The sequence below is a fragment of the Coenobita brevimanus genome, chromosome 72, assembly GCF_032717465.1.
Source record: "Coenobita brevimanus isolate Jiangsu-jjx chromosome 72, ASM3271746v2, whole genome shotgun sequence".
NCBI classification, from domain to species: Eukaryota; Metazoa; Arthropoda; class Malacostraca; order Decapoda; family Coenobitidae; genus Coenobita; species Coenobita brevimanus.
In genome coordinates, this window is record NC_137025.1 from 13,639,693 (window position 1) to 13,776,067 (window position 136,375).

At 44.3% G+C, this 136,375-nt stretch overlaps 2 protein-coding genes and 1 non-coding gene across 4 annotated transcripts in view; 1 reads left to right on the top strand and 2 right to left on the bottom strand.

Moving 5' to 3' along the window:
• Nucleotides 1–47,667: 47,667 nt before the first annotated feature.
• On the bottom strand, nt 47,668–120,055 carry LOC145407264 (zeta-crystallin-like). Of its 2 annotated transcripts, XM_080278301.1 has the most exons (9): nt 119,993–120,055; nt 90,919–91,037; nt 89,636–89,788; nt 82,511–82,677; nt 82,121–82,209; nt 62,445–62,650; nt 62,240–62,335; nt 50,404–50,496; nt 47,668–47,898 (listed from the first exon to the last, which is right to left on the bottom strand). In XM_080278301.1, the coding sequence occupies exons 2-9, from the start codon at nt 91,030–91,032 to the stop codon at nt 47,824–47,826; spliced, it is 993 nt and encodes a 330-aa protein (XP_080134427.1). In that variant the 5' UTR covers nt 91,033–91,037; nt 119,993–120,055; the 3' UTR covers nt 47,668–47,823. The 2 variants fall into 2 exon arrangements, with proteins under 2 accessions (XP_080134427.1, XP_080134428.1); XM_080278302.1 differs by lacking the exon at nt 62,240–62,335.
• On the bottom strand, nt 98,016–98,134 carry LOC145407297 (5S ribosomal RNA). The gene has a single exon (XR_013898679.1). It is a non-coding gene; the product is annotated as a 5S ribosomal RNA (ribosomal RNA).
• An 11,736-nt stretch (nt 120,056–131,791) lies between the features above and the next one.
• LOC145407044 (N-acetylated-alpha-linked acidic dipeptidase 2-like) overlaps nt 131,792–136,375 on the top strand; it is a 32,695-nt gene continuing 28,111 nt past the window's right edge. Inside the window, exons 1-6 of the mRNA XM_080278068.1 lie at nt 131,792–131,867; nt 132,348–132,438; nt 133,457–133,613; nt 134,235–134,357; nt 135,104–135,229; nt 136,320–136,375. The exon at nt 136,320–136,375 is cut by the window's right edge and continues 143 nt beyond it. Coding sequence (XP_080134194.1) covers nt 131,792–131,867; nt 132,348–132,438; nt 133,457–133,613; nt 134,235–134,357; nt 135,104–135,229; nt 136,320–136,375 — 629 coding nt within the window. The remainder of the gene's footprint in view (nt 131,868–132,347; nt 132,439–133,456; nt 133,614–134,234; nt 134,358–135,103; nt 135,230–136,319) is intronic.

Sequence of the window (136,375 nt, forward strand, 5' to 3'; positions counted from 1 at the left end):
GCCACTCTGAGGGAAAACAGGAGATGGCCTGCAGCCGCTCTCGCCTTCGTCAGGAGATGGCCTGTTGCCGCTCTGAAGGGGTCCTTTCCGAGACGGCCTGTGGCCGCTCAACCCTCCTGAAGGAGACGGCTTGTAGCCGCTCTGAGGGAAAACAGGAGACGGCCTGCAGCCACACCCGCCTTCATCAGGAGACGGCCTGCAGCCACACCCGCCTTTGTCAGGAGACAGCCTGCAGCCACACCCGCCTTCGTCAGAAGACGGCCTGTAGCCACTTTGAAGGTGTCCTTTCCGAGATGGCCTGTAACCGCTCAACCCTCCTGAAGGAGACGACCTGTAGCCACTCTGAGGGAAAACAGGAGACAGCCTGTAGCTGCTCTGAAGGTGCCCTTCCCGAGATAGCCTGTAGCCGCTCAACCCTCCTGAAGGAGATGGCCCGTAGCCGCTCCCGCCTTCGTCAGGAGATGGCCTGTAGCTGCTCTGAAGGTGTCCCTGAGTCGGCTTGTAGCTGCTCACTTCCCCAGGCCACAGCCAGTAGCCGGGCCTTAGCGATGGCCTGTAGCCGCACCCCTAGAAGGCCAAGGCCAGTAGCTGGGTCCTACGGCAGGAGACGGTCTGTAGCCACTCCTCCGTCAGGTGCTGACTCCTGTTCACCAACCTACGACTCAGAGGGAGTCCCCAGCCTGGAGGAGTACTGGAGAGGCCCAGTGACTTCCCCTGGCCTCTTCTCCCTGCAGCCGGGGTCTGGAGAGGACTCACCTGACGGACCCCGATGTAGGCCGGCGCCACAGACCCCTCCTGACAGTGCTACCGAGCACCAGGGACCGCAGCCCTCGGGACCCCCAGACAGTCCCCAGGACCCCCGGGCGGGACCTTCCTACACCCAGATACCGGGAGATCTTCGTCCTCCATCAGGTGCCTGAGCAAGAAGTTCAGGCAGTTATTCGGCCCCAGCCCTGAGGGCCGTACTCCAGCCCCAAGCCCCGAAAGCGCAGAGGCCTTTGCCACCCGCAGCTCCAGACGAGAGAGGACGCCCCTACGCGCGATCCCTTGGCCCCTGAACACAGAGGCCCCCAGCAGAATCCAGCCCCATCAGTAGTGAGGCTGGGTCACTTCCGCCGCCCTTGTACCTGACTGCCACGACGCCCAGACCCGAAAGGAGTGACAGTGAAAGCACAGTGTCCGCGACTAAGTGACGTGAAGGTAGAGCAGTGAATTAACTATATAAAGGAAGTCAGTGAGAGAAGCACCAGTGACAATATAAAGTGGTGGAGTGAATAAAAGTAACAGTGAAACAGTGAACACGGCCAAGCAGTGAAATACGGGTCTATTACAGTGAATACGCTACCATCTGATAACACCGCATCATACTAAAATCGTACACAGACCCCAGTGTTAAAATTAATAATTGCCAACAGTGACATAGTACCACCCACTCCACAAATATATAAAACTTGGACTTCCAGCAATAATAGTATATAAACCTCTGTCCTAAGTGCTATTCACCTTGCCCGACCTTGACCTGGGTAGTATCCTGCGCGATACCAATAACCCATATCTAGGTCTAAGAATTATAATTGTCCAGTGTATCTGTATTCGTGACATCTACCCATTCCACTGTAGAATTGATTAATACACGTGTAAGGTTGTTGCCTTGAGTTTTTGTGTCCTGCCTCTCTCCTATTTGTCTAAGCTCCCGTCTAGAAAGAGAGCCCAGCTACACACTAGCCGTTAGAGAGACGGGAAACCGACCCTAAAACACCTAGCATTATATATATATATATATATATATATATATATATATATATATATATATATATGCAGTAAATTTTTTGAGTTTGTGGTGTGTGTGTGTGTGTGTGTGTGTGTGTGTGTGTGTGTGTGTGTGTGTTTATATGCAGGAAAAATATTTACTACATTAATTTTTTAGCCATAATTCACTACAGTCTGCTTTCATCTCAGAACTCAGCTACTTTCACAGCTTAAATACTAAATCATGGTTGCAAAAATTCGATGAGCTTTAGGTATGAAACAGGACTGTAGTTAAATCCACGCTCCAGTCTGACAACCTTTGACCGACAACTTCACTGAGAGGGATTAAGGAGCTTTGTTAGGCGATTATAAACCGACTAGGATATTCAGTTAATGGGGAAGAAACCTATTAGTAGAACAAGGAAGGGTGAATTTTGAGGCACGCTGGACACAGGGACAAACACTGAGCTAAGAACCTTTACAAAACTGAACAAATCATGGGGATCATACACAGAACCTTCGAAATCAAGAAACTAAAGCCATGAGAGCAAAACGAGTCGATGTGCAAAGTGAGAACAAAATCGTAAGTTGGTGTGCATTAAGACAGCAGGGATATGAGCCAGCATGCAACTAGATAATACAAACGAGAGGTGGCGTGCAAAATAAAAAATATAAAAGACAAGATAAAGGAAAAGGAAAAAAAGAAAAGAAAAATAAAAGAAGTGACACAGAACTGAATATCAAGGCTGTAAGGTGGCTAGCAAAAATGACAAGAAAATGCAAGACGTTGAGAGAGAATACCTGTAAACCCATGTATAAATCTGCAGTAAGAATGCAAAGCCATGAGTTGGTGAGCAGCGTAACAGTATGGCTGCAGTGCGTATAACAGCCAGACGAATATAAAGAGAAGATTGCAGGGGCGTCATCCTTCCGTAGGCACCATTGACTGGGAGCCATATGGAAGTGGGAAGAGTCGAGGATTAAGTAGTGCCTTTCCTTGCAGTTGTAGGCTGGGGCAAAAGAAATCCATCCCTGCATCATGACCCGGATTCACTAACAGACTTGCGGTCGATTTTCTTCCTATTGCAACTACAAGTGCTCGTGGGCCCTTTGGGCCCCTCGCACTTGCTCCTGCGGAGGGCTCTCACGTTTATGTGCTGTTGTAGAGCAACGCTGTCACTTGGATTTTTTGCAGCTAACCAACTGATCGTGTTATTTGCAGCTTCGGGAATGGAACCCAATTTGTCAGAACGCAAGTCCGAAATACTTTAGTTGTACCTGTGGGCAAAAAATTCTACGGAGATCCTATGCCGGGCGCCAGAAGCGGCGTTTTTTTGGTCAAAATGTGATCGCTCATTAATTATAGTAAAAGTTTTTCAATCGTGAGGGGACCAAGTTTTTTCACATCAGCGAATTTTTTGCGATTTCTGCGCCAGTTTTGGTGCGATTTGAATGTGTAGTTTCGGCTGCCCAAAAATACACACACACACACACACACACACACACACACGGCTAGTGCTATATTATATTAGATGATTTGTTTTCCCTGGAAGGACAAGAAGCGTACAGAATCTTCTCGTGTTCCTTGTTTTATTTTTGCATGAAAGACAAGGAAGAGAGAATGAAGAAACTTCCCACCTCTTGCTCGTCCACCAACTTAAAAACTTTTGATTGGAAGCTTGTGAAATAGGGCCCTAAGCGTGAGAGAAACAGGGGCTAGGTTACCAGTCCGGATCATTTAATCCTTTGTAGAGTACCCTACAGTACAGGCAGGGTCTAGCATTAAAAAAAGTAAATAAATGAATAAATAAAACAAACTCCAGTCATCTCTTGCATTCGATCTGCAGCACTTTTGAACTCGGCATTCTCCAACTTAAACATTATTATACTGTGTTTATCCAAACCTGATCCAGATTTTCGTCCTTTTGCTGCTTATTTCATGTATTGGAGTGGTAAAGGCTATGCCGTGGCACAGCACCTCCTTGTGACTAACACCGTAATCTGGTGCTAATCTCTTGTCACAACCCGGCATTCACGCTGGAGAGATGGAAATTTTAAGTCAATATAGAAAAAATTTGTAGGTCAAAGTTTGGGAAGCAGGACTCACATGTAGTAGACCGTACATTATTATTATTATTATTATTATTATTATTATTATTACTATTATTATTATTATTATTATTATTATTATTACTACTACTACTACTACTACTGCTACTACTACTACTACTACTACTGATACTACTACTACTACTACTACTACTACTACTGCTACTGATATTGTTGCTGCTGCTGCTGCTACTACTACTACTACTACTACTACTACTACTACTAATAATAATAATAATAATAATAATAATAATCCAACCATCCATCATCCAATCCTATGTCGCCCCATGAGGAGCGTAGGAACCCGGGGCTAGGTAAATTGGTCCTGACATTTAAGATGAGAGTGACCAGCCTCACTCATCCCTGAGTAGCATTACGTGAGCAATAATCCCCAACCATCCCTAACTGTAGATATAAACCTACACAGGCTCAGTCCGACTGGAGCGCCTTAATAACCCACTAAACCACCAGGCGCCATAATTTGGTTATATGATTACCACCCAGCGTAGTAAATGGTTTCCTGGTGTCCAAGAAACAATTTGGCTTGTCACTCAGTGTAGAATTACCCATAGGCAAATGGAAGAGGAAAGAATGAAGGAAAGAGAGACAGAAGAGGGAGTGTAAAGTCACTCATAGGCAGAAGAAAGAGGAAAAGGTGAAAGAAAGAAAGACAGAAGAGGAAGGACGGTAGAAAGGAAAGGGCAGACACCCAAAGCAACACTACATCGAGTGAGTAGAAAAATAATAATAATAATAATAATAATAATAATAATATTATTATTATTATTATTATTATTATTTTTATTATTACTATTATTATTATTATTATTATTATTATTATCTACCTATTGCCAGACGCCTCAAACCCGTACGGGGTGGCCACAAACAAATAGCCTCCACGTCGCCCTGTCCCCCGCCATTTCACTGCCCTGCCCCCAGCTCACAACCCTCTCTCTCATATACCTCTCCACTCCATTCCTCCATCTCGTCCTCGGCCTCCCCCTCCCTCTCCCCCCTTCCACCTTACTCAGATACACTCCCCTCGTCAGTCTCTCACCCTCCATCCTCTCCACATGGCCAAACTACCTCAGTGTGTTCCTCCTAACGCTTCCTATCATATCCACATCACAACGCTCCTTCACTTCCTCATTTGTCAGCTTGTCACTCCATGTGACTCAACATGCTCCTCTAAAATAACTCACTTCCACTGCTCTCACTCTTGACTTGTGTCCTTCCAACAACGTCCAAGCTTCACTTCCATACGTCAGAGTTGGTATCACAATACTGTCATGTAGTAACTTTTTCACTTCCATGCTCACTTCCCTGTTTCTTATCACTGCTTTCAAGGAACCAGCAACCGTTCTTCCTTGTTGCACTCTTTCAAGCTCTTCACCCTCCAGACTTTCATCCTTACTCATCACACTCCTCAAGTACTTAAACGTACTCACATTTTCCATTTCCTCGCCATCTAACCTCACTGTATATTCACTGACTTCACCTCTCTCAAAGACCATCACTTTACTCTTCTCTACATTCACCTTTAGATTCAGTTTCTTACACACTTTCCCATACTCATCGACCAAGCCTTTCAGCTCCCCTTCCTCTTCACTTAACAACACAGTATCATCTGCAAACAATAGTACAGGGAGTTTCCAAACACTACCCTCTCTCACTAGGGCCACTCCAACATCCACTACCCTACCTTGTACCTCTTTTATTACCCCATCCATGCACAGAGTGAACAACCATGGAGACATGACACATCCCTGTTTCAACCCAACCTTCAAAGAGAAAAATTCACTCAGTTCACCATCCACACGCACTGCAGCCTTAGCACCCTCATATATACTCTTCACAGCATTCAACAACTTCCCATCTACTCCATATATTCTTAATACTTTCCACAATCCTTGTCTATCCACCCTGTCATATGCTTTCTCCAAATCCATGAAAGCCGCATACAACTTCTTTCCCTTCTCTAGAAACTTTCTCATTAAAGATCTATGAATGAATATCTGATCTACACAACCTCTTCCCTTCCTAAAGCCTCCTTGTTCTTTCCCTAACTCTGTCAATAAGTATCCTACCATACACTTTTCCTATTACACTAAGAAGACAAATGCCCCTGTGATTACCACACACTTCTTTTTCCCCTTTTCCTTTGTACAAGGGAACAGTTATACCTGACTTCCAATCCTCTGGGACTCTACCTTCCTCCCAGGCCAATCTGCACATCTTCCACATCCATTCGACTACACTCTCTCTCCCATGCTTCAGCATTTCACCACACACTCCATCAATTCAAGGGGCTTTCCCTAATTTAACATTCTTCATTGTTTCCACAACTTCTATCGTACTGATTTCTTCCTGTCTTCTCACCTCCCTCCTTCTCCCAGCCATTCCCCAGCCACTTATACTCTCATTACTTCCATTCTCTATGTTCAACAATTCCTTAAAGTGTTCTCTCCATCTGCTCACTTTTTCTCCCTTCTCCACTAGTAATCTACCATTTTTATCTTTCACTCACCTACTAACTTCACTGCCACCCCTGTCTTACTCTCTTCACCTCTTTCCAAAACATTTTCTTCCAGTCCCTCCACTTTACACTCAAATTCCTTCCAAATTCCTCATCCACTCTCTTCTTACTCTCTCTTACTAATCATTTCACCTCTCTTTCTTTCTACATATGACTCTCTCCTCCGCCTCTCAACTTCTTCCACGCCGCTATTTCTCATCCATTCATTGAATGTTTTCTTCTTTTGTGCCACAGCCTGTCTCACCTCTTCATTCCACATGTACCCCCTTCCGTCTTCTCTTCACCTCACACATCACATGCTGCACATATTTCTTCCGTGAATATCTTGCACACACCTTCCACGTCCCCCATCTGCTCCAATTCATATTACCCAATCGTTCCTCCACTTCTCTCTTATATTCTGCCTTTTTCTCATCCTCTTGTAACCTTTCCACTCTCCTTGCAACTACTCCTTCCTCCCGTCGTTCCCTTCTTCTATTTCTCCATCTTACTTGGATCTTGATGCTGGCCACCACCAAGTAGCGGTCAGAAAGTCCACTCCCCCCAACCTCTATAAGCTCTTGCATCCATTACGCATCTTTGCATCCTTTCATCCACACACACATAATCAATCATTGCCTTCCTTTCACTCAGTTCACCACCCACCCTTCTCATCACTCGTCATGCATACCTGTGGATCATTTTGTGCCTGAAGAGGGTATTGGGTATCACCAACCCCCTCCCGGCACAAATGTCCACTAACGCACTGCCATTCTCATCTGTCTCAGCAGGCACACCCCACTCACCAACTATTCCATCCACCATCATATTCCCTACTTTACCATTCATATCACCAATCAAAAACACTCTCTCATTCCTTTCAAACTTTTCCATGCACATTTCCGCATTTGTCCAGAACTCTTCTCTCACTCTGCTTGCATGATCTTGCGTTGGCGCATACACGCACACAATCACCCACATTTGTATTCCAACTTTCAATCTTACCCACACAATCCTTGAGCCAACTGATCCATACTCTTTTATGTTCTTCTTCCATCCTTTACTCACAACAATACACACTCCTTCTTTTGCCCTCTCATTCTCACCTACTCCTGCACATATACCCCATCCATACTCCCATTCTCTCACACTCTCTCCTTTACATTTAGTTTCAGTTACTCCACATGCATCCACTTTCGCACCCTCAAGCACCTGGACAATCTCTCTCTCTCTCTCTCTCTCTCTCCCTTTCACCTAATCATTCGCACCCCTTACATTCCTCATCGCGATCCGTACCATGTCCTTTGCCAGGTCCTTGGTCTTCATCTTTTGGTGAGTCCTTGTCCGAGGCTTCTTGTTCGTCTTTTTAGTTAGCTGTTTTCCGGAGAGGGGCACTAACCCTCCGCCAACCCTTTTAGTCGCCTCATACGACAAGCAGGGATACTGGGGGAGTATTCTTGAAATCTCCCCCTACCCCCAGGGTTAATAATAATAACAGTAGTACTGCTACTACTACTATGAGAAGTAGTACTACTACTACTACTACTTCTCTTGGTATCCTCATCCTCATCCTCATCATCATCACCGTCGTTGTTTTTGTTTTTGTTGTTTTAAAAGTGGGCACACATCGCTCTCATATATCTGGCATTTTACAATACATGCCCTAGATCTGTATACCTTCTTTCTATAGCCTATACAGTATACCGGAGATGTCAATTAGTTAAAGTTATCTCATTTTAAATTCACGGCAACTATCTACGTGTTCTGTTAGCATTTTTCATCTGCGGCAATAGCCAGCAGGTCAATGAGTGGCCAGCATTCTTCTTCTGGCGGATTTGTTAAAAGGAGGCCTTTCGAGACATATAAGTGGTACCATGTGAGATAATTTGACATGGAGAATCCAAATCTGCCATCAGCACACCTGAGGTGATGCCATCTAGCGATAACTTTAGCAAAAGTGCTTAATTTAAGCCTATTGAGATAAAAGTGGTCCCATGTGAGGTTATATGACATGGAGAATCCAAATTTGCTGTCAGTTGGCACCTGTGGTGGTGCCATTTAGCAGCAACTTTAGTAAAAGTTGTTCATCTATGGTCCTTTCACCGCAAGAAGTCCGTTCAGGGTGGGGCCCACCTGGTGAATCACCTCTAGCGATACTGCCAAATCAACCGTAGTACATGCCTCTCTCTCTCTTATTTCCCATCTATGTGCTATTTGCAATTGTTTTTTATATTCTGTATATAATAAAGGAAGCTATATAGAACACTGAGTATCACTTTTTAGAATTATAACAACGATTTGAATGAATTCTTCGACACGTGGCAGCGCTTTTTTCCCATGTTGCCACGCCGAGGTCGGCGAGGGACCCAGGGTCAGAGAGAGGATTAGGCCTACAGGGGAAACCTCTTAAAAATAAAACGCGCCTAGACTTTTACCTCATAGGTGGTGTGGAAAAAGAGTTGAAAATAAATAATAAATATATACAATTATATATATATATATATATATATATATATATATATATATATATATATATATATATATACAGAGAGAGAGAGAGAGAGAGAGAGAGAGAGAAACAGGTGAGATGGGGGTAGGTAATGAGACAGAGTGATAATCCGATAATTGGTGGTCAAATTGGCAACGTCACACTCGGAGGAATTCCAACTTCTGCCACACCCTGAACGGACTTCTTGCTGCGAAAGGACTATAGTTGCTTTTTACAGCAAACATGTTTGAAACACGAGTCTCGCCGCAGGTCCCAGAACAATACTCTTTTTTTCTTTTCCACGGAAACTACCTAAGTGTTCTTTTCTTTTCTTTTCTTTTCTTTTTTTTTTCCACGGCAACTACCTACGGGTTCTGTTAGTAATTTTTTTTTTACTGCAGCTACATACATGTTCTGTTAGTATTTTTTTTTTTTTTTCGCTCAAATTAACGTGTTCTGTTGGTATTTTTTCCGCGGCAACTACCAACGCATAGTGTAGAGACTCACAGTGTACTGTAGGGTCTCTAAACTATGTACACCCAACGTGTTCTCTTAGTAATTTTTTCGCGGCAACTACCTACGTATTGTTGTTGTTGTTTTTTTTTCTTCCGGCAACAACCTACCACTGCAGCTCTATAATTATAGAGCTCAGTGCTACCTACGTATTCTGTTAGTATTTTTTTCTTTTCCGTGGCAGCTACCAACCTGTTCTGTAAGTAATTTTTTCGCTGCAACTACCAACATGCTCTGCTAGTATTTTTTTCCCGGCAACTACGTACTTTTTTTTTTTTTTTTTTTTTCTGCGGCAACGACCTACGTGTTCTGTTAGTTTTTTTTTTTTTTTTTTTCTTGCGGCAACTACCTACAGTACGTGTTCTGTTTCACCTGCAGGCGTGTCAGTAGGGTTCATACTATGGCATAACACCTGTTCCCTAGCGATTACTTCCGGATATGGATGGTTAATATAATTTTCTGTTATTAATGCAGGGTATGGAGATACTAGAAGCATTCATGTAACACAAGAGGACAGTTAGGTGCAGTATACAAAACAAATCACTTTGGAAAAAGTGTTAGGGTGCTTCCTCAAGTGACGAGAATACCGGAATAGTTCGCATTCTTAATGTGCTGTACCTTTGGAGATTTGAAAACACTTCTTCCTTAGCGATTTATCCTGCACATTACACCTCAGTGCCCTTTTCTGTGTTACTGATGCAAATTATGCCCATATTAAAGCGATGAAAATAATGCATAAGTGAGTGCTTCGGTCTAAAATGGCAAATAAATCGTTAACAAAGAGGTACTACGAGGCTTCCAATGCCATCATGAATACGTCCCATATTCAAAATCTCCCTCCCTGCATTGCCCTTTATTCTGAGATTCTCAAAATATTTACGATCGATTTCCCGTCGTAACTTTGATATGTTTTCATAGGAAGAAGGGAAGATTTTGTACTCTTTTCCCTGAGCTTCCTGCAGAGAACAGTATTTTTTTCTCTCGTAACTAAGATTTATTTATAAGGTTAGAACAGAAGACAGAGGAAGATTCGACAGCCTCCTTCTCCTTCCTGCGAACAACAACCTGAGTTACGACGGGAAATTGATCGTAAGTGCGTCCATATTTCCTTGGCCTGTATTCTCGTCGATCCTTAGCACCTTCTCCTTATTGATTTATTCCAGTACATGGCACGTTGATATACTCTTCTGTGTAATGTATGCAACGTATTTCGGTGTCAAGAAGATTGAAGCATAAATGATAATACTGGGGTGTAAAATAAATCACTAAGGAAGAGGGCCTAGAAAGCTTCCCTAACCGACAAAAGTATGACTCCTATAGTCCTTTTACCTTAACTTGGCCTAGATTTTTTTCCCTATTCCAGCTTACTGCAAGTAGCTCTGTGGCAGAATAAGAGAATACTGTGGTTTTACGTCCTTTTGATAGCATTTCTGCGTGACGAGCATTATATTCTAGTCTTACTTTCTCGTTAGAACTCGGTATTGAAGATGGAGAGATGCTCATTCTAGGCCAAGTCACAGTTTTAAATGGCAGTATTACTGAAATGAGTAAACAACATATCACCACACTGATTTTGATGTGCTTGCTAACTCTTGTCTTGAATACGAATAAATTTCAGGTGTCCACAAAGCTAACCACTACTAGTCTTCCCGCATTACCATACCTACGACTCTCTTTGCCATCACCCTATCACTCCTTGATAACCATTCTTTCCTATGGTCGCTTCTCGGTATAGGCAGTGTATAGGTGCCTCTCCTTAGCTATATTTGGAAGATCATACATGCCCTCTTAGTTTCATCTAGAGTATGTTGTCAAAGTCACCACCTGATGTTTTTAACCCTCACGGAATTAAGATGTTTGGCAACAGACAAACAGACAGATAGACAGATAGATAGACAGACAGCATAATAGACAGAAGACATCATCCTAGCCCTAATTCGAACAAAATGATCGGCTGAGATGAGATCCAAAGACGTATTCAAGATATCGCTGAGAGTAGCAAGAAAGATAGACACCGCTGATGTAGAATCCCAATAAAGAGAGAGAGCATTAAGCTGTACCTCAGCCACCTTGCGCAGACATAACTTTTCACGGGTTATAGCAATCATTTTCATTCTGACCAGATTTCCAACTATACTTTTTTTTCTTTTAACTTAAACTTGGCCCAAAAATGCCATTTCTATATCTTTATAACTGATTTGTGGCAAGAGAGTAACATTAGAATATGATGCTAATCACGAAAAAGTGATGTGGAAAGGCTGTAGAGCCATTGTATTGTCATGTTCTGCCATACAGCAAACGTGAAATAAACCTCGAGTGAAAATTTTTACCTGGTTAAGGTAAAATGATAAATATTACTCGTGGGGTGGGAAAGATCAAGGAACATAACACATAAAGCAAAATTTTGATGAAGCCATCAGAAGAGCGGTCAGAGATTTAGCAAATGAGATGGATCATACATCCTTCTACTATTCAGTCAAAACATCGCGTTTCTCAGCTCCACTGCTCAATGAAATCATCTTCAAGTAAGCTATGAGCCTACACTTCTCTGGTGGATGTGGCAGTGGGTGGTGTTACATGAACTATTTTTGCGTGACAGCAATATGAAGCACACAACCAGAGTATCAGAAGCAAGGATACTCTTTATGCATTGGATAGGAATAAGAAATATGGAAGGAGGCATACAAAGCTGGGAAGGGATTTGGCGAACTTTTCCTCATGGCAGTATATGTATAAAGACGTCCTTGCAAAACATGTGAGGTACTTCCATTCCACTGACTGTCACGTTAACAAGGAATGAAAACACTTAACCCTAGCCGTGTGGATCTCCATATGATAATACATTTCAGCCAGCTATTTTTCTCTTCAGACAACAAGATTTCTCAAGCTTTCACATAAAATACCAAGAATCCATTTTGATTTTCCGCTCCTTCTCCTACCTTGAAACTGGTTGTGCCAAATGCTTTCCTCTTTGGGGACTGTATTAATTTTTACGGCGGTATGAATTGTTGAACATAGAGAATAAAAGTAATGCTAGGACAAGTGGTTGGGGAATGTCCGGGAGAAGGAGGGGTGTGAGAAGAGAGGAAGAAATTAGTAGGATAGAAGTTGAGGAAGCATTGAAGAAAGTCAAAATGGGGAACGCCCCAGGAATTGATAGAGTGTGTAGTGAAATGCTGAAGGATGGGGGAGAAGTAGTAGTAGAATGGACATGGAAGATGTGCAGATTGGCCTGGGAGGAAGGTAGAGTCCCGAAGGGTTGGAAGTCAGGTATAATTATTTCCCGGTACAAAGGAAAAGGGGAGAAAGAAGTGTGCGGTAATCATAGGAGCATTTACCTTCTTAATATAATAGGAAAAGTATATGGTAGGATACTTATTGACAGAGTTAGGGATACAACAGAGGAATTAGATGGAGAAGAACAGGGAGGTTTATAGGAAGGGAAGAGGTTGTGTAGATCAGATATTCATTAATAGATCTTCAGTGGAAAAGTTTCTAGAGAAGGGAAAGAAGTTGAATGCGGCCTTCATGGATATGGAGAAAGCATATGACAGGGTGGATAGACAAGGACTGTGGAAAGTATTAAGAATATATGGAGTTAATGGGAAGTTGTTGAATGCTGTGAAGAGCATGTATGAGGGTGCTAAAGCTGCAGTGCATGGGGGTAGTGAACTGAGTGGATTTTTCTATATTTGAAAGTTGGATTGAAACAGGGATGTCATGTCTCCATGGTTGTGCAGTCTATATATGGATGGGGTTATAAAAGTGATACAAGGTAGGGCAGTGGATGCCGGAGCGGCCCTAATGAGAGAGGGTAGTGTTTGGAAACTCCCTGTACTGTTGTTTGCAGATGATACTGTGTTGTTAAGTGAAGACGAAGGGGAGCTGCAAGGCTTGATCGATGAGTTTGGGAGAATTTGTAACAAACGGAATCTAAAGGTGAATGTAGGGAAGAGTAAAGTTATCGCCTTCGAGAGAAGTGAAGTCACTGAATGTACAGTGAGCTTGGGTGAGGAGGAAATGGAAAATGTGAATGCGTTTAAGTACTTGGGGAGTGTGATAAGTTAGGATGGAAGTCTGGAGGGTGAAGTGCTTGAAAGGGTACAACAAGGAAGAACGGTTGCTGGTTCCTTGAAACAATAAACAGGGAAGTGAGCACGGAAGTGAAAAGGTTACTGCATGACAGTACTGTAATACCAACTCTAACGTATGGAGGTGAAGATTGGACCTTGTTGGAGGGACAGAAGTCAAGAGTGAGAGCAGTGGAAATTAGTTATTTGAGAGGAGCATGTGGAGTCACATGGAGAGACAGACTGACAAAAGAGGAAGTGAAGGAGCGTTGTGATGTGGATGTGGATGTGATAGGAAGCGTTAGGAGAAACACACCGAGGTGGTTTGGCCATGTGGAGAGGATGGAGAGTGAGAGACTGACGAGGAGAGTGTATGTGAGTGAGGTGGAAGGAGGGAGAGGGAGGGGGAGGCCGAGGATGAGATTGAGGGATGGGGTGGAGAGATATATTGAGAGAGAGGGGTGTGAGCTGGGGGCAGGGCAGTGAAACGGCGGGGGACAAGGCGACATGGAGGCGATTTGTTTGTGGCCACCCCTCACGGGATTAAGGCTGGCAATAGATAGATAGATAGGTATGAATTTTGCTTTGAGAAATGTGCTCAAGATATCGAGGAATACTGTAAACCATCTAGATTCGTTTGTCCTCAAGTAAAATTGAACGGCTAATTCTATTTTAAAACTTTTCAGAAGTAGTCTACAGCGGCGAAACCCTGCATAAACGTGCCACAGCTCTAATCTAAAAGCCTGCCGGAGGTTTATTTGCCATGCGAAACGCTGCCATGGACATAAGATGACCTCCCACGGCTTGAATGATCTGGACTTTGGTACCCTAGCTCCTGCAATGACCTGAACTCCCCGGCGCCTGACTGGAATAATAGCCTGGATGCTAATAGGGATCTATTCGGAAAGTACGTTTGGAGAAGAAAGATGGCTCATGATTACCAAGGCAGCTGATTTTCGTTCTGTGTATCATTCTTGCGGTTTTTCTTATCCAGATAGTCTAAGTTAGGTTATGTTTGTTTGTTTAGTGTCAGGTTAAGTTAGTTTGTTAGTTAGGTTAATGTTAGGTCAGGTTCGGTAAGCTTAGGTTAGGGTAGATTAAGTTAGGTTAAAGTAAAATAATAAGAAAGAATGGATGATGAATGATCTTCCTGGGAAAATCAAACTTAGCGAGTAGAGCAAAACTGGTACACAGAGTAGAAATCAGTGCCCAGGCAACAAGGGAGAAGGAGAGGGTACACTACCAGCCGGGACCCTCACAATTTGACTATACCAAGTTGTGTGTGTGTGTTGCAAGTGTGTTGCTTCGGTATGCCTTACGGTAGTATGCTTAAACAAAAATTGTGGCATTGCACAAATATGCAGTGGCAGCGCTCCACAAGTGAATACCTCAATTTATCCGTATGCTTAGTCACAGTTGTGGCATGTGGTGAGTCTGATGAACATTACGGTACAAGAAGGGTGGTATTGCAAAATACTGTATTATTTGTATTTGAAAATGATTGTGAAGACACCTTCTTGAATTTCACATATTTCTCAACAATTTTGGCATTTAAAGATCTCACAAATGTGGCGTCCCACAATTGTGGATTCCACATTTTGTTGAAGCATTTCGACAAGCGTCGAGTGAGATTCAAGATCTCCATATTTTTGTTTAAGCATACGATCAGTAGTTATGGGTTAGGAAAGAGTCTCCTTTGTTACCAGTCAACTCTTCCCTCCAGTCTGACTACACTTGGCCATTAACTAAGCTAAAAGAGGTTCCGGATCTTTGCTGAAAACAAACCGACTATAATATCCCTTTCTGCCATGCTGTCTGCGAGTCTATATATTACATTAATAAACATAGGAAGGTTTGCACCGTTTGCTCCTATGCAGTTATTTATGTAGAAAGATCTTAACTAGGAATTATGAATGTATGAATTGTGTTTTTTCCAAAATGGAGGTTCATTTCCATGATTCCCTCCATCTTTTAGATATAACTTTAGGTGTTACCTTTACATAAGTTTCATGCACATCGTCTAAGCAAGAGAGACAGAGCCAGAGGAAGTGAAATTATCTATGTTTTAATGCCAAGCGAGGCTCGTGATGACGCACTACTCGCACAACGTACGTCACCTACGACAATCGTCAACATAATGTGGACGCCTCTTACTCAACATCCTGTCAGGTGGAGGGCCTTACTGTTCGGATACCATACACGTCCCTTGCGTACTGCATGTCTCACATATTCCGTACAACCGTGGTCAGGGCTATCATCTACACCCGTGTCATCTTCACTTGGCCCAGATTATACCACAACTGCAGTATTAAAAATGGAGAGACGGAAATTTTAGGCCAAGTTAGAGTATCTGTCTATCTGTCTATCTACCTATTGCCTGACGCAGCATCCTGTGAAGAGTGGCCTCGGCAAAAGAACCTGCAGGCATTTCTATCCCTACTCAGCAACATCTCTTTCCACGACACGCCGGTACCGGCCGATCCTATAGAGCAGCGTTTTCCAACATGTGAGGTGCGCCCCCCCCCCCCCGATGGGGCTCGTAATACGGGCATGGGGGAGGGGGGAGGGACGCAGCCTCACGGAAGAAGAACTGAGATAAAAAGCTTTCGGATTTTTGCTGAGAGGGATCTTAGAGTAACACGGACATTTATCTCCTCTTCTGCAATTCATAAACTTAACCCTCTTTTGGCAGTATTTCATAATTTTTGCAATTCGTAAATATTGATAAAGACGGTATTAAGATGTGATTCTAAAGTTAATAATTCAGCAGAACATTAAAACGTGTGTATGAGTCAGTACATAAGCATCAAACGTTTCAGTTCATTTGTCATGCTCGACATATTGCAGGACATATTATTTGTTCTCGCTCTTTTTTGCCGTTTATTGTTAATCAAGTCATTCATTAAGATATTTAACTGTCTTCACTTTCCTGATTGCAGTCGTATGGTTATGTGAAGACAAACAAACTGAAAAGATGAAAATTTAAGAAAACTTCAAACAGGAAGCCCAGCATGAAAAAAAAAAAAAAAAAAGTTTCCTTCATGTTTCAGTCCCTTTACCATCACTGCACAAGTGACAAGCAAAATTATAAAGTGAAAGCTATAATTTTCTTATGACTTACTTCAATCTTGTAAACAATGTGGCAAAGAGGGGCGCTATTGCAACATTAGGAAGTTAGAAAGCGCCGTCATGATCAAAAGTCTGGAAAACACTGCTATCAAATAATGAAATTCTTCTGGCTGTAAGATAAAAAGTATGTCGTATTGCTGATGGGGCAACGAGTGTCTGACTCTTCTATACTATGGGGGATTCGATTATTCTTCTACTGGGGAATTGATTATTCCACGGGAGATTCGATTGGGAATTCGAATAGGTTGCTATGAGGGGTTCAATTATTCTGCTACTGAGGATTCGATCATTCTGCTACGGGGGATTCGATTAGGCTACATATATATATATATATATATATATATATATATATATATATATATATATATATATATATATATATATATATATATATATATATATATATATATATATATATATAAACAGCTATTTTATTGAAACGAGTAATTAGTTAGTTTTTCAAAGAACAGTATGAGGTTCTCGATTCTCTTTTCTTCTTTCTTTTCGTATTTTTTCTTTTTTTTTCTCTTTTTTTTAAGGTGTGTGGGAAGATCCACCATCTCCCTTTCAAGTCTTACGTACCTTGAATACTTTTACAATAACAAACATTTGAATCAATCATTCATTTCCATTGTTATTATCACCATCATCAATATTATTATCATTATTGTGATTATTATTATTACTATTATTATTATTATTATTACTACTACTACTACTACTACTACCACTATTGCTACCACTACTACTACTACTACTACCACCACCACCACCACTACCACGACTACTACTATTATTACTACTGCTACTACTGTTGCTGCTGCTGCTGCTACTACTACTACTACAACTATTACTACTGCTACTGCTACTACTACTACTACGTACTACCACTACTGCTACTACTACTACTACGTACTACCACTACTGCTACTACCATTTTATGATATTTTTCTTTACTGAACGGGGAATGGTAGCTGGGAAAAATGAGATGGGAGGGATCCTGGGACTCAGAGCAGGAATAAAAGAAGAAGAAGAAGATGATGAAGAAGAAGAAGAAGAAGAAGGAGAGAGAGAGAGAGAGAGAGAGAGAGAGAGAGAGAGAGTCGGCCTTGCATACATACCAATGCGGACGAAGACCCCACCTGACCATCTCTCTCTCTCTCTCTCTCTCTCTCTCTCTCTCTCTCGTCTTTCCTGCTTTCCATATGTAATCTTTTAATACTCTTCCTTCCCTCCCTCTTCTCTCACCCCTTTTATTGTTCTTTCTGTTTCTATCTAACTATCTATATAGGCTGTATCTATCTACCTATCTCTCCATCTACCTATCTATCCATCTATCCTTCTGTCTACCTACCTATTTATCTTTCTATCTATCTACTTATTTATCTATTCACTACCGCGATCCCTAGTTTCTCTACCCCTTGGCTGGAGGGAAGTCGAAGTCAGGGCTGAAAAAATAAATAAATAACTAAATAACGCCAGGCGAGCAGACAAGGTTATTCAAGTAATGTGATAATGGTTCACGATGACGGAAAGACTCACACACATGAAGCTCGACATTGTCACTGACGCCTACCACAAAACCAGTCACGGAATATATCTGAAATATTTGTCATGAAATGTAACTGAAACAGGAACGCATTCACATCACATTATGCACCCCTTTAATGTTCTCGGTTTCCCATGTAAACACGGTTCCTGTCCGAACTACCCTTTTCCTAGTGTTCACAGTCTTCTCGATGCAGCCTCGTAGTCTGTGATTATTACAACAGTAAAGCACATAATTCAAGTAATATCGTGGTTATCTCGTTATGCAGATATCGATACTATACACACGTTTTTCTTGTTGCTTTCTATCTTTCTATTGCCAGACGCACCAATCCTGTTAGGGGTAGCCACAAACAAATCGCCTCCATGCCGCCCTGTCCAACGCTATTTCACTGCCCTGCTCCCAGCTCACACACCCCTCTCTCATATACCTCTCCACTCCATTCCACCATCTCATCCTCAGCCTGCCCCTCCCTCTCCTCCCCTCCACCTCACTCGCATACACTCTCCTTGTTAGTCTCTCACCCTCCATCCTCTCAGCATGGCCAAACCACCTCAACGTATTTCTCCTAACGCATTCTATCACATCCACAGCCACATCAGAACCTCCTTCAGTTCTCATGTGTCTGTTTCTCCCCGTAACTCCACATGTTCCTCTCATATAGCACATTCCACTACTCTCACTCCTGATTTGAGTCCTTCCAACAAGGTACAAGCTTTACTTCCATACGTTAGGGCTGGTATCACAGTACTGTCATGCAGCTTTCACTTTCAGTCACTGCTTTGAAATTAGCTTCGCGCTTCGAGGGTTAACACTTATGTCCCTTTACTCTTCCTGTCTTTCATAAAATTCTCTCCTGTCTCACCTTTATTTCTTCTCTCCCATCTTTATATCTCCTGCCCCAATTTCGTTTCGCGTCGCACTGTTATTTTCCCCTGTCCCATCGTTATATTCCCCTGTCCCACCATTATTTTCCCCTTTCCCACCATTATTTACCCTGTCCCACCATTATTTTCCCCTTTCCCACCATTATTTCCCCTGTCCCACCATTATTTTCCCCTGTCCCACCATTCTTTTCCCCTGTCCCACCATTATTTCCCCTGTCCCACCATTATTTCCCCTCTCACCATTATTATCCCCTGTCCCACCATTATTTTCCCCTGTCCCACCATTATTTTTCCCCTGTCCCACCATTATTTTCCCCTGTCCCACCATTATTTTCCCGTCCCACCATTATTTTCGCGTCTCACCATTACTTTCCCGTCACACATTTTTGCCCTCTATCCTCCTTTATTTCTCCTGCCCCATCTCAGTTCTCTCCAGTCCCACCTTTATTTTTCCTGTCCCACCTCTATTTCCCACCTTCAGTATTCATTCGTCCTACCGTTATGCCCCAGCTGTCCTGCGCTGCAACCGGTCCAGTAAGCAGGAGAGGTGCTTATCCCGCGGCTGAGGTAAATGACCTTTGGCACCAGCACCGCACACTCGCCTGGATTGGTGCCATTTGATGTAGTGATGTCTGGTGTTTATTTCCTTGTCTCTGTAGGCATCTGATACGAATGGTGATACTTGTTCATCGACTGTTCCTCTGTCCCCGGTCCTGGATATTTAAAGCAAGTGGCTGAACCGAAACATTCAGTCCATCACTACTTCCCCAAAATGACAACAGCTTTCTGGTGTCACCTCCTTTAAACTGTTATGGGAAATCTTTAGATCCTTCTGGCACGATCAATCCATCAGAAAAATGGTGCAATACTTACGGTCAAGTCCCAGTATGGGAACTAATCTCATTCTTTTGACAGCCTTAATTCGGCAGTATGTGTTCTCAGTGACCCTGCGTCAGTACAACCACAGGGTCAGATACACCAGCGAATACTGTCACTAGGGGGACCGCGTATATTCTAGTAACGTCCTTCAAGATATGGCTCTCCTGTAGAAGGTACAGACTTGCCGTTTTCATGCCAAAGAAGGAGCCAAATGCCTGCAAAAACATCCACTTAAAAAGGAAAAATGGAAGAACGGTGTAAAAATTAAGAATCGTCCATTTGGAAGTGCCCGTACATTTTTCTGTTGAAAGAACTGTCATGGGCGTATGAAGCGGCAGCCTGAAGAAGACTGCACAAGACATGACAACCTGTGTATATTGACAAAAGAAAACATGTGAATGTGTGGCAAGACAGTGTAAAGCCTCGGTATACCTTACTAAAAGACAAAAAAAATATATACAGGCAATTCTGTTAGCTTATATGATAGCCAAAGAGAAGAAATATATATGACTAGGCTATAGTTGACAGAACGGTATTTGGGCATTCCTTCTCCCTTGAGGTTCTGTAGGATAACAATGGACTATAGAGAACAATGTAGGATAGTTCTGTACGAGGAGCTGAGAAGGAAGCCAGAGGGATGTTGAGCTATTGCTATAAGCACAATTGATCGGCATGGTTTCTGCTGAGTATGAGGATGAACTTGCGGCAGTCACAGGTAGCTGTAAGTCAGAGGTACGCTATCAGAAGTAACACGGAACTGGCTAAGACAATTCGGACACGAATTTGTCGTAATCACATCATCTCCTTTAGGTCTCTATGGTCACATTCTTCATTCCTTTCCTGATCAAGTGCTGCATGTTTAGGAGAAGGAACACCTTCGTTTCTCTTGGCTTCTTCACCACAAGTTCATGATTAAAAGTTTCTTCGTGGGCGTAGATTCTGGGAGAAGGGGGAGATATATCTCCGACTACAACTGAGTTGGAGGATATCCTATATAATCATCCCCCGATTCAAGTATCCCCCCACCCCTCCACGAAAAAAATGACAAAGTTAATTCTATGAGTACACTTACTCTCAAAACAGGTATCGGTTTGACATAATAGTTACTAAAAATATGAAAAATTTAAATCGCAAAAAATGTTGTAATGTAAGGAATGTAAGGTGATGATGTATTGCGCCAGATCTGACAACACGAAACTAACTGTGCCACTTGTCTCTTCCTCGTGCTACCTATTTAGACATTTTGCTACTTGTGACTTTTTGGACTATCTATCTATCTATTGCCAGACGCCTCAATCCCTTTTGGGGTGGCCACAAACAAATCGCCTCCAAGTCGCCCTGTCCCCCGCCATTTCACTGCCCTGCTCCCAACTCACACACCCCTCTCTCATATACCTCTCCACCCCATCCCTCCATCTCATCCTCGGCCTCCCCCTCCCTCTTCCCCCCTCCACCTCACTGACATACACTCTCTTCGTCAGTCTTTCACCCTCCATCCTCTCCACATGGCCAAACCACCTCAGTGTGTTCCTCATAACACTTCCTATCACATCCACATCCACACCACAACGCTCCTTTATATCCTCATTCGTCAGCCTGTCTCTCCACGTGACTCCACAGGCTCCTCTTAAATAACTCATTTCCACTGCTCTCACTCTTGACTTGTGTCCTTCCAGCTGCGTTCAAGCTTCACTTCCATATGTTAGAGTCGGTATCACAATACTGTCATGTAGTAACTTTTTCACTTCCATGCTCACTTCCCTGTTTCTTATCACTGCTTTCAAGGAACCAGCAACCTTTCTTCCCTGCTGTACCCTTTCAAGCACTTCACCCTCCAAACCTCCATCCTTACTCATCACACTACCCACGTACTTAAACGTACTCACATTTTCCAATTCCTCACCATCCAACCTCGCTGTACATTCACTAACTTCACCTCTCTCAAAGACCATCACTTTACTCTTCCCTACATTCACCTTTAGATTCCGTTTCTTACACACTCTCTCAAACTCATCTACCAAGCCTTGCAGCTCCCCTTCGTCTTCACTCAACAACACAGTATCATCTGCAAACAACAGTACAGGGAGTTTCCAAACACTATCCTCTCTCACCAGGGCCACTCCAACATCCACTACCCTACCTTGTACCTCTTTTATTACCCCATCCATGTACAGATTGAACAACCATGGAGACATGACACATCCCTGTTTCAAACCAACTTTCAAAGAGAAAAATTCACTTAGTTCACCATCCACACGCACTGCAGCCTTAGCACCATCGTACATATTCTTCACAGCATTCAACAACTTCCCATCTACTCCATATATTCTTAACACTTTCCACAATCCTTGTCTACCCACCCTGTCATATGCTTTCTCCAAATCCATGAAAGCCGCAAATATTTTCTAATTTAGCTAAATAACATTGCTTAACAAAGCTACGGTGAAATAAAAATGAAGCTAAGCAATGTTGGAAATATATAATGTAACGAATATTCTGCTTGTCAAAATAATCGTGCTTTGGCCACCAAAAATCCATAGTTGCACCAATGCGGCACAGGTGTAATGCTGTGTATCAATGAGACGGGGCTACGTTAATCTTATGTACAAGCAGCGGTCATGTCACATTCCTCGGCGGTGGTTCTATCTTCTCTGTCTCAAAAAATCACCCGCCTCCCCCCCCTTTCCACTCATTAAACAGAGTAATTCTACCCAACGATCCGCTTCCACATTGGCTGCTGTTTGCCATGATGGTAACAAGCAACACCTTCACTCCTCTGTCTCTAGTTTCACAATCACTTTTGGCGATGGTGCTGGGAAGTACACGAACCATAAATACAATCACTATTATATCCGCGCGGCGGGGTGAACCGACACCACCACCAAAGGAGGAGAGTATGAGGGGGTGATACCCACCCCACAAGGGGATAACGGAGAGGCTGGCTTAAGCCCCTGTCACACATACACGACTCAAGGCCCGACCGCGGCGGGACTCAAAGTCGTGTCATAGTTGGCTCCCACGCCTCCCGACTGGCCCCGAATCTAATCTGCTCATGACTGCCTCACGACTGGTCGTGACGTCCTCAAGAAGGCGACCAGATCACAAGGCAACCGCGAGGCAACTGCGAGGCAACAGCAAGGTGACCACAAGGCGACGGAGCAACGAGTCTTCAAATTTGAAATTTTAACGGATTTTTGTCAGGCACGACAGCCCAAGAATGCAACCCAACTGCATGACGCGTTCGGGGAATGCACGACGACCCTCCCCTGAGCCTTCCCCGACTCAGGGTCTGGTTGCAGTCTGATCATGGTCTGGTCGTGGTCGGCGACTCGTTACGCAGTCATAATGTTTTTTTTTGTCAGCGACTGTATGCTGACATGCAACGAACGCATCACGATGCATCTGATTGAGCTAAGACTGCTTCAGGACTGACCTACGACACTCCCGACTACGATGCAACCGTGACCCGACTTTTGGCAAGTCGTGAGGCTCGAAGAGTTGTCCCAGCAGCTCACAACCACCCTCAAGAGTCCGGGCTTTGTCAGAGAATTAAGGGATGACCGGTGACAAAAGCCATTACAACCTTGAGTTGCACCGCGGTCGGACCTTGAGTTGCTTATGTGTGACAGGGGCTTTACCTGGCTCACTGTCCAGGCAAAAGCGACATCTCTCTCCCATGACCCGGCGCCCCTCTTCCCCGCAGCCAGACCACCTGGCAGCAGAGGGAACGCTCGCCAGAATCGGGGTGGGACTTGCAGTGGGAATGTCCCAAGCAAACCCTTGGACACTGAGTCCCCTGGATCAGCCTCCTATTTAACAGAGGACTCAGGAGGAGCCTCAAGGGTTGCTATCCCCCTACCCTGATGGAAGGAGGGCAAGCTCCGCTGGAGCTGTGGTGTAAGCCAAGAGAGTTCATCTGACCTCTTCCTCCCGACGTTCCTGGGAAAAGCCTTCCCTGATGGAAGGAGGGCATGCTCCATCGGAGCTATGGAGTAAGCCAAGAGAGTTCGTTTGACCTCTTCCTCCCAACGTCACAGAGACAGGAATCCCTACCCCAGCAGAAGGAGGGCAAGCTCCATCAGAGCTGTGGCGCAAGCCAAGAGAGTACGCCCAACCTCTTCCTCCCGACGTCGCTGGGGCAGGAGTCCCAGGCCCTACGGCCAGAGTGCAGACTCTGCCGGATCCATGGCTGTGGCTGGGAGAGCCCGACAGGCATCTACTCTCAGCCGCCAGGGTCGGTGGTGTCCGGGAGAGTCTCCCCCGACTCCCCCCCACACTCCTGTCCCATAGGAGAACAGGCAGTGCCCAAAGGGGCTGCCTGACCGAGGGAATGTCCCCCAGATCTCCCCCACACACCCCGGACCGGAGATTCAATGGGGCCTCACGGGCCAACCAAGTAGGAGGACCGGCCCTTGGCTGCCCTCCCTCTGCTAGTGCCCAAGCTCCTACAGAGGGAAACACCTCTAGCTCCACCCACAACTCCTGCTGTGGAGCGGGGTGCCCCTCTCCCCGTCTCTCTCCTTGAGAGGGCGGATTTGCTTCCCCACAGGCACCTCACCCGAGACCAGACTGAGCAAGACATCCCTGAGGCCAGGTGTCTGGTCCTTGCTATCCCGCCCTCCCCAGGTGCTGACGGGCTCCGCCAGGACGAGGGGCCACAGTCCAGCCCTGATGGCCTCCTCCCGTAGGTGAGACTGCAGTTCCTGGAGTCAGCGGGCCTCCCCAGACGCTCACTGCGGCGCCTGAACTTCTCTTGGCACAGGTGGCCGCAGACCCTTCCTGACGGCCACCCCTGCTGGACATGACAGCAGCCCAGTTAGGGCACCGCCCTCTTCCCAGCCGACCCTAGGCCCTGGCCTCCCCAGGTCCTCCCACAGGACCCCAACAACGACTAAGGGCCAGCGCTGAGCAGCGCATCTCCTGGCCCTCTTCAGCCCTAGCCCAGAGAGCCCTGCCTCCTGCCTGGCCGTAGCGGCTAGGGAGCCACCCAACACACCACCCGCCCACTCCTCCATGACTAGTAGCGACCTCACGGACCACCCTCCCCTGTACTAATCGCCGGACAGCCCACCTCCTACGCCTGGCCACCACTTGAAGCTCCAGGCGTAGGCCCTCCCTCCTCGTGGGCCGTGTCCTTCCCTCCGCTAGAATCGTGAGTATCAGACACTATGACTACACTTCCCCAGTGCCGTCGGATCCCCTCCCCCCCGCAGTGAACCAACCCCTTTGACTCCTCCCCTGTACCCGCGGTGCCTCTCCCCCAGTGATCCCCAACCCTCCCCAGTGCTCTACCCCTCCCTCTCTCCTCTCCCCCGCCGCAGCCGCGGTGTCACCCCCCCTCAGTGTGCTATAGAGAACTCTATTACCTGGATCTTACGTGCAGAGTGTTCAATACCCACCTACGGGCCGGTCCCCCGACAGTGACAACCCTCCCCCAGTGTCGCCCCCACCGGACAACATACGTCAGTGTGACCCCTCCCCCAGTGTAATCTCCCCCTCCCCTCCCCAGACCTCCAGTCCCCGTACCCCATGTGAATACTGTAAACCCACCTTAGACTCACTAATACCCTTCCCCCCCTTTCCCTCCCCCAGTGTGAGACAGTATATACTCTTGTCCTATGTAACGAGCACATAGCCTAAGAATAGCCACGGCATCGTCCATGTCACGCGGATATATATATATTGTACTAGCTAGAGCCTCGTCTATGTCACGCGAATACCTAGGTTTAAGGGCTTGAATATATGTTGTCATCCATGTCAGGCGCCTGTCGGATCGGATATACTGTATTATGCTGTCCGTATGTGTGAATATGATATGTGCCTGACCTCTTTGTGAAATATTGTCTGTGACACTGTGTGGACATAACCCTATTTCGTGTACAGGTCAGACTTGCAGAACTAGGTGGAAAGTGTTTGTCGTAAACCTTATTTTAAGGCACTGTAAGTTTTTCAGTTTTGCTCAAAGAACGGTGTGTGTATTTGTCTTTGATAATATATAAGTGTGCCTTTTGACCAGTGGTGTTTGTGTTTTCCTTCCTTGCTAGTACTGACCCGGACGGGAAGAAAGAACCCAAGACTGCACCGTGTCTGTGCCCGAGAAGTCGGGGCTCAGAATATGCTGCATAACAAGAATGGTTACAAAGGAGTCATTCGAGAGTTCCAGAGTTCCCTCATGAAGATTTTCATACTGAGGAATCTTTTCATTAAGAGGCAAATAAACTCAATAGTTGAAACGATCCAAAGCTACGCAGAGAGGTACAGCAGGTCAACCACAACTAAGGTCTTTAGATTCCGGGAACAGAGAAAGACTGTGGTAGCGATTTCTTGAGCACAACACGTAGACACAACACAAGGTCATCATCTGTATATTGCTCCTACAGCATGTGCATTTTTCATTCCTTTTGGGGAGATTCTCCAAAATCATGCTATAGTCTCCTGTCTCCAAAACCAAGACTGAACAAAAAGGAACACTCAGACAGTACAACACTCTCGCTCACTAACTGGTCCAAGGGCAGAATATTTCACTTTGCCTTGTGGCCTTGACCTTCGGCAACTTACTCTCAAAATCTAATCTTCATTCTTACCTAACGCTTAACACTGCCACCAACTTTGGTTCAGATCAGATCACACACACACACACACACACACACACACACACACACACACACTTGCCTCACTATGCGAAAGGTTGTGGGCTAATTTTTATGTTCTACAGACTGCCAGCTGGAAATATTTAACATCAGTCCAGTTTCATTCATGAGTCAGAAATCATTAAAATCCCTCACAATGATTCTTTCAAACTGGCAGACTTTCCAGTCAACCCACTCTGTGCTATCAATCTCGGGCAATTTTCCAATAATTTTAAGTGGTTTGGCATTACCAGTCAAACCTAACTTCATATCCCTCGCCCTATCTTATCATCCAGACTTTACATTCATCACTGATCCTACCATCTTACCCACTTGACCTCCTCACACCTGCCATCTTACCCACTTGACCTCCTCACACCTGCCATCTTACCCACTTGACCTCCTCACACCTGCCATCTTACCCACTCGACCTCCTCACACCTGCCATCTTACTCACACAACCTCTCACACCTGCCATCTTACTCACTCAACCTCTCACACCTGCCATCTTACTCACTCAACCTCTCACACCTGCCATCTTACCCACTCAACCTCCTCACACCTGCCATCTTACTCACTCAACCTCTCACACCTGCCCTCTTACACACTCGACTTCCTCAAATTTGCCATCTTACCCACTCGACCTCCTCACACCTGCCATCTTACCCACTCAACCTCCTCACACCCGCCATCTTACTCACTCAACCTCTCACACCTGCCATCTTACACACTCGACTTCCTCAAATTTGCCATCTTACCCACTCGACCTTCCCACACCTACCATCTTACTCACACAAACTCTCACACCTGCCATCTTACTCACTCGACTTCCTCACACTTGCCATCTTACCCATTCGACCTCCTCACACCTGCCATCTCACCCACTCAGCCTCCTCACACTTGCTTTTTTTTTTTTTTTTTTTAAATGCAAGGAAGAAGGAACCAAAGGCTGGAGCCCGCAAACCGTTCCTTGCAAGAAAAAAACAAAAACAATACAACAGAGAGCCAAATTCAAGAACCGTTCATTTTGAGATGCCTGGACACACTGCGTTTGAAAGACTGGAGGTCATAGGAAGTAATAAATATTGACAAAGGGAGACAGTTCCAGAGTTGATCTGTTGCACAAATGAAAGACTGAGAGTACCGGTTAACTTTTATATTAGAAAGTTGGACAGAAAAGGGGTGAGAGTTTGTTGCTAGGTGGGTGCTATGCTTCCGTCGTAGTGGGTGGAGGGGTGCAAGCAGATAGTTTAAAGGGGCAGTGACCACTGAAGTAGCGATAGAAAAGGGACAGAGATGCAACAGTGCGGCAAAAAGACAGAGACTGATGGGAGCCAGTAAGAGGAGGAGAGTTGATGAGAAGAAAAGCCTTTTACTCTACCATGTTGAGAAGAGCTGTATGTGGAGAGCCCCCCCACACATGGGAGTTGTACTCCACACAGGGGCGAATAAAACCCGTGCATAAAGGCAACAACTGTGCAGGGGTAAAGAAGGTACGGAGTCGGCTTATCACACTTAATCTCTTGGAAGCAGATTTTACAAGAGATGTAAAATTATTTTTCTAATATAAATCTCGAAAGAATGAAACCTCAAGTGTGTTTAACGATGATGAAGGATTGAGCTGGATATTATCAAACATTAGAAGGCACTCCTGAGAAAGATTTTGATGGGTTGATAGGTGTAAGAACTGAGTTTTTGACGCATTAAAAACAATATTACTTTTACCCCAGTCAGAGATACAAACCAAGTATAGGTGTGCCATAGCCTCATCCCTTGACTGTTGAAGTAACTGCTGAGATGGACGCTGCTGGAAGCGAATAGAAAGGTGAAGGGTGGAATCATCAATGTATGAGTGGATAAGGTTAGATGTACAGCTAAGAGGGTCATCGATGAATAAAAGGAAGAGAGTTGGTGATAGGACAGAGCGCTGATGACCACTACTGATAGATCTAGGAGAAGAATGGTGGTCGTCTACAACAGCAGCTATAGAACGACCAGAAAGGAAGCTAGAGATGAAGGCGCAGATAAAAAGACAGAAACCGTAAGAGTGCAGTTTGGAAATTAAAGTGTATCCCACACGCGATCGAAAGCCTTGTGAGATGTCAAGTGCAATGGCAAAGGTTTCACCAGTCACAAAAGGAGGAGGACCAGAAGTCTGAAAGGTAGATGAGAAGATCGCCAGCGAAGCGTCCCTGATGGCACCCATACTGACAATCAGGAAGAAGGTTGTGATAGAAAAGATGTTTAAAACTTTTTTTGTTTAGAACATACTCGAAAAATTTTGAGATACAGGATGCTAAAGCAATTGGACGATAGTTAGAGGATTGGGAATGGTCACCCTTCTTTGGGACAGGCTGAATGAAAGCAAACTTCCAGCAAGAAGGAAAAGTATAAGTTGAGTGACAAAGGCGAAAGAATTTACCTAGGCAGGGTGTATGCACAAAAGCACAGTTCTTGGGAACAACAGGAGGGACCCCATCAGGCCCATATGCCTTGTTAGTACTGAGGCCAGTGATGGCAGGAAATACATCAGTTGAAGAAATTTTAATGTCAATCAAGAGGAAGTCAGAGGGGGGAAGTGATGGAGGAACAGCATCGGCATCGTCTAAGGTGGAATTGAAGGAGAAAGTCAGAGCGAAGAGATCTGCTTTATCAGTAGAAGAAATACGTACAGAGCCATCAGAGTGGAAAAGAGGAGGGAAGGAAGATGAGGTATAGTTATCAGAAAGGTTTTTGGCAAGGTGCCAGAAGAAGCGGGAAGAATTCAAGCTGGGGAGTTCAGAGCATTTAGTCCATCCACCCATCCATCATCCAATGCTACATTGCCCCATGAGAAGCGTAGGAGGCCGGAGCTAGGCAGTTGGTCATTTACTATGAATGACAATTTTTAGCAGAGTGAAGAACAGACTTAGCACGATTCCGGGTAGAAACATAAAAACGATGAGATTCTGGGGTGCTCTGGCTCCAGTACCTTTTATGGGCCCTCTCCTTGTTGTAGACAGCATTAGAACAAGCGTGATCAAACCAAGGTTTCTTTGCATTAGTCAGAGGATATGGGAAAGGAATGTATGTTTCCATGCCCGAGAGGATAACCTGTGTAATGCACATGGCACACCCAGATGGCTCTCGGCCATGCAAGCAATAATCATTCCAGGGAAAATCAAAGAAGTACTGCCTGAAGGCCTCCAAATCAGCAGCTCCAAAGTCCCACAACTGACGTTCCTTTGGAGGGCCCACAGGCCGTACTGGAGCGATAGGATAGTTTAAGATGATAAGGTTGTGGTTGGAGGAGCCCAACGGAGATGAAGGATTAGCTGAAAGGAAGAGGTCAGGTATGTTGGAAGTCTCTCCAAGGCAGTCAGGGATACAGGCAGGGTGCTGTACGAACTGCTCTAGGTCAATAAGGACAGAAAAGATGTAGGCTTGTTCACCAGGTGGATCAGCTAAAGGGGAGGACAGCCAAAGTTGGTGGTGAACATTGAAATCTCCTAAAATGGAGAGTTCAGAGAAAGAAGAAACGGACAGAATGTGTTCCACCGTAGATGTAAAATATGCAAAGAATTTTTCATAGTTGAATTAGGGGATAAGTAAACAGCACAGATATATTTAGTCAGAGACTAACAGGAAAGCCAAAGCCAGAGAGTCAAGAATACAGAAGAATCAAGTTTAGGAACACGAGAGAAATATGTCGTTGTGTACTTATACACAACAGCCACCTTTGGCTTTGAAATGAATATAGAGAAAGTAGGAGGATACAGAGAAGGGTTTGTTATCTGTTGCCTCAGACAGCTGGGACTCAGGTAGGAAGAGAAGGTGAGGTTTAGAGGAGAAATATATCCTTCGAATGGTCGAGTAAAATAAGAAAAAGCAATTTTGATAAGATCCAGTACTTAATTCCCCTAGAAACACACTTTGAATCTTGGCGTGACTACCATTAATTTAGGCAAACCCTTGCTCTCGAGAAAAATTATCCTTGATCAGCTTATTTCTTGTTGGTGTTTCAGTGTGTCAGCGTGTTTCCTTGTATTGGAAAGTATTGATGCACTGGTTGTAATTAACTTGTGGCACACAGCAGTAGGGGAAAAAAAAAAAAAAACAGCACTCAACAACACTCACAACCATCAACTGGCATCAGGGCCAAATATTTGACTTTACCCCGTGACCTTGACCTACAGCTGTGTTCTGAAAACGAAATCGCTTCATTCTTGCCTGGGCCTTAATCTTTCCACCGTCTGATTCAAATTAGATCAAAACTGTTCGTGTTTTTCTTGACCTTTGACTTTTCTGTGACCTTGACCTTTATCTGATTAATCTGAAAATCAATGTTTTATTCATGCCTTATCCTCAACAATCCCGCCTGAAATGACAACAACAGAAGCGGAAGATGGCACGACACCCCCAGGAGGCGACAACAGAGGGGTAGACGCGGTGTACGGGATGTCCGTACCATATGGGCACAAGTCCCAGGTAGCTGGGACCGACCTGACCTGTACACCTCAGCCCGGGTGCACAACTTTCTCGCCATCCCAGCCTGCATCAGGATCGGGTTGGAGCTGAATCCTATACTCCTTACAGCCCCACGGAGACGGCCTCAAGCTGCTCCCCTTTAGAGAGGGCCTTAAGCTGCTACACTTTAGAGATGGCCTCAAGCTGCTCTACTAACAAGACGGCCTCAAGCCACTCCACTAATGAGACGGCCTCAAGCCGCTCCTCCACTAATGAGACGGCCTCAAGCCGCTCCTCCACTAACGAGACGGTCTCAAGCCGCTCGACTTTTGAGGTTGCCTCAAGCTGCTCCACAAGGACTACCTGCAGAGTCGGTCACGGTCCTGAGGACAAGACACAGGTGACGGCCTCCACCCATGCCCGCAGACAAGAGACGGCCTCTAGCCGCTCTATGCCTGCATGCCGTCCTCCCGCATCCACCTGCCATAGTACCAGCCTCCAGCCAGGGAGTCCACCACTGACAGCCAGGTGGCAGGGCCCTGTAGTGTCACTGGGGCTATTCTCCCTCCAGCTGGCCCCTAAGGAGGACCTGCCCCTGACGGGCCTCTCCCCGGAACGACGCCGCAGCCCCCTCCTGACGGCGAAGCACCCCGGAGTGGACCGCAGCCCAAGGGTCCCCAACGGCACCCCTGGCTCCCCAGGGCAAGAACCACCCCACTCCCGGCCGAGGCGACGTGGATCCTCCACCCAGTGGCTCAGAAGGCATCTGGAGGAGTTGTTTGGCCCCTACCCCACGAGCCAGACCTCTGTCTCCAGCCCCCAGCACCCAGGGCCTTTCATCACACCCACAGAGGACAACCTCAACCTGCCCAGACTGTAAAGTGATTCAGGTGTGTAACAGTACAAGGATACATAGTGAAAGTGCCAACAGTGAAATCATTAAGTAACCGTGACCAGACAGTGACTTGAAGTGCAGTGTGATACAAGTAAGGCTCCCATACCCGAAGCAGTGATATTTAGATTCAACAAACTCCCCTCCCCCTTGCACTTGTACCAACCTAGATTCTCACCCTCCCCCCCTCTCTGTGTGCTCCCTGCAACAAAGTCAAGTCAGTGCCCCCCCCCCCAGTGATCATCATGGGGTCGGACTTACGGACTCTCATGTAACCCAGAGCCAGTGTTCCTGAACTGTAACACCCTGTACTGTGAACCGTACCATGAACTGTAACACCCTATACTGTGAACCGTACCATGAACTGTAACACCCTATACTGTGAACTGCACTGTGAACTGTAACACCCCGTACCGTGAACTATACTGTGCACTGTATCACCCTGCACTGTGAACTGTACTGTGAATTGAACCACCCTGAACTGTGAACTGTGCCTGTTAAGCATCCTGCGAGATACGCTCACCCCTATTCAGCAGCCCCAGAATTGAGGAGTCAATGATATTGTGAGAAATCCTATTGCTCTTGTAGACCCTTAGTGAATATACATGTAAGGTGTTGCCTTGAGTTTTTTTGCTCTGTTTCTCCTGTATTTGTAGTATCACCCCAGTCTTGAAAAGAACCCAATACTAGGCCAGGCGTTCTTAGGATGGGAAGCCGCCCTGCAAACACCTAGCATAACACTGGTGGACAGCGGTGGTTCTTGACCCGGGCTGAGTTAGACGAAAGGAGGAACAAAAACAGGGAAGATACCAAAATGGCGACCAAACCACACGTTCAGCTACCCAAATTCGAGCAAGAGCAATACGATATCCACGCATATTTATCAATCATCAAGCCGCCGCTCGATATCGGGTGTGAGGATGATAGAAAATTGCTGTAACATTACCACTGCTGGGCAAAGCAGCAGCCAGCATTGCCCCTCAAGTCGTCCCCGGCCTATCCTGGGCAAATTTCACGACAATAGTGACAGAAGCAGTCACGCCCTCTCTTGGGAAAGTTGTAGCATTATCACAATTGGATATGACGGGAACCTGGACGATACACTACTCCAGGGAAGGTGGCTCATCACTGCTGCATACCTGGAAGCAAGCGCAGAGACCCAGGAGCAACACACTTTCAATACCCTGATTAGAGTCCTCCCCAACATGGTCAAAGAGCACTTCACAATTCACGACCCAACGGGGACCTAGATAGGGACGTCTGGCTGATACAACAACTGTTAACCTCCCGCTCCACCTCCCAACAAATTAGCGCAGTGAGCCAGTTCCCAACTCACAACCCAGCACCGCACGGCAAACCCCGATCCTCACCAACCTGCATTAGCCCCACGCCGGTACCTCCCCCTCCCAGGGCCTATCCTCCGAGATAATGCCCCGGTCAAAGGGAAAGCCAGGACCTGATATCGATCAACCCCTGGGAATTCTTCGCATGTAGCCACCGATGCCCACTCCACGACATACGGGAGCAGCTGAAGGCTGCCCAGTGGAAAAGGAACATCCTGGGACAATGCAAGGTAAAATACGTGACTCCACTGCCGGACCCCCCCACCCTGCTGTGAAGCCGTAGTCCTACCCCCACACCAGGAGGACACCACGGCGGGCCAGGTCAGTGCGAGACTGGCCCAGAGCGAGAAAGGGCGCCGGGGCGCCCCTACCTTGAGTCCCTTTTCCCCTCAAGCTACCCAACTGCAACAACACAGGAATGAGAGACGACCTCACGGACAGAGCAGCTCTCACCAGGATTGGGGTGGGACTGCTCCAGATACAGTCCCAAGCAACACCGCGGTAACGGCTATCGTATGTACTGGGGAGGGAGCGGCCACCGTACGCCCCTCAGTTGCTTCCCCCTGTAGCTCCGCGGTAACGGCCACCATACGTACCGAGGAGGGAGCGGCCATCGTACGCCCCTCAGCTACAGCCACGTCTGGAGACTGCCTCGGTGTGCTAGCTATTGAGCACACACCGATAGGCAAAGACAGGAGGAGTGGAACTGTAACAACAGCCACCGTACGTGTCAGGGAGGGAACGGCCACCGTACGTCCCTCATCCACCTCCTCCTCCTCCTACGGGAGTAGCTCCGCGGTAACGGCCACCGTACGTACCAGGGAGGGAGAGGCCACTGTACACCCCTCAGCAACTTCCCGTTGGGCAGGCAGAGCCGCGACAACGGCCACCGTACGTGTCGGGGAGGAGGAAACGGCCACCGTACATCCCTCATCTGCCTCTTCCTCCTTCGGGAGCAGCACTGCGGTAATGGCCACCGTACACACCGGGGAAGGAACGGCCACCCTTAGAACCTGTGGAACCGCAACAAAGGCCACCGTACATGTTGGGGAAGGAGCGGCCACCGTACGCCCTTTGCCTGCGGTCTCGAGGGTTCTCCCAGAGGGGAAGGTACCTTGCACGGCCGGCTCACTACCTCTTGGCTGTGTGGGACGCCCTTTGTTCTCTCCCTCCAGATGTGGTTCCCTGGAGGTGCTGCCGTTCCAGGAGTAGTGGCGAGGTCCTGTTCCTGCCCTGCAGCAGGCCCCTGGACGACGCCAGCCCCTGACGAACACCCGGCAGAAGAGGTGCCGCTGGCTGTTCCTGACGGTGCCCTGCTCTGTAGGCGACCGCAGCACCCGGCCTCCCAGGGCCAGCCAGCGGACCCCAAGGCGGGACCGCTCAGGCCTCACTCCCCGTCGGCCCTCCGCCCTGAGTATAAGGCGGCAGGCCTGCCTCCTGAAGCTGTTTGGCCCCGGTCCCGAGGGCCACCTATCAAGTCAAGGCCCCCAGACGGAAGGGCCTCCCTGCCTCCCAGCTACGAAACAGGCCCGGGCAGTGACGCCCCCGAGAGCTGTGCATTGTCTCCTGCAGGAGAGCTCTCCCGAGGGGCCCCGTCCCACCCCCGGGCGCCACCTCCGCTAACCCCAGGAACAAGTGGCCAAGTGATGACATCCCCAACCTCTCAAGTCGTGTCAGAAACTAAGTGAATGTGACAGTAGTGAAAGTGACAGTAAAACGGTAACAATATAATAGAAAGTGAAGATCAGTGCATATAAGCACAAGGGCAGAAACCAATGGTCAGTGAACCCAGATAGCGAGGCAAATGTGATATACCAAAGTACTGTCTATACCCAAGCCCTATGTATCAGTGGCGCCCCGAGATTAACTAAGACCAGTCGGTAAAGACAGAACCAGTAAACAGTGTCGCAACGGCTAAGCGACATTCCCGTGTACCGCGACTCGGGTACAGCCACTGCGCCCATGTAATGTGTATAGTAATAATGACCAACCTGACACTTCACTCCATCCACGTATAGTATATCCTGTTGAGTATATCAAATGACAATTGTGCCTTAGCTCCAACACCTACGCTGTGCCCTAGTGACTTGTAGTATCTATGTGTGTTGATGTAGTTGTACTTTGCCCCCGATATATTACTGTGTTTGTGGGTACATTATACCCGTAATAACAACTCTGTCACCCTGTCCATCCTATATCCAGTGTATATTTGTTCTTGTACTGTAAGGAGTTCGAATTAAGACAATAGGTAAGGTAAGGTATACTGCCGAGTTTTTATGCCTGTTCCTTTGTGAGTGCTTTACTTCCGCTCTAGAAAGAGGACCCCCCTCAGTCGCGGGCGTTTTTAGGACGAGAGGTCGGACTAAAAACACCCAGCATAACACAACGTATCCTCCCTGGGAGACAAGGACCCTGGAGGCTGGAGATAACACCCCACCCTTGGAAAAACACCGACATAGAGGAACCGGAGCCAGAGGAAGAAAATATGCCCCAACAGCTGGATTTTTAGGACCGCCCCCACACCTCCCCGTGGTGGCGGGGGACGCCTCTTGCAAGTATCGCGCCCCAGTCTCTGACAAGATGAGACTGAACGGGGTAAAAGTGAGGCTGCTGGTCGACATGGGAGTGGCAGATCCTGCCTTTACAGCCACTTCTACTCCCGTCACAAGTCTGCCTTCGGCCCACTTTTTCCCACTTCTGCTCAACTCGTAGACGCAGGGGATGGTTCCCTGCCTATCCGTGGGGAAACACGGGCCCTACAAATCGACATGCACCAGCACACATCCACCCAACACAAGTTTATTATCTTCGACTCTACCTGCCACAACCATGACGGATACCTGGGGCTGGATCTCCTGCAGAAATTACACACCACAATGGACTGCCACAAGCGGCAGGCTCCAGTTTAGCAAGAGTTCAGTCCCTGCCCCCCAACCCCTGAAAGCAGTATGTACCTGCCCCCTGCCTCTGCCCCCACGTCCCCTCCACCCCCCCTCTTGCCTTCTCTCCCTTCCCCCCCACCCCCACCCCTCCTCTCCCCCTTGTGTTCCCCTTGCCCCCGCCCACGCCACACACCCCTCCCTCCCTGACCTCCACCCCTCCCCACCTTGCCCGCCACTATCGCCTCCACCACGACAATTCCCCCGCACCATGAAGCTTGGCTCCCCCTGAACGGGCCCACTGGAGCATCCGTCCTCCTCTTCCCTGGACTGCCGCCAGGAACACTCTCGGCCTGTCTCCTACCCCCCCACCATCCTATCCCCACACATCGCGGCAGTAAGAATCACTAACATCTCCATGACCCCTCTCACACTACCAAAGGGACTCATTGTGGGAGAGATGGAGGAAGCAGAGCCATGCTCCACCGCCTCTTCCTCCGCCCCTGCTCCCTTACTCACCATTACCGATCACCTTTCTACCCACCAAGCTGACACTCTTCACCACCTCCTCTTGGACTTTCAGGACCTGTTTGCGTCAGGCCCCTCCGGCATCGGCCACACCACCTACCTGACGCACCAAATACACACTACAGGACCACCAATCCGCCAACCATCCAAACAGAAAAACCCTAAGCAGCAGGTGGAGGAAGACGGGCAGGTCCAGGAAATGCTCGATGCCGGCGTAATCTCACCCTCCACCAGCCCTTGGTCCTCCCCCATCATCCTCGTCCAAAAGAAAGACGGTACCATGCGCTTCTGCGTCGACTATCGCCGCCTTAATGATGTGACCATCAAGCATGCCACCCCCCTCCTCAGAATAGACGACTCCCTTGACTCCCTATACGGAGCCTCTTGGTTCTCCACGCTGGACCTCCAGTCGGATTATTGGCAAGTTCCCATGCAACCCGAGGACAGGCAGAAGACAGCGTTTTCCACTAGCAATGGGAAGCACTACGAATTCAATGTCCTGCCCTTCATCCTCTGCAACGCCCCTGCAACATTCTCCCAATTGATGGAGTCCGTCCTCAGCAGCCTGACCTGGGAAATTTGTCTGGCGTATTTGGACGACGTTATTATCTTCAGCAAGACATGGGCCGATCACCTCTGTCACCTCTGAAGAGTATTTCAGCTGATCCAGCAGGCCGGCCTGAGGCTCCAGCCCTCAAAATGCATCCTGGCAGCCCGGACCGTCTCTTTTCTGGGGCACGTGATCTCACAAGATGGGATCGCACCCAATCCAGACAAGTTACACGCTATCGCCGACATTCCCCCATGCCGGGACGTCTGTGAAAAGAAGTCCGGGCCTCCCTGGGCCTTGCTTCCTACTATCAGCGATTCGTGAAAGACTTCACTGATATGCCAAGCCTCTCCACGACTTGACCCAGAAGCAGGAACCCTTCAACTAGACTACTGAACGACAGGAAGCATTTCAGCCACTAAGGTGCAAGCTCACCACCACCCAAATCGTCGTCTTCCCTGACTATACCCTACCCCTCCAGCTGTATACTGATGTCTCCCTGATAGCCATTGGTGCCGTCATTGCCCAAGTGCAAGAAGGGCAGGAATACATCATCGCCTGCGCCAGTCGCACCTTAAATCGGGGGGAGCGGAACTATGACACCACTAAGAGGGAGTGCCTGGGCATCATCTGGTCCTTGGAGCACTTCCGGACCTACATCTTGGGCACTACATCTTGGGCACCCGCGTCACCATCATTACTGACCACCAGTTGCTCCAATGGCTCCGCCAATCAGACACTCATAACGCCCAGCTCACTAGATGGAGGGAAACCCTAGAAGAGTTCGACTACGAAATCTCCTAACGTCCCGGCAAACTCCACACTAATGCCGATGCCCTCTCCCGCCTCCCCATCCACGCACTCCAGCCCGGATTGGACCTCCTGGCACAATGGCATAATAAAGACCGCCCACCATGAATCCCATCCCACCTATTCACCAAACTACAGCAACAGGGCAACCATCTACTCACTCCATCTGGGCACAACGTCCTTGCCCGTGACACCACCCAGGACGCTATGAGACATCTTTCCAGCAACGGGATCCACCTCGGGATAACAAGGCTCCTGAAGATATTCAACGACATCTATTGGACCCCCAACCCCTCCTAACTAGTCAAACAGACCGACCAATCCTGCCGAGCATATGCCCTGGGCAAAGACATCACCCACTCGCCCGGCCCTTCAGGAAGCATCATTGCCCATAAGCCCAGGCAGTTGCTAACTGTGGACGTGGTGGGGCCCCTGCCACCCAAGGCGGGCTACCGGTACATTATCACCTTTGTGGACACCTGTTCCAGGTTCCTCATAGCGTGCCCTGCCAAAGAACACCACGCCGTCGCTGCAGCTGAGGCCCTGGTCTGCCACATTTTCCCTTACTTTGGGACTCCACAGGCCCTGCATTCGGACAACGCCTCCGAATTCACCTGCGCCGTCTGGAAGGAATTAGCCAATCTATTCAGCTACCGTATATCTCACTCCTCCCTGTATTGGCCGCAGAGCAATGGAATATGTGAAAAAAGCCACCGCACCCTAATGAATCAGATCCAGGCCTGAATAGAAGAAACGAAGAATGAAGACTGGCCCGCCCACGTTAAGATCATCCAATGGGAGATGAACTCCTGCCCCAGGGAAGATGGCATCTCCCCCTACGAACACATCTTTGGGGAAGTGCCACTCCTTCCCCTATGCCAACACCTGCAACCACCCTCTGCTCCTCCCCCGTCCGATCCCCTCCACCATCTTAAGAGATTCCTTCACCGCCTGCAGAACAACCTGGACTTGCAGCCGGATGCTATGCTCTCCAACCCCTACAAGGCAGACAACACCATGATGGTGGCAAAGCTGCCTGTCCCCTACAAACTTGCCCCACGTTTCATGGACCCCTACACCATCACCCACGTCCCAAACCCCTACCAAGTGATCAAAGATTATCACAACACTCCCCACACATACAGAAATTGCCACATCCGCCCTTTCCATGCCCCCACCGAACCCACCCGCCCTAACCCCACCTCATCTTCCTCTGCCACCCAAGATCCCCCTCCCGATTCCTACGACTGCTACATCACCCCCTCCTCCTCCCTCCCAATCCTCCTTGTCACCACCCTCTGCCACGCTGCATTACACCTCACCACTACCTTCGCCAACGCCGCATCACACCTCACCTCTACATTCATTAGTGCCGCAGCAACCATCCACCCCACCACCCCCATCCCTCGCTGCCACCCCGCCTGCTTCCCGCCCACTACCTGCCCTACACACACCCACACCACCCCAGACCCAGACACCTTCAGCCACCCACTCCCTGCCCCCGATCACGACCACGCACCCTTCAGCCCACCACCAACCCACTGACACCACCGCCATACACACCACCCCAAACCCAACTGTTATGATACGAGGCCGCACATTCACACCACCACCCACCCCCACCATCAAAACCACCGTCACTAGCTACGGTCGTCTTTCACACCCTCCTGCAAGATACACCACCACCCCATCCCCCACCCCTCCCCCCTCCCCCCCACCTCTCTCACCCCTAACACAATACCTATCACCTTCATGATACACCAAGCTCAGCCCTCTCTCACCTCTCTCCCCAGGGTAAACCAACGCACACTGCCCCGGCATAAAGGCACCACCGCCTCCTCCCTCACAAGCCTTCAGCCAAGGCTCTCACCACCACCAAACCACCACACCATGAAGATCAGGTACGTCACCTGGGCCCCAGACTTCAGGGTAAAATACGGCGTCCGCGGGCCCCACCACCTACTCCACCTCCTTCAGGCAGTCGCTCAACCTTCAGCCCTCTTCCGCACTTATGCCCCACACCATAACCCGGACAAGATGACTGACTGCTGGACCGTTCTCCTGCAACACCTGACGCCGGCACACAGCACCAACACGTACTACCTCCAGGCACGAGGACGTGACTTTTTCCACAACGACGGTGGTGAAATGACAACAACAGAAGTGGAAGACAACACGATACCCCCAGGAGGCAACAACAGAGGGGTAGATGCAGCGTACGGGGTGTCTGTGCCATATGGGCACAAGTCCCAAGTAGCTGCGTGCCCCTACTTCCCGGAACCGACCCGACCCATACACCTCAGCCCGGGCACACTACTTTCCTGCCAGCCCAGCCTGCATCAGGATCGGGGTGGAGCTGAATCCTACACTCCTTACAGTCCCACGGAAATGGCCTCAAGCCGCTCTACTAACAAGATGGCCTCAAGCCGCTCTGCACTTGAGACAGCCTCCAGCTGCTCCATTAACGAGACGGCCTCAAGCCACTCCACTAATGAGATGGCTTCAAGCCACTCCTCCACGAACGAGATGGCCTCAAGCCACTCGACTTTTGAGATGGCCTCAAGCCACTCGACTTTTGAGATGGCCTCAAGCCACTCAACTTTTGAGATGGCCTCAAGCCGCTCCACAAGGACAACCCACAGAGTCGGTAGCGGTCCTGAGGACAAGACACAGGCAACAGCCTCCAGCCACACCCGCACACAAGAGACGGCCTCTAGCCGCTCTATGCCTGCATGTCGTCCTCCCATGTCCACCTGCTGTAGTACCAGCCTCCAGCCAGGGAGTCCACCACTGACAGCCGGGTGGCAGGGCCCTGTAGTGTCACTGGGGCTATTCTCCCTGCAGCTGGCCCCTGAGGAGGACCTGCCCCTGACGGGCCTCTCCCTGGAGCAACGCTGCAGCCCCCTCCTAACGGCGAAGCATCCCAAAATGGACCACAGCCCCACGGTCCCCGACGGCACCCCTGGCTCCCCGGGGCAAGAACCACCCCACTCCCGACCGAGGCGATGTGGATCCTCCACCCAGCGGCTCAGCAGGCATCTGGAGGAGTTGTTTGGCCCCTACCCCACGAGCCAGACCTCTGTCCCCAGCCCCCAGCACCCAGGGCCTTTCATTACACCCACGGAGGACAACCTCAACCTGCCCAGACTGTAAAGTGATTCAGGTGTGCAACAGTACAAGGATACATAGTGAAAGTGCCAACAGTGAAATCATTAAGTAACCGTGACCAGACAGTGACTTGATGTGCAGTGTGATTCAAGTAAGGCTCCCATACCCGAAGCAGTGATATTTAGATTCAACAAACTCCCCTCCCCCTTGCACTTGTACCAACCTAGATTCTCACCCTCCCCTCCTCTCTGTGTGCTCCCTGCAACAAAGTCAAGTCAGTGCCCCCCCCAAGTGATCATCATGAGGTCAGACTTACGGACTCTCATGTAACCCAGAGCCAGTGTTCCTGAACTATAACACCCTGTACTGTGAACCATACCATGAACTGTAACACCCTATACTGTGAACTGCACTGTGAACTGTATCACCCCGTACCGTGAACTATACTGTGCACTGTATCACCCTGCACTGTGAACTGTACTGTGAATTGAACCACACTGAACTGTGAACTGTGTCTGTCAAGCATCCTGCGTGATACGCTCACCCCTATTCAGCAGCCCCAGAATTGAGGAGTCAATGATATTGTGAGAAATCCTATTGCTCTCGTAGACCCTTAGTGAATATACACGTAAGGTGCTCCCTTGAGTTTTTATGCCCTGTTCCTCCTGTATTTGTAGTATCACCCCAGTCTTGAAAAGAACCTAATACTAGGCCAGGAGTTCTTAGGACGGGAAGCCACCCTAAAAACACCTAACATAACACCGCCAAATTTGGTCTAAATCGGATAAAACTGCTTAACCTGATGATTTACTTTGACCCTGACATTCAACCTAATGGTCTAGAAAAATTAAAGGTGTATTCCTTGGGTGGCCCTTAATCCATCCACCAAGTATGGTTAAAACCAGATCAAATCATAATAATTTTGTTAACTCATACACACATATGCATGCATGTGCACACACACACACACATACACACACAAAAACACACACACACATTTATTGCCTCTCTTTTTATGCAGTTTTTTTCAGTGTCCTCTTGCTGATGCATCCCCATAGATTATGTAATCAATTGTCTATTTTCTCCTTCCCTGATATGCATTTATATAGCATAATCATGTCTCCTCTTTTCCTTCTCTCCTGTAGTGTAGGCAGATTCAGTTTTTCTAATTTTTCTTTGTAACTTAGATCCCTTAGGCTTGGTACCCATCTTGTAGAGGCCCTTTGAACTTTTTCAATCTTATCTATTTGTTTTTTGAGATGAGGACTCTAGACTACTGATGCATACTCCAAGGTTGGTCTGATGAATGTTATTATCTTTCTTAGAATGTCTTCATTTATGTATGTGAATAGCATACAAACATGGAAGAGGGCCAATTTGGTACCAATTTATAAGGGAGGAAACAAGGAAGAACCCCTGAATTACAGACCAGTGTCCCTGACCAGCATAGTCGCAAAACTGTGCGAGAGAATCCTGAAACACAGATGGATAAAATATCTGGAGGAGATGAACATCTTGGTTTTAAGTCAGTTTGGATTCAGAAGTGGAAGGTCATGTGTTTCCAACTTGTTGAGCTTTTACTCAAGAGCGATTGACGTGCTACAGGAGAGAGAGAGCTGGGTGGATTGTGTGTACGAGGTGCTACCCAAAGTTCCAGTAATTTGAATACTGTAAAAAAATAAGTTACCTTAACTCCTAGTTCTCACTGTCGCCTTCGAAGTAGTCCCCTTGGGCATGTATACAGTGGTCCCAGCATTTTTTTCCATGAGTCCATGCATTCCTGGAAGGCTTCAAGCGTGATGGTCTTGAGCACCTCCTGCGATTCTGTCTGGATCTCAATCGAGGCAAATCGATACCCTTTCAGTTGTAACAGGGGCAAGGCCAGGTGACTAGGGTGGGTGGGGATGACTATCGTATTAATGGAAGCCAGGAACTGCCAGACAACAATTGATGTGTGGGCGGGGGCATTGTCATGATGCAGGACCCAGTCCTTGTTCTTCCACTGTTCTGGACGTTTGCAGTGGATGTTCTCCCTCAGATGCTGCAAAACTTCACAGCAAAACTTTCCGCTGACAGATTGACCAGATGGGACAAATTCCTTGTGAAAAATCCCTGGGATATCGAAGAAAACGATCAACATTGACTTGACATTGCTGCGAACTTGACGCACTTTTTTTGGCCTCGGTGAATTGGGAGACTTCCATTGCGATGACTGCTGCTTTGTCTTCGGGTCATAACCATAAACCCATGATTCATCACCAGTTATGACCTTGGAAATGAAGGTGGCGTCATCTCTGACCTGATTCTTGAGCTCCCTGCAAACTGCAAGGCGATGTGCCTCCTGCTCGTCACTCAGCAGTCTTGGCACAAATTTTGCAGCGATGCGTCTCATGCCCAACACGTCCGACAAAATGCATTGCATGCTCCTGTTCGACAGTCTAACGATGTCACAAACATCATGGATAGTTCATTTACGATCTGCAAGGATAGCCTAACGAACATTTCCAACGTTTTCTGGTGTTGCTGCCATTGATGGTCGTCCAGAATGGTCATCATCTTTAACGGACGTTTGTCCTTCCTTGAACCACTTGTACTGTACCAGAAAACTGTTCTGCTTTGAGACATGGCATTGTCACCAAAGGCTTGCTGAAGCAACCTGTGAGTTTCTGCAGCCGTCTTGTTGATCTTGAAGAACTTGATGCAGGTTCTTTGTTCCGTGAGGTCCACCATTGCAAAACCACCAAACCACCTACACACCACGTTACAATAGTAAGCGTAGCTCAACAACACGTCTGCTCACAGACACACAAGGGTTGCTGCTGACTCCTAGTGGCAAAAGGCAAAACTGGAAACGGTTGGCTCCCTCTGTTCGAATTACTGGAACTTTTGGGTAGCACCTCTTACATAGATTTGGAGAAAGCCTTGGACAAGATACCCCACAAGAGACTAATGTTGATTTTGGAGCACATAGGAGGGCTGAAGGGAAACCTCCTGGAGTGGAAGAAAGACTTCTTGAGAGGCAGACAAATGAGGACAGTAATAAAGGACAAGATGTCTGGATGGAGGGAAGTAACAAATGGAGTCCCACAGGGCTCGGTGTTAACGCCACTAATGTTCCAGATTTACGTAAATGATATGATAGGTGGAATAAGCAGTTATACAAATCTGTTTGCTGATGATGCAAAGATCTTGAGGACAGTAGAAGTTGAAGAAGACTGTAAAATGCTGCAGGAAGACCTGGATAGGATTCATGAATGGAGCCAGATGTGGGAAATGAAATTCAACGAAAAAAAAAAGTAAAATATTGGAAATGGGTAAACATACCAAGAGGCCATCACTGAATTATATGATGGGTAACGAACCAATCACATAAACGAGAGAAGAGAAAGATTTGGGAGTGCTGGTCCAGGATAGTTTGTCACCAGAAAAACACACGAAGATAGTTAGAGAGACGTACAATCTCTTGACTAATATAAGAGTGGCATTTCACTACATGGGTGAGGAAATGATGAAAAAATTGATAGTGGCCATGATCCGCCCCAGGATGGAATATGCGGCAGTAGCATGATCACACAAAAAGAAGGATATAAACAAGATCGAGAGAATACAAAGAACAGCAACCAAGATAGTCCCTAGCCTGACAGATCTGTCATACAGAGAGAGGCTGGAAAAGCTGGATCTGCCTTCCCTAGAAGAAAGGGGAGGGAGGGGTGACATGCTTGCAGTGTTCATGGCCATGATGGGAGTAGATAAAACTGACAGAAAAGATCTGTTTTATGGGATGGAAGAGTAACAAGAGGACACAGAATGAAAATGAAAAAGCCAAGTTGCTCGAAGGATAAAATGAAATATAGTTTTCCATATAGATACACAGACCCATGAAATAGCCTGGACAAAGAGATCGTCCAGTCTAAAAACTTAAACAAATTCAAAGCAAAATCTGACTCACTGAGAAAGAGACGAGACCCCACGAGCGTAACTCATTTCCTGTATATCACGGCTAGGTAAATATACACACACACACACACACACACACACACACACACACACATACACACACACACACACACACACACTCAGGTAAAGAGGCAGCACTTGGCTGCATAAACACAGCCATCTATACCATGTCATTCATGCATTTTTTTTTTTCTTAAACCTTTCATTACAATGATGTAGTGCTAATGACGGATACCTTTATATGGTGGTACTGATGGGCAGCTACACTGCCTGGTTACACAAACATCTCTCAACTCCTACCACTCTCCGAAAGGAGGATGGTGAACTGTATAGCAAGGTAACTTCAGTTTGCAGCCCATCAGGTTCACTTTCAGATAAGCCAAGGGCCACAACAACGACAACACTTCCAATGACATTTTTCATTTTACTCAAATCCCTACCAGATATCTGCAGCTATGGGGAAGATATCAGTCCTAAAAAAATGCAATTAAAATTTTACTTACTGTAAATGAACTTAATGATGCATATCCCTACAGAGAAAAGGGACACACTGTTTCTTTAATATCCATAATACTCCTCCTCACTCCATGGAGCAAATGGCATACTGATCCAGTCACTGACTTACTCCTGTTTTGGTACCAAGATGAAAACCAAGTCACTAGTAATCTATTATACCCACATAATACAGCCTCCACACTCTATGCACCTCACTTTCAAAACATTGACAATCTTCCAATGTAATTGCAAACAATGATTTCTGGGATTATCCAGCTGAAGTAGCCATTTTCCACAAGCTAACTGGATTCATATCAAGGTGAGCCTATGGCCACAACAACAACAGCTATGCTCCAACAAGGTGTAGTACAAAATTATCAAGAACTGTAGGCAAAAATCAAAATATAGGTGAGAAAACAATGTTGCATAACATGTACCTAACATTAATGCAAGGAAAACTGAAAATTATGGTGTGAACAATGAGTAAAAAGCAAAGTTTTACTTTGCATCTGATATGGTATAACTCCTTTGAAGTAGATGATGTACAGTGCTTTGTACAGTTTTTTGTTCTTGCAACTTTCAGATGCATTTAATCAGATTATGAAAGACTTTTCAAAATGGTGAGTTAGATATAGTATTCATCACTCTTTTCAATATGAAAATTCTTTCCTAAGTTGAATAAAATCAGCTTGAAGTTGCTAGAATAGCCTGTACCAGAAAAGGTATCACCAAATTAAGAGTTAAATATGTTAGGAAATTAACTGATTTGCCATTGTTGTTGATGTCATGATAAGAAGCTCATCTGGGCAAGAAACCTTGTGGACCTCAGGCTGAAGTAGCTTGTTTTCTGCTGTCAACCATTATTATCTGTGGGGATAGGGAAGGAGTTATTGGACATTTGTATAAACATGAAGTGGAGCCATATGGTTATATCAGTGCCATCATATGAAGGTGCTCTTCTCCACACTGACTAGTTGTTGGGACAATATATATTAAAAAAATTATAATTATAAGGTAAATACCATAGTTCTTCTTTTATTAGCAATAATGCAAAACCATGCTTCACTACAAAATGCATCAAATTTTAATTACACAAGACAACAAGTAACTCTACTGATAAAAACAATCCCTTACAGCTGCCACACACACAATTTTATTTACTATGCCAACTCTTTCACTCAGATGGCATTTTTTTTTTCCTTGCTATATCCATATTATTTATTTAGCTTACAAGACTTTATCCAACTGAAGAGACAGATATTGCCTTCATTCATGTTTTCATTACCTGGGTGTCTCCTATGCTAAATAAAAATGTCTAGTAATCACATGAATATATAGACAACATCTCTCCAGGTTAAATGTTGCAGCTTATCCTGCTCTTGCTGACAAACAAAAAAAAAAAAAAAAAAAAAAATACCACTATGGGCAAAACACTTTGTGAAAATAACTCCCGTGCTTATAGCATCAAGCTGGTTATTATCATATTGCAGGTTCAAATCTTGGCCTATTATAGAGATACTGGGATTTAATTTGTGTTGTAACTAACTTTAGTGCTCATCCATAATCCCAGCAACCCCTCAAAACACACTGTTCATGTTCCTAACAGACTATGCAATATGAAATTCCTCTACCTCAAGACGTGCTGTGGAAAAATAGTGCACGCAGGCAGCGTGATCCACGCATACCACCTCCACAAAGGTATCTAGAACTCATATTAGGTGGTCCCACAACACCAAGGTATGTTGACCAGAGACCAAACTGCATATAGATAAAACAACTTGTATTAAAGGTCTTTGTGGTTTTAAACTAAACATGATGAGAGTGAATTTGAATGTATGATCTTCAGAAGTCTCTGGCATATCTGGCCTTTGTCCAAAAGTACTAGGCACAAGTCCAAATATTAATCCCTATACCCAAGCTGTAGCATAATCCTGTGCATGTTATATTGCAAGAACGGGGGAAAGGAATCGAAAGATGAGAAAGAATATGGTATACTGTGATTATACACATTAATATTCCAGTACTAATGGGTAGTGAGGGTAGGTAATATATTACAGGAAGAAACACTGGAAAATACAAGTTATACTGTGCCTTGTACTTAGAGCATACATTAACCCACTTACATTGATGCAGAGATTTATTTCAACTAAAGACAGACAATTTCATTTAGTTATGGGGAAACCCCTCTACTCCTGAAGGATTTTCAGTGAGTGTGGGGTGGAATGCTTGCTGGAAGCCCACAACCAAGTGAGCCATACTTGTGGGTGAGGCACACATGGGGTGGAGAATGAGGTGCAGCTACTCCCGTACCTGCACCACCAGATTACCTTTGGCACCGGTGGAATGTATGATGTCGTTGTGGGCCTCCCTGGCCTGTTGGTACCAGTACACATCATCATTATCATTATCAGTAGCAGCAGCAGCAGGAACAGCAACATTATCATTATCATAACCTCTTTTCCCCACCTCTGAATGAAATGAGGTGGGGTCCAGAAAACAAGGAAAGACAATGTGCAAAGGAGAGAAAACTATCAACACCATGACCAATAAAATGCACGACACTCATTCACATACCACTCAAGCCCTCAGAATCCTAGCTCAACCTCAGTCCTTCCAACAGTCAAGTCTCGTTCTACAACATTTCATTATGTGATGGACTGCAAAAACGATAATTAAGAAGTTGGACCGTTTTTTGGAATACTGATAAAAACATGAGTATGAATGCTCTGGGACCTGCGGCAAGGCGTGCAGCCACTTTACACGGTCCTTCACCTTTGAAGTGCTCACTATATGGAGAGCATTGAAGTCGCCTGGTTCACAATTTTTTTTTTTTTTCTCTCTGTGTGTGCCTTTCCCCTCTTGCCAACATTTTTGCTAGAATATAATCTGCAACGGCCACCTCCAAGAATCTCATGTGGACGTGGTGACACAAGCAAGCCAATAGTCAGCTGTCTGAGCCAATATGGCCTTTCAGTATTTACATTTGCAGTGATCATCTATCCACTTTGCGGATGAAAGGCCATTGAAACACCATTACTACCACCAAATAACATTGCAAGTGCATAACAAACAGTGCAATATCAAGTGGTATTAACTTTTTTTTTTTTTTGCATGAAATGCTGAAACTTGTGACTTGGAAATCATGTCTACCATGCATACATAGCCTCCCAGTCAGCTAATGAAAGGGCCCGCCACTCAGCTGACTGAGCCATGATGGCAGCCTAGTGTTTACATTCACTGTGATCATCATCCTTTCGTTCCATTTTGTGCATGAAAGGCCACTAAAATACCATTGCTATGCAAAATAAAAATGTAAGTGCATAACAAAGAGTGCAGTATGCAATATTTAGCAGGTGATAACTTTTTGTATGTGAAATACTGAAACTTGTGACTAGGAAATCATGTTCAGCAAGGATGCTACCCCTAGTGGAAAGCCTACTGAGAGGTGCCGAGGCCAAGCCTGAATAGGTAGGCTTTTTTAGATTTTAAGTTTCGTGGTCAAGGGAGCCGTCTCCCCACTGAACCCATGTTATATGAACCTCACTACACAAAAAATCATTATGCAGCAGGTTTTCACTTGACATAACCCCATCAAATAGTAAGTCGTGACTATGTTTGTGTGTGTGTGTGTGTGTGGTCAAGATACTTATTGACAAATTTGTAATAACAGATGTACAGTATATGTTACAATGATGTGCTTTCCTCTCCTTTCTCTCATAAAACATTCAACTATCTCTTAATACCATACCAGTGCGAGGTACGTGGTGAAAACCATCATCCACTCACTTGATGTAGAACTACCTCTTTCTTCCTTAGGAGCCACTTCCCTGGGTAATGAGCCTAATGGTTTCCTGTAACCTAACTTTAACAATTCTGGGTGGTAACCATATAACCAAATAATAGGGTGATGTGATGGCTATTATAGTGCCCCTGTTAAATGGGTGGAAGAATGAAATGCAGTGTCCTTCCAGGAACCAAACCTCTACACTCTTCCCCACACTGTGTCACAGTGAGGCGCTGTCCACTGCACAAGGCAACCCTGTAGGGGTGACTGCCTGCCTGTGGCTGATGGGTCTAATAGCTCAGACAGACCACGGTTGATCTACTACTACTACTACTACTACTATTATAGTATCAGCTATGCCATATAACAACATGTAGGCTCAGGAAAATGACATTACACAATAAGTCTGTCCATCATCAGTATCAATGTTATAACAGATAAAACAAACATGATGAATACTGTGCAGAAGGCCTGTGTTAAAAACCTCAGGCAATGCTGGATAGAATACAAAATAATTCTAATTAAAACTACATATGATGATGTATAAAACTACATTATTATACATTACTATACAAAAATGTAAAAATATACTTCTAACAGCTAAGAAGCTGGCAGGCTAAGGAACCATATTACATCAACAAAGAAGAAATTACTAGTCAGGTTATGAATGAATGAGGAGTCACTGAAACATCAGAGATCAATAAACAACATCTGAACTGTTGATTATATGGTAGTTACTACACAAAAGCCTAGTACTGTATTGATGAATGTAGTACAGAATATACAGTACCCTATATATAGTCAGAAAGCATACTAAGTACTGTAAATTAATGCAGGGGCGAGTGAAGGAGTTACAGTTGCAGACATAAATATTTATTCACTTCATTCAATTAAATAGAAAAATAGTGACCAATTATTTCAAAACCAGATAATGCAAGTTTTAGACCTTAGCAAACTTTTCAGAATCTTGTGCAGGGGTTTCATGACTTTTCATCTAAAATGTGGGGCAATATTTTTATATGCAACTGTATAACATACAGGTACTCAAAAAAGGTGCGCAAGTGACTGAACACTACAGAAAGACAGAAACTGACCTGGCTGAGGGTGTAGACCTTATCTATGACTGGTGAGATCCAACCAGCCTTAATGCCCTCATCCACTTTAGTTCCCATCTCTTCCCACTCACTCTGTAAATTATCAGTGAACTATGTATTCATCACTGTGACACTATACACAAGCACAAAAACATACGAAAAACATGAGTGACAGAAATAACACTAAGTTGTAATTATGAAATACACTGAAATTAATTGCAAAAATTATAATATGCAGGTGTGGATTCAGCTTTTACCCAGACATCTGATTTATTAATACTTACCCCTCTCAATTTGGTGAAGCTACTTCAAAATCTTCCTTATATCCACAGATTAAGCTCATTTTCTTTCATGGGGTTCAGTCTCTTACATCACTTGAAGTATGCAGTACTTATATGTCTGTTATTTTCTTCACTGTCCCTACAAAACTTGTGTCCAAGTTTCCATACCTGTAAATGAACTTATAACATTCTGTATCATATAAGATATGAAAGCATGTCCCAGTTCAATTACTGAGATGTCTTTCTTAGGCTGCTGGCTGTCAGAATAAAATTATCTATCTATCTATCTATTTATAACTAAGTGGTAGGTGGGGGTGCTCACCATCCACCCACTTAAAGAAGTGCTGCTCTCGAGTAACTGCCTTTTCCTCTCTTCCTTCTATCCTCTTGTCTTTCTTGCCTTTATTCTTTCCTCTCCCTTCTGTCTACAGGTGACTCTACACTGACCGACAAGCCAAATGGTTTCCTGTACACCAGAAAACCATTTACTATGCTGGGTGGTAACCATATAACCAAATTATGGTGCCTAGTGATTTAGTGGTTAATTAAGGTGCTCCAATCGGATTGAGCCAGTTGGTTTATATCCACGTACAATGCCACTCAGGGATGAGTGAGACTGGTCACTCTCACCTTAAATGTCAGTACCAACTTGCCTAGCCCCGGGCTACTATGCTCCTCTTGAGGGAACACAGGGTTAGATGATGAATAAATGAAATTAAATATCTATCTACTGTATCTATCTACACAACTTCCTCCCTTCCTAAAACCTCCCTGTTTTTCTACAACTAATTCCTCTGTTAATTTCCTAACTCTTATCAGTAAGTGTCCTACCACATACTTTTCCTATTACACTAAGAAGACAAATGCCCCTGTGATAACCACACACTTCTTTTTCCCTTTTTCCTTTGTACAGGGGAATAATTATACCTGACTTCCAATCCTCCAAAACTCTATCTTCCTCCCAGGTCAAGCTGCGCACCTTCCATATCCATTCTACTACCATTTCTCCCCCATGCTTCGGCAATTGGCCACACACTCCATTAATTCTCGGGCTTTCCCCATTCTGACTTTCTTCACTGCTTCCACTACTTCCATCCTACTGATCTCTTCCTCCCTTCTCACCTCCCTCCTTCTCCCAGTCATTCCCTGGCCACTTATACTAGCATTACTTTCATTCTTTATGTTTAACAATTCCTTAACCCTTACACCGCGGGCTTGTTTTGCTTTGACTTGCGGCTCCCGCGGGCATATTCGCGCTCCGACAGACTCTCTAAAAATATTTACCAAAAATCAGTTATTAGTCCTAGAATATTAAAATCAAATATACTTATGGCACATACCTTCAGCTTTCTTCTTGGGTGTTTGTTGAGCCTTCGTCGAGTACCGTAGGACTTGTGGAGACCTTTGAAGTTGGGTAACGAAGTCTCCACTTTACACTTCCCGACAACTCGTAATATGATTACCACAGCCTGATATTATCACTAGAAACACTAATCTATGATTCTCAAATAATTTTGGAATCCATACTCCCCAAAAAAAACACTGTGAAAGCAATGAAAATTACGAGGGTGTATGACCATCCCAATTCCGATTGTTCGCCGCTAGTGTTGCCTATTATTCATAAAAACACTCACAGTTTATATTTCTGTTACTATATAACACTTATATATATCTACAGTCTTTATCCATAAGTTTCCTTCAGTAATAGTAGTTTATTGTCACTGTAGGGATTCAATTTCTTTCAGTAAAATATGTAGCATTCACTTTCTCGTCCTGTATACTAGCATTGAGAGTGAATGTCACTTTCACCTTCACTCTCATAACTCATAGTATTCATACATGCTAGAGTGAAACTTTCACTTTCATTACTCCTAGTATATATACTCATATTCTTATAATACCACTCATTTACATTTCTATTTACATTCTCTACTTTATTTACATTATTTACATTTCTATTTTATTTACACTGTGTTATGCACTGTCACTTGAAATAACTAAGAAAACTATTTTCCACTGTTCACTTATATTTACATTCATTGCTTTCTTGCTGTTTACACATTATTTACTTTATTTACAATTCCACTTGCACTGTTTTACTCAATAAAAAGATCATAGTCACTCTTTATCAATTGTCAGCCCCTTACCTCTTTCCACACGAGGTTTAGTAGGGGGTAAAGGTCACAGGGCCCTTTGCATGGGGCTGTAAAGCGACGGAAGTTAGCAGGAGCAAATCAGACATACTCCCACTTTCAAAGACGACAGTGAACTGATAGTGGTGGCCTCCTGCCGCCTGGCTAGGGTAGGTCCAATACTACCAACTTCAGCCCTATGAGACCTGCTAATATATAGCAATGAAATGACTGGCAGGAAACCAAGACAATACATAACAAATTAGGTAGTTCCAGGTGAATGTAAATATCACTTAGGCTTCTCCCTTCCCTACTTATACGTATATTTATTACGAAAATAGATTATACAGCATATTTCAAGGGGAAATAAACAGCGAAAATTAGCGAACGAGTGCACGTGAGGTGTTGTCAGGTAATAATTAGCCAATTCCAGGTGTATGGCACTATCACTTACCTTATTTCTTTTTTGTATATATTATTTGGTATAAGAATAGGGCATAGGGCTTATTTCAATGGATGTAATCAGTGAAAAATTCCAGGGAAGATTTACTTAGCGTAGAATACAGTGTGGTGGCCTGCAATAATTAGGTAGTTCCAGGTAAATGTAAATATCACTTAGGCTTCTCCCTTCCTTTCTTATATATATTTTTATTACGAAAATAGATTATACGGCATATTTCAATGGGAAATAAACAGCGAAAATTTGCGAACGAGTGCACGTGAGGTGTTGTCAGGTGATAATTAGCCAATTCTAGGTGTATGGCACTCTCACTTACCTTATTTCTTTCTTGTATATACTATTTGGTATAAGAATAGGGCATAGGGCTTATTTCAATGGATGTAATCAGTGAAAAATTCCAGGGAAGATTTACTTAGCGTTGCACGTCCGGGCAGGCGAGAGGATAGGGTAATGAAGGGGAGGTAGGGAGGGGAGTCAAGAACGGGGAGAAATGGCTAAATTGTCAACAATGGATGGGAGTACAGATGAGATTAGGAGTGCTGACTAGTGTTGGACAATGGCAGTACTGATAGATGATACAAGCCACCATTTCAAAGCCCGGGCGAATTCAAAATAACACAGAATCACAAAAGTGTCGCCCCGTGGTATGATCCCTTGCTCCCAAGCGTCACGAAAGTGACGCCCCACGGTTAAGGGGTTAAAATGTTCTCTCCAATGGCTCACTCTTTCTCCCTTCTCCACTAGCAATCTACCATTTTTATCTTTCACTCCCCTACTAACTTCTTTATCACCCTGTCTAACACTCTTTACCTCCTTCCAGAACATTTTCTTACATTCCCTCCACTTCACACTCAAATTCCTTCCAAATTCCTCATCCACACTTGTCTTTCTCTTACTAATCTTTTCACCTCTCTCTTCCTCTCGATATATAACTCTCTCTTCCATCTCTCAACTTCATCCATGCCTCTGCTTCCCACTGACTCACTATAAGCTTTCTTCTTTTGCACCACAGACTCTCACGTCTTCATTCCACCATGCTGTTCCTTGCACCCCCTTTAGTCTTCTCTTCACCCCACACACCACCTCACATGCTGCACAGATTTCTTCTGTGAATATCTTGCACACACCTTCCACCTCTCCCATCCATCCATCCATTTTCCAGTCCTACACTGCCCCATGAGGAGAATAGGAGCCAGGGGCTAGGAAAGTTGGTCCTGACATTTAAAATGAGAATGACCAGCCTCACTCATCCCTGAGTGGCATTACATGAGCAATAAACCCCAACCACCTCTTAGATATAAACCTTTACCAACTGAAACTGATTGCAGTGCCATAATTACTGGTACCCACTAAACCACCAGGTGCCAAAATTTGGTTACATGGTTACCACCCAGCATAGTAAATGGTTACCACTTGGCTTGTCACTCAGTGTAGAGTCACCCAAAGGCAGAAGGAAGAGGAAAGAATGAGGGAAAGAAAGACAGAAGAGGGAGTGTAAAGTCATCCGTAGGCAGAAAGACGTGGAAATAATGAAGGAAAAAAAGACAGAAAAGGATGGAAGGAAAGAAGGATGGAGGAGAGAAAAGGGCAGACACCCGAGAGCAGCACTATATCGACATATTTACCCAATCGCTCCTCCACTTCTCACTTAGATTCTTCCTTTTTTCCATCCTCTTGCAACCTTTCTACCCTCACTGTATGGACTACTTCCTCCTGTCCTTCTCTCCCTCTATTTCTTCATCACATTTGTACTTTGACTTTTAGCACCTCAAGTGGTGGTCATAAAGTCCCCTCCATCAACCTCTCTATGCTCTTGTATCCATTACATACCTTCTCATTCTCTCATCCACACACACATAATCAACCATTCCCTTCCATTCATTCAGTTCACTACACACCCTTCCCACCACTCGCCACTCATACCTGAGGATCATTTTGTGCCTAAAGTAAAGAGGGTATTGGCTATCACCAACCCTCTCCCTGCACAAATGTCAACTAGAACATTGCCATTCTCATCCACTTCTGCAGGAACAACCCACTCACCAACTACTCCATCCACCTTCACATTCCCTACTTTTCCTTTCATACCTCCAATCAAATGCACTCTCTCTTTCCTCTGAAACTTTTCCATGCACGCTTCAACCATCGTCCACTCACTTGATGAAGTGCTGCCTACTTCTTCCTTCATCTTCATCATTTTTTTTCTGTGTCTGCCCTCCTCTCGCACTATTTCTCCCACCTCTCCTGTCACTTTCTATTACTCTTCCTTTTCAGGTTGCTTTACATTGAGTGACAAGCCTGATGGTTTCCTGTAAGCCAATAAATCATTTACAATGCTGGGTGGTAACCATATAACCAACCAACATGTTCTCTACGTGTGAACGAGTGGGTCAGCAGAGGGTTAGTGCCCCTCCCTGTAAAACCTCTAATTCAAAAACAAACAGCCTTCTCTTACAGAATTATGGCATCTGGCTATAGATAGATACAGTGGAATCTCCTAAATCACACAATTCTAAATAACAGATTCGTAATACTGTACATGGCAACATCATGTAAGTTTGCAACTTCACTAAATCGTGGAAATGACATGAAATTCGCAGATGCAGTCATCAAAAGTAACACTTTTCTGATGCCTCGTGTAATATATGCCACCATTACCTCAAGTCCACGCATTATGCTGGGCATAAACCAATCTCAGTCAAGCATGGCAATTACTAAACCAATCATATTCAAGCATAGCACTTCCTATAGGCCAATTACAGCACTTCCTTCCCAGGCCAAGCATGAAGGCTGTTACTGTTTGCAGGTCACCAGTTTGATGTAGGTTTGGGGACAAGGACAATTTTTGCGAGATAACAGACCCATAAATAAATTTCCCCATAAGACTAGTCATTTCTAAATAGCAGAATTCTCAAATTGTGGCATGTGCCCAGTCTCATAAGACCGTAATTTAGGAGATTCCACTGTATATATATACAGTATACCGTAAATGAAGATAAGTCTCTCTCATTCTGACGGCTCTCTCTTAACTCGCCGTGTCCCATTGACGTACATAGGCACCCGAATGCTTTGTCACTGTGACTCCCATTGACGTTTATAAACACGCCGCAATTGCAAGGTCCGTCATTTGCACATTTTCAAATTTCGCGTGTGATTTTTGGTACGCATACATGGGACACCTTCCTCTACCCAAGGCCAGGCGGGGACTATGCCTTACCCTGCGTGACCTCCCCCCACCCCCCCCGCACGCCACTGTCTCGGCAACTCACCTGTTACCAGTGACCTGGCCAGTAAATACATTTCACGCCACGGTACGAAATTCAAAGCCAGAGTGATTCCAGAATTGATGATAATGTGGAGGACAAAGTTCACGTAGAGTTACAGGAAGAAACAGTCAGAAGTGATGATCAGGTAATGTCGCCAAAAAATGTGCGATATGTTGATGTGTTTGGTAAACGAAACACTTATATCGCCTATATTACTGTGTGAAAACCAATATACTCTTGTAGTACATATAAATTCGTACCAAATAAATAAATATCTACCTATTATGAGTGGTTTGGAACAGTTACCCCTCCCACAACAAGCATTTTCTCTGGAGCCAGGCCCCATAGAAAACACAGCCAGGTGAGGGTATTGTCACCTATACTGGAATTTTTAAGCTCAAGTGAGTGATTTCTCTATAAATTTTCGATGTTTCTCATAAAAAGCAGAGGTTTTAGCCAAAAAATAAAAATTTGAAAATCTGCTGGGATTCGGGGAAGCAGGGGTGCAGCCAAAAATATAATTCGGGAGGGGGGGGGCCACAATGACTAACCTAGCCGCCCCCCACGCACTTAAGGACACACTGCACTATACATATTCCGTAGTTAAGAGTTCCAATAAGTTGCCTGTAGCCATTTATGATGTAAAATTTCACTGAGAAATATGCTTTTCATAATCATGAAAGGCTTTGTCCACCTCTTGCATCGTAAAAGGTACAGTTCCTGCTAATAAAACAGGTCCACCAATAGTATACTGCCAAAAATCATCATCAGTATACAGTATATCATCACAAACTGGCCAGTTGCATTTCTCAGTTCTTCTCCTTTCCAAAAATTTCACTGTACAACTCTTTTTCCCTACTTTTAACACTATACCAATATACATTTTTTTTTTGGCACAATCCACATCACAGTATTTTCTCTCTTTAGGGCATGCATGCAACCTATCTATCTATCTATCTATTGCCAGACGCCTCAATCCCGTTTGGGGTGGCCACAAACAAATCGCCTCCAAGTCGCCCTGTCCCCCGCCATTTCACTACCCTGCTCCCAACTCACACCCCCCTCTCTCATATACCTCTCCACCCCATCCCTCCATCTCATCCTCGGTCTCCCCCTCCCTCTTCCACCCTCCACCTCACTCACATACACTCTCTTCGTCAGTCTTTCACCCTCCATCCTCTCCACATGGCCAAACCACCTCAGTGTGTTCCTCATAACGCTTCCTATCACATCCACATCAACACCACAACGCTCCTTTATATCCTCATTGCCAGCCTGTCTCTCCACGTGACTCCACAGGCTCCTCTTAAATAACTCATTTCCACTGCTCTCACTCTTGACTTGTGTCCTTCCAATAATGTCCAAGCTTCACTTCCGTACGTTAGAGTTGGTATCACAATACTGTCATGTAGTAACTTTTTTACTTCCATGCTCACTTCCCTGTTTTCTTATCACTGCTTTCAAGGAACCAGCAACCTTTCTTCCCTGCTGTACCCTTTCGAGCACTTCCACCCTCCAAACCTCCATCCTTACTCATCACACTACCCAAATACTTAAACGTACTCACATTTTCCAATTCCTCACCATCCAACCTCGCTATACATTCACTGACTTCACCTCTCTCAAAGACCATCACTTTACTCTTCCCTACATTCACCTTTAGGTTCCGGTTCTTACACACTCTCTCAAACTCATCCACCAAGCCTTGCAGCTCCCCCTTCATCTTCACTCAACAACACAGTATCATCTGCAAACAACAGTACAGGGAGTTTCCAAACACTATCCTCTCTCACCAGGGCCACTCCAACATCCACTACCCTACCTTGTACCTCTTTTATTACCCCCATCCATGTACAGATTGAACAGCCATGGAGACATGACACATCCCTGTTTCAAACCAACTTTCAAAGAGAAAAATTCACTTAGTTCACCATCCACACGCACTGCAGCCTTCGCACCATCGTACATACTCTTCACAGCATTCAACAACTTCCCATCTACTCCATATATTCTTAACACTTTCCACAATCCTTGTCTATCCACCCTGTCATATGCTTTCTCCAAATCCATGAAAGCCGCATACAACTTCTTTCCCTTCTCTAGAAACTTTTCCACTAAAGATCTAAGAATGAATATCTGATCTACACAACCTCTTCCCTTCCTAAAGCCTCCTGTTCTTCTCCAACTAATTTCTCTGTTCTTTCTCTAACTCTGTCTATAAGTATCCTACCATACACTTTTCCTATTATACTAAGAAGACAAATGCCCCTATGATTACCACACACTTCTTTTCCCTTTCCTTTGTACAAGGGAATAACTATACCTGACTTCCAATCCTCCGGGACTCTACCTTCCTCCCAGGCCAATCTGCACATCTTCCACATCCATTCTACCACTATCTCTCCCTCATGCTTCAGCATCTCACCACACACTCCATCAATTCCTGGGGCTTTCCCCAATTTAACTTTCTTCATTGTTTCCACAACCTCTATCCTACTGATTTCTTCCTGTCTTCTCACCTCCCTCCTTCTCCCAGCCATTCCCCAGCCACTTATACTCGCATTACTTCCATCCTCTACGTTCAACAATTCTTTAAAGTGTTCTCTCCATCTGCTCACTTTTTCTCCCTTCTCCACTAGTAATCTACCATGTTTATCTTTCACTCCCCTGCTAACTTCACTTCCACCCTGTCTTACTCTTTTCACTTCTCTCCAGAACATTTTCTTACAGTCCCTCCACTTTACACTCAAATTCCTTCCAAATTCCTCATCCACTCTCTTCTTACTCTCTCTTACTAATCTTTTCACCTCTCTCTTCCTTTCCACATATAACTCTCTCTTCCGCCTCTCAACTTCTTCCACCCCCCTATTTCTCATCCATTCATTGTATGCTTTCTTCTTTTGTGCCACAGCCTGTTTCACCTCTTCAGTCCACCACGCTGTTCCTTGCACCCCCCTCCGTCTTCTCTTCCTTCCACACACCACATCACATGCTGCACATATTTCTTCTGTAAATATCTTACACACACCTTCCACGTCTCCCATCTGCTCCAATTCATATTTGCCCAATCGTTCCTCCACTTCTCTCTTATACTCTGCCTTTTTCTCATCCTCTGATGAAAAATATCTACTTGTTGACACCCAAAACCACCATAAATACAGCAAACTATAATATACAGTAGTAAATAATGCATGAAAAGGGTTTTTCCTTGTGAAAATCACAAGTGAAATTGTTGTCCCAACTCACCCTGGGTAAAAACAAAATGGTGGGCGAGTCGGGACAATTGTTTATTAATCCTTCAGCACTGCTCTGCTGTAAAAATGCATTTTCTGGATTAATCACAAAAAACTACAACAATTGAAGAGTTCACCCACTAAAAAGTAGACCTTTAGCTCTAAAACTGACTGCGATAGAGGAAAATCGGCAAAATATGTGTATTTTCAAAAATGAAATTCTACAAAGGTCATACTGTAATTGTGGTAGGTGGTGGCGACCATCATCCACTCACTTGATGTAGTGCTGTCTACTTCTTCCTTAGCCTTTATCATTCTTTTTCTGTGCCTTCTATCCTCTCTTCCTATTTCTCCCATCTTTCCTGTCACTTTCTATTGTTTTCCTTTACAGGTGGCTTTACATTGAGTGACAAGCCAAATGGTTTCCTGTAAGCCAAGAAACCATTTACAACGCTGGGTGGTAACCATATAACCAAACCATACGTGCTCCCTATGTGTCAACAAGTGGGTTGGTGGAGGGTTAGTACCCCTCCCCGTAAAAAAAATAACTCAAAGTCAAATGGCCACCCCTTGCGGGATTATCGCGTCTGGCTATAGATAGATAGATAGATAGATCATACTGTAATGTTACCCTTTCATATTTGTACATTTTTCATGTATTATTCGTGGTTCTACAGAAAACTAATATTAACAACATTTGTAAAGTTGGGGCAGGGCTAATGAATGGGCACCATAAAATGGAAATGTCTTGACATTTGGCATTGCAGTGCCCACTGTTCCAACTCACCCCATGTCCCACACTGTCCCAACTCACACACTCATCCCTAATGTCTATGAAAATCCACCGTCTGTTAAATACTTCACTTTGTTCACTGATGATTAGTTTACTTCAGTGATGGCTGCCACACAGGGCACAGGTAGCTAAAGCCTGAAATAGATCACAAGGAAAATCATATGCAATCATTGGCTTCCAGTTTCTGCGTCCACCTACACTTATGTAGGGCTCATGGCATGACATTATAATTTGTTATTATTACTGGCAGAAATTATGTCCTCTACAAAGTAATGCATTTGCAAAACATAAACTGACCTTTTAGAACTTGAACTCATGAAGTGCAATATACTTGATTGCTCCAGCTGCTTCCGTTTCATAATACAGTTAGACCTCACTATAATGGACTAACTGGGGCCCAAACCATTCCGAAAAATGTGACATCCTGACTTCCTCCTGCTAATCCAGACTTTTTTCGACATATCAGACATTAGTCCAGATTGCATGAACGTTTTTTAAACTGTTTAGACTACCATTGCAGTACTGTACCGTGTTATAACTTCACTACATTAATCAAATGGTATAATATATACAGTATAATAATACTGTACTGTACACTGATAAACATGTCTTTTACTTACATTATTGTGGTGAACATTGCTGAAGTGGCTTTATCGGACTTTTTCCGATATATAGGAATTTAGCCCAGTAGCTCCTCGAGTCCAATAAAAGCGAATTCCGGTCTATTGAAGGCAGTTATATCGAAGTTTTACTGTAAAGTGATCCAGGGAAACCAACGGAATATGTCTTTTCACTTCTTGTCACAGTACAATGTGCAAGTAGCGTAATTAGCAAGTTGTATTGACTGGTCACTGGTGCTACATGATATGATGAGAGTTGACAGATGACTGATGGCACAGGAGGGTGATGAGCGAGTGACACTCAGCTGATGGCCGGTAAACGTTGCCATGATAGTTTTTCTTGCCAATTCTGCCACATGTAGGCCTACATGCCCACAGGTACTCATAACTAGTTAATTACATAAACCTATAAGTAACGGAGTTTCCCGTTTTGAAGATAATGTGTTATAAGGTACATAAAAAACAATTGAAAATTTTGCAGAGTGGCACAAGTTTCTTGCTTCCTTTCCTGCCTCCTCTCCTCACCCATCCGGGCACCAACAGCTCCCCGTGCATAAATTCGAATATCTGTCTCGCACCTAAAGTAAAGTAAGTCTTAAAAAGAATACAATATGTGTATACAAGAATTTTTACTCAGAATTGCATATTTTTTCAGTTCTCCAAATAAGTGACACACTGAGTATTACACCCTGGATTAAACAAGTATTCGACATTTAAGATTCGCAGTCTATTCTTGAACACGTGTAGAAATTTTGGGGGGGGGCCCCTAGGCCTCTGTGGTCCCCCCCTGGCTGCAGCACGGGGGGGAAGGTCATTGGTAAAAAATCTGCCAGGACGGAGCAGGTTAAATTATATACAATCACTGGGCAGGGGCAAATTTAACATACAGAAATACTGTAATCCTAATTTCCTATGCAACTGTTTGAATCATCAAAAAAAAAGTTACCAAAACAAATATAGTACTTATGATTTGTAATAAGTTCATCTGATTCACAAGTCAGGGTGACTCTGAAAAGGGATTTAATGAAGAAGATACAGTTCTGACTATTACCAGTGTGGAAGTGGCGAGAGCAACACCCATCACACAGGTTTCACTTCCCATCAAGTCACGTGGGTTAATGGTCACCGTACCTCTTGATCCCACCACCTGAGGAATGTAACAGGTCGTCATCATCATCATCATCATCATCATCATTGTCATCAACATCATCATCATCATCTTCATCACCATCATAACAACCTGGTGCAAGCCTCACCACAGTGCGTCCATGTGATTTCATGAGGGGCAAGTCAACACCAAGGTTGACATTGGCCAGCATCTCAAGGATGACATCAAATTTGTCCCCAGCAGTCAGGGAGTCAAGGTAGCCTCGCTGGCGGTGATTTAACACAGAGTCTGCCCCAGCCTGCTTCACCAGCTTCAGCCCTGCCTCTGTTCCGGCCGTGCCCACCACCTCAAGGCCTGCACGTTAAATCACAGATAGGCTTGTGATTAATTCCCTGTCATAAGTGGATTTGTATTTGTGGGAATGACAAGCAGCGTGCAGAATCCTTCCACATCTCTTGTCCTTTTTTCAAAAACAAATTGAAATTGTGACACGAATTGATTACAAAGGTAAGTCTGCTTTCAAATCCCTCACCAGAATATCATATCAGTTCCCAGGAGCCAAGATGTCAAGCTAGGGCAAGTCGTGGTTCAAAATGCAGTCCACCTCAACTTGCTTCACTAGCTTTGGTCCCGCTCTTGTTCTGGTCAGGAATACCTCCAGACATACAGTACAACCTGTCCTCGTTATAACGATGAGATGCATTTGGGAAAACCCATCGTTAAGCCAGGGTATCGTTAGATGGGGACTTTATAAGACAGAAAGGATTGGGATGCGTTGGAAAGCCTTGGGATCCCACCCCAACCAAGTCCAAAACCCACCCAAATGAGTCCAAAAACAAGTTTCTAGCTCACCTAAACCCCTAAACAACTTTAAAACATGCTAAACTAAGCCTAAAAGCAGTCTATAACTCACCTACACCCAATAATAAAATCTGGAAATCATAAAAAAAAAAAAGTCCAGAAAAAAATTGAGCCAGGCAGACGAAGTCGAAGGTCATTATTTTTGTACGAAATGTATCTGTGTATGTATGTCTGTGTCGAAAACTCAAATCTCAGAACGTATTGATTGTAAAAGGAAAAGTTGTTAATAAAAGTTGTTCAGAGTCACAGAGAGACGAAAATGAGGGTCATTATTTTTGTACGAAATGTATCCGTGTCTGTGCTGAATACTCATACCTCAGAAAGTACTGACTGTAGAAGGAAAAATTATTAATAAAAGTTGTTTAGCATCACAACTTCAGCTCACATGTCATTCAACCAGCATTGGGAGTCATCTATGATGGACACAAAATAGTCAAGTTTTCATCTAACAGTATTATTACAGTCTAACTGGCTCACCGATGATGGGTAGTCTTGACAAACTTAGTAAACTGTACCCCAAAATGAGTGTTCACCCCAACTATGACTAAAACCCATCAATCTAAGTCTAAAAACACTTTATAAATCAACCTAAACACAAAATTCATATTTAATCATCATTATCATCATCCAGATCTCCTTTCCCACCCTGGTGCAGGGTGAGGAGTAGCAATGTCCAGACAGCCCAAATCTGCCCAGTCCAATGGGTCACATTTCCATTCACTCATCATTCAAGACCCCAGAATCCTGAGTCTATCTGATAAGCCAAAAACATTCACCACATTCCGTAGCTTCACATAAATGGATCCCATAGAGTCAATTCAAGTTTAAAATATCACCAAAATCGGTTAAAAAGAGACTAATGGATAAATACCCATCGGATAACCAGCGACTGGCCATCAACAGGCAAGGAAGGGTGTTAATTTTTTTACATCACTATGGCAAGGTATCGTACAGCAACTGATCATACAATGAGGTATGGATGTATACCATCACAGCCATACCACACAGTACTGTATTCAACATCTGAGGCCATATTCTTGTGTGCACAGCTGATGGGCTATGGGTCCCAGATCCCTATGCCTGGACTTGGGACTGTGCGAGTGGTTGGGGCCTATGGTCTGTCTCTCTCCATTATATTTACTGATAATGACAAAAAAGAAAGAGAATCAAAGCAAGCCTGAGGAAACTAAATCACCCAAGGGGATCAGAGTGGCATCATGGAATGTGGGAAGTCTGAGGGGTAGAGTGGGGAAAGTAGTTGAGGCACTGAGCAGGAGGTGGGTGGATCTTGGATGTGTGCAAGAAGTCAGATATAGAGGAGGATCAGCCAGTATGATTGCTAGGAGAGTCTGTCGTTAAAAGTTATTTTTTGGAAGGGTGGAGCAGATGGATGTGGTGGTGTGGGTGTGTTAATTAAGGAGAAATGGATGGAATATGTCATAAATGTGATGACAGTAAGTGATAGGATAACAGTAGTGACAATTTTGTTCGGTGGGATAACGTTTTCATTTATATCGGTGTATGTTCCACAGGCTGGCTTGGATGAGGCAGAAAATGACTGATTCTGGGCTGACTTAATAGGTGTAGTAAGTGGTATAGGAATGATGAGATTGCAGTTTTGGGAGGGGACTTAAATGGCCATGTAGATGAAGCAGCTCAAGGATATGAAGGAGTACATCGGAGATATGCATATGGTACAAGAAATGAGGAAGGGGAAAGGATACTTCAGTTTGGGGAGGCAATGAACATGATTGTGTATAACCCAATTTTAGGAAAAGAGAGAAAAGGTTTATTACATACGAGTCTGGGGGAAATAGCAGCCAGATAGACTATTTCTTGGTCAGGATGGCTGGTAGGAGAATAGCAAAGGATGTTAAACTTATGGAGCAAGGAGTGTGTGTTGCAACACAAGTTATTTATATGTAACATGGCGCTTAAGGAGCGGGTGATGATAAAGAGGACCTATGCACCTAGGAGGAAAATATGGAAGCTGAAAAACCAAGCAGTAAGAGATGCCTTCTATACCAAGATGAGCAGAGTGGTGGCAGAACAGGGAGCAATTGACAAACGTGTTAATGAACAATACAGAGCTCTCAAGAACAGCCTCCTGAGAGATACTGATTCAGTGTGTGGGTGGACAAGGGGCCCACCATGACATAAAGTAGCTTGGTGTAGAGACGAGAGTGTAGAAACTGCAGTTAAGGAGAAAAGAAGTCTTTTGGGGGAATGGAAAAAGGGTGGTAAAAAAGAGCAATTCTTGGCTGCCAAGCACAGGGCTAGAAATGATGCTTACAGGGCAAAGTCTGAGTCTCAGGGACTTTTACTTGATAACCTGAATAGTGTGGAAAGGAAGAATATGATGTTTAAGATGGCAAATCAGATTAAGAAGGGAAACAGGGATATCATAGGTGAGCAATGTGTAATGATGAAGGAACGGTAGTGGTGAATAGTGGGGATATTAAAGACGCCTGGAGAAAGCATTATAACTGGCTGTTGAATGAGAAGTTTGATTGGGACAGAGAAGGTCTGGAGTCAGCAGAACCAGTGACTGGCCCTTGGCCTTTGATCGACGCTACTCTTGTGAGCAGGGCAATAGGCAAGATGCACGTGGGGAAGGCAACAGGTGCGTCTGGGTTGACTGCTGAAATGCTGAGACCCTCTTGAGATATAGGAGTGAGGTTAAGCACTGACTTGATAAATAGGATTATATATGAGTGTGTTGTCCCATATGATTGGTTGAAGAGTGTAATTGTAAATGTGTACAGAGGAAGGGTGATGCCCTGGAAAGAGGAAATTATACAGGCAAAAAGCTTTTAGACCAGATGATAAAGGTAATGGAGAGAGTTCTAGAAGGTATGATTAGAGAAAGAGTGAGTACTGATGAGATGCAATTTGGGTTTTATGCCATGCAAAGGGAACACTGATGCCATATTCACTGTTTGACAACTTCAGGAAAATGATATAGGAAAACTCTGAACTTTGTTTTTGTTGATTTGGAGATGGCCTTTGACAGAGTCCCTAGAGAGGTGGTGAAGTGAGCCATAAGAAAGCTTGGGATCGATGAGTGGCAGGCTAGGGTGGTTATGGCTATTTATGTTGGTGCTCGCACCCAGGTAAGGGTGAATGGAGAGTTGAGTGTTGAGTTTTCTGTGAATGGTGGTGTGCATTAGGGGTCAGTCTTGAGCCCCTTGTTGTTTACTATGATACCTGAAGCCCTTTCACGTGACTTCAGAATTGGACTCCCGTGGGAGATGTTGTATGCTGATGATTTGGTGTTGACTGCAGAGAATGAAAAGGAGGCAGAGGAAAGACTTAGGAAGTGGAGAGATGGTATGGGGCACAAGGGCTTAAGAGTAAATGCAGATCAAACAAAAGTGATGGTATCTATGGTTGGTGGCAGTACTGTCAAAAGAAGAAGGGGAGTGGCCATGTGTGATTTGCCACAAGGGCATGGGAAGTTATTCCATTTTGTGCAGTGTTTGTGATACATGGGTGCATAAGAGATGTAGTGGTATTAGATGCAGACTGCGAAATAATGCTTATTTCATGCGTGCAATGTGCTGGGGAGAGCATATGGAGATTGTCAGGCATGAATGGACTGATCTTGCTGGTGAGTCTCTTGAGTGTGTGGAAGAGTCCTCTTATTTGGGAGACATGATATGTGCTGGAGGTGGGGCTAGAACTAGCTCTGTGGCCAGAGTGAGGAGTGATTGGAAGAAGTTCAGGGAGCTGTTGTCTCTCCTGACACTGAGAGGGCTCTCCCTCCATGCTATGGGATCTTTGTATGCAGCTTGTGTTAGGAGAGTAATGCTGTAAGGCAGTAAGCCCTGGGCAGTAAAGGAAGAGGATATATGCAGGCTCAAACGTACAGAAATGACAATGATCAGGTGGATGTGCAATGCGTCCCTGAATGCGAGGCCTGGGGGGACTAGGTTTACAATGGAAGAGTTGAGAGATAGGATGGGATTGGAGTGTATTGGTGTGACAAGGAGAGGTAGACTGAGATGGTTTGGACTTGTGGAGACGATGGGGAATGATGCAGAAAGTGAGAAGTGGAAACATTAGGGGTAGGGCTGCGGGAGGTAGATCTAAAAAAGACCTCGGACGAGGTTGTTGAGTGTGACTTCAGGGAGAAAGGACTGAATAGGGGAGCTGCCAGGGATAAAGCAGCATGGAGAGTTGCCATTTGACCACTGCCAATGAATGAAAGCAGTTTGGAGCCTTTAAAAACGAAATGAAACAGACAGCTTTCCAACACATATTCTTTAGCACTTTATTTTGCATATTTCACATTCATTATTTTGTAAACTGCAAGCCCTAGTTATATATAATCCTCTTAATATTCTTTTTGCCATGAAGTTCACAGTAAAGTTGAGAAAAATAACCAACCTGAGTTACAATGCTACCTCTTAACCTGATCTGTATATGTTTAATGAAGACTGGAACTATTCTCATGGCAGCCGTGAGAATAGTTCCAGCCCATACAAAACAAGGTTACTCTGTAGCCTTTTTCTTTATGCAATTGCTCTGAAACCTCGTAGAATTTGTCACGAAGTGCCCCTTGACCACTGTACCAAATTTGGTTCATCTTGGAAAAACTTTAATTGTCCAGTTTCCCTAAATTTACACTTCCAGGAGAATGGATGTTAGTGGAAATTTTGGAACACATACCTCATTTATAAAAATGAAATGCCAAGAACTCAGGCCCTGAGCTGTCGACGCTAAGCGTCACTCGGTATGCCTCCACCAAGACTTGTGCATGGACTCGCCATACAACCTCCATGACAGGGTTCATTGTGGGTTGAAATGGGACTATATATATTAAGATGACTCCATATGACCTTGACTTTTGACCCCTTGACATTGCTGACCTAAACAGTTCATCATCCCTTCATACTGTATCACCGACAAAGGTTTGGTTAAAATATGTCATGGGATTCAGGAGATACTGCACCTGCAAACCATGTCGACCCCATATGACCTTGACCTTTCATCCTTTGACTTTGCTGAGCTATGAAGTTCTTCATCTCTTCCTACTGTATCGCTGGCGAAAGTTTGGTTAAAGTCTGTTGAGGGGTTCAGGAGACATCACACCAACAAGGATAAACTAAGCCAACTCCGTATGACCTTGACCTTTGGCCCCTTGAGCTAGCTCACCTGATCAGTTCATCATTTCCTCATACAGTACTGAATCACTGGCAAAGGTTTGGTGATAATCCATCGATGGGTTCGGAAGATATCGTACCCACAATAGTGCTACAGACGCAAGAACGCATACACACACAGATGGACTGATCAAGCACTCAATGCCTCCTCCACCATAGGTGGGCAGAGTTATAATGAATGCCTACACAATATGCCATTTATATCATTTTAATATGGGCACATTTGATAGAGCATTGTGGAGTGGATGTGGATGTGATAGGAGTTGGGAGAAACACACTGAGATGGTTTGGCCATGTGGAGAGGATGGAGAGTGAGAGACTGGCAAGGACAGTGTATGTGAGTGAGGTGGAGGGGGGGGGAGAGGGAAGGGGAAGCCAAGGATGAGATGGAGGGATGGAATGGAGAGGTATATAAGAGAGGGGGGGGGGTGAGCTGGGAGCAGGGCAGTGAAATGGCGGGTGACAGGGTGACATGGAGGCGATTTGTTTGTGGCCACCCCTTATGGGATTACAGCATTTCGCAATAAATAGATAGACAGATAGACATTTGACATAATCAACAGACATGAGAATCTTAACAGACCATATGGAGAAGTAAAGTGGCTAGGAAGAGATGTTTAAGTGATAAGAATAAACCCCAAAACCTCTATATTAAAAGGAACAACTAAACATATCACTCAGAATATTTAATTACGATAAATATATTTGTAATGTGCAGACAAATGGACAACTAACTCTATGATGAGTATGTGACAACACTACTCAAGTCCCTGAGTTCCAGGAGGGATTTAAGTTTGTTCGTCAACCAACATACTTCTGTGGCCTTAGAAAATAGCATCAAACAGATAATTTACAGGCCAAAATACACCATACAGAAAAAAGACTTGGTAAACAATGTGTAAGATAGCAAGAATTCTGAAGTTTCAAGACATTTTAAAGTTTGTGGGTCACTCATTACATACCTTAGAATTCTTAATAATTAAAAGAAAAAGAAATTTTACCAGGAGAAATAAAATTAAAATACATAAGCATTATATGATGAAAGTGTGAGCAACATATAAAAATTAAGAAAAAAAAAAATTACTGGGAGAAATATAATTTACACAAAAAAGTATTCTGTAACAAAAAAGTGAGAAATTATAAAAGGATCCAAGAAATCCATGACTAATTAAAAGCCTGCAAGTTATCATATAAATCCTTTAATTTTTAAAAACTGAATAAAAATTTTGATGAGATAAACACAGTACCACACAGAAGGATCAAGTGGCAAAGTCAGATATTATTGCATGAATCCTAGAATTCTGAGATACTAACTAAAAGGTATTCATTTAACTCTGTCATTTGGAACGAATGAATGGACACACATGATTGGCCAACACAGCTGGGTAAAAGTGGGGTGGTAGGGTTGGTGGGAGAGAGGTGGGATAGCAGTCAGTGTGACTATGAACCACAGGTCGAATGCTCACCACACCCGTGGTACCAACAGAGGGATTGAAGTCATTACCATTTTGTACCCACTGTTCACGGAGCTTCTAATGCCTTGTTGTACAGTATGGCAGTGACTGTCATAGGTACATTGCAATGTATGTACTATAAGGATGCAATAAAAAGCAAATAATGTACATTCTGAATGAACTGTGTGAAGCACCAGAGAACAGAGAACACTGTAGTCAAACTGATCAAGAACACCTCAATGTCTGCTGCCACACCTAGTATTGTACAGTATCAGCCAATCAGCAGCAACCTTCAGACTGTTTCTGGGCTCCTCATGACTGGCTTAAGTGAATGGGGTGTATCGTTTGTGACTGACACACCAACACCATAAACTGAACTTAACAATTATATCATGGAGAAACTACTATGAAACACTGTATATATACTATAAAGACAAGAGACTTAGGAATGAAAGTGTTAAGTAATCTTACAAAAATCCAAGAACTTCATAACAGATTATGATGCAATCTTACAAAAACTCATGAATTTCATGTCAGATTAAAGTTTGCTAGTTATAAACAATATCCCATAACCCTGCAATACCTAAAGTATTTTTCCAACATGGAAAAAAAAAAAATCTTGCTACTTTTTCTTGTTCCAAGTGTTGTAACCATGATATAAGTTCATGTAGTTTTCATCCGCTTCATATATTATAGATTATACTCATACCTAATGAAATCATCACCAATAATATATATATATATATATATATATATATACAGTATATAAATTTGGTTTTACGCCTGGTATCCCTGAAGGGCTAAGGTGTTGCCCCTGGGTAGAGGACTTTTGGACTGGAGCATGTAGCATTTTATGACCGGATGCCCTTCCTGATGTCTACCAATGACCCTTGGGTGGATTCGATCCTCCGACCCTTCGGTCAGAGCGGAGCGCTCTAACCCACTGAGCCATATATATATATATATATATATATATATATATATATATATATATATTAACATATATATATACATACAGTGCCCTAGCGTCCAGCACGGTAATATTGTCATGCATGGGTCACGTGTTGGACCAAAAACGTGTTGGACTAACAATAGAGCTTATGGGGAAAAATGAATTATGTCAGCAACCCTAGGAAAAGTCACCCTAAATACCTACCATATACCTATACATATATTGGTACTATTGTAATTAAAATAAATGGTACTGTGCTATGAATGATAACTAACCTTTTAGGATGGTGTTGGTGGGCTTCCTGGGAATGGAAGGTGGTATCCAAGGCTGTAGTTAGTCCTACTGGGTCCCCGGAGGATGGCTGCTGGCGTCACTAGCAGGTAATGGATGTTGCTCCTCCTCAACCTCCCTCATAAATCCTTCAAAATCAAACCTCCCTCATAAATCCTTCGAAATCACACTCAGAATCACTATCTTCGTCCACAGCCATGGAAGGTCCTGCTTCTGCCTGTCCTAGCCCTGTAATCCTCGGCAAAGTGCATGCTTCTCACACTGTTGCCAGAGCCCCGTCTCGTGACTGTGGAAAGTGATCGCCGTCGCTGACTCGGTAGAGAATACGGAGAAGCAACTTTGTTTATAAACTGGTATGCACGCCAATGAGAAGGGTTTCAAAACGAATGATATTTATTCTAAAATATTAATATGTATTCAGTGTCAGGCTAAATGTTCAATGCTGTAGTACGATACATTCTCTGTCGAGTCGCCTGGGTTTTGGTCACACTGTTTTCCCCATCGTACGCTCGGCAGGAATCCATCCAGATGAATTCCAAATGCCCGTGGCATCGTCGGCAATTTTACCACTTTACCGTTCTGATTTACCATCGTATCCTCGGCAAACCTGGTATGAAGTGCCGTGTGATAGCCTTCGGCTGCCAGGATCTTGTCTTGGTTTTTTATTATAGCCCTCATGTTGGCTTCATTCATGTCGTAGGCCTTGGCAATGTCAACTTTCCTCTCCCCTTTCTTCTTCCTCTCGATGCTTTCTAGCTTGGTGGCCTGAGGGAGGTGCCGACGCTTCTTGGGGTTCTCAGAAGGCTTCCTAGGCATCGTGAGCAGGGTAAAATGCAGTAACAAGGGCAGAAAATGCAGCAAGAAAAAAGCACCTTCCAATGCAATTATGCGACTGAGTGGCGCTGTGGCGGGAGAATTTTCGGATAGATTTCAGATTTTTGCGGTTAATCGAAATGAGAATGTTTTAGTAAAACTTACGGTTAATGGCATATGCCGGTTAAAAGAATTTCGGATAAAAGGGACTCCACTGTATATACTGTATATCTATCTATCTATTGTGAGACGCCTCAATCCTGTTTGGGGTGGCCACAAACAAATCACCTCCAATTCGCCCTGTCCCCCGCCATTTCACTGCCCTGCTCCCAACTCACACACCCCTCTCTCATATACCTCTCCACCCCATCCCTCCATCTCATCCTCGGCCTCCCCCTCCCTCTTCCCCCCTCCACCTCACTCACATACACTCTCTTCGTCAGTCTTTCACCCTCCATCCTCTCCACATGGCCAAACCACCTCATTGTGTTCCTCATAACGCTTCCTATCACATCCACATCCACATCACAACGCTCCTTTATATCCTCATTCGTCAGCCTGTCTCTCCATGTGACTCCACAGGCTCCTCTTAAATAATTCATTTCCACTGCTCTCACTCTTGACTTGTGTCCTTCCAACAATGATATATATATATATATATATATTTGTGGGTGACTCTACACTGAGTGACAAGACAAACGGTTTCCTGTGCACCAGGAAACCATTTACTACGCTCGGTGGTAACCATATAACCAAACTTTGGCGCCTGGTGGTTTAGTGGGTAATTATTGCACTCTAATCGGATTGAACCGGTGAAGGTTTATATCCAAGGGATGGTTGGGGTTGATTGCTCATGTAATGCCACTCAGGGATCAGTGAGGCTGGTCACTCTCATCTTAAATGTCAGGACCAACTGCTTAGCCCCGGGCTCCTACGCTCCTCATGGGGCAATGCAGGATTGGATGATGGATGGATGGATATATTTGTCGTAGGTGGGGGCGCTGACCATCCACTCACTTGTTGTAGTGCTGCTCTCGGGTGTCTGCCCTTTCCTCTCCTCCATCCTTCTTTCCATCCATCCTCTTCTGTCTCTCTTTCCTTCATTCTTTCCTCTTTCTTCTGCCTGCGGGTGACTTTGCACTCCCTCTTGTGTCTTTCCTTCTTTCATTCTTTCCTCTTCCTTCTTCCTGTGGGTGACTCTACAACGAGTGACAAGCCAAATGGTTTCCTGTACACCAGGAAACCATTTACTATGCTGGGTGGTAACCATATAACCAAATTTTGGCAGCTGGTGGTTTAGTGGGTAATAATGGTGCTCCAATAGGATTGAGCCGGTGAAGGTTTATATATAAGGGGTGGTTGGGGTTTATTGCTCACATAATGCCACTCAGGGATGAGTGAGGCTGGTCACTCTCATCTTAAATGCCAGGACCAACTTGCCTAGCCCCAGGCTCCTACGCTCCTCATGGGGCAACGTAGGATTAGATGATAGATGGATGGATATATATATATATATATATATATATATATATATATATATATATATATATATATATATATATATATATATATATATATATTCTTGTCTTTTAACACTTTATAAATGTGAAAATGTAAATATCTTTTCATCAATCTATATGGCATGGAAAACTGAGCTAAGTTCAGCAAACAGTCAATACCAACTATCTGTCTATCTATTGCCAGACACCTCAATCCCATAAGGGGTAACCACAAACAAATCGTCTCCATGTCACTCTGTCCAACGCCATTTCACTGTCCTGCTCCCAGCTCACACACCCCTCTCTCATATACCTCTTCACTCCATCCCTCTATCTCATCCTCGGCCTCCCCCTCCCTCTTCCCCCTCCACCTCACTCGCATACACTCTCCTTGTCGGTCTCTTTTCTCCATCCTCTCCACTTGGCCAAATTACCTCAATGTATTTCTCCTGACGTTTTCTATCACATCCACATACACACCACAACGTTCTTTCACTTCCTTATTTGTCGGCCTGTCTCTCGATGTAACTCCACAAACTCCACTCAAATAACATATTTCCACTGCTCTCACTCTTGACTTCTGTCCTTCCAACAAGGTCCAACCTTCACTTCCATACTTTAAGGCTGGTAACACAATACTGTCACGCAGCAACTTTTTTATTTCCATGCTCACTTTCCTGTTCCTTACCACTGCTTTCTATGAACAGCCAATACAGTGCACTTTTTATTTCACAAGAAAATATTTTACAGAAATAAAGGGAACTATATGTCAGTACAGTAAATACATACACATGGCAAACAGTTATTACTGTCACTGAAGTGGACATTGACTTTTACAACTTTCCATCTACTGTATATCTGCTTAATCTTTCAAACCATTAAGCAATGGAATCTACCTTTTCCCTAAAGGTGAGTTTAACAGCTTCACTAAAAACATTGTATGTGATGTCCTCAAGACTACTATAAGTCTGGAACACAACCACAGACTTTTATTAGCAATTTTTATGGTGCATAAAGATTACTCTGATGTACAATGTTCGTCTATCTATAGTCAAATACCTTAATCACATAAGAGGCTGCCCATTCCCTTCATGTCATCCTGTCCTCTGCCATTTGGCTGCTCTCACTTCAGCTCACACCTCTTCTCATATGTCTCACCACCACATCCCTCCATCCTGTCCTCAACCTACCCCTCCCGATCCCCATCCCCTCCACCTCACACATATGCACTCATATGGTCAGCCACTCATTCTTCATCCTCTCTATGCGACCAAACCATCTTGGAGCATTTCCCCTGGAGCTTTCAGTCCAAACCACATAAACACCACAGTGATCCTCTACTTCTTTTGCCATTTTGCCTCTCCACACAACTATTGTACTTATGCTCCTCTCAAGTAACTGATTTCCCCTGCTCACACTCTTGGTTTATGTCCTTCCAACAAGGTCCAAGCTTCACTTCCATACATTATACTGTAGTATGGATCGCAGTACTGTAATGCAGTGATTACTTCCATAATCACCTTCTAACTCCTTATAATGACTTTTAGTAAATCAGCAACCTTTCTTGCATGCTGTTTTCTTAATGCAACTTCATCCTTTAAAGTTACATCCTTACTCATCACAATAACTACACACTTGAAGGCATTCCCATTCTTTTTTTCAAGGACACCCAGCCTTACTATGCATTCTTTGACTCCATTTCTCTCAAAGACAAAAAATTTACTCTTAGCTGTAATAACTTTTAGATTCCATTTCCTCTTCCTCTTCTTACATTCACTCAAAACTCTTTCGCAAAGTCTTGAAACTCCCAATCATCTTCATTATCATTAAAGTATCATCAGCAAACCACAGTACAGGAAGTTTTCAACCCTACCCTCTATTACTGTGGACACTCTACAGCCCTACCTTGTAGCTCGTTTATACAGTAGCATCTACAAATGATTCATCTATCTATCTATCTATAGCCAGATGCCTTAAACCCATAAGGGATGTCCACAAGCAAATTGCCTCCATGTCGCCCTGTCCTCAATCATTGCACTGCCCTCACCCCAACTCACACCCTCCCTCTCTCATATACCTCTCCACCCCATTCCCCCATCTCATCCTTGGTCTCCCCTTTCCTCTCCCCCCACTCCACCTCACTCACGTACACTCTCCTCATCAGTCTATTAACTCTCCATCCTCTCCACATGGCCAAACCAACTCAATATATTTTTCCTAAATTTTTCTATCACATCGAGATCCACACCACAATGCCCCTTCACTTCCACATTTGTCAGTCTATCTCTCCATGTAAGTGCCATAGCCCCTTCTAATATAACTCATTTCCATTGCTCTCACTCTTGACTTGTGTCCTTACAACAAGGTCCAAGTCTCGCTTCCATATGCCAGAGTGGGTATCACAATACAATCATACAGTTGCTTACTTACTTCTATGCTCACCTTTCAATGAACCAGCAACCATCTTTCCCTGCTGTACTCTTTCAAGCACTTCATCCTTTAAACTTCCATCCTTACTCATCACACTACCCAAATACTTCAATGCACATACACTTTCCATCTCCTCACTATCCAGCTTCAATGTGCATTCAGTGACTTCATTTCTCTTGAAGACCACAACGTTACTCTTCTCTACATTCACCTTGAGATTCTGTTTTTAACATACTCCCCCAAACTCATTCAGCAAGCCTTGCAGTTCCCCTACATCCTCACTTAACATAACAGTATTATCTGGAAACAACAGAAGAGGAAATTTCCAAATCCTACCCCCTCTCATTAGGGTCACTCCAACATCCACTGCCCAACCTTGTATCTCTTTTATAACTCCAACCATTACAAACTGAGCAATCATGGAGACATGACACATCCCTGTTTCAATTCAACATTCAGATAGAAAAATTCACTCAGTTCACCATCGACACACACTGCGGCCCGAGCACTCTAATTCATATTCTTCACGGCATTCAACAGCTTCCCATTTACTCCATACATTCTTAATACAACATTTCTTGTCTATCCACTCTATCATATGCCTTCTCCAAATCCATGGAGGCAGTATACAACTTCTTTCCTTCTCTACAAACTTTTCCACTAAAGACCTTAGGATGAATATCTGATCTACACAACCTACTCTCTTCCTAAAACCTCTCTATTATTCTCAAACTAACTCCCCTGTTATTTCGCTAACTCTATCAATAAGTATCCTACCATATGCTTTTTATCCTCTGGGACTGTACCTTCCTCCCTGGTCAATCTACACACCTTCCATGTCCATTCTACTTCTATCTCTCCCTCATGCTTCAGCATTTAACCACGTACTCCATCAATTCCTGGGGCTTTCCCCATTCTGACTCTCTTCATTACTTGCACTATTTCCATCCCACTGATTTCTTTCCCCCTTCTCATCTCCCTTCTTCTCCCTGTCATTCCCCAGCCAGTTATATTCACATTATTTCCATTCTACAGATTTAATAATTATGTAATGTGTTCTCTCCATCTGCTCACTTTTTCCTCCTTTACCACTGGCAATCTGCCACTTTTATCTTTTGTTCCCCTAATGACTTCTTTATCATCCTGTCTAACTCTTTCCCTCCTTCCAGAAAATCTTTTACAATTTCTCCACTTTATGAGGTCTGTTCAGGAAGTATCCATCCTTAGGCTCTAGAAAGATAAGTAGCTAACCTGTTGAGCTAGGACACTAATCCCTCTCAAAGTAGGCCCCTTCTGACTTGACACACATAGCCTGCATTATTTCCACTGCCTGACACTATTTCAAAGTTGGTTTTTGGTATCTCATGCAGGTGCTCCATCGCATTTGTCATGATCTCTTCTCTTGGATGAACGTTGCTCAAGACATGTTGGAGTGTGCAAAATAGCGATCCAGACTTTCTGATGACTGTTATCACTGGAGATGAGATTTGGGTGTATAGGTAGCACAGTCACCCGAGTGGAAGCATGCACGGTCGCCTCAGCCAAAAAAGGCATGATAGGTCTGCAGTAAGGTGAAATGCATCACCATGGTGTTCTGCATCACGGATATGCACCAGAAGGTCAGACTGTCAACAAATATTACTACCTCGATGATATATGTCATCTTCATGACAGACTCCGGCAGAGGAGACCAGACCTTTGGAAAGTTGCAAGTTGGAAGCTGTGCCATTACAATGCCCCTGCACATTCTTCTCAACTGTTTCAGAAATTTTTGGTCAAGTACAACATCCCACAGGTCTGGCAGGCTCCCTACTCACCAGACATGCCTCTGTGCAACTTTTGGTTATTCCCCAAGCTCAAAACTCCGCTGAAGGGTTCCCGATTCGAGATGAGAAAAGAAATCATGATGAGTGCAGTGAAGCACATGCAGGTGATACCAAAAACTGACTCTGAAAAATGTTTCAGGCAGTGGAGAGAATGATAGGTTGGATATGTCAAGTCAGATGGGGCCTACTTTGAGGGGGATCAGTGTCCTAGCTCAACAGGTTAGCTATTTATTTTTCTTTGAGTCTAAGGTCGGATATTTTCTGAACTAACCTCATACACTCAACTTCCTTCCAAACTCTTTATCCACTCTCTTCTTACTCTCTCTTACTGATCTTTTCACCTCTCTCTTCTTCTCTTCATATAGCTCTCTATTACGTTTCTCCACTTCCTCCAAGGTTCTGCCTCCCATCCAATCATTATATGTTTTCCTATTTTGTGCCACACCTTGTCTCATCCATTCATTCCACCATGTTGTTCCCTGCACTCCCTTCTGTCTTCTCTTCACCCTAAACAGCACCTCACACGATGCACAGAGTTCTTCTGTGAATACTTTGCACACACTTTATGTGATTCATTCATCATCTAATCCTGTGTTGCCCCATGAGGAGTGTAGGAGTCCAGGGCTAGCCAAGTTGGTCCTGACATTTAAGATGAGAGTGACCAGCATCACTCTTCCCTGAGTGGCAGTATGTGAGCAATAAACCCCAACCATCCCTTTGACAAAAACCTGCCCAGGCTCAATCCAACTGGTAAACCAAAATTACCCACTAAATCACCATGCACCATAATCCAGTTATATAGTTACCACCCAGCAGAGTAAATGGTTTCCTGGTGTACAGGACACCATTTGGCTTGTCATTCAGTGTTGAGTCACCCATAGACAGTAGAAAGAGAAGAGAATGTTGGAATGATGGACAGAAAAGGAGGGAAGAAAGAAGGAAAGAAGAGAGGAAAGGGCAGCCACCCGAGAGCAGCAATACATCAAGTGAGTGGATGTTGAGCGCCCTCACCTACCACTAACCTCATAATAAAAAAAAAAGAAAATCAAACTATTCCATGGAAACCCAAGTTGTTGAAGGTTCAAGTATGCCTATTCATTCAGATGTTTCCCAAGCTGTATCTATGTTTCCCATTAGCCACAGAAAATGGGGCTGTATTGTGTTTACTTGGTTTAAACACATTCCTATGCACTTCCTGCACATCTGAAGGCCCTGATCTTAGCTCTGGCAACTCTATTCATTTCTTGTAATACACAGACATTAAAAGGTAGGCAGATACACAAAGATACAACATGTGTAACTTTACTGGTACGTAAATACAGTGGAGTCTCCTAAATCGTGCACATCTAGACAATGAATTTATAATACATGGGAACATCAAGCAACAGTTTGCAGTATCAGCTGTTTACCAATCACCGTATCGACTGGATGCATCAGTGTATCATGCATTCTAAATCCTCCTTTATTGCTTTCACAGGTATGTTTATAAAAATACCCAGTAGCTATGGTAATCCAGGAATAATAAAAAATACCCTGTGCAAGACTCATTTCAACAGAAAATAAGGAAGGGCTGTACCCATCTGATAAAAAATGAATCACATGAAGTAATTCTTCACTACATGGGAATGGCGATTCCACCTATATGATAAACAAACTTATGATCTCAAGTCAAGTAATTTTGGTACACATGTAACACAGATGGTTAACTGTTGAACTGTGACTGCAAGAAGTGACTCGAAAAAAACAAGCTCAGGGTATTCAAAGAAGCTGGCAGGTCGCCACAGGCAGCGTTTACGAACGATCTCTCCAACCTGCCACATTGTTTATCAACTACCGTTCCAATTGGATGGGTCAGTGTATCACACATTCTAAATTCTCATTTATAGCCTTCAGAGGTATGTTTATAAAAATGCCCAGTAGCTGTGGTAATCCAGGAATAACAAAAAATAACCTGTGAAAGTCTCATTTCAATAGAAAATATGGAAACTCAGAATCCCAAGTTAAGCAATACTGGTACATTTCTAACACAGATAGTTAAATGTTGAATTATGACTGCAAGAAGTAAGTGGAAAAAAATAAAATTGATGTACTCAAAGAAGCCAGCAGGTCACCATCAACAGTGTTTACAAACAATCCCTCCAACAGGCCAAGTTGTTTACCAAGCACCTCTCCAACCAGATGTGTCAGTGTATCACACATTCTAAATCCTCATTTACAGCTTTCAGAGTTAAGTTTATAAAAATGTCCAGTAGCTGTGGTAATCCAGGAATAATAAGTAACCTGTGAAAGACTCATTTCAACAGAAAATATGGAAAGGCCATGCTCATTTGGTAAAGAGGCAGCTGAGGGCGACAATGACACTGTTTCTGTTGCCTCCACACTGAACTCTGAGGGGCTCCTGAGGGTGGTTGATGAGAAGCAAGTGGCACAGAGATGGCAGGGTGAGGCAGCAACACATTCGCCTCTTGCTGAGAGGCTGTGGTCTACCTCAAGCCTCAGAACCCCTCCCCCCTCCCCCGTCCATTCAAGCGATGTCATCAGTCAGAGTCAGATATGAATCTTACAATACTGTATTGTTCATTTGTATTAAATATGCTTTACTTATTTCTTTTCCAGGTTGTTAGTGTTTGCTGGTGACCAGCTTGATGTAGATTTTGACCAGTTTGATGCTGGTCTGCAGGTAAGGGGGACAACATTTCTTGATGACATACTCAAAAGTAACTGTCCCCGTAAGATTAAAAGTTAGATGATGGATGGATGGATGAATTTCTAACTCGTGGAATTCTCAAGTCGTGGCTTGTGCCCAGTCTCATAAGACCGTGATTCAGGAGATTCCACTGTATTATACAGTACGGTATATTATAGGCTCATTGCTGCTCGAAAGTCTCAGGATTAGGAAAAAATTAAAATATACATATTAATGTCTACCATAGTCAAACAATTTGCATTCATATTTATCATCTGGGCAACTGGCAAAATTTTCTTCATTTTGTGAAGGAAATGTATACCAGGAATCATGCCTCAGACCATAAAATCAGATGCTGTCCACGGCTCTGATGGAGGCAGATTTTCAGGCTACACAGATGAAGTGAACAAAATTGTAAGGTGATTAATCACCAAATATATGGGTATTATCCATGCAATACCATCAACTGTTAAACCTTTGCAGCCAGTGACAGAGTTTGTAAACAAGATAATTTTATATAGCATATAACTTGCCTGGTTAAGAGATTGTGGGATGCAGAAAACAGAGTAATATTGCCTAATCACCCCCACCTGACCTCTGTCAAATAAAGAAATTTAGATGCTAGAAACCACCAGCCCATCATGCTACCATATCATACCCTTGTTCAGCAGAATATGACAAAATTGCAACAATTGTCAGCCACCTTGTAATCTTCATAATTCTACCTAGGAGTGGCTTGTTTCAAGCATTACTAAATAATCACGGTCAACATGATATGGTTAACTTTTAGAATTACAATACCGTACACCTATACGCCGATATCCGGCAGTGTTGTGTACTGGTGGGAGTGTTCGGTCAGCGACTATGTCGGATATCGGAGCAATTTTCCTCATAAGACACTAAAGAAAAGCCAGAGATGCATCCAGGCCCAAACCCAAACTATCATAAACTTACTCAGTCAATAGAGACTAACAGAAGCACCATAGGTAATGATATTTTCCTCTTAAACAATACAATAAAAAATGAGACATCAAACACACATGCAGGAAGATATTCAGGCCAACAAACAAAGCAAGAGTGGGAGAGTGGGCCAAGCAGGCAGAGGTCAGAGAGGGTGAGGGGACATGGAGGGAGACAAGTGGGGGTGGGGGAGGGTGGGGGATGGCCATGGAGACAAGCTGGACTGGGGGAGGGTGAGGAGACAGGGAGGGAGACAAGGGTGGGATAGGGTGGGGGTATGGGGAGAGAGACAAGCAGGTGTGGAGGAGGGTGAGAGGACTGGGAGGGAGACAAGACAGCCAAACTGCCCTACTACCCCCATCTCAGTCTCCCTCTCCCTCTCCCTCTCTCTCTCTCTCTCTCTCACACACACACTCAGGAGACAATCAGGGGTGGGGGGACGGGGAGGGAGACAACTGGGGATGGGGGAGGGAGAGGGGGATGGGGAGGAAGACATGCCTGGCAGTACTAAGCAAGGTGGGGGATGGAGAAGGGACTGGGGGAGAAGAAAGGGATGGAGGGAGGACAGAGAGAGCTGTGTGCACCACCACATCTGCATTCAGACACACTTGTTTCAAACCAAGGGAACGGCGAAGTGTTCGGACCAGTGAATCGACGGCCATTCCGTCTGTGGGAATGTTCCCCCATTCTTTTGTTCGGTCTAGCGAATTGTTGGGTAGCGATGTGCAGGATATCAAGGTATGCCTGTATATCAAACAGCTACCTATACTGAGATAAATACAAATATACTGTACAAATAATAGGACTGTTTAGTGTAAGAGTGAAACATTCTCCAAGGAACCTAAAAATTACATAAGCAATTAGAGCCCTGCACATGAAATACTCACCATGTGCCTTTGCTATCTGTACCGCTGCCAGCCCTACTGCCCCACTGGCCCCATGTATCAGCAGCCTCTCACCATGCTTGGCTCCTGCCCTGCCAACATAAAATTCTGAGTCATCAATAACACATTCTCTCTCCCTCTGTCTCCCTCTCTCTCTCTCACGCATGCATGTGCACACACACACACACACACACACACACACACACACACACACACACACATACACACACACACACACACACACACTGTATGGAGAGCCTGGAATGTTGAGGACTGCGACTTTCACTAGATAAAGAATAACACAATAGGATTATAACTTATCTGGTATTACTGTAGCTCTTAAGATAACTCCAGTGACAGCCACACTGCCACACACATCTGCACATCACTTACTTCTGGAAGAGGGCTCTCAAAGCGGTGAAGTAAGGTATCCCAAGGGCAGCCCCCTGCTGGAAAGTAAGGGAAGGGGGCAGGGGAAAGACAAAGGATTCATCAACACTGGAGAACTCGGCCAATGTTCCCCACCGACCAATGTTGCAGCAGAACACTCGATCACCAGGCTGGGAAGAAACAACCACTGCATAATCTTAACTCAAACATAGTGGCAATGAACAAAAAAGTACAGAAATTTTAACAGACACTTGGTAATTTTGACAGTGTAAGTGTGTGCTTTTATACAATGAAATAAATACAGTAACATCACGAACATCAAACTGCATCATTTTCATTTTATTTCATTTCTAAAGGCTCCAACATGCCTGCATGTGTCGGCATTGGTCACCTTGTGGCAGTTCTCCACACTGCTTGATCTCTGGCAGCCTCCCTATTCAGTCCCTTATCCCTGAGGTCACACTCTATGACCTCATCCCAGGTCTTTTTCGGTCTGCCTCTTGCAACCTTACTTCCAATGTTCACACTTCTCACTTTCCACACCCAACTGTCATCCCCCATCCTATCCACATCCACAAACCATCTCAATCTACCCTTCCTAATCACAACACCAATACACTCCAGTCCCATCCTTCCTCTCAACTCTGCAATGGCATAAAAGATCCCTCAGCACAGAAGGAGAACCCTCTCAACGTCAGGAAAGGCAACAGCTTTGAACTTCTTCCAACCAATCCTACTCCAGCCTCACCTCCAGCACATATTGTGTCTCCAAAGAAAACATAGGCAATGCTATGCCGTTGCAACCCTTCATCTAACCAAGCACATACTTCCCCACCTCCCTGCACACCTATCCAAGCACATAATGGCCCTTCCCCCCCCCCCGTGTAACACAGAAGACAATAAAACTTCAAAATTACAGTAGTTTATACATGGTAATAAAGAAGTTATGAGCAGATCTAATGAAATTATGACTTATGCTTTTTTCATTTAGGTGATCATTTTTTGTAATTACATAATAGGTATAGTCACGAAACTTCATAAATAATTACGGCAGATATTCATATAATCATTTATCATGTACAATTTCTGCCTCCTAGGTGTAATAGTTGAAAAGTTTTAATAGAAAAATGTATTAGGCCTTTCAGATTTCTTGCACTGGTCACACTTAAATCTCTATGAAAATTATTATTACTCTTGTTTTTACCTTTTCATTATTAAAAAAAAAAATTACTTAACCCCTGGACGCCGGGCGATTTATACCACCACCAGCCTCTCTGTACAGGCATAGTTTCCCAAACTGCTTGTTTTCAAACCTTAATATCTCGGAAAGTATAGCAGTTAGGGAAACAAAATATCAAAACTAATATTACTCACCAACTCTTCTTCTTGCAAATAAAAGCATCCCCAGGTATGTAGGTGGTTGCACTGATGAGTAAGGACGTAAAGAAAAAGCATAATTTATGGCCACAGGGCAGGCTGTATTCATGCATGTGCTCATGGCTCCAACTTTGGTTTTGTTCTCAACATGATAACTTCTCCATTACTAAATAATCTAGACACAATTGCACCCAAGACACGCCTTATGGCACAATCATTTAGCCCTTTCCTAGTGTCCTTGGAAAGAGGCTTGGCCAGGGTGGTTGAGGTACGTGAGGTGGAAATAGAATCGGACAAGGGGCTTAAGAAAACATAGTCCTACACCTGGCAAAGTCACAGAGATGACTGCGGTATGCTTGCCTCAGGTGCAGGGAGGCTATCCCCACCCTTTGGTGATAAGATCAAGTGGTGGCCACTTCAAACTGCAGTGCAAAAACCCTTGCGGTTATAGCCAGCTCCCGGCATCCCCGGCCCACCAATTCTGCATCAGATATAACCGTCCCTCAATACCTAGGGGTTAAGAAACAGCTTTCTACCTATCAAGAGGTACCAGTTCACTATAAGACACAAAACTATGTGAAATTTCATTACTATAACGAATACAGTACTTTGGGGGAGGCGGTGGCTGAATCAGTAGACAGGCGGCCAGCAGTTTAACAGACCCAGGTTCGTATCCCGTCTGGGGTAGGGAACAGTTTAAGGACCTGAATTTCATAAAAGGAGACTTTCCTGTTCCACCAGAAGACCCGCCAACATGTCGCAAAAGTACCCCTGCTAGTACCAATACACCAGTCCTGTATGAGACAGCTCTACCATGTATTCAACATGGATGGTTGGTGTAAGCGCCAAAGTGGTGACATGTGGAGGTATAAAAGGACTACTGGGCCTTGGGATATACGACTGCCCTCGAGAAATAGGCCCTGAAGCCTTTGCCCAGAGTTGGGGGGGGGGGGGAACTTTCTGAGTTCTGGCTCAGAAACAATATCTCTACACCACCTATTGTTGTTGATCCCAGTAATAATACCCTCCTCTGATTTTGTCAGGTGGAGGGTAACAAACTCATCTACATACTCAAGAGACTCACCAGCGAGACCAATCCTTTCATGCCTCACAATCTCCACATGCTCTCCTAATACACCACACATGCAAAATCATCATTATCTTGCAGTCTACCTCTAATACCACAACATCTTTTATGCACCCACTTATCACAAATTTTGCACAGTATGGAACTGCCTCCCACACCCTTTTGGCAAACTGTACATGGCCACTCTCCCTCTTCTTTGACAGTACCACCACCAGCCCTAGATATCACCACTTTTGCTTTATCTGCTCTTACTCTCTAGTCCTTGTGACCCATACCATCTCTCCACTTCCTAAATTTTTCCTCTGCCTCCTTTTCATTCTCTGTAATTAGCACCAAGTCATCGGCATGCAACATCTCCCACAGAAGTCCATATCTGCAGTCATGTGAAAGGGCTTCATGCACCATGATAAACAATACAGGGCTCAAGACTGACCCCTGATGCATGCCAACATTCATAGAAAACTTATCACTCAAATCTCCATTCATTCTCACCAAGGTGTGAGCACCCACATACATAACCATAACCACTCGGACCAGCCACTCCTCACTACCAAGCTGTCTCACTGCCCACTTCACCACTTCCCTGGGGACTCTGTCAATGGCCTTCTCCAAATAAGCAAAAACAAAGCACAGATCCCTTCTTTTTCTTATATATTTTTCCTGAAGCTGTTGGATAATGAATACAAGGTGCTATCCTGAATTTTACGGCATGGGATTGCAATGCCACAACAGGTTGTAGTAGCATAGTGCGCCTCTAGGTGGCAGTGATAACATGCGTTGTAAGTCAGTGTGCCATAAGGCGTGGCGCTAGGCAGAGTTGGGGATTAATGACATTCGTTTGTTTGCTGTTGTGCACGTGTCATCACGAGATTTTTTAAATGGATATAAAAAAGGAACGGCGATGTAGCATCAAATTTTATGCGAATCTCGGGAAAAATGCAACAGAGACCCTGGCAATGACTCAACAAGTGTTTGGTGAGCAATCTCTTGGTCAGACACAGGTGTTTTAGTGGCATGTACAGTTCATGGCAAGCTGATCATCAGTTGATGATGACGACCACAAAGGGAGGCCCTCAACCAGCACAACTCCTCAAAACATTGCAAAAGTTCAGTGACTCGTCTGTGAGGATCGACATTGGAGCATTCATGACGTTTGTGAGGAGGTAGGAATTGGTTACAGGACATGTCAGAGGATTCTCACTGAAGAATTGGGCATGCGCCGCATCACAGCCAACTGGCTGCTTCACCACGACAATGCCCAGGTCACAGTGCGTTCAACACCCACCAGTTTCTGGCCAAGAACAACATGGCTATCAACCCCCACCCTCCTTACTCACCAGATTTAGCCCCCTGTGACTTCTTTTTGTTCCCAAAAATGAAGACCAGGCTGAAAGGACATCGTTTTGATACCAATGAGGACATCCAGAAAGAATCATCTGCAGTGGTTGACACTCTTATCGAAAAGGCCTTCCAGGGAGCATTCTAGCAATGAAGGAAGCACTGAGACCAGTGTATCAATGCACAAGGGAACTGCTTCGAGGGTGATGGTGGCCAATAGGAGCTATGGTGAGTTTTCAGTATTATACAGCATTAGTCAGAAAATTTAGGACAGCACCTAGAATGGCATCAGTGGTCCCTTTGCCTGGCATAAAACCAAAATGCATCTTGTCATATTTACTCTTTCCCTAATCACACCTCCTGGAACTCTCTCCATTACCTTCATTATCTAGGCCAAAAGTTTTATGTCTTTATTATTTCTTCTTTCCAGGGCATCACCCTTCCCCTTGTACATATTTACAATCACATTCTTCAGCCAGTCACCTGGGACAACACAATCATGTATAACTGTATTTATCAAATTGGTAACTAAACCCACTCCTATATCTCCTGAGGCTTTCAGCATTTCAGCAGTAAACCAAGACACACCTGCCACTTTCCCCAAATGCATCCTGCCTATTGTCCTGCTCACAGCAGCAGCATCAAGCAAAGGCCAAGGGCCAGACACTTGATTCGCTGACTCTAAACCTTCTCTGTTCCAGTCATACTCCTCATTCAACAATCAGATATAATGCTCTCTCCAGGCATCTTTAATATCTTCACTGCTCACCACTGTCTTTCCTGTTTTCCCTGTTCATCTGATTTGCCACCTAAAGTATCATATTATACTTCCCTTTAACACTAGTTAGGTTATCCAGTAAAAATCTCCGACACTCAAATTTTGCCCTATATACCTCTTTTCTAGCTCTAAACTTAGTAGCCAAGTATTCCTCTTTGTTAACACTCCTTTCCCATTCCCAGAAAAGACTTCTTTTCTCCTTAACTGCAGCTTCTACACCCTCATTCCACCACCATGTTACATTTTATCTTGGAAGATCCCATGTCCATCAATACTGAATCAGTAACTCTCAGGAGACTGTTCTTGAGAGCTCTGTACTGTTCATTAACACTTCTGTCAACAGCTCCCTGTTCAACCACCACTCTACTCATCTCGCTATAGATGGCTTCCCTTACTGCTTGATTTTTCAACTTCCATATTTTCCTCCTAAGTGTATAGGTTCTCTCTGTCACCAGCCACTCCTTATGCTCCATGCCACATGTCAGTAATCTGTGCTGCTGCACACACTCTTCACTCCCTATAACTTTAACATCCTTCATCAACCTCCAATCAGCCCTCCTGACCATGAAATAGTCAACCTGGCTACTATTTCCTCCTGACTAGTGTGTAATCAACCTAGTCTCTCTTTACAAGAACTGCGTGGTGCACACAATCGTTTATCATTTATAAAGGCTCGCAATCATTATTATTTACATAATCACACATGCACACACCGGTACAAACACACACTCTACTCTGAATACAGCAGTTGCAATGTACTGTAGTTTAGATCCATTAATTCACCATCCAATCCTAGTTTGCCCCATATAAACATGAGCATAGGGGCCCTGGGAAAGGCTTTTCAGTTCCGGCATTTACGGTAAGGATGGAGAGCCTCACTTGTCCCTGTGTGGCATTATATGAACAAGAAACCCCTAAACACCCCTATGATATAGCCCACTACAGGTTCCATCCACTCAGAAGTCCAGTAACCCACTAGACCACCAGGTGTCATGTGGTTATATGGTTATCACTCAGCGTAGTAAATGGTTTCCAAGGTTACAAGAAACCCATCTGGCTTGCCAGTGTAGTCACACTCTCTCTCTCTCTCTCAGAGAGAGAGAGAGAGAGACATGGGAGCACGTCAGATGAGTGGATGATGAGCAACCCTACCTGCCACCTCTAATTTATATCTTCCACAGTATCAACTAACTGTAAATACAAGTTAAAGTCACAATACTTGCAGCAATATCATTCTAAGATTCCCTACATGAAAATGGTAACTCAGAGATGACATTACATAAATATGTGTAGAAGGTCACTTGGTTCTGACCTCACTGGTCAAATGGACCCTTTTCTTCCATTCCCCCCCTCCCTTTTTCTTCTTGGATCAAACAACAAAAAAAAACAATCCATTATATCTGAAAAAAATCCAGTACAATGTTAAGACTGAGACTTATAAAGTATGAAAGCTATTATGATGCTGGACTCAATAATACAGAAAATAATGCAAAAAGAAACAGTTTTGGCCTGACCAGGATCCTTTTCAAATATAAACAGACAAAACATCCAAAACATCTGCCTATTCATACTTACTTTTAAATTAAAGGGGTTAGATCTAGTGAAGGGCCATGCATCAGAGGTGAAGCATGCCACATCCCACCTCCTACCCTCTTCTACTGTAGGAACTATAAAGCCACTTTTACCCAAAGTGGTGGATGGCAGTGTCCCCATACCTTTATAACTACATGACGAGGGGTGGTTTCTGGTCCAGTTTTCCTACGCCTAAAAGTCACCTTCTATGAAAACAGGCGTTTCAGAAAGATGCCTTCACACAGTGGCACTGTTATCATCAGGTTAACTCCTTCCCAATCCCCTGAAGAAGATACCAGACTGCAAGAAAAGGGCAACTTCAGCCTGCAGTCCCCTGGGTTCACATCCATATAAGCCTAGAGCAAAAACAATGACACAAGAAATATGGTGGTAGTTTTCATTTCAACCTCATCTCAAAGATACGACCCTTCCCATATGCATATCTATACATATCTGCATGTTACTGCATAAATCCTTACCAACTCTATTAAAGTCTAACACTGTAATCATTAATGTACAGCGTGGTAAATACTAACTTTGAAGGCACTGAAACTAGGCACAGAGATCATTTCAGTTCATTGCTTCTGTGATAAAACTTCAGTGTTAATTTCAAGGAAGTAGGCTACAGCTTCATTTACACAGTTAAACAACCAATAAACTGAAGCTGCTGAGAGTTCATTCTCTTCTGGCAACTGAGGTAATATAATTTTTTTCACCACAGGGAAACCTCTAACACTTCAATCAAACCATAAAATGAAGCTGATGGTTTGTACAGCTCACTAGAGCTAATGCTACTTTCTACAGGACACATCCCAGTGTTCAGAGATTAAAACAAATAAATACAGTAAATAAATAAATAAAATAAAAATAATTCCCTCCTACTCCTGTTGTATAATCTAGTGTATTATTATATTCTGAAACAAACCTGGCTGTCATACAATACTGGGTGGCTTTCATCTGCCCCCTGGTGACTGACCTTAAAGCGGGTGACTGATGGCCCAACTTTTTCTACAAAGCCAGCTCCATCCACGCCTGGGACATAGGGTAGGTCCGGCAGCCTTGAATACTGGCCACCACGGATGTACGTGTCAACAGGGTTCACTCCACTCACCTCAACCTTCAACAGCACCTAACAGGACAGGGACAGAGGTAATGTGCAGATGAAGTAACAAATAAGTGAAGCAAAAATAGGGACTTTGGATTCATCAGAACCATCTGAATGTAAACCATGCAAACTGCAGGCTGAAGCTGTCCCCCTCCCGCAAACCAGCACTGCCCTTTCAGTGATAGGGAGGTGAGGGGCTTTTGCATAACCATGTAGCAGAACTGCCCAGCTAAGTCAATGCAACCACGGAGGGTGCCCCACTCCAGTACTGTACAGGTATTGGATAAAAAGTAGATAAGGCAAAACAGGAGAGGGAGCTGCCAGAAAACAGACAAAATATATAAGGTACTGGTGAGGGGTAAAAGTGGAATATGAGCACATACATATATATAATAGAGTACAGCAGTTCAGATTAAGTTTAATGCAGTATACATTTACGAAGTATGGTACACGTGAGAAACACTCTTGCACATAAATACTTTGTAAGGCAGTGGTCTGTGAGTTAGCCTTTTTCATCTACCACTGGCTACTTTCCAAACTAAACAGTCTCTTATAGCAGTCTGATGTTATAAAACCACAAACCTGGGGATGGGTGGGCTTGCCAAAGTTGAGCTTTAAATTTGTCTGAGTCTGTCTCAGATACAGTATTTAATATTTACTGTGCTTTGTAAACTAATAATTACTTCCCAGATTGGGTCAGCATTTGAGATTAACATTCAACTGCTACTTTTACTTCCTGCTACAGAGCATAAGGTTGGGAATAAAAACATTATGAGCTTTCTGTTACATGACTTCTCCTAATATTAAGAGCCAATCAACTACGGGTACTGAAGCTCAGGTAGGCTTCAGTTGCAAAGTTCTGGTAAATGGACTATACCACCAAGACTTGCACTAATGGTGGCTCCTGTCTGGCTCACCCCAAAACCTTTACTGCTCAATACCAAGCCCTCCTACTCACCAGAGCTTAAAGACTTCTTGGGTGAAGCCTGCCAAGCTTTTGGCATATATACAGCTTCAGTACTATCATATTTTGCTACTGAGCTACAGGAAACAGGCCGCAAAATGACAAATGTCTTTGCCAAGTTAAAATGGACAAACTACAGTCTACTACCACAACAATTACCATCCCTCATCTTTGTTGCTATTATGCCTACCTGTTTATTACCAATGGGAGGCACGGCAACATCATTTTCCACCTTCATCACCTCCAGCCCGCCAAACTCTCGTACCACAATTGCTTTCATTGCTGAAGATAGACGTCTCTTCATTTATCCTGGAAAAAAAGGGAGGATCCAGCTAATCACAAGAACAACTTCATGAAGAATCATATATTGTGCTATATAGTGCTGCTCTCGGGTGTCTGCCCTGTCCTCTCCTCCATCCTTCTTTCCTTCCATCTTTCTTTCCTTCATTCTTTCCTTGTCCTTCTGCCTACGGGTGACTTTACACTCCCTCTTCTGTCTTTCATTCCTTCATTCTTTCCTCTTTCTTCTGCCTATGGGTGACTCCACACTGAGTGAAGAGCCAAATGGTTTCCTGTCCAGCAGGAAACTATTTACTACGTTTGGTGGTAACCATAAAACCAAATTATGGCGCCTGGTGGTTTAGTGGGTAATTATTGTGCTACAATCGGACTGAGCCGGTGAAGGTTTATATCCAAGGGGTGGTTGGGGTTTATTGCTCACGTAATGCCACTCAGGGATGAGTGAGGTTGGTCACTCTCATCTTAAATGTCAGGACCAACTGCCTAGCCCCTGGCTCCTACACTCCTCATGGGGCAACGTATGATTGGATGATGGATGATGGATGGACTGTTTTCGTTAATATTTTACCACAATGGTGCAGGTCTTACATACTTCCTATTAAAATGTTTTGTTTACAGGTTATCTGCTGTTTCATAGATTAACACAGATACAAGGCATTTTTATAAATTTCATCAATGAAACTGTGAACAGTAATTAATATCACACGTAGCCTACCTTCTCACTAATGAAGTTACCAAACTATTCCTAGAACTAAGCTGGCTGCCAAACTCTCCTAACATACTTTTGGCACAATATACAAATGCCTTTACTGATATGTTAGGTTTGATTAGGTAAGGTTAGAAATAATTTTGAGTTTTGTCGTGATAAGTGTTCAGGATTTTCAAGGTTAGGTTTAGTGGCAAATCTACATGGGTAAAATCATTGGTAATCTGGGGATGGAGACCCACCCATTAGGTTAGGTTATAAGTTAAGTTGGTTAGGTCAGGCTACATTAAATTAGGGTAGATTGTTAGGTTTCCCATAGGTCTGACTACATTATTAGTGATTTTTAAACTGAGTGCAGCACTGTATAAATAAGTACTGTACATTTGATGTATTGCCACATCCAGTCAGCAAGAGCATCAGTAAACACACTGTTGCAGGCATCTTGAAAGCTTCCTTAATTACTCCAAAATAGGTACTGAATGTACCTTAGAATAGGGGCAAATCTGACCACTGAGGAAAATCCAACCAGTTATTAAAATTTTTAAATAAACAGCTATTTTCAAAATGTCCCATCTTCATAGACAGTTATGGCTTAAGGACAATATAGGGAAATGCCTGTTCTCTCTGTTGGTATTGTATAATGACATGTAGTTTACAACTTTCTTAATCTGTTTTGTTATGTTTTGTTTTGTTTTGTTTTTAATGACTCCCAACATGCGTGCATGCATCAGCCTTGGTCACCTCCCCTTTATTTTACAGTGATTATTTCCTTAATTAATTTATTTCAATTTTTTTTTCTTGAAATCAGATCTCAAGTTCATTACAGATGTGCAAATGCTATGAGATGCTGCAGCTCTATTTAATGCCCTGCCCTAAGCAACCTATTCAAATAGATTCAAAAAATTCAAAGCTAAAACTTATATTACCAAGAGACTCAAGTTCACAACTGTTTGTTAACAACTGGGCAATTCTATCTATCTATCTATAGCCAAACACCATAATCCCGTAAGGGGTGGCTGTTTGTCTTTGGGTTAGTGGTTTTATGGGAAGGGACGCCAACACTCCGCCGACCCACATGCTGACACATAGTGAACACGTGTGGGTTGGTTATATGATTACCACCCAGCGCTGTAAATGGTTTCCTGGCTTACAAAAAACCATTAGGTTTGTCACTCAATGCAGAGCTGCCTGAAAAGGAAAGGAGAGTACTAAAAAGTGACAGAAAAGATGGGAGAAATAGGAAGAGAGGAGGGTTGACACAAATAAAAGAATGATAAAAGTGAAGGATAATGTAGACAGATCTACATCAAGTGAGTGATGATGGTCACCACCACCTACCACAACAATGGGGCAATGCTGACCACCATTATGTGAAGAAACAGACTACAGTGGACCCTTGCTATAACAGAGCCAGGCATAGCGGACATCAGATTTTACAGGTGCTGTAAGTCCATCAAACTTTCATCGCCTATACTGAATGATTTCCATTAAATGAGGCGCAGTCAGTCGCAATATGTGTTTTTCCTACCCTTTTTACTACAACCTAACCTGCAATCCCCACCATCACTAACTCAAGAATTGCCATTGATCGCCAGCTAGTCCAATATGGAAGTCGGGCTACTCATGCAGAGACCACAGAAGTCACATATCTTTAAAAATCTCTCCCATGATAGTTACTCAGATACCGAACATAAGTTCTTCATGATATTTTTCTTTAGTAATTATACTAATTTTCAAGATATGCTTTAATGCGATAAATGCAGGAAAACGTTACTACAGAAGCCACGAAAGCGCACCAGGTGTGACAGAATTCATCACATATTTACAAGTCTCTAGCTGCACCTTTTGTTTGAAACCCATATAATTTAGTTTTCTAAAGGAACAATGCTTCATCTCCAAAATGCTGAAGAAAATCTGTGAAGTTTTTCATATAAAAATTGTACGATGTTTAAAGCCAAAATTGTGCAGAGACGTGATCGTCAGCCGAAATCCAACGATGCCGAGGGCTCCAAGATACCATACAAAAAGTCAAAACAACATGCCAGTGGTGTACCCTGAACTGGGTATTCCTCTAGACTTCACGAAGTACTTCAGTCTAGGCACTGGCCATTTCTCTATGCAACAGTTTTCCATGATCTTTATACAGCAGGTCCAGCGGGGCAGTAGACACAGGCAAGTTTGTTATTGTTTATGATCGTAACGTACGATCTTCTGCTGTGTCGTGCTAATATTTCTTAACGAAGTATTGATACATGTTTCTCATAACACTATTTATTTTTGTTTTGATGAACAAATACACGAAATGGATGTAAAATAAAGCTTATCAATATTTATGGAAGGAAAGAATAATAACCGTCCCAAAACCGAGATGGTAGACTCAGCCCACCAATTTTTTATTCTCTTTGATCAGCGAAGTTAAGCAACGTTGGGTCTGGTTAGTACTTGGATGGGTGACCGCCTGGGAACACCAGATGCTGTTGGCATCCCTACGTCAAGTGGGGTTGGTGGAGGATTAGTGCCCCTCCCTGTAAAACAATTAACTCTAAGCCCTTGGCCACCCTGTCTGGGATACATGGCGTCTGGCAATGAATGAATGAACGATGACTAAATTAAAGCCTCTCTTCCTTGTAGCAGTCAGTAAAATAATGTCATTATAATTTCTCCTTTCCTTTTAGTGACAAAGAGGGCACATAAAATGTACGGGGTTTAGTTGACCGACTCTGATGTCGAAAATTAAATAATCTGGTGAAAAGTGGCAGTTTTTCCATGGTTAGTGACATCGGGAATTGTCCTATTTGTGACTGCTAAGCTGTAATTACAGATTATAGTAACACTGTACTATGGTGGTACCACTCTTAACTGGCGGTTTGGGTGGGGCACAGACCTCTGTACAGTGTTGCCACGTTTTCCATACCCGCGATCTCTCTCTCTCTCTCTCTCTCCTGGGGGGAGATGTTCGTCACCCTAGGGAACTTTGTTTCTTTTATGTGTCTTATAAACTTGTGCTTTCACTTCTTTATTTTGTTTTTTATTATATTATTGTTTTACATATGGTGCCTGATGACCTCAGTGTTTCGGCGCCTTGATTTGTTTTCATTCAATCATTCTCGCCCTCCTTCCTTCCCTCTCTTCATCTTTCCCTCAGCTTGACAATGCACTCAACACTGCCCCTGGCCTGCCTTCTCTCTCTCTCTCTCTCTCTCTCTCTCTCTCTCTCTCTCTCTCTCTCTCTCTCTCTCCTGGGGGGAGATGTGCGTCACCCTTGGGAATTTTGTTTCTTTTATAAGTGACTTATAAACTTGTGCTTTCATTTCTTTATTTTGTTTTTATTATATCTAATTATATTTAAAAATATTATTGTTTTACATATGGCGCCAGATGACCTCACTGTTGTGGCGCCATGATTTGTTTTCATTCAATCACTCTCTCCCTCCTTCCTTCCCTCCCTTCCTTCCTTCATCTCTCACTCAGCTGCACTCAACACTGCACCCAGTCTGCCTTCCCCCCTCCCTCTCTCCTCTCTCTCGTCTGTGGAATTTTAGGATACATTTTGGTTATTTTCTTTTACGTTATAATGTACATATTGTAAATTTGACTTTATTTCCACACCACCGAGGAGGTAAAAGTCATGTCTGAGTCAAGGACACAAAGGAAAAAGATAGAGGAAGCTCTGGCCAGGTCGGACTGGGTGTGTGTGAGTGTTGCCGCTCGTTTCGTTTTTCGTTTCGTTTTTAAAGGCTCCAACATGCTTGCATGTGTCGGCCTTGGTCACCTAATGGCGGCTCTCCATGCTGCACGATCCATTGCAGCCTCCCTGTTCAGTCCCTTAACCCTAAGGTCACAGTTAATGACCTCGTCCCATGTCTTTCTCGGTCTACCCCTCATAACCCCACCCCCAATATTAACACTTCTCACCTTCCTCACCCAACTATCATCCCCCATCCTCTCCACATGTCCAAACCACCTCAATCTACCTCTCCTCATCACAACACCAATACACTCCAGTCCCATCCTACCTCTCAACTCTTCCATTGTAAACCCAGCCCCTCCAGGCCTTAGACGCAGGGACGCACTGCACATCCACCTAATCATTGTCATTTCTGTACGTCTGAGCCGGCGAATGTCTTCCTCCTTCACTGCCCAGGTCTCACTGCCATACAGCATTACACTCCTAACACACGCTGCATACAAAGACCCCTTAGCACGTAGGGAGAGCCCCCTCAATGTCAGGAGAGGCAAGAGCTCCCTGAACTTCTTCCAACCACTTCTCACCCTAGCCACAGAGCTAGCTCCAGCCCCACCTCCAGCACACAACATGTCTCCTAAATAACAAAACTCTTCCACACACTCAAGAGATTCACCAGCAAGTTCAATTCTTTCACGTCTGACGATCTCCACCTGCTCACCCGACACGCCGTACACATAAAATCAGCATTATTTCGCAGTCTACCTCTGATACCACTACATCTCTTATGCACCCATTTATCACACACACCGCACAAGATGGAATTACTTCCCACGCCCTTGTGGCAAACTGCACATGGCCACTCTCCCTCGTCTTTGACAGTACCGCCACCAACCCTAGATATCATCACTTTTGTTTTATCTGCATTTACCCTTAAACCCTTTTGCCCCATACCATCTCTCCACTTCCTAAACCTTTCCTCCGCCTCCCTTTCATTCTCTGCAATCAACACCAAATCATCAGCATACAACAACTCCCACGGGAGTCCGTTTCTAAAGTCACGTGAAAGGGCTTCAAGTACCATGATAAACAACATGGGACTCAAGACTGACCCCTGATGCACACCAACATTCACGGAAAACTCATCACTCAAATCTCCATTCACTCTCACCTGGGTGTGAGCACCCACATACATGGCCATAACCACCCTAACCAGCCACTCCTCCAAGCCAAGCTTTCTCATTGCCCACTTCACCACCTCTCTAGGGACTCTGTCAAAGGCCTTTTCCAAATCAACAAAAACAAAATAAAGATCCCTTCTCCTACCAATATATTTTTCCTGAAGCTGTCGAACAATGAATATGGCATCAGTGGTCCCCCTACCTGGCATAAACCCAAACTGCATCTCATCAATATTCACTCTTTCTCTAATCATACCTTCTAAAACTCTCTCCATTACCTTCATTATCTGATCTAAAAGCTTTATACCTCTATAATTCCCTCTTTCCAGGGCATCACCCTTCCCTTTATACACATTTACAATTACACTCTTCAGCCAATCATCTGGGACAACACACTCATAAATAATCCTATTTATCAGGTCAGTGACTAAACTCACCCCTATATCGCCTGAGGCCTTCAACATTTCGGCAGTCAACCCAGACACACCTGCTGCCTTCCCCACCCTCATCCTGCCTATTGCCTCACTCACAGTAGCAGTATCAATCAAAGGCCAAGGGCCAGACACTGGATCTGCTGGCTCCAAACCTTCCCTGTCCCAGTCAAACTCCTCATTCAACAACCGGTTATAATGCTCTCTCCATGCATCTTTAATATCCTCACTGTTCACCACTACCCTTCCTTCATCATTCTTCACACACTGCTCACCTATGATATCCCGATTATCCCTCTTCACCTGACCTGCCACCCTAAATATATTTTTCCTTTCCCCATGATTTAGGTTATCAAGTAATTGTCTCTGTGACTCAGACTTTGCCCTGTATACCTCTCTCACGAGGGTTTAATGTATAATTTTTTTTTACTAAGAAATTGGCATATTTTTACTTATATTCCTGCACATTATCTTATAATCATAATTGTGACATTATTACCAATCCCAGAAATAAGGTAACAGCCAATAAAACTGACTACTTTTTTTTTAGCAACACTGTAAAATATTTATGCCACGTTTCTGTATTGCTGTATAAATATTTTACGCATAATAAGTATACTGTTCTTTCATACTTTATAATACACACGTTACCATTGTAGTCTTATGTGTTTACCTTATTGTGATGCCTTTTACATATATCAGAGCCGTTCACATCGCGGGTATGGAACACCTGGCAAAACTGTACAGAGGTTCGTGCCCCACCCAAACCACCAGTTAAGAGTGGTACCACCATAGTCACGAGGTAGTGCTATCCCAAACCGCCAGTTAAGAGTGGTACCACCATAGTCACGAAGAAGTGCTATGACCCATCCATCCATCCATTGCCAGACGCCATGTATCCCAAACGGGGTGGTCAAGGGCTTAGAGTTAATTGTTTTACAGGGAGGGGCACTAATCCTCCACCAACCCCACTTGACGTAGGGATGCCAACAGCATCTGGTGTTCCCAGGCGGTCACCCATCCAAGTACTAACCAGACCCAACGTTGCTTAACTTCGCTGATCGGACGGGAAGCGGTGTACTCAACGTGGCATGGCCGTTGGCAAAGATGTGAAATAGCTATAAAAGGGCAAAATTACTTGCCATGTTAGTGTAAAATTGGTGTAGTTTACACTTTTAGTACAACAATATGCTATTGTACTCATATTTTCAAACGTGCCTGAAATCTGGTCTCAGAGGGGAACGCTCTGATATAACGGACTATCAGCTTTAACAAACCTGGCTTTCCCCTAATTAGTCTGTTATAGTGAGGGTCTAATGTAAGTGTTCCCTCAGTTATCTGGACGCTCATTATCCAGACATGTTCAGCATCCAGACACTGGACCTTGACTCTATTAAACCATTATCTGAATTAACTTGCTATCATCCAGACTCATGTCTGGAAAACAGCAAGTCCCCGAGAACTTCAGCCGGCCAGCCGACATGTCCAAACATCCGGTATCGTGGCCGCTGGCTCGAGCCGTGAGCAGGAAGTCGCCTGTACCCCATGACCAGAGTGAAAATGCCCGTCCGCCCTTGTACTGGATGGTCAGAGTCAGGCACTCATCCTATCACTCCCAACGAACCTCCAGCACACGAGTATTACGACTGTAACCCCCAAGTGGTGTCAAAATGTCCATACGCATCCCCAGCCGAATATCTAATATTGCACGGCCACAGAGTGGCCATGTGCAGTTTGCCACAAGGGCGTGGGAAGTAATTCCATCTTGTGCGGTGTGTGTGATAAATGGGTGCATAAGAGATGTAGTGGTATCAGAGGTAGACTGCAAGATAATGCTGATTTTATGTGTACGGCGTGCCGGGGTGAGCGGGTGGAGATCGTCAGACGTGAAAGGATTGAACTTGCTGGTGAATCTCTTGAGTGTGTGGAAGAGTTTTGTTATTTGGGAGACATGTTGTGTGCTGGAGGTGGGGCTGGAGCTAGCTCTGTGGCTAGGGTGAGATGTGGTTGGAAGAAGTTCAGGGAGCTCTTGCCTCTCCTGACATTGAGAGGGCTCTCCCTACGTGCTAAGGGGTCTTTGTATGCAGCATGTGTTAGGAGTGTAATGCTGTATGGCAGTGAGACCTGGGCAGTGAAGGAGGAAGATATTCGCCGGCTCAGACGTACAGAAACGACAATGATTAGGTGGATGTGCAGTGCGTCCCTGCGTCCAAGGCCTGGAGGGGCTGGGTTTACAGTGGAAGAGTTGAGAGGTAGGATGGGACTGGAGTGTATTGGTGTTGTGATGAGGAGAGGTAGATTGAGGTGGTTTGGACATGTGGAGAGGAGGATGGGGGATGATAATTGGGTGAAGAAGGTGAGAAGTGTTAATATTGGGGGTGGAGTTATGAGGGGTAGACCGAGAAAGACATGGGACGAGGTCATTAAGTGTGACTTTAGGGTTAAGAGACTGAGCAGGGAGGCTGCAATGGATTGTGCAGCATGGAGAGCTGCCATTAGGTGACCAAGGCCGACACATGCAAGCATGTTGGAGCCTTTAAAAACGAAACGAAAACGAAACAGGGGCTAAGCGTTTCCCGACCGCCACCTCCATTGAACACAGACCACAAGCCAAGAGTACATGTTCGGCGACAGCGGCTGTCCCCCTCTCTAGCAAAGGTCGAAAGTTCCCCAGTCACAGTTAGCTGTGTTTCTGCATGGCCACTTGGCGTCTAACAGACCACAAGCCACGAGTAAGCACCGGTCTGTCTGTTGACAGAAGGGGGAGAATTCCATCCACAGCCTCGCTTTTCCCCCTCCCTTCCCTCCATACCCTCTCTGTTTCCCCCCTCACTCCTTACCCTCCACCGTGGTGATAACACTGACTTGTGAGCTTTCAAAGTTTTTTGTGATTTATTCGACTACTATTGGTGAAATTGAAGTTCCACAGTAACCCACAAGAAAGCTCATAAAATTCTGCATCTAGACATATGCTTAACCCTTGGAAGGTGCTGGCAAAATTTTGAACTAGGATGGTGGGAAGTTATATGAAAGTAAGTTTTACTCTTCAACACTTTATTCTTGCTTGAATTTCTGTACTCTTACTTGTCAGTGTTGTGTTTTTATTAGCTTATCTTATACTATAAAAACCAGGGAAAATGAAGGTATACCACTTATACCTATATAACCAATTTCCGGTGGCATATTTGGCCATGAAATTTTTTTTTGGGCCCCGGGAGCAATCCCTCATCACAAACAACAGATTTTTAGACTGTCGTCAGTTTTTCTCTTTGTGGATTTTTGTTGTTGATGCACTGTTTTCATGATGTTTAGCATTAATATGGATAATCCTAGTGTGTTTTGATTTCTCAATATGGCAGAATGACCGAAAAACTGCCAAATTCAGAGAGGTACTGTATATACAGTACGGTAGTGTATAGGCTGGGTGTTTTTTTGGTTTTCAGTGATTTTTTTTCATGGTTTTCTTGGTGTTCAGCATTCTTTGGATATTCCTATGTGTGTTTTGATGTCTAAATATGGCAGAATGGCCTGAAAACAGTGCCAAAATTAAGAGGAGTACTGTACATACAGTCGTATATAGGTTGGGTGTTTTTTGGTTTTCAGTGGTTTCTTTCATGGTTTTCTTGATATTTAGCATTACTTTGGATATTCCTATGTGTGTTTTGATGTCTAAATATGGCAGATTGATCTGAAAACTGCCAAAATTAGAAGGAGTACTGTACATACAGTGGTGCACAGTTAGGGCATTTTTTTGGTTTTCAGTGTTTTTTTTTTGCATGGCTTCTTTGATGTTGAAAATTATTTTGGATAACCCTATGTAGGTTTTGATGTCAAAATATGACAGAATGACTGGAAAACACTGCCAAAATAAGGAGGGGTACTGTCCATACAGTAATGTTTAGGTAGGGTGTTTTTTTGGTTTTCACTGGTTTTTCTGCATGGTTTTCTTGGTGTTTAGCATTAGTCTGGATACTCTTTTGCGTGTTTTGATGTATAAATATGCCTGAATGACTGGAAAACTCTGTCAAATTAAGCATAGGTACTATACAAATAGGTTAGGTTTAGGTTAGAGGTGGGTATAGGTAGGGTCTGGGTATGGCAGGGGAATAGTGTTCACTATCCAGATGCTGCCACTACCCAGACATGCCTTTGGCTCTATTATGTCAGGATAAATGAGAGATTATTGTATTAAGAATCCAAATACGGTAATCTCTCAATTATCCATCGTCGCAATATTCAGCCCAATGCAATATATGGCGCTTTTGCTTGGCTCTATTAAAACTAATAACCAGCGGAACTAGATAATACTGTATTCGGCTCAGAAACAGGAAGCAATCAGTGAAACTATGCACTTTCCTTGGTGAGGTGTATCATCTGGCTCAGACACGGGACCCAATCGGTGCACGGACAGACCCCACAACGCACCAGCCAATCACAATGCGTTGACAGAAGAGCCCACCCAATGCACCAAGCCTACCATCACTCTCTCAGTTTCTCCCATGGATGCTGTACAGTGAGGACGCATCTGTGCACTCTGTATTTATGACCCACGCGGTGGCTAACCTCAAGTGCTGTGAATTAGTCTGTGGCCTCCCATGCCTCACGTGTTGATGCAGTGTTATGACAAACCTTGTGGCCCCTCAGTGCTCTGTGCCCTAGTGCTCTGACTACTATATAGCAAGGTCATATCTGTTTTTATCTACCCTCCATCGATGTCATTAGGTGAGTACAGTATGATTATGATTACTGTGCATTATGTACTGGATTACTGTGCTATATGTATTGTATCAATTTGTATTGTATTTTATGTTTGATTTTAATCTTTTACTCATGGGTAATATTGTTGAAAAGTTTTTATGACTGAGGACTGAGACAGACAGCATAGGAGAGTGACATATTCTCGAGGTCAACGCCGAGTAGATAGCTGACTTGGGATACCTGCGCGGTATCAGGCATGGAGGCTGGCTGAATTAAGCCGGATAATTGAGAAATTACTGTACTTTATAATACTAAGTAAAAATATGGCTTCTCATAACATAAAGCATATAAACAAACTATGCTATTGACTCCCCACTCATTGTGTTTCAGAATGGTTCACATCTACAAATGTAAAAGGGTGACACAGTACTAACTGTACACGAAAGATGCTGCTGCCTGTGCTTATATGGACATTAGTGATACGATGAGACAAAGGGAAGCTATAAGGATCCATGGTGTCCCCAAAACAACATTGTAGACAAATACAGCTGGCAAATATACTCAGCCAAGAACTCACAGAAATCTTAGGATGTGTCATGCAACTGTTCTTATGTAGAAGGAGGGTAGTGTGAGATTTGCAACATGCATACCAAAGTGAGCACTGCCAAAGCTTCTGCTGAAGCTGATGCAAAAAATGGATAAAAAATGATCATCCCTGGGCAAAGCTAGATTTTGTGTTTGTGGGAATACCGTAATCCCTTTGACCTGGAACATGTACTCGGCAAGGTATGAAGAGATAATCTTAATGTATATGGTTCTTGTGAACTGGTAGGCTCAGATCTCCTGGAATTCCAGAAACAGGAAACTGAATCCAGTGTTCATTGTCAGAAACTAAGGAGTAAGGTGGTGAAAACACTTGATAAAGGCCTGATAATAAGGAAATTGGGAGAACCTCAGTATATCCTGCTATAACCAAGAAACTTGAAAGTGTTCAATGAAAGAGACTCTAGAGGAAGAGGAATACACAAGTGATGTGGATGAACAAGAGGAGGACATGGAAGAAAAGACCATACAAGACAAGGACATGAAAGATGTGGAAGCCCAAGATGAGGACACAGATGATAAACAGATGGATGATACAAAAGCTGTGACTGTCACAAGTCTGTCACTAACAGATTTGTTCTAGTCAAGTTCACTGGAAGTAAGAGATCTTATCATTTGTTGGCCAGTTACTGAACCGTGAAGGAGTGTGGAAAATTCAGTACTGGTGAAGAGTTGATATGCTGGGAACAAAGTTTATCAAATTGCTTTCCAAGTTTCTGAGAACCCAGATTATTGAGTTTACTGAGGATAAGCACATAATTATGAAGCTGAAAATAGCAAACATTTACAAAAACAAAACAGGATTCTATAATGTATTTGATGACAACTGGTGAGATAAATGAACTTATCTATTAAGACTGATATGCCATGAAGAAACTTTTTTGTTAACTTTCTTTTACCTGGAAATAACAACAGCTCACAAGGAGGAATTGCTTTTTATGTAGCAGGGTCAGTTTTTATGAGTTTCTAAGGAACCATCAGGGTTATACAGTGAAAGTCTCTTTTTGGTCTGAGTTGCCCAACCATGAAAATCTTGTGGTGCAATTTTGATTTCAAACACACCATTAATGGAGACCTCCAATACTTTCATATACCTCTTCATTTAGTCATTAATACTATATAACATTAAAGGGTCTTGTTCTGTTTAACATTTTATTTTTGAAAAAGTTCACAAAAGTGACCTGTATTGTTCCATTCTGCAGTAAATTTTGTTTGTCCAATTGAGTTATTGTGGTTTAAAATCAGGAATGGTAACCACCTGTATTACACTATCTATTGCCAGACACCTCAATCCCGTAAGGGGTGGCCACAAACAAATTGCCTCCACGTCACCCTGTCCCCCGCCATTTCACTGTCCTGCTCCCAGCTCACACCCTCCCTCTCTCATATACTTCTACACTCCATCCCTCCATCTCATCCCTGGCCTCCCCCTCCCTCTCCCCCATCAACCTCACTCGCATACACTCTCCTCATCAGTCTCTCGCTCTCCTGTGTTACACACTGTACTAAAATTATATTCCTTATGATCAGTGCGTGTGGATGCTGAACTGAGTGAATTTTTCTCTTTGAAGGTTGGGTTGAAACAGGGATGTGTCATGTCTCCATGGTTGTTCGATCTGTACATGGAAGAGGTAATAAAAGAAGTACAAGGTAGGGCAGTTGATGTTGGAGTGGCCCTGGTGAGAGAGGATAGTGTTTGGAAACTCCCTGTACTGTTGTTTGCAGATGATACTGTGTTGTTGAGTGAAGACAAAGGGGAGCTGCAAAGTTTAGTGGATGAGTTTGGGAGAGTGTGTAAGAAACGGAATCTAAAGGTGAATGTAGGGAAGAGTAAAGTGATGGTCTTTGAAAGAGGTGAAGTCAGTGAATGTACAGTGAGGTTGGATGGTGAGTAAATGGAAAATGTGAGTACGTTTAAGTACTTGGGTAGTGCAATGAGTAAGGATGGAAGTTTGGAGGGTGAAGTGCTTGAAAGGGTACAACAAGGAAGAAAGGTTGCTGGTTCTTTGAAAGCAGTGATAAGAAACGGGGAAGTGAGCATGGAAGTGAAAAAGTTAATACATGAGTATTGTGATACCAACTCTAACGTACGGAAGTGAAGCTTGGACGTTGTTAGAGGGACACAAGTCAAGAGTGGCAGCAGTGGAAATGAGTTATTTAAGAGGAGCCTGTGGAGTCACATGGAGAGACAGGCTGACAAACGTGGATATAAAGGAGCGTTGTGGTATGGATGTGGATGTGATAGGAAGCATTAGGAGGAACACAATGAGGTGATTTGGCCATGTGGAGAGGATGGAGGGCGAGAGACTGATGAGGAGAGTCTATATGAGAGAGGGGGAGAGGGAGGGGGAGGCCGAGGATGAGATGGAGGGATGGGGTGGAGAGGTATATGAGAGAAGGGTGTGTGAGTTGGGAGCAGGGCAGTGAAAAGGTGGGGGGCAGGGTGACGTGGAAGCGATTTGTTTGTGGCCACCCTGTACGGCACTGAGGTGCCTGGCAAAAGATAGATAGATACATCATGAGATTGTAAGAAGACAGCTGGAAGTGCTCAACCCAGTGGTAAATTTTACTCTGGATAAACAGAACAGTATACTGTACTGTATTTGAAAGTACTGTATGGTACAGTACAGTCACACCTAGGTGTGCAATGGGGTTCTGTCAAGTGATAACTCACTGCATAATGATTTATCATACATCAAGGTCAATGTAATATGGATTCAATGGGACTATGTTGGGGTCAAGGGCTACTTAATCTAAAAGTTAAGTGGCCCTTGATCCCCTGACTGAAGTACAGTACCAGGTACTGTATGTCCTAGACCAGTCCAAGTCATCACCAAGGGTCTTTCCCAAGGCTGAGGGGCAGCTGGAGGGGCTAGACTAACACTCCAGGTACTCAGCAGGAGGTGACGAGAGACAAGGAGAGCAAAGACCTGAGGTTTCCCTCTGCATTCGCACCAAGGAAGAGGGGGAGGTAGTTCTTGACTGCCTTAAAGTCTAGTGCAAGTCACTCTTCCTTTTTTATGTATATCGCATAGGAGATATGTTTCCAACACAGGTCAATTTCATCAAAGTTCAAGTCCTGTTTTGGTGAGGATCCCCCTTCCTCTATGATGGTCATCAGCTTGGCAGGGAAGGCCACAGCTTCTGCATAGTCAGCACTAGTAGCCTCCCTGTTCATGGTCACATGTCTAAGGCAAGCATGGGCCTTCAACTGCTCAAACCAAACCATCCTGGCCTTGAACTCCTCCTTGGCCTCCATTCCTTTCTTTTCCTTGAGATCCTTCCGCACACCAAGAGCATGGACGTTCAACTGCTCAAACCAACCTGTGCTAACCTTGAACTCCTTGGCCTCCATTCCTTTCTTTTCTTTGAGATCATTCCACAGACTGAGAGCTTTTGTGCAAATAAAACTATGATGCAAGGGCTGCTTTGCTCTGTTAAGTTCACTACCCCATAGCACTAGAGGACGCTCCATCTCCTCCATAATGGGTTCCCTAGTTTTTGTTAGATACTAGGCAGTCAATGTAGGCACATTCTGCGATGCTACTAGGACAGCATCAGACAGTGGACTGGGGCAGCTTTAAGGCCTCAGCAATCTTATTTGCCCCCTACCCCTCTTTATGGCATTTAACCCGTGGACTGCGACATACCTCATGTGACGGTGTCTTGTAAAGCTGCGACATACCTCTTATGAGCAAGATTTTACCTATGCACCAGAGAGGTTGTACAAGGATAAGCGTGACACAAAATTTATGAGGTACAGTATTAAGGTAACTGGTAGCTTTCATTCCCACCCCCTATCTTGAGCCAAGCTGCTAAGATGCACCAGCAACAATGACCCAAAAGTATGTACTTCGTAACTCATTTTCCGCGATATTATCACCCCAGGAAAGGCAGTAGGGGGTAAAAATTGTTTAAAATAACATAAAATCATATGCATGGTCAATAGGAGGTACAGGAACGGAAGCAGGGTGGTAAATAATGGGTGTAAAAGCTCGTATTGCAGCAAGTGGAGCGAGCTGGCAACCTACCTGGAGGGCAGGGAGACTGTTAAAAGCCTGATTACAGCCTGTCTCATCTACCCCAATACACATTACAGTCTCTCTCTCTCTCTCTCTCTCTCTCTCTCTCTCTCTCAAAGCATAGTTTTCATGTTCCTTCCAGAAATGCAATTTTTGACAATTTTTTCTCTAAAATTCTGCTGATTTTGCTAAAAAAAAAAAAAAAAAAAAAATACAGGAGTAGTTGCACAATGCAATTTCCTAGCCACTGATATACATTTCACAGAAATCTGTAAGAGTGGCCAAAATTGTCATTTTGCTGCACGATCCCCTGCTGCAGCCCATGGGTTAACAATGTCCACTTCACATCAATCGACAGGCTACATTTTACCCTCTTAGACTTGCCCTCAGTGGCAGCAGTGATACCACACTTTCCACTGGGGGTAGCACCAGATATGATTTCTAAGTCACAAGATTATTTCACACGCACGCACACACACACAAAAAAAGTTCTCTCCACTTAATATCACACACAGCAATATTCACTGTGCATTTTCACTGTTACTTGGTGATAATGATGGTATTCTGATGACCTTGCATGAACAAGATAGTTAAGTAACACAGGGAATGTAAGAGAAACAATCGTGGCCGCGGGACATGTGAGGGAGTGGACAAGCGAGATGAGGTCTTCATACGGGTGGCGCGAAGGAGGCTGTAAGTGCAGAGGCCTAAGTTGGGGGTTAGGTATATGTAGACAGAGGGCAGCCATCCTGAATCAAATGCCTGACTGTCAGATAGTGTGAGTCACCATGTCCATAAGGGATTGTCGAATGCACCTATCATAATTATCATTCATTCATTTATAAAGGCTCCAACATCCTTGCATGTGTCGCCCTTGGTCACCTAAAGGTGGCTCTTCAGGTTGCTCAATCTCTGGCAGCCTCTATATTCAGTCCCTTATCCTTGAAGTCACATTCTATGACCTAATTCCAGGTCTTTTTCAGTCTGCCTCTCACAACCCTACCCCTAACATTCACACTTCTCACTTTCTGCACCAAACTATCATCCCTCATCCTTACCTCATGCCCAAACCATCTCTCCTTATAACAACACCAATACACTCCAGTCCCTTCCTTCCTCTCAACTCTTCCATTGTAAGTCTAGTCCCCCAGGCCTCGCATTCAAGGACACACTGCACATCCACCTAATTACTGTCATTTCTGTCCATTTCAGGCTTCAAATATCCTTGTCCCTTACTGCCCACGTCTCAGTACCATACAGCACTATACTCCTAACACACGCTCCATACACGCTCAGTGTCAGGAAAGGCAACAGTTCCCTGAACTTCTTCCAACCACTCCTCAGTCCAGCTGCAGAGCTAGCTCTGGCCCCACCTCCAGCACATAACATGTCTCACAAATACAGTATCAAAGCTCCTCCTCACACTCAAGAGATTCACCAGCAAGATCAATCCATTCACGCCTGACTGTCTCCACATGCTCTACCCGACAAACCGCACACATGAAATTAGCACTATCTCCCAGTCTACCCCTAATACCACCACATCTCTTATGCACCCTCTTATCACAAACACTGCACAAGATGCAATTACTTCTCAAACCCTCATGGCAAACCACAAATGGTCACCCTCCCTCTTCTTTAACAGCACTGCCACCAGCCCTAGATAACATTCGTTTTGTTTTATCTGCATTTACTCTCAAGCTCTTGTGCCAAATATCATCTCTCCACTTTCTGAATCTTTCCTCCACCTCCCTTTTATTCTCTGCAATCAATACCAAATCATCGGCAAACAACATCTCCCACAGGAGTCCATTTCTGAGGTCAGGTGAGAGGGCCTCAAGCACCACGATAAACAAGAGTTCAACATTCATGGCAAACCAACATTCATGGCACTCATCGCTCGAATCTCCATTCACGCTCACCTGTGTGCGAGCACCCACATAGATAGCCACAACCACTCTAACCAACAATCCTCGACCCCAAGCTTTCTCATTGTCCACTTCACCACCTCCCTTGGGACTCTGTCAAAGGCCTTAATCAACAAAAACAAAGTACAGATCCCTTTTCTTTCCTATATATTTTTCCTGAAGCTGTCGAACAATGAATATGGCATCAGAGGTCCCTCTGCCTGGCATAAACCCCAAATGCATCTCATCAATATTCACTCTCTCTCTGATCATATCTTCTAAGACTCTCTCCATTACCTTCATTATCTTTTCCAAAAGTTTTATGCCTCTATAATTTCCTCTTTCCAGGGCATAACCCTTCCTCCTGTATATATTTACAATCACACTCTTCGGCCAGTCATCTGGGACAACACACTATTTCCAGGGCATCACCCCTCCCCTTGTACACAATTACAATCACACTCTTCAGCCAGTCATCTAGGACAACACATCCATCCACCCATCATCCAATCCTAACTTGCCCCATAAGGAGCATAGGAGCCAGAGGCTAGGCAAGTTGGTCCTGATATTCAAGATGAGAGTGATCAGCCTCACTCATCCCTGAGTGGCATTACATGAGCAATAAACCCCAACCATCTCTTGGATATAAACCTACATAGGCTCAATTCAATTGGAGTGCCTTAATTACCCACTAAACCACAGATGCCATAATACAGTTATATGATTACCACCCAGCATAGTAAATGGTTTCCAGGTGTACAGGAAACCATTAGGCTTGTCACTCAGCATAGAGTCACCCATAGGCAGAAGGAAGAGGAAAGAATGAAGGAAAGAAAGACAGAAGAGGGAGTGTAAAGTCACCTTTTAGGCAGAAGGAAGAGGAAAGAATGAAGGAAAGACAGAAGAGAATGGAATTAGGGGAAAGGGCAGATACCCAAGGCGGCACTACAATGAGTGAGTGGATGGTGAGTGCTCCCACCTACCACAACCTGGGACAACATTCATATATACTGCATTTATCCATCCATCCATCCATCATCCTGTCTTATGTCACCCTATGAGGAGTGTAGGAACCTGAGGCTAGGCAAGTTGGTCCGACATTTAAGATGAGAGCAACCAGCCTCACTCATCCCTGAGTGGCATTACATGAGCAATAAACCCCAACGACCCCTTGGATAGCAACCTACACAGGCTCAATCTGATTGGAGCACCTTAATTACCCACTAAACCACAAAGTGCCATAATTTGGTTATATGGTTACCACCCAGTGTAGTATATGGCTTCCTGGCATACAGGCAACCATTTGGCTTGTCACTCAGTGTAGAGTTACCCATAGGCAGAAGGAAGAGCAAAGAATGAAGGAAAGAAAGACAGAAGAGGGAGTGTAAAGTCACCTGTAGGCAGAAGAAAGAGGAAAGAGTGAAGGAAAGAAAGACAGAAGAGGAAGGGTGGAAGAGAGGAAAGGGAAGACAAAAAAAAGCAGCAGTACATTGCGTGTGGTATTTAATCCCACTCCTGTATCTCCTGAGGCCTCCAGCATTTCTGCAGTCAACCTAGACACACCTGATGCCTTCCCTAACTGTATTCTGACTATTGCCCTGCTGACAGTAACAGCATCAATTAAAGGACAAGAGCCAAACACTCGATCCACTGACTCCAAACCTTCCCTGTTCCAGTCAAACTCATTCAGCAACTAATCATAATGCTCTCTCCACGTGTATTTAATTGCCTCACTGTTCACCAGCCGTGGCTCAGTGGGTTAGAGCGCTCCGCTCTGACCGTAGGGTCGGAGGATCGAATCCACCCAAGAGTCATTGGTAGACATCAGGAAGGGCATCCGGTCATAAAATGCTACACGCTCCAAACCAAAGTCCTCTATCCAGGGGCAACGCCTTAGTCCTTATCCAAAAAAAGGGGTACCTGGCGTAAAACTCACACTTCTACACCATCTTTCCTTCATCATTCTTCACACACTGCTCACATACGATATCCCAGTTTTCCCTCTTCATCTAATTTGCCACCTTCAATGTTATATTCTTCCCTTCAATGCTATATAGGGTATCCAGTAAAAGTTACTGAGACTCAGATTTTGTCTTGTATACCTCTTTTCTAACCCTAAGATTGGCAGCCATATATTCCTCTTTGTTACCACCTATTTTCCATGCCAAAAAAAGGCTTCTTTTCTCCTTAACTGCAGCTTCTAGAGTCTAGACCATCATCCCACCACCATGTTACCATATGTCTTGGGGGTTCCCTTATTCATCCAAACACTGAATCAGCAACTCTAAAGAAATTGTTCTTGAAAGCTCTGTACTGTTCATTAACACATTTGTAAACTGCTCTCTGTTCAGCCACTATTCAATTCATCTCACTATAGAAGGCATCCTTTACTGCTTGGTTTTTCAACTTCCACATTTTCCTCCATGTTCACAGGTCCTCTTCTTCACCACCTGCTCCATAACCCCCAGTGCCAGGTGATTTTTACTCCCACCAGCCTCTCTGTATGGACAATTTTCCCCAAACTGCTTGTTTTCAAACCTTAATATCTCGGAAAGTATGGCAGTTAGAGAAACAATTTAAAAACCATATTACTCACCAACTCTCCTTGCGAATGAAAGCAACCCCAGGTCTGTAGGTGGTCCCATTGATGAGCATGGGCATAAAGAAGACAGGTTAACTGCTGCACGAGTCGGGATGTGTCTGAATCGGAGTGCTCGGCCCAGACTTCGGTCTCAGCACCCGCACTCGGGCTAGCGTTTGTAATACTGACCTCCCAGGGAGAGTGGGGCATCTGTAATGCTGCCCAACCTCTCACCATGGAATTTTCCATTTAGTAATCGATCTCCTCCACTGTCCCTACTCACAGCTATGGTTATGAGTCATCACCTGGTACTGCACATGTGGCTTACATATATGGTTTTCTGGCAGTAACAGCATTGCACTTTGCCCAGTTTGTGTGTGGGAGAAAGTGAAGGACACAATACTTGCCCATTTTTCCTTCAATGTCTTACAACTCTGCACTTTGGAAACACTTGAAGAGGAAATTTCCTTCTTTCCATATAATTTTTTCTGCAGGTAGCGCACACTAGTGTAATGAATACCTTATTCTAAACCATGAGGTAGATGATTATACTACTGATTAGGCTTTTGGGCAAATTTTTTTTTGGCACTGGGCTAATGCTTTTCTCACAATGTTATATATTCTATCTATCTATCTATTGCCAGACGCCTCAATCCCGTTTGGGGTGGCCACAAACAAATCGCCTCCACATCGCCCTGTTCCCCACCATTTCACTGCCCTGCTCCCAACTCACACATCCCTCTCTCATATATCTCTCCACCCCATCCCTCCATCTCATCCTCAGCCTCCCCCTCCCTCTTCCCCCCTCCACCTCACTCACATACACTCTCTTCGTCAGTCTTTCACCCTCCATCCTCTCCACATGGCCAAACCACCTCAGTGTGTTCCTCATAACGCTTCCTATCACATTCACATCCACACCACAACGCTCCTTTATATCCTCATTCGTCAGCCTGTCTCTCCATGTGACTCCACAGGCTCCTCTTAAATAACTCATTTCCACTGCTCTCACTCTTGACTTGTGTCCTTCCAACAACCTCCAAGCTTCACTTCCATACGTTAGAGTTGGTATCACAATACTGTCATGTAGTAACTTTTTCACTTCCATGCTCACTTCCCTGTTTCTTATCACTGCTTTCAAAGAACCAGTAACCTTCCTTCCCTGCTGTACCCTTTCAAGCACTTCACCCTCCAAACCTCCATCCTTACTCATCACACTACCCAAGTACTTAAATGTACTCACATTTGCCAATTCCTCACCATCCAACCTCCCTGTACATTCACTGACTTCACCTCTCTCAGAGACCATCACTTTACTCTTCCCTACATTCACCTTTAGATTCCGTTTCTTACACACTCTCCCAAACTCATCCACCAAGCCTTGCAGCTCCTCTTCGTCTTCACTCAACAACACAGTATCATCTGCAAACAACAGTACAAGGAGTTTCCAAACACTACCCTCTCTCACTAGGGCCACTCCAACATCCACTACCCTACCTTGTACCTCTTTTATTACCCCATCCATGTACAGATTGAACAACCATGGAGACATGACACATCCCTGTTTCAACCCAACTTTCAAAGAGAAAAATTCACTTAGTTCACCATCCACACGCACTGCAGCCTTCGCACCATCGTACATACTCTTCACAGCATTCAACAACTTCCCATCTACTCCCTATATTCTTAACACTTTCCACAATCCCTGTCTATCCAAGCTGTCATATGGTTTCTCCAAATCCATGAAAGCCACATACAACTTCTTTCCCTTCTCTAGAAACTTTTCCACTAAAGATCTAAGAATGAATATCTGATCTACACAACCTCTTCCCCTCCTAAAGCCTCCCTGTTCTTCTCCAATTAATTCCTCTGTTCTTTCTCTAACTCTGTCAATAAGTATCCTACCATACACTTTTCCTATTATACTAAGAAGACAAATGCCCCTATGATTACCACACACTTCTTTTTCCCCTTTTCCTTTTTACAAGGGAATAATTATACCTGACTTCCAATCCTCCAGGACTCTACCTTCCTCCCAGGCCAATCTGCACATCTTCCACATCCATTCTACTACTATCTCTCCCCCATGCTTCAGCATTTCACCACACACTCCATCAATTCCTGGGGCTTTCCCCAATTTAACTTTCTTCATTGCTTCCACAACTTCTATCCTACTGATTTCTTCCTGTCGTCTCACCTCCCTCCTTCTCCCAGCCATTCCCCAGCCACTTATACTCGCATTACAGTACTTCCATCCTCTATGTTCAACAATTCCTTAAAGTGTTCTCTCCATCTGCTCACTTTTTCTCCCTTCTCCACTAGTCATCTACCATTTTTATCTTTCACTCCCCTGCTAACTTCACTTCCACCCTGTCTTACTCTTTTCACCTCTTTCCAGAACATTTTCTTACAGTCCCTCCATTTTACACTCAAATTCCTTCCAAATTCCTCATCCACTCTCTTCTTACTCTCTCTTACTAATCTTTTCACCTCTCTCTTTCTTTCTACATATAACTCTCTCTTCTGCCTCTCAACTTCTTCCATGCCCCTATTTCTCATCCATTCATTGTATGCTTTCTTCTTTTGTGCCACAGCCTGTCTCACCTCTTCAGTCCACCACGCTGTTCCTTGCACCCCCCTCCGTCTTCTCTTCCTTCCACACACCACATCACATGCTGCACATATTTCTTCTGTAAATATCCTACACACACCTTTCACGTCTCCCATCTGCTCCAATTCATTTTTGCCCAATCGTTCCTCCACTTCTCTCTTATACTCTGCCTTTTTCTCATCCTCTTGTAACCTGTCCACTCTCCTTGCAACTACTCCTTCCTCTCGTCTTTCCCTTCTTCTATTCCTCCATCTTACTTGAATCCTAATTCTGGCCACCACCAAGTAGTGGTCAGAAAGTCCACTCCCCCAACCTCTATAAGCTCTTGCATCCATTACACATCTTCACATCCTTTCATCCACACACACATAATCAATCATTGCCTTCCTTTCATTCAGTTCACCACCCACCCTTCTCATTACTCGCCACGTATACCTGTGGATCATTTTATGCCTGAAGAGGGTATTGGCTATCACCAACCCCCTCCCAGCACAAATGTCCACTAACGCACTCCCATTCTCATCTATCTCAGCAGGCACACCCCACTCACCAACTATTCCATCCACCTTCACATTCCCAACTTTACCATTCATATCACCGATCAAAAACACTCTCTCATTCCTTCCAAACTTTTCCATGCACACTTCTACATTTGCCCAGAACTCTTCTCTCACGCTTCTAGCACGATCTTGCATTGGCGCATACACACACACAATCGCCCACATTTGTATTCCAGATGTTAATGAAGACTGAAATTAATATCTTTCCCATTTACTTTATGCAATTCTAATAAATTTCTCTTCTATACACATCCATCAAAAATGCACTTTTTAGTACTTAGTATACAAGGGTAAGCTGGGGTGGGTTGGTTGGACTGGGTTGGGTTGGGTTAAGTTAGGTGACGCTAGTTCATTTTAACACAGATGCAATCAAAGATGAAGATAGGAGCTGGAGAACCTGCCCCACTTCCTTATTTACTAAGTACATAAAAAAAGCTTTTGTGATGGACTTTAATAGAAGAGTAAGTTTTTAAAATTGTTAAATAAAAAATGAGCATATACGGTAAATTTTACTGTCCATAAGCTGGGTGTAATTCCAAAAATTTATCTAGATGTTAACCAGTTATTCAGGATCCAATTAATTTAAACAGACATATAACAGAACCACTGTCATACAGCTACACAGGACATACCAGTAATCTCTGAAACATAACACTGAGTATTAGCTGTCATTAGACAAGAAATTACAGTATATCTTAACAGGTATTTTTTTCTTTTATTATTTACCTTGGACTTAACAGAAGATAACGTCAACTTATTACATGGACTTATTTTAACGAGAAGTTTGGCGAAATAGTTATATAGCTATGTAATGAACAGTACAGTACTAATTTATTTCCCCTTTTACCCTTCAAATTATTGAACCTAACAAAAGCAGGCAGGTCCTGAAAGCAGAAATGAGATGAGAGGTTAAATGTAGTGTTACGATGTGAAAGGCCAATTTCCTGAGTCATGAAAACTTAGGTGGAAAAACTGGAATTCATGCCAAAAATCATATCTGAAGAACTAAGATTTGATATCTGTGTGTTAATAAAATAAAAGCTAACAAGAAAGTCAATGTCTTTGGCTTAATACTCTCTCTGGCACTTGCCTTGGTGTTACCCATTACCAGTGGCACTGGTGTCATATGCTCAAAGTTCCCAAGTGCAGAAAGTTCTCCTAGATGGTTAAAATCATGGGAGTCTTGGAGAAATGCCCCCCAGTTAAATTAAGCTAGGTTAAGATAGCTTAGGATACATCATTTGGTTTCCTAAAGGGGATAAGAATGCTCTGGCGACAGCTATTTGGCATGCACACTAAGGTGAGAGAGAACTTTTTACATCACGGAACTGAGCACCAGTATTGTTTCATCCCAAATCTTTCAGTTATAACCTTCACATCTAGCCAGAGGCAAGTAAAACTTGAAATATATTAACCCCTAAACCGCGGCTGTCGACAGCCGACCCCCCCCCCGTGTGGCGGGGTTGTATCACGGTCTGAGTACCTGTAGGAAAATATTTGCCAAAAATCAGAGATTAACCCTAGAACATTATAATTTTTATGGCAGATAGTACTTACATTCAGCTTTCTCCAGAGACAGATGTTGAGCCTTTGTGGACTACCCAAGGACTTGTGGAGACTTGCAAAGTTGGGTAACAAAATCTTCACTTTCACATCTCCAGCAACCTGGTTTCCCCTCTACCACAGCCTCATTCTGTCACAGTAAACTTTATACTACAACGTACAGGTAGTTTGGAATCCGTATTTGTACAATAAGCACTGAAAATAAGGCTAAAATCAATGAAGCATACGGCCGACATGCAGCGCGGCGGCGGTCTTCCCGTCACTCAACAAACATTTCCATTTTCACAGCTAAAAACACGTATACTACATTATTTTCAATCATATTACTTCCCAAAAGATCACCGCGGCGCGCTTTTTATTCTGCCTTACGCCCGTCACTTTATTCTCGTTCCTGTCTGCCGCTCGCACTGACTCGGAAGAGCTAGAACTCACCATAATGTCACTGTGAAAGCCTGCAGTAAACTGACGATAAACAGGGGCAAACCGCGCAAAAAAAAGCTAGTGTGACAACTGGGGAAACAAGCGTTTCCTATTAGCATAAACTGCTTGTGAGAGGAGAGCGCAGATTTACAGTTCTGAGCAGTCATAGCGCTGCCATATATCACAGCCAGGCTGGCCGGGCCGTGGTGGGGGGGAAAAACACGATACTTGGCAACAATGGAGGTCAGTAGTACAAAGGTAAAGTATGCTAATTGTAGCTAAACGGTGGTGGTACTGATAGACAATACCAGCTGGAACATCCTTGCCCGCGTTTATTCAAAATTAACTCAAATCGCAAACGCGACGATCCGCCGTTATGTCCTTTTTGGCGAGCGTCACAAACACGACGACCCGCACTTCAGGGGTTAACCCTCCTCAGATAACCCTAAAATTTTATCCTTCCTCAGGTAAACTGGGGTCCATCAGACCCCAATCTTTAGAAAATCACCAAAAATACTTAAAACAACTTTATTGAAATAATCACTTGTACATATTTTCTGTAGCCCTTTTCCTTCAATTTGGTGCAAAATGTACGAAAATGTAAAAGATGAACTATTGTCAGGAAAATTAAAATGAAAAACATTGGCAAATTTTATACCAACTGATATTAGTGGCTGCCATACCAAAACCGACATGTTCCACCTGTTTTCTATCAATGCCTGCTGTAGACCAATGGCCAACATATCTTTAGGAAGAAAGAGAAGCACATATTAAAAAAAAGAAAAAAAAAAAAGGATAGAACACATAAATGGAAAAAAAAAAATCACAGGTTGGGTAACCTGGGGTCCACTGGACCCAAAAGGCCTTTTAGCACAGAAATAGAGCCAGAGCCCAAACTGACCCCATCACCTCCCTAAACTAGTCTACTAGTCAGGACGGTAGAGGGAAAACCAGATCCCAAGACCTTACAATAATATATGAAAAACAATAAGAAAAATATTTTTTTTAATGCACATGCAACAAACAGCATTTAAGTACCAGAGGATGATGTTTACAAAACCATAAAACCAGATTCCTAACAAATACGTGAATCAATTCGTTGCACAGTTCTAGGTCAACTTTCTTCTGTGATGTTCTTTTCCATAAATAAAAAACAAGCAAGATATTGTGGGGACTTTAATGTGTGTCTGTGCTGGTGGTTTGCTTATACAGTACTTTATCCATTAAAAGTGATGCGTTTTTGTTTCTTGGTGGTCCCTTTGTTTACACTGGTGCACTATGGTTCTGATTCAGCCAATCAGAGGGCTGGAAGAGGTATGACGAAATACAGAGTCGGCGTTCATTTACCAAATCGGCACTTTTAATTGGAAAATGTTATAATTTTTATCACCATATACGTTCATACACACCCAATTTTCTGAAATCTGGTAAAAAAAAAAAAAAAATACAGTGGGTTCTCGAATTTCGATGGGCATGAGTACCTAAAATCCACCGCGAAATTCAAATCATCGAAATTTAAACTGAACTTATGGGAAAAATTAGTTTGGGTCCAGGGCCTCTGAACCTAACTACGTAAAATCATGATTTTTTGCCCACACCCCCTGTAAACTTTATGAACTATAATTGTGGTTAAGTAATTGTAGTTCTGCATTGTATTGCCATCCTGTCAGCAAGTGTATATTTGGTGTATTTCAGCCCTTTCCTGTATTGCCATTTCTCCTTTGGCTGCGAAGATTTACAGGTGCCAGGCTGGTCTTGTCGATTATCACTGCCACCCGAAGAATCATTCTTGCTTGCCATCTTGAAACAGGTAAGTTGCAACGAAAATATAAAGAAAATACATACAACCAAATTGGAGTGAAATGCATGTCCACACGTGGATGGTACAGGCTGAAAGTGCGGCACTTGGCTGTAGAGGGCTGGCTGCTGGCAGGACTGTCACAAGATGGCCACCGACAACTGAACATCACCTTGCACACGGCTTGTTGTTGTTAGTGCCTACTCCCATCCAGGAGCTCTTGTCCTTAAACATGACTTTTTTTTTTTTTTTCTCAGTCTCTATTGTTCATTTCTATGTTGCTCCTTACATTCATAATTACTGTACTTCTCTTCGTTTCAGTTTTCTGCCTACTGTATTTGCTACCACCTGTAATTCATTTTGTTTTAGTATTTCTATTATTGATTCTTTTCCTTTAATTTCTCTTGTTTTATCTTTGAGTTATTAAAGTACTGATTAATTAATAATACTGTAAGTATATTTATAGAATGAAAGGGAATAGTCCAGGGTGCGAATTGTCCTAACGGGAAATCATCCATGTTTTGACGGGGAATTATCTGATGGCGAATTGACTTGGTGGTGAATTGTCTCAGAACCTTATCATCGTGTGATCTACATATGAATAAATAATGATTTTCATTCTCTTCTTGACACACGTCACATACGATATTTGGTTAGGCTCACACTTTTTTCTTATAATTTTCCTTCACTTCCAGCATTTTGGTTCGCATCAAAAATATTACCTTTGCTTGTTTTGGATGGAGTCTGGCCCTGACAGCACGTCACAATACGATATTAGGGTAGGCTCATACATTTTCTTATAATCTTCCTTCACTTCTAACATTTTGGTTCACATCAAAAATATTATCTTTGCTTGTTTTGGTTGGAGTCTGGCCCTGACAGCACATGTCACATACGGTATTAGGTTAGGGTCATACTTTTTCTTATAATTTTCCTTCACTTCTAGCATTTTGGTTTGTATCAAAAATATTACTGGTATCTCTGTTTATTTTGGTTGGGGTCTGGCCCAGAGAGCATCGAAATACGCGACTTAGCATCGAAAAGTGAGATAGGCAGACTACTCCAAAATGCATCGAAATTTGATTCATCGAATTCTAAACTGTCGAAATTCGAGAAACCACTGTAATAAAATTATCTTAATAAAAAATCAGGATTGCTAAAGTTGGTGGAAGTGTTTCGCCTTCAGCTTGTTAACTCACCCTGACAGAACTGTAGTTTGTATAAATATTGATTTACATGCAAATACATTTATTTGCTCTGTAAATCATAATTTATGCACAGCAGAAGTCTGTCAAGGCATGTTGACAATCTAAAGGTGTATTACCTGTTAACTTTAAGACATTTTCACTCTGAATCCAGATATTTTTATTAAGTTAAATTTATTTATATATATATATTTTTTTACTGGATCAGACAATTAGGTGTGTATGAACCTTTATGGAGAAAAAAAAATTGTATTTTCCTATTAAAAGTGCCAATTCAGTTTTCTGTCACACCAGGCTGGAAGTGGGGCTGTTGCATATTTTGAATTTGAAATCAGTCAAGATGGACTGTGCCAAAAACTTAGGGTAAGACTGGTAATTGATCTCGGTTAGGTCTAAATAAAAGATCTACGCAAGGTTAGTGGCAATTGGGCAGGTTAATGCCAAAATTGGCCTGAAATTCATTCATTTCTGTTTAGCGTCACCATTAAGGGAAAAAAAAAAAAAAAAAGCCAGGTTAGGGTTAATGTTTACAATGCCTTAACACCACATTAAAGACCCCACAGTATTTCACTTATTTTTAATTTGCGGAAAAATGTTGACTTAGTACTGAGCAATGAGCTGATTCATGATATTATTTCTTTGGAATCCGGTGTTAGGGTTTAAAAATTTACCTTACCGGATACTGTATTCGGCTGCTGGCCAAAAGGGCTGGTGTTGACTGACTGAAATTTTTATTGCTGCAAAGGTCTGGAGTATATATACAACAAATGGAGGTGGTGGGTCTTTGCCATACACCTTCTTCAGCAAACACAGTTATACAGGCTGTGGGTTGTGGAATACAGTACTGTATTTGTATTTACCTCTTAGCCAAAGAGAACATGTACAAGATTTACTGTTACTACTAAATAACCTCCTGATAAACCTGACACCGTAAGACCTTATGAGGTGAAGCAATATTCGTTCATCTTAAGCTCTACCCTCCTCGACTCTTACCTTTGCAGTAGTCTGGGTTGTTCTGATGAAAAACACCCCCTAGTGAGGATGACAGTGAAGAGGTTATATCACGATGACTAGACGTCAGACGATCACCGATAACACAGATGTCTGTAATCAGCTGATGCCGCCATCTATGCTGTTGCTATGGCAACACTAACACATGGCCTCAAGGTCCGTATTTATAAATGATCTTAATCAATTTGCCAGGAAGCAAGCCTTAATTGCAGCTTATTTTTATCATTTTTTTTCTTATTTTTGTCTTCAGAATTACTCTAAATTGTTATGAAAAGAATGGTTATTGTACTCAATGAGATCCACCTTCCACTCCCGTCCACCCTCACTACACTCTTCAATTACTCCTTCTCCATTATAGACTCTATATAATATCCACTACACTCTCCACCGAAGTTCGTCTATGTTAACTTAGTGGGAGATTTCCATCCTTTGGTGGCTTATTTCCCAAAGTTCAGTGGTAAATTAAGACTTCCTATGGTTGTACAGTCAAAGGAACAACTAAAATGCCCGCCGCCGGACCACCACCACACCACCACCCCAGGAGGACACAACGGGGGGGCTAGTGACCCAGGTCAAGAGGGTCACCCGTCCACTACTGACCTGAGCCCCTCTTCCCCGCAACTGCCCCGACACCAGGTGACCGAAGAACGACAACGACCTTGCAGGTGGGACAACCATCGTCAGCAGTGGGGTGGGACTGAACAGGATTCAGTCCCAAGTAACGTCTTGGCGACGGCCATAGTTACACCCTCAAGGGCAGGAGGCCCAAGACTACGGCCTACCGTGTGCACCAGGGCGCTTGCGCCCTTAACCACTTCAAGGGCAGGAGGCCCTAGGCTTCGGCCTACCGTGTGCACCAGGGCGTCAGTGCCCTTAGCCACTTCCAGGGCAGGAGGCCCTAATGTGTGCACCAGGGCGTCAGTGCCCTTAGCCACTTCCAGGGCAGGAGGCCCTAACGTGTGCACCAGGGCGTCAGTGCCCTTAGCCCCTTCCAGGGCAGGAGGCCCTAACGTGTGCACCAGGGCGTCAGTGCCCTTAGCCACCCCCAGGGCAGGAGGCCCAAGGCTACGGCCAGAAGAGTGCGCAAAGGCGAGAGGCCCCTTAGCCACTCCAAGGGCAGGAGGCCCTAGCAGACAGCTAGAAGTGGGTCCCAGGGCGAGAAGACCTGGAGCCACGGCTGTAGCAGACCCAGGAGAGAGAGTCGCCTCTGTGCTTCCCTCCCTGTATATAGGAGAGGACACGGTCTCCGTGGACACTCTGCCTATCTCGTTCCCCTGTGGGAACTGTTCGTCACCACCCGGGAGTGTTGCCCCGGAGGTGTCGTCAGAGTGGTGGCAAAGTCCGAGACCGGACCTGCCTCCCACGCCTGGGAAATCTCTGTCTTTTACAGACACCAGACGGAGACAAGGCCGCAGTCCAACCCTGACGGCGCGTCTCCCAGCAGACGATCGCACCCCCAGGACCCCCAGGTGAGACCAGCAGACTACAGGCGGGGGCAACCCTGACTCCCTCACCCCGCGGAGCCGCAGACGCCAGGCCCGCCTCCTCCAGCTGTTTGGCCCCAGTCCCGAGGGCCACCTCTCAGGTCAAGGCCCCCAGACAGGAGGGCCTCCCTGCACCCCACCAACGAGGCCCCGAGGTAAGGTCCTCCCCTCAGGTCGAGGCCCCCAGACAGGAGGGCCTCCCTGCACCTCACCGACGACCAGGACCCGGGCAGTGACTGCCCCTGCGGGTAGTGTTGCCCATTGCAGGCAGAGTCCCCCTAAGGTCCTCTCCTCATGCCCCGACGACAGAGTGTATCAAACCCAGGAAACACGGGTAAATAAGTGACGCCCCTTATACCGAGAATAAGTCAGGGGAAAAAGAACAGTGAACAGTGACAGAGTGCGACTCATGTAAAGCCAGTGACAATTGTTATTAACCTGAAAGAACTCTAGACCCGGCAAGATAGAAAAGTACTTGGACCACCAATCATAGAAGGTAGAGTAATCATACATGCCCCAGAATAAAAGAACTTTCAGTAATTGTGAACGAAGACCAGGGTGCGCGGGAGAATCAAAAGCCTGTGTAAAGTGCCGCCGCGACTAGGTGACTGTGTCAAGCGTCGCTATCCGCACCCTGTCTTCTTTATAGTAGTATTTCCCTCCCGGACTCCCAACCTTGTTTATTCCCCTTGTTCTCAAGTGCATATATGTTTTGGCTTTAAATGAAATACGGGTCTCTCCATATATATAACTAAAGACATTGGTATACATGTATCATATCGTGTGTTAAGTGCAACTGTATTTTGTGATATCAAAGTCTAACTCTGTGTCCCTGTATCCTGTATCTAAATATCGCCCTGTGTTATATTGTAACGGTTTAGAATTAAGGCAATAGATGTGTTAAGGTATACTGCCTGGTTTTTATGTCCTGTTCCTTTGTTGGTGCTTTACTTCCTGTCCGGAAAGAGGACCCCGCTCAGTCGCTAGTGTTTTTAGGACAAGGAGTCGACCTAAAAACCCTCAGCATAACAACAACTATCTTCCCGGTTCAGTCCGAAGAAAATTTACAACTGGCGAAATACAATATCCCTATCCCGACTGGTGTGTGTTTCAGATGGTTCGATTTTTCCGCTATGCATTCGTCAGGCTTTTTTTAATATACTTGTGCCTGCGTGACTTCGGGAAGATACTGGTGCGTGACTGTACATCATTTTCATATAAATTACACTTCGTGACAAGATTTTCGTCCTATTATAGCTTATTTTATGTAACTCAGTGACAGAAAAGAGCAATATGCAATGGCTCCAGATCATTTCCACAGCATTTCTTGACTATCATTATATTTGAAATACCGGCCGTGACAACTTATGAGACCACTACTTCCCCAGGAGGAGACTACAGAGGGGTATCCATGTCCATTCAATACGGACATAAGTCCCACTGGGCCGCGCGCCCCTATTACCCGGAGTGCACCTGGCACGACCACCCCATCAGAGTGCACTACCTTTCGGGCGAGCTAGCCCTCGCCAGGATAAGGGTGGAGCTGAAAACACAGCTCCAAGCAGCACCCCACCGATGGCCGGTAGCCGCGCAAACCAAGAGACGGCCTGTAGCTGCTTTAATAACAGGGAGATGGCGTGTAGCTGCTCCGATGAAAAGGCAACGGCCTGTAGCCACGCCCTTGTGATGGTCGGTAGCCGCACACAAAAAAGGCAATAGCCTATAGCCATGCCCCAAAAAAGGAGATGGCCTATAGCCTCTCCGACAGGTGCTACTCAAACCCCTTGAAGCAACATGTGGGGAGAAAGGTATGCCCTCTCTCTTCTACAGTTGCCTCGGAGGGCATGACACCAGCGACAGCCTGTAGCCACACCAGTAGGCAGGAGACGGCCTGTAGCCATTCTTCGTCTACACGTCGCTCTCCATACGGGACTTCGGCGATGCCCTGTAGCTGCACCTGCAGTCAAGCAATGGCCTATAGCAGCGCTTTGTCTGTAGTCCCACCAGGGAGTTGGGCCTCGGTGACGGCTGGAAGCCACATCGACAGTGAAGGCCGGTAGCCGCGCCAGGGAAGGATGCCACCAAAGTCCCTCGACCCTGTGACTCCGCAATGTGAGGGTGACCTGCGATCAGCCCTGCCTGCTGACGGAAGCGCAGGTCGCATCTCTTTCCACCCAGACCAAGGCAACCTCCAGGAGGAGGACTTCCACCCTGAGGAGTGGTGGAGAGGCCCGGTGTTAGCCCTAGGGTTATTCTCCAACCAGTCAGCCCCCAAGGAGGACACCTACCTGACGGACTCCTGCTGGGAGCGACGCCGCAGCCCTACTCTGATGGTGGCGCAGCAGGAAGGAAACAGCAGCCAACGGACCTTTGAGGGCATCCCCAGGACCCCAGGGCGAGACCTCTCCCCTCCCCGACGAAGGTGACGCCCTTCCTCCACCAGGCGCCTGCTGGAGTGCCTCCAGAACCTGCTTGGCCCTAGCCCTGAGGGCCAGACCCCAGTCCCCAGCCCTGACAGTGAGGGGTCCTTCACCACGCCCAGCCTGAGCCCTCGACGAGAGACGACGCCCCTGCGAGTTGTCCTGTGGGCGCGGGATGAAGGGACTCCTGAAGGGACTCACCCTACCCTAGGCCGACAACTGTGAGTCCCCAGGCCTTCCCCTTCCCTTTTGCCCGATCAGTGACTGTGATACATAGTTCCCACTGACAGTAAGTGAGAGGCAAAGACAGTGCAGTGCAAATAAGTAGTGAATTCCAGTGCAGCGATAAAAGACGCTTGTGACAGTGCATACACACCTTGTGCAGAACGAGAGGCAAAACTCGGTGTCATTATAATAACTTTTGTGACGGTGCATATCTACCTTGTGTAAACCGAGAGGTATAATCCAGTGACATATATATCGTAAATCAAGAAATAGCGTTAGTGTCAGCATAAGGACTCTTGAACTATCCCATGCACAGTGAAACCTATATTTTACCCTCTCACTGTGAAGCGAGGCTTGCATACAAGGACTGTGAAAACTGTGTATTGCCTCTTTACCCAGACTAAGCCCATTGCCTATCTTGTATCCTGCGTGATACTCGAAACCCATCTCCCAGCCTGTGTATTAACTATCGTGTGAATTGTCTTCCTGTTCTGTAGCAGAGAATTTGTTAATACATGTGTAAGGTTGTTTCCCTGTGTTTTTATGCCCTTTTCCTCTCATACTGTGTCTAAGCTCCGGTCTAGAAAGGGAACCCAGCTGCACCCTAGGCATTCCTGGAGCGGGAGGCCGACCTAAAAACGCATAGCATAACAATATTCTAGATCCCTATTAATCTGTTGTTATGGCTCAGCACTCAAGATGGATAGATAGTCATTTTAAGTCAGGTTAGAGTTTAAAAAAGTATAATAGCGTCTAGTTACAGCTGAGCATTTAAGATGGAGCAATAGGTACCACTCTCTACCTGTGGTAACCTGATTCATGCAGTGACCTTGTGTCGGGATATTGGGTGAAAAACCCTCCACCAGCTCAAAGGCCTAGGTACGGGATGAGCATAATGGCTAAGTACCTCATAGCGTCTACCCCCACCTTTACTGTTTTATTATTATTAGTATTAGTATTAGTATTTAACTAGCAAATATGCCTCCAAGCTCGTCTGTCACCACCCACCTCCACCCTCTCCTACCCAATCTACAGTACATGCTCCTGTCAATTCAAGATGCCATCTCATGCCTACCCTTTTCCCTTTGTTATTCCGTTTCATTCTTGATCCTCCTCATGTCCTTTTCCCATCAATTTCACTTCCGTGCAGCAAGAATCACTCGAGATCATTTCTTGGGCCCAGTAAGTGGGGACCTGGAAGTGACATCAACTGTTGTGGATTATATTCTATGCGAAGACTGGGGTTTGTCTTCCTCTTGCTGCCCATCACAAATTACCTTTGTTCCTCTGAAATGAGAACCCAGTGGTTTGCAGACTAAACACTGAAGTGGCCCCCTCCTGCAGTCCAGTCCATCTTCCTTTTGTGGGACAGGGAAGCAAGTGAAGGACGTTTGTATAGCTAGACAGTTGAGTCGCTCGGTTGGAAAGATTGGGAGTTAGGAAGAAAAGAAAAAGTGTTATCTGCCTCAAACATCCTCGTGCTGTCAGTGGGCAATCTAAGCCTATCTATCTATCTATCTATAGCCCGACGCCCTAATCCCGCAAAGGGTGGCCGGAGACAGAACGCCTCCAAGTCTCTCCGTCACCCACCATTTGACTACACTCACTCCCCCCTCCCTCATGTACCTCTCAACTCTATCCCTCCACCTCATCCTCGGTCTTCCCCTCCCTCCATTTCACCTATATACACCCTCTCAGTCAGTCCTTCATTCTCCATTCTCTACACATGTCCAAACCATCTCAGTGTATATCTCCTAATTTTCTCAACCACATCCATATCTACCCCACAACGTTCCTGCACTTCTTCATTTGTCAACCTGTCCCTCCATGTCACTCCACATGCTCCTCACAAGTAACTCGTTTCCACTGCACTCACTCTTGACTTGTTCTACTCTAGTAAGGTCCATGCCTCGCTTCCATACGTCAGGGAAGGGATCACAATACTATCATGCAGTGACTTCTTAACTCAAGTTCTCACCTCCCTATTTCTCATCACTGTTTTCGGTGAACCAACAACCTTCCTTCCCTGCTGTACCCTTTCAAGCACTTCATCCCCAAAACTTCCATCCTTACTCATCACACAACCCAAGTACTTGAATGCACTCACATTCTCCATATCCTCACCATCCAACCTCACTGTGCATTCTGTGACTTCATTCCTCTCAAACACCATAACTTTACTCTTGTTTATATCAACTTTCAAATTCCTCATCCTACACACTGTTCCAGATTCATTCACCAAACTTTGCAATTTCCATTCATCTTCACTCAACAATACTGTATCATCAGCAAACAGCAACACCGGAATCTTCCAAATCTCACCCTCATTCATTAGAGCCACCCCCACATCCACTGCCTTACCTTGCACCTCCTTTACAACCCCATCCATGTATATATTAAACAGCCATGGAGACATCACATATCCCTGTTTCAGTCCCACGTTTAGATCAAAGAACCCACTCAGCTCACCATCCACTCTCACCGTAGACCTAGCTCCTTCGTACACACTCTTCACAGCACTCAACAACTTCCCCTCCACTCCATATATTCTTAATACCTTCCACATACCTTGCCTATCTATTCCGTCATAAGCTTTCTCCAATCCCATGAAGGCAGCATACACTTTCTTTCCCTTCTCTAGATACTTCTCCATTAAACATCTTAGAACAAATATCTGATCTACACACTCTTTTCCCTTCCTAAATCCCCTTTGTTCTTCTCCAACTAGCTCCTCTGTTATATGCCTAACCCTATCAATAGGTATTCTACCATACATTTTTCCAGTCGCATTAAAAAGGCAAACCCCCATGGTTACCAAATACTTATTTCTTCCCTTTCCCTTTGTATAAAGGAACAATTGTATCTGATTTCCAGTCCTCTGGAACCCTTCCCTCTTCCCAGGCCAATCTACACAACTTCCATATCCACTCCACAACAATCTAACCCTCATACTTCAGCATTTCACTATACGCTCCATCAATTCCTGTGGCCTTTCCCATCTTGATCTTCATTGCTTCCACTACTTCCGCCCTACTGATCTCCTCCTCCCTCCTCTGATCTCTTCTTCTCTCAGCCATTCCCCCAACCACTTATACTCGCACTGCTCTCACTCTCTACATTCAGCAAATCATCAAAGTGCTCCTTCCATCTCCTCAGTTTCTCTCTCTTCTCCACCAACAATCTATTATTACCATCTTTCACTCCCCTACTATTTCTCTTTTCACACTGCCTTTCCTTACCTCTTTCCAAAACAATTTCTTACTCTCCCTCCATATCACACTCAGATTCCACCCAAACTCTTCATCCACTTTCTTTTTACTCTCCTTCACCAATGTCTTCAGCTCCCTACTTTTGCTCACATATACCTCTCTCTTCTCTCACCCATCTTCTCCCCTACCTCTACTCGCTAACCATTCACTATATGCCTTCTTCTTTTGTTCCACAGCTCGTTTCACCTCATCATTCCACCATGCTGTCCCTTCCCCACCCCTGCATCTCCTCCTCACTCCACAGACCATCTCACACGCTGCGCCTATCTCTTCCGTGAATATCTTACATACATCTTCCACCCCTTCCATCTGCTCTAACTCATACCTTCCCAATCTTTCTTTCACTATGCCCTTATACTCAGCCATTTTCTCACTATCTTGCAACATCTCCACTCTTCTCACAGGAGCTGTTTCCTCCTGTCTTCCCCTTCGTCTCTTCACCCATTTTCTTTGCAGCCTCACCTTGGCCATCACTAAGGTCGGTTCGAGATTCCATTCCCCCACCCTCTCCACACTCTTGCATCCAACACTTGTCTTCTCATTCGCACGTCCACACACAATCTATCATTGCCTTTCGTTCAAAAGGTTCACCGTCCATCCTCCTCATGACTTTCCATGTATACCTGTGGATCATCTTACGCCGAATGAACGTGTTGGCTATTGCCAGCCCCTTACCAACACAGATGTCCACCAAAGCACTACCACTCCCATCTACTTCAGCTGGCACACCCCACTGACCAACCACTCCATCCACTCGTACTTTCCCAACTTTGCCATTCATGTCTCCAATCAAAAACACTCTCTTGCTTCTCTCAAACTTGTCCATACATGCTTCTACACTTGCCCAAAACTCATCTTTCACTCTTGCCACTCGGTCCTCTGTCGGCGCATACGCACATACAATCGCTCAAGCTTGTTTACCTACTTTCATCCTCACCCATACAATCCTTGCACCCACTGTTCCATACTCTCTTATATTCTCCTTCCACTTCTTGCTTATCATCAGGCATACTCCCTCTCTTGCCCTGTCATTCCCATTAACTCCCGCACATATTCCTAAACCATATTCCCATTCTCTCACCCTTTCACCTTTCCATTTAGTTTCAGTCAATCCATATACATCCACTCTTGCATCCTCAAGCACCTGAACAATCTCTCTCTCTCTTTCACTTCATCATTCACTCCTCTCACGTTCCATGTCCCCACCCTTAGAATGTCCTTTGTCAGTTCCTCAGTCGTCAACGTATGGTCCGTCCTAGTCCGAGGCGCTTTATTCACTTGTTTAGTTAATTCTTTTTACGGGGTGGGTCACTAACCCACCACCAACCCTTTTAGTCGCCTCATACGACAAGCAGGGATACTGGGGGAGTATTCTTGAAACCCCCCTACCCCCAGGGGGTAAAAAGGATTCGAACCAGCGCTTGTAACTTCTTCCTCCTCCTCCTCCTCCTATATAATCATCATCATCATTTTGTTCTTCTCCTCCTCCTTATCCTCATCCATCAGCATCTTTTTCCTCTTCCTCTTACCCCTCACAGTTCATATTCCATCTATTAGAAGCCTTCCCCAACATCAGCTTTTTAATATATCGAGCCCGTATTATAGATGGCACGGGAGGCTTCGTGGCACCTCTTCCATAGCAATTCATTTCTCTACTACGGTACACCATAATGCTCTTCGGTAGGTTATTTACATCTTTTTTAACTGACATTGTATTAGTGACATACAAGTCGATATTAAGGAGAAATAGGTAAGATAAATCGCCAAGGAAGACGTGCTAAAGTCATTTGAATGCACTTCTTCCTTTCACGTTCATATTCTCTTTAATGTTTATGCGTGATGAAACATAATTTAAAAAAGAAAAACACAAAGAAAAGGTGCACCACCAGTGAACCTCTTAATCCCACAAGAATCTTGCCTCTCTCTCTCTCTCTCTCTCTCTCCTCTCTCTCTCTCTCTCTCTCTCTCTCTCTCTCTCTCTCTCTCTCTCTCTCTCCTGGCATGATAAAATACTTTCTTCATCTCTTCGTTCTCCACCACCTAATTTCTCATTTTGTATTTTACAGCTGCCTGTTAACTCATCTATACTTTATTATCCCGTTCCAGAAAGCTTGTCATTTTCTCTTCTCTTTTTTCATCAACTTCCCTCTAAATTTCCCATCTACACGTGATTGCCGACTAAATAAACAGCTTGATATATTTGCCTTACTCATACTGATTTGCAGTATCGCTAACGGCTGGATATTTACTTTAAGTCATACTGATTTCGGATTATCGCTAACATGTTTCGTGGGTATTTTATCGTTTAAATGTACACGATTTCCTCAACACGGCTGATAAGATAAGTAATCAGGCGGCCCCCCTTCTCTCTCTCCCTCACAGTCCTGATCACCGTCTTTAACGAAGAGTGTGGCAGCGTCTGTGTTGTACTTCAGGTGAGTAGAGGCACTGGCTCTGATTGTAATCTACTTGTTACTGTCCGACTGGTTATAGTCGGCTTGTTACTGTCCGACTCTGCTCTCTGGTCATAGTTAGCTTGTTATCTGACTCTCTGGTTATATAGGCTTCTTATTATCTGACTTTCTGGTTATACTTGGCTTGTTATTATCCGACTCAGTGGTTATAGTCGGCTTGTTATTATCCGACTCTCAGGTCATAGTCAGCTTGTTATTATCCAACTGTGCGGTTATAGTCAACTTGTTATTAACCAGCTCTCTAGTATAAAGCTGGTTTGTTATCTGACTCTTTAGTTATAGTAGGTTTGTTATTATCCGACTCACTGGTTATAGTCGACTTGTTTTTATCTGAGGCAACTAGACCACACCAACAGCTTGAAGTCTTGATTGCATGACATTCGATGAGTTTTAGCTGTGTGGTGTCAATTAATCTCCTTGGTTACTTCTCAGATTAACCCTCTTACGTGACGACGGGCCATATTTTCCACGGGTACGGCTTCCTGGTAACACCTCTTCCTTAGCAATTTAGTATTGATATGGCTGGTTATTATTATTTTTTTTCTTACGCTGTTATGCAGAGTATGGCCATGTTAGAAGGATTTATTCTATACAACATAGAAGAGAGAAAGTTGTAATAAGGAAAATGAATCGCTGAGGAAAAGATGTTAGGGAGCTTCCTTACCCTAACGAGAATACGGCCCTATATCAGACCATCAACTGAGGGCTGAATGAAGTTAAGAATTTTCGTCGAGTAAAAAAAGAATGAAAAAGAAACGCGTTATATCTACCTTATTACATCAGATTCATGCCATTCACGTACACAGAAGACTATGTTGTGATCAGTACGCCTTACCATCTCAATCTGAAGTGGGCGTAACTGTCGACACTGTTGTTTGTTACTTTGTTGAGGAAGAGTTATGTGAAATATGAGTAGCGACAATACAAGTCATTCTAAGCATGAGGCAAGTCTTTCATATGACCTGTGTCCTGCAGAACTTCCGGTGATTATATGAGCTGATACTGTTGAGTTATTTTTTTATTTTTTTATTCTCACTCTTATCTTAAATGTCAGGACCAACTGCCTAGCCCCGGGCTCCTACGCTCCTCATGGGCCAACGTAGGATTGGATGATGGATGGATAGATGGATTTATTTATGCATATATTAAATTAGTTTCTTAGCTAGTTAAAACAGATGTATTGTATGCCTGTCAGTACATAAGGATCATTGATACTTTGAACCCAGGGACGTCGTACCTATTTCATTATACCCACTATCAGATAATTTTCATCAGCAGGACGTCTTTTTTTTTTGTGTGTGTGTGCAAAAGAAGGAACCAGAGGCCATGAGCCTGCACATTGTTCCCTTCAATTCAAAGTTAGTGGGTTAGAAATAAACACCATTAACCCTTTTCCATGACGGGTGTACTCTTGTCTGATTAACTTGCGCTATCAGCATCACTCCTAATCTATACATGTACGGTGTACTCTCACTAGTAAATTACCTAATGGCAGAGGTGAACGTGTGTGGGACCTAACTGTGGTGGTGGATTTGACCTTGTACGTTCATCATTTTCTCGAGGATAAGGTATACGGGCGATACTCTCATTTTAAGTGCCGTACTCGTATTCTAGGTAGCTTAATAGATTTCGTGGCACTTCTTTCATGGCGATTTATTTTTTGCATTATACTTGTTTATCCTGTGTACGTTGCAGAAGTAAATTATATACATACTGAAGCTGTATAAATAACACAGAAGAGAACATCAATGTGTAATAGGCTTAATAAATCGCTAAGAAAATGATGCTGAAAAATCTCCAATGCCTTCTAACCCTACGATAGATCTGAACGTGTGGGGGGGACCCCGGTGGATGTGACCGAGTAGCCGTTTAGACTGTGTAGCCATCCGTTCACATCATCGTCAGGAGGATGAGGACCTCTCTAGTCATCACCATCGCGGCCTCCTGCACCGTCCTGGCCGCCGTCATCGTCATCACTTTGGTCGGTGAGTGAATGATTGTCAGAGGATGGATTCTTTCCTCGACGGCACCATTTAGTCCAACTCTTTTATGTTTAACACTTAGACCTATAAACTTAGCTTAATATCCACTGCCCAGTAATTAACACTTACTACCCAATATCCGCTGCTCACTGCCCAGTGCTAAACGGCCACTACCTACATTAACTCTCAATTCCTTCCACTGTGACTATGAGGCTCGGTGCCCAACATCCACCGCCCACTACCCACACTAATATATAAGATACCCTCTACAGTTACCTTGTGACCCAATGACCACTGTCCAATACTAGATACCCATTACCTAATCCCAACTACACACGTCCATATTCAGTTGCCATAAACCCAAGTTCCTACAATAATACCGAGTACCCAATACCTAATATCCTCCACAGTCACGTTGAGCTCCATTACCCACACTAAGACTCACACTGATACCTAATACGTCCTTCCTATTACCGTCTGCAGTTACCCTGAGCCCCAATACCGGAGGTCCCGTCGATTACCTTAGCCTGATCATTGACGGCATCCACACAGACTCCATCGATAAGTTCCTCAGGTGGGTGAATGAGTGGATGAGTAGGTGAGTGAACAGGTGGGTCGCTGGTTGGTTGAACGGAAGGATGATTGGACAGTTGAATGGGTTAAGAGATGGTTGTTCGGTTGGTTGGATGGTTCTGTGTTGAGGCATGGCTGGTTGGTTGCATGGTTAGATGAATGTTAGTTGGCTGGGTGGATGTTAGATGGGTGGTTGGTTGGATGAGTGACTGAGTGGATAGTTGTTCGGGTGACTGAATATGTGGATGAGTGAATGGATAGATGGGGGGGGTGAGTGGCTGGTTGGGTGGTATGGATGGAGAGATTGATGACTAGGCTCTCGAATGGACTGGGAGATTATTGCTCGACTGGATGGTTGGGAATAGATGCAAGGTTGATTGATAATAATAATAATAATAATAATAATATCATCATTAAACTGGCAGAGGAAAGAAGAGACTCGTACATTTTTCACCACCATTGGGAAAAAAGTTAATATAAGACCAAACACATTTTGCAACGCCCCAGGAATCAGGGAGTTATATAAAGGATCATGCATGTATTCTTCATTGACAGAGGACTCAGTTTATCAGCCAGTCCTTTGTTGTCTCGTCAGGAGCGTGAGGCCCAGGGTTAGGCTCCTTCGTTAAGATTTTTAAGGATAGAGTCACCAGTCGCTCGTCCTTGAGTGGCATTGTGTGAGGTATAAACGGCAACTACTCCTCGGATGTAAATCCTTGTAGGCCATATCCGGTTGGACTGCTCTAACCCATTTGACCACCAGATTATAAGAAATCATTCGGCTTGTCACTCAATGTAGAGTCATCTGATGGTAGCACTACCGTATATCAAGTGGGTGGATGATGGGTCCTGCCATCTATCACAAATACACAAGTAGCGTACTAAAGACTAACTCAAAAGTTAGCACACTCATTTGACCACAGAAATCAGATGGCTATTTCAAAAGGTCACACATAATGTTACACTCTGATACGAATCGAGGCAAATTAAAAAGTACACCTACACCCACTCTGCCACAGGAATCTGACCTCGAGCCCTCACCCAGCCGGCTCTGATCGTGACGCTGAGATAGCCAAGTACCTGCAGGAGGTATGGACGCAGCAGGGCCTCATGGGGGTTAAGCAGGAGGCTTACCAAGTCCTCCTAGCATCAGCAAACCTAGGCACCATTAACCAGGTGAGATTCTGGATACACAACAAAGCCATGTTTTTGTCGTCCAAGATTGTCTCTGTGTTCGTTTCGCCAAGGCCGCGTCCACACCAAATACTGACGAGGGTGGTTGCGGACGGGAGTTTTGCGTGCCTGTAACCCCTATAAGATGCCTCACTGGACGCGGGCGGGTGTAGGCGAGCAATGCAGGACACCCACCCGCGCCAGCAAGCTTTTGACGTGGACACGACCTAAGACTTGATGAAGAAATCTTAGTCCTTTTCGCCTAACCAAACACATTTGTGTCGTCGAGGATTGTGTTTGTCTGCATATCGCTAAAATTCGTGCTAAAACTTTGACATGGCAGGACTGAAAGGGTTTTGGCAGATTTGGCAGGTCCTTCCCGTCTCCGCAGACTTTGGGACTAACAAGTAGATGAGGATGAAGACAGAAAGCCACGTTTTTTTTATCACGCAAGACTTCTAAAATTTGGTTTAAAAAGTATTTAAAAACATGGTGGCCATACAGAAACTAACATCCCAGAATCTATAGCTTCGGAATATCTAAACTGCCAAAGCTTTTTCTAATTCGGTAAATCAAACCTACTACAGTATAGTATTGAACAAAGCTATATTCCTCTCTCTTCAGGTGATGGTTGTGGAGAGTAACGATTCTATAAGCTGGGAGGCATCAGGCACCCAGCCACCTCCATATGACTCTGGCCAGCCTTACCCCACCTACATCGCCTTCTCTGCTATCAAGACGGCACAGGTTCGTGGCTCCTTTCCCTGTACCAACTGCCCATCAGAATATGCTGGATGCCCAGTTACTTGTGTCGTCCACTTCAGATTCTGTCAAATAATGGATGTACTGTGTTAGCTGCACGATACATTATGTCAGCTAGACTGTATCTATTCAAAGTGTTCCCTATCTAGGCTCCTAAAAAAAAAAAAAAAAAAAAAAAAAATGGGAAGGCAAGACTCGAAGTTTGTCTTATATGAAACCCTGAACAGTTTATAAAATTCTATGCTTGTCCTCTCATCCTTACCCTGTGCCAAAGGAGCCTTCATATTTAACACTTTTTTTCTTTTTTGTCAAAGATGTTATAGAATTAGGAAATACCCTGCACTAAAATTTGCGATACTGTTAGCCACAAATATATTAACAGGGTACGTCCTAGGTATGCATCTTATGTGTTGCGGAGACGGCTCGGTCTGCTGGTGTAAGGAGCGCAGATATTTTGATCCCATTACCATAGTATTAATTAACTGTGCAACCAATGCACACACACACACACACACACACACACACACACACACACACACACACACACACACACTCAAAACAGGGACTATACAGAAAGAAACAAGATACAGGCAGCAAAACACGATGCAAGGCGGACACTGGTAACGTTGACTGAGCCGTTCCCGTAATACACAGGAATTCGCCAGCTGTGAGGAAAAGGAGAACGCACTATATTGACCACCCAGTACAGCATATTCTTAAAATCCCACCAGAGCCAACGTGTGGTGTATGTGAACTACGCGCGAGAGGAGGATTATCAGCAGCTGGGAAGGATGGGGTTGTCTCTCGCGGGAACTATTGTGCTGGCTCGATATGGACTTGTGGCCACGGATTTCAAGGTGAGAGAGAGAGAGAGAGAGAGAGAGAGAGAGAGAGGGGGGGGTAAATAAGTTCAAGATGTGGATAATGATGATGATGATGATGATGATATACTGTCCTGCTTCTACTTTTATTTAGCAGTTACTCTTTAGGCCTCATAGTCAAGGCTCGATGAACAGTTCTTATTGCGTGGAAATGGTGTGGTATATTGTTCTAACGGCATGCTTGTAGTGGATGAGGTGTGTGTGTAATTAATTCACCGGGTCGGTCAGAATCACTTGATGGTCATGATCGTCAGCTTTTTACTCTCCCGGAAGGGAGCTGAGAGCTCATATAGTCCGATCCAAGGGCAAGGCTGTGACCTTCACACACGCACACACCCGTCCCCTTGCTCAAGGGGGACAGTAACCACCCACTTCGTCAGTGAAACTTTTCGCAACCTGAGCGAGGCGCGAACTCCTGTTCACCAGTTGGCAAGCGGGAACGTTACCACTGCACCAGTGTGTGTGTGTGTGTGTGTGTGTGTGTGTGTGTGTGTGTGTGTGTGTGTGTGTGTGTGTGTGTGTGTGTGTGAAAATTGTTTGGGGGATTTCGTAACTCCCCTTCCTTTGCAATTTATTCTTCACGCGACACCTCATTCTCCCCTCATTAATTACTGATGCAAAGAATGTCGATAACGTGCAAGAGAATATCAGTGTGTAATATGAAAAATAAATAGCTAAGGAAGAGGTGTTACGAAGCCTCCTATGCCGCTCAGTGTGTCTTTGGCCTCAAGCTCTTTTTCAGTGGGAAGGAAAATGGTGAGGTTCCATTTAGAATACCCTAAATAAGTCCTTCCCCCTTATTTAAGGGCTACTATGCTTGTTTTATTCTTAATTGGCCTAAAATTGCTATCTTCCCACAGTGAATGCTAAAAACAACAGATTAAAACTTAAAATGATGTTTGTCATGATGTGGTATGGGAAGAATGTAGAGCCGTAGAAATTAATGTCTTATTCTACCACTGAGCTACATGAAACAGGCTCCAAAAGGGCGCAAATTTGAGCCATATAAAGGTGAAACGAGTATAGCTGGTTCATATTCCAATACTCTCTTAATGATGCTGTCAAGGTTAGGGGTGCTCAAGCAAGAGGAGCCACGGGTGTTCTACTGTACGCTGACCCTGC

Coding starts and splice junctions, on each gene's coding strand:
- LOC145407264 (XM_080278301.1), bottom strand. CDS start 91,032: ATGAAGAGACGTCTATCTTCAGCAATGAAAGCAATTGTGGTACGAGAG. Junction 82,210..82,510: donor TTGAGAGCCCTCTTCCAGAA/GTAAGTGATGTG, acceptor TTATGTTGGCAG/GGCAGGAGCCAAGCATGGTG. Junction 62,336..62,444: donor AATCACATGGACGCACTGTG/GTGAGGCTTGCA, acceptor TACATTCCTCAG/GTGGTGGGATCAAGAGGTAC.